This window comes from Metopolophium dirhodum, chromosome 1, assembly GCF_019925205.1.
Source record: "Metopolophium dirhodum isolate CAU chromosome 1, ASM1992520v1, whole genome shotgun sequence".
NCBI classification, from domain to species: Eukaryota; Metazoa; Arthropoda; class Insecta; order Hemiptera; family Aphididae; genus Metopolophium; species Metopolophium dirhodum.
In genome coordinates this window covers 107,770,997-107,914,260 of record NC_083560.1, presented here as the reverse complement: position 1 = coordinate 107,914,260, position 143,264 = coordinate 107,770,997, and the positions used below count along the sequence as shown (strand labels likewise).

The 143,264-nt window shown below is 29.2% G+C and overlaps 2 protein-coding genes across 2 annotated transcripts; one reads left to right on the top strand and one right to left on the bottom strand.

The window, feature by feature from the left end:
• Positions 1–15,049: 15,049 nt before the first annotated feature.
• On the bottom strand, positions 15,050–19,084 carry LOC132937486 (uncharacterized). Its single transcript, XM_061004310.1, has 10 exons — positions 19,009–19,084; positions 17,965–18,121; positions 17,739–17,877; positions 17,479–17,635; positions 17,055–17,163; positions 16,912–16,996; positions 16,664–16,846; positions 16,361–16,591; positions 16,140–16,288; positions 15,050–15,098 (listed from the first exon to the last, which is right to left on the bottom strand). Exons 1-10 carry the CDS (start codon positions 19,082–19,084, stop codon positions 15,050–15,052), a joined length of 1,335 nt encoding a protein of 444 aa, XP_060860293.1.
• Positions 19,085–75,376: 56,292 nt separating this feature from the next.
• Positions 75,377–129,782, top strand: LOC132934358 (tyrosine-protein kinase transmembrane receptor Ror-like). The gene is made up of 10 exons (XM_061000666.1): positions 75,377–76,068; positions 118,493–118,645; positions 118,724–118,863; positions 121,383–121,550; positions 122,129–122,306; positions 123,401–123,562; positions 126,067–126,188; positions 126,740–126,913; positions 126,974–127,132; positions 128,998–129,782. Exons 1-10 carry the CDS (start codon positions 76,035–76,037, stop codon positions 129,319–129,321), a joined length of 1,614 nt encoding a protein of 537 aa, XP_060856649.1. The 5' UTR covers positions 75,377–76,034; the 3' UTR covers positions 129,322–129,782.
• The last annotated feature ends 13,482 nt before the right edge of the window (positions 129,783–143,264 follow it).

The window sequence follows — 143,264 nt, the reverse complement described above, 5'->3', positions numbered from 1 at the left end:
AAGGACGACCGAGGTGATGGAGGGCACCTTCCTTTTCCGCACGGGAACAAACTACCCGAGTGGGGGTACCATACCACCTGTGACAAACCAGTGGGCTTGGGCGAGAGGCGCCAGCGCACGACGGGCGAAGCAGACGCGGACCTCTGCCGACGCGCTGGCGCTTCTATCACGAACCCGACTGAGAGCACACAGGCCCGACCAACTCGTGTGCGAATACGTGCAAGATGGAAGTCCGGCTGGGGGACACCCACCGACAAGCACCCAAACCCGAGCATTCGGTACGGACACGACACCCGGCAAAAGAAAACTGTACCACTCAAAAAAGGTCGCACCGCGGCAGCGTAAGAACTGTTCGGGTGCCGATGCTAGTGGGAAAAGAGTCATTGTGAGTACTCTGGATAATGGATCCTTCAATCTCATTCCGCGGGTCGATGAGGAGAGCCCCACTGAAAACCCGACATTGCTAACGCCGAACGGTATCAGTGCCCATCGAGGTTTGTGGCGTGCGTCCGGTCGATGCGCGCGGGTACCTCGCGTGCTCGCGCTCGCCGGCCGCGCGTTCGCGACTTATGTGGATGGCCTCGCGGAGACTGTGGGAGTAGTGCCTTAGTAGAAGGGGAGGAATTTGACTGGGTCGAATCCAGCGCTCGCCGACTTGGATCAACGAGACCCAACGATCTACCTCGTACGAGAGTAGCCGGCGGGGTACCGCCAGTCTGGCGCCAGGGCGCCCTGACGTAAACCCGTCGGAGGGACGTGACCGCGTCATTAAGGCGTGAAGTAGCCACCCTCGAGACATATGGCTAAAGGTGTAACAACCCCCGGGGGAATGGTCTTATACTCCCCGTCACACAGTGGTTTACAATGTCTCTGCAAGTATTATATAAGGTTTCGGTTTATTGGCTTCTGAGTTCTCATTCTGTCCAACCATTTTGTTGCGGGAAAAAACACGTTCTTTTTCTAATAGCAGTATAGAAGGCAACTACTGAATGAGCGTGGCTGATTCATATGACACAGTTTTATATGCTCTCGTTGTTCTAAGAGCCATTAGTCGTTGGGCTCGTTTAATATATTTTTCCACGTCACGCGTTGCCTTTGATCGTACTGTTTACTCGGTGTTCTAACATTGGTATCCATATCGGAGCAGCATAAAGTTACTGGCTGTGAAATACGCTAGTAGCCGATTTCTTTTGATAGTAGTCGGACCTCCAAGATTTGGCAACGTCCAGCGTTACAAGTACGCAGTTTTCGTTTGTATATGGATCCCGTACTAGGGCCTGTTACCTCGCTCAGGATTTCATTAATCGAGTCAACTGTTGACCTTCCTTTTCTAAAGCCAAACTAGTTTTCTGAGAGTCCATTTTGCGAAGATGACAAGTATTCTACAATTCGATCGCATATTAATCTTTGAACTAATTTTCCTATAGTATCTGTCATACATAGCGGTCTGTAGCTTGATGGAAGGTTCTCTGGTTTATCCTCTTTACGTAGTAGCACCAGCCTTGCTTCCTTCCATGGTTTGGGGAACATTCCGTCTTCGAAGCAGCCGTTCGTAACAGAACAGTCGTCATACGACACTAAACGGTCCTTTTCAGGACCACCAATCGCAGCACAGTATTAACAGTATATACCACCTTAACAATTTTTAAGTGGTATTACAAAACCCTGGGCGACCCCACATGTTAAACAACCTGGGATATGCATAGAGGAGACCATAACACTTCCAACCATACCCTTCCCATATATATAGCCCCAAAACCACCCGAAAAATAAAACAACCAGCTCTATAACTAAACACAGCGGCAACGAGTAGTTTACTAAGCGGTACAGGACACCACTTATATACCAGGCACTTTTGCTCGATCGACAGAAAATGAACTCAATATGGACACAAAATTCTCCTAGATAAGGAAAAAATCGATATTGCATTCATCGGTGAAACCAAACTCAAATCTTCTATCAACTTAAAAATTACAAACTATTTCATTTATCTGTCTCATAATACACCCCGTCTGGGCTCTGCTTCAAATGGGGAACTGCTGTCATCATTCACCGATGCATCGTTCATTGCCACCATCTAAGAACTTCATTTAATTCAACATCTGTTGAGATCTCTCTCGGATCAGACTTAATCCAAATATCTGCCGTTTATAAACGTCCTCAGTCACCTCTCGCTGTAAGCGACCTCAACTTCCTGACAAGCAGCTACGATTGGTTAGGTTAGGTTAAGTTAGCGACCTAAACGCCAAGCATCCTCTATGGAACCGCAACTGCGTTAATCCGGCAGATCAGGTTTTATACAGTCATGCCCAAAACTTTGACTACGTCGTTACCACCCTTAGCTCACCTAACCACTTCCCAGCTAACCCCATCCACCGACCAGATATATTGGACGCAGCACTGCACCAACTCCCATTACATCTCGTTAAAGTCTTCAACTCAAACGAAGTATCTTCCGACCACAACACCATACTACTGACCATCTCAGACTTCCCAGTGACCGCTTCGCCGCCTCACACAAATCGTAGAATAAATTGGTTCTAATATGCCAACACACTAGAGAAATCAAATCTCAACTCAAATATACAAACGGCTACTTCAGAAAAAATTGATACAGCTCTCCAATACCTATCCAACACCATTGCGTCAACAGTCGAATCATGCTCATTCAAACCCACAAGCCACTACAAACACCAAATTCCGAATGAAATCCTTATGGAAATATTCTCAAAAAATATCAAACAATATCTACCGTGCATGGCAATAAACATATCATCATGCAACCAAACGCCAACTTAACGGTAAAATAAAATTTATAAGAACTCTCCTGCAAACTCCCTGACAGGATGAATGGGACAATTTTTTGAACTCATTGGATATCAAAGACAACTCTATCTTCAAGCTCAACAAAAAGCTGCTAAACAATACCACAGCCATTCACCCGCTTTCTAGCCCAAACTCCCTTTTATTCAATGCAAAAGACAAAGCTGAACTCTTCGCCGATACCTATAAACATCAAATCACCGAGAACCTGGGTTCAACTGTCCTCGACGTCGTCAACTTTGCTCAAAGCATAAAAACCACTCCTCACCTGACTGCATCACATCCCCAGGTACGGTACAAAAAATCATAAAAAAATCTACCTAAACGCAAAGCTCTAGGTATCGATCATATTTCAAACACAGCTATACAATTTTTACCCAAATCCGCGGTTCTTTTATTAACGATAATATTCAACGGATGCTTGCGTATCGGATATTTCCCAAAATCCTGGAAACATGCAGTTATAATCAAAATTCGAAAATTTGGCAAAGACCACTGCCAACCTGCAAACTACTACCTAATTTTACTCTTATCATCTCTATCAAAAGTATTTGAAAAGGTTATTATATTTGTCTAAGTATTCCGAAACATAAAAATCAAATTTAGGGCGAGGATTTTATGAGTTATAAGTATTTAAAGTATAGATGAGGCTATAAATCATTGGCGCAATTAGGCCTAAAATATTAAACACTTAAAACTTAAATATTTCATACTTATGTAATTTACTTTTGAATAATTATGTTACAATAATACGTCATATTGCATACAGTGGTACACCGCCTGGATACCAATTAATTCTACGCATGATGTTAATGTGTGTATATACAGGTATTCTTATCGCTTATTTTATTACACTGGCTGTAGCCACTTTTCTCCAAAAATTAAATACCGTAATGTCATAAACTCGTAACTTTGATTAAATCTAATAGATATATATACGAGTATACGAGCGTATACAAGTGTTAGTATTATTCGTATCAGTTAGTAGTTATTATCGATTTTGATGATGATTACGTACAGATACACGTACGATATCTGGGCTATTTCATTATATTTTTAGTAGCCTGCTGAACGTCAACTTGTGACTACATCGTGTCTTACAGCTATATACAGGTACACAATTTTACAGTAATTGTTTTTTTTATAAATCTTGAAAATGGAAATAATGACAAGCGAAAAAAACAAAACTGTTATTATAAAATATGGTCATAAGTTTAGGTTTCACAGAATGTTGAAAAATGAAGTACAGAGATTGACCTGCTGTAAAAGTACATGTAAGTGTTTTTTTAAAACTTATAATGGTGTTGATACTGAGATTTTTAATGATCACAATCACAATAAACCTAGCGAACAAGACATCAACCGGCAAAAATTAAATAATAATCTCAAGAGAAAAGCGGTAGAAGAGATATCGGCGTTGCCATCGAAACTTATTTGCAGAGAGTTAAAAAACTCTGATATAAATAGTTTATCTTTAAATGATACTTCTTTAATAAAAAGAAATATAAGAAATGCACGTTTATCTGTTCATCACAACATACCAAAAAACATAATAGAAACGCATACTGCTATGAATGAAATTTTATTAGTTAATGATTGCAATAATGGTATAATTGGGTATTCAACAAAAAGTAATTTAGAAGTGTTATGCGAAATTAGTACAATATTTGTCGATGGCACTTTTAGAAGTTGTCCAAAATATTTTTACCAATTTTTTACCATTCACGGCCTTGTTGGCGAATCATATAATATTCCACTTGTGTTTTTTTTCATTACCTACTAAAGAAACAGAAACATACGTGTGTTTATTTGAACATACTGTAAATAGTTGTGCACAATATCAATTAATATTTTCTCCTGATGTAGTATTTATAGACTTTGAGATTGCTATACATACGGCTGCAAAGCTTGTTTGGCCTAAAATCAATATAAAGGAATGTCGTTTCCACTTAGGACAAAATTGGTGGAAAAAGATTCAAGCTCTTGGTTTAGTAAACGCATACAACTCTTTAAACACAGAAAAAAGCGATTTTTTAAAATGTTTTTTTGGTTCGCCATTTTTAAGACCCGAAGAAGTTGGCGAATGTTTTGCACAAGAGTTAATGGCAATACAACCAAATGACAAACAAATAAAAACATTTTGCGATTATATACTAGATAACTACATTTCACCTGATGCTACATTTCCCCCAAATATTTGGTCTGAATTTGCAGCCACCACTGTGCGTACAACAAATATTTGTGAATCCTATCATGCTGTACTAAACCGAAGATTTTATAGTCCCCATCCTAATATTTTCAATTTTGTGGACGAACTATTACAAATACAGTCTGAGACACACATTAAACTACGAAGTACAATACAAATAAAGAAAATCACGCTCGGTAAAGAAAAATACTTAAGAGAACAAATGATGATAATATATACTAATAATATAATAACTCGATTAGAATTTGTTAAATGTTTATCATTTAAGTTTTTACCTTAAGCATAATATTTTTAAATATTTTTTGTAAAATTTGACGTACTATATCATTTACCGTATTAACATTTTTTCCCGGTACACAATTTTTTAATTATTTATACCATATATTGTAAAATTTTACGTAAGTACTATAATATTATTTAGCGTATTGACATTTTTTTCCCGGTACACAATTTTTTAATCATTTATGCCATATATTATTTATTTAGAACATAATATTATAAAAACCACATATATTTTAATTTATATATTTTTTTCCGGGACTCAACTTACCTACTACCTTTTTATTTCCGGGACCCAATTTACCAATCCCGGTTTAATTTTGTAAGGTATGTGTTCGTTTAAATAATTCATTTTTCTTTCACACCTAGCATCACGTTATTAGGTACTTTAAGTTATTTAACATATTTTATATTTAGATAGGTAGGTACATGTGAATAAGTGATTTCCAAAAATCTTTGTTAAAGTTACTATACAATAATTAATATAGAAAATATATAGTGGGTTTATTCGTGTTAGTTAATTTGAATTTTTATAGTGTTGTGTTTTATTTGGAAGTTTATCTATATTGTATATGTTTTTCTTACCTATTTAATTAATTTCATTTTAGGTACATTAATTCAACATTCAATAAAAAAAATAGACAGATGGAATTTTATAAATAATAATTATTCGACGTAAGATTTATAATAGATATATTAAATTATATTATGTTATGTTATTATCGAAGACTTATAATAGCGAAGCCTATATATTTTTTATTTTATCTAAATGTGGTTTTGGTATAAAATTTAAATTACCTCACCGTGTCAAAAGTAAATAATATGCTAATCTATGAAACTATAGATCAAAACCTGGAGTTTAATCAAATAATAGATCTCGTATACCTATATTCAGGGCTTGCATTTGAAAAAAAAATTCCGTTTTACGTTATTTACAATTAAAACGTTACACAATTTTTTCGTTTATCGTTATTCAGAATTAAAACGTTACACAATTTTTGCGTTTATCGTTATTCAGAATTAAAACGTTACACAATTTTTGCGTTTATTGTTATTCAGAATTAAAACGTTATCCAAGTTTTGAATTTATCATTATTAAGAATAAAAACGTTATTTTACCCAACATTTTCCAACAATCCAGTAAATAATTAACTACTTAATTTTTTTCAACATCGTTACCAGAAAATTATAATTTATTATTTTATTAATATTCAATATTGGTATAAATGGTATTCTATATACCAAACACCTAGGTATTTTATATAATTACGTTGGTACCTATACTATACCAATTATTATTTAATATTTTAATTTAATAAATTACCTAGGAATTATATAAAATCACTACACATTATATTACCTATAATAGCAAAAATAAAACCATTAATTATTATTGTTTTAAATGTATTATACATTTATACCTAATTGATCATCAATCATTATTATTTATTTATAGTTTTATAAGTGTTAGAATTATATAGTCATTTTTACAACATTTCATATTATGTAAATATCATTTAAAATTAGACAGTAATTTATGTCTTACACATTTGCACTGATTAGTTTGACATATACCTGAAATGTACATGAAATACATTACCTGAAATGTATTTATACCTTGCTACAATTGCCTAATAAATTATAGAAATATTGAGTATAGACTATAATATTATAGTATTCCTATTACTATATACACAAATAATGGAATAAATACTAACACCAATATGTAAGTAAGTAAATAGTAATGTATTCAAGTATATATATGATACTACCCATGATAGCGTTTTTGTTTTAATATTTAGCTAGGTAATATAAATAAAACGGATGTTTTAATAACAGTATACTAAGAGGATCGCAGTAGTACAGAACTACAGACTAGAGAGTAGACAAAGTACAGAGTGAATAGTGAATACAAAATAAGTCTATACTCTATACTTCTACAGCACAATTATCGGGGCATTATTAATCATTATTAATAATAATAATTATTATTATTATTATTATTATACTAGGTATTAGCTATTGACAATTCAGTTTAAAAGTTATCAATAACTCCAAAAAAATGCGGGTAGGTAATGTCCCAGATTCGGAATATAATATAATCAATTCTTAGATTTTTTTCTAAGACAAAAATAAATAGCATGAAATAAAATATATTTCTACGAAACCAATATACCTTAAATACCTTTAAATAAATGGATTTTAAATTTTCAAATAATTTTGTTTTGCGTTATTTTTCGTAATGATATTCTATAAATTACGTTTTGCGATATTTTTTGTTTAATGATATATTATATATATTGTTAATCGTTATGTTTTGTTTTGCGGTATTTAATTATTTTTGATTATCGTTTTCCGTTATAATTACGTTTACAAATTTCAATCGTTATTTGTCAAATATAACGTTATAATCATAACGTTATTATAACGTTTGCAAGCCCTGCCTATATTTAAACTTTAAAGTCAACATTCACTAATATCAGTAATATTATATTATTGGTATCTTACTAGCGGGTGTACCGGGCGACTTTTATCATTTATATAGTTGATCCGTTGTCACGAGCAACATAAAAAGTTGCTCGAAAACTTGCAACGCTTAATAATTCCTACTCGCCCGTGATTATCCTGAACAGTATTATAAATCCATGTAATATTTAAATATTAAATTTACTATCGGAAAGTTGTTTCAACTTATATCTTAAGTGACGGTTAACAGTGTAGGTATTTACTACTTGTGTATACTTTTTATTAGTTCAACGAACAAAAATAATATTAATTTAGTTTCAAAGTGAAGTCTCAACTTTTATTTGATGAATATATGTGTACCTATATATTATATTAGTTATAATTGCTTATTTTCCAAATAAAGTCTTAGCTAGTGCAATGAAGTGGAAAAGTAAATTTATCTCTGATGTACGTTGGCAAAATTAAACGGTTTACAAGGAGGAAAATGTCGGTTAAAATTTGAGTTTTTATATCATGAATTTGTATTTTGTAAGGAATTGCACCTTCTGGGCTACTATATACGTTATACATGTATTAATATATTACATTATATCGAAAATGTCTAACAGCGGTGTTAGATGCACCGCTATAAAAAAAAGAGACAAAAGAGTATTGGTAAATGGAATGAAAATGGTGGCGGCGAAAGTGACCTGATACGGAATGACTACTATATTATTTATTATTGAAGAGTAACGTCTTAAGAACTACAATTTTTTTAAGATTTTATTCTCAACAGTGGTGGATTTTTGCTCTTTGAAAAATAGGCTTGACGTTGACATAATGAAAAATAATTGTGTTCCATTCAAATTTTTTTGTAAAGTGTTTTTCACTAATTTGAAAATAAAATTGAACATAATAATTATAACAAAAAACATTACATTTAAACTATAAAATAGAACTCTTTCGACTTTTCTCTAATTTAATAAGAACGTTTTCTCATGTGCAACGCTCGATAAAGGAAATGTTTATATTTGCTTTCTCATTAAATAATAGATGTTAATGCATATAGTTTATTAAAACTTCATGTAGTTCGTTTATGTAAATAATCTGAAAATACTAATCGACCATAAGTATTATTTTTTGATTTTTTTGTTTATCATTAATAATTTATATTCATTAGTCATAAATACATAATAAACTAAATAATCTACTCAAAATAAAATATTTTAAACAATTTGAATAATTTATATGTAGGTATATAGAATTACTTATATAGGTACCATGTGTAAGTTAGGTTTATGATGAAGTTAAGGAGTTTCAATTTTTATAAACTTAATAAATGCACATACATTAATAGAAAATCTCAACAATTTATAGATATCATTTATTATACTCCTTCGGTGCACTTGTTTACATATCTATATTAGATTCGTCAACTTCTTACTAAAAATAAACATAAACAAATATCTATTATTTTAAAATCTAAAAACATAAAATAACAAGTTAATAATCGATAGGTAAAAGGAATCTTAGGTAAAATATGCATATAATGTAATATCCGCTATCAATATAAAATATTATATTAAATGCCTTACTGTCCACGTATGGCGTGAGTCATTTCATTAGAATTTTGGAGAATTTTTTATAATATGTAGTATTTAGGAGCGATATGCTTCTGTAGTGGTCGCCTCCATCTTGTCACCTTTCTTGTGTAGCAGTATAATAAATGCTTCATACCAGCTTGCTAGCATCCGTTCTTTTCTCCATATTTCAACAACTCTGCTGGTAAATTGTCAGATCCTGGGGCTTTCCAGTTTTTTAATCCCACGATAGCCACATTTGCTTCATCCTGAGTGATGTTATTGATGAACGATTCGGCGCCCTGAAAAGTTGCGCATGATAAGGAGATTTCCAAAATATCTTGATGCTCTATATTTTCCTTCCATTATTATTTGTCCGTTCTGACAATTTATAGGTTTGCATGTAGGGTTAGATTAGTTTTTTAATATTATTTAACAATAAATACAGAACAATTAATTTAATTTTAATATACCCGTATTAAAAACGTATAATATTTAACTTTATTTTATTCTCTGAGTGGAGCGACGAATGTATTGATTTTACAATTATTTGTTTTTGTGTGTTTATTTGTATACACATTACACGATACATATTTTTCAAAATAATTGGGTAAAACAAAAATAAAATTAAGAAAAATTGGATTTTTCACGTAAAACCAGTTTTTGACAAAATCCATTTTGTTTTTTTGGTGTAACTCAAAAGATAAATAACCATAGATACTCTTAAGTTTTAACTTTCGCCAAAATGTTTTTTATTTTGATACTTCTTGAGCTATTATAATATGTATAAAATATACATTGTATAATGTAGGGATAATTGATATTATCCGAATTTTCCAAATTCCCTTTTTCTTTTTCTATGAATGGCTTAAGACACTCGATAATAAATAAAAATATTAAACACATCCATAATTAGTTATTCTCAATGACGAGATAACATTGATTCCTACTGTAATAAAATTTTCATTACACAAATAAATAATAATAGATTATACTTTGTGTTACCTTTATGTATTAACATAAGTAATAATATCCATTAAAATCGATAAAAAAATAACGGTTGATGTTTTGAATCTAGATAATACAGGGTTTTGCGCTATACATGAATTGATTGTTTATATTATTATGTATCTAATCAAAATATGTATTGACTTGTTTATTCATTAATTATAGGTGCCTCACAATATTATATTCCCCTCAAAGGCCGCCACGGCACCACATAACTAAATCCAGGTGTGTAGCTATTATACGCTTATAACTGAACACAGTAACACACCTATGACGTATATATTTGTAGGTATATTATGCTCCAATTATAGGGGTAAAGACTAAGCAACAATCTTTATAATCATGATGAACTTGATTATTAATAATACAATATTATTATCCGCTTTACTATCGTTCCGATGATTTTTATTCTTGCACGCGTGACACATTTCACTTGGATGCACACATAGTCACGTCACCCCACAATTTCCAGGAGTAATATTATCGTTGTGACGCTTCAACGCACGTATAATAACGGTGGCAATAATTTTTTACGGCGATATTATTATGCCACGAAAACACTTAAGTTTTATTTGAAAACGACTGAGGGAGTATATCATAAGTGCCGTTTTGATATCACGATCGTTTACACGGTTGTTGAGGGGAGTGGGCCACTAAAATTAGCCACCCAGAGTTATACCGCTATTATAATAATTAAGGCTCGGATTTCAATGCGTCGAAATGTATTTTGGAATCCTTTTTTTTTTATGCAAACTACAAATGTGTTTCAAGTAGGTACGTACTATTCTAAACATGATTTTTTATTTGCGTTTTCCAAAGGTGGGTATTAACTAGTTAAAAAGTTAAAGTTAAGTTAAATAGTTACATTTTTTTAAACTTTTCAACTTAACTAATTAGTTAATTTTCTAATCAATTTAACTAGTTTAATTGACAGTAAAAATAACTTAACTTTCCTAAGTTTATTTAAAAATCATCCATCAAGTTAAATGGGTCCACCACTGCGGCCGATTATAAGTTATAACGAATTCTTATTTCTTAGTGAAAACGATACGGCGGCGTGCGAAGCCAACTTTACTATTACTGCGACAGCAACTACAGTGGTCAGTGACAGCACTTGGTTAAAATGGTTGTAGCTCATTTGTGCCCAAGAGCAGCCCATTTGCGCCCCGAGGGTTATGGACATTTTCGCCCAAAATAAAAAACTTAACAACCTGATTTATAGCCCAAATGCGCCCATTTTGCATGCAACGTTGCTGTTGTTGTTTAAAAATATACAATCCTATCTAAAATCAAAATTTAAAAAAATTAATAATTTTAAAAATAATGTTAAATACTAAACAGTATACATATTATATATATATAAATATTATTTATATTGCATACAATTATAAATTTCAAATAGAAACATTTTTACGTAGAATCAAAATAATTAATAAATACAATTACAATAATATCACATATACATCTAAATTTTAAATGTTATTTATAATCCATTAAATTAAATTTATATAGAACCAAAATAAATCAAAATAAATAATACATATTAGTTGTCACTGTTGTCAGTTGTCGTTTAAGAGTTTTTAAAAATATTAAATCCTACGTCAAAAATATCAATATTAATAATATAGGTATACACTAGTCAATAATAAGAATGTTAATAATACAAAAAATAATTAAATTATAATAATATTAAAATAATCATACAGTTATTAATAAATTGATTCTCCGACATTTATAAGAAATTTTTTTTAAGTATTCTATTTTATTTAAGTGTATTCCTCTGTACTCATTCCACGCTTCATAAGTAAGTTGTATTTTTTCTTTTTCCTCTTTACGTCGTGGTTTTATTTTATCCTTCTTGATTTCATTTATTTTTAGATATGATTCTACTTGTATAAGTTTTAAAATTTCAATAACACTAGTCAATGGAGGATGAGGTGAATAAAATTGGGAGTTAAAGTGCTTGTGAAATGATTCAGCGCAATTTGTGGTGCGAGGTGCGTCTGTTGGAGGTTCAGCCCAAATTGATGGTGGAAATGGACATCCTTTAATGATATAGTTATTAAATACATAATCAAAAAATTCGGATAAATTTGTCTAATTTAAATCTGGAGTTAAGTTTTGTAAATAAAAATAAGCATCTTCTACTTCATTTGACGGTAAAAATGGTAACTCAAAAAATAATGTTAACCATTTAGCGATATCGCATGACTGATTTTTGTACAATTTTTTAAGATCTGACAAAGAATTTATTTTTCGGTACCAAGATTGACCTAAATGAAATCTACAGCCTCTTATTTTGCTGTATGGTAATACATTAAGAAATGCTTTGTGTGCTGCGATTTCAAAATCTAAATGGATTGATAATGGTGTACAATTTTTTTGTAATTTATTTGTATATACATGGCAAATAAAGTTCCACATAACCCGATAACATTCAAATGATTTTGATGGTAAAAATGCAATAACAAGTGGTATATAAAATCCATTTACATATATATTATGAATACCATACATTTGATAAAAAATGTGATGGTCTATAAGTAAAAGTACCATCACCAAAAATATCAGAATAGTTGAAATCGCATAAAAAATTTAAATTCGTTTTACATGTAATCAAAATAATATTATTTACATTATCAACACAATATGTAAACTCTTTGTTTTTATTTGTTAAAATTACTAAATTAGAAATCTGTTCAATTGCTTCGTTGAGTGATTTAGGAACTGAGGGTAATATTTTTCGACGTTCTCGGTATATAGACTTTCTGATACTATGAACATCAGAATGCTTAGCGGTGCTGTACGTGGAAAGCTCTGTACGTATTATTTTATTAGGTCTTAAAGTTAAATCTTCACACGCTTTTCTTTTACACCTACCTTGAACATCCAGTAAGTTTAAACTTTCTTCAGTTTCCGGATCATGGGTATGGCTGTCTTTAATTTCGGTTAACTTCGTTTTTGAACTATTGCTTTTGACATACGCACTACAGGTTTTTTTTACACAACGCCAACTTATATCTCCAGAAACAAGGGTTCTACTCACGTGATATTTAAAATAACGAAAAACTAAACAAAGTTTTTGTTTACTTGAAGTAGTTATATAAAATTCCATTCTAGTAGTACTCACTATTCATGTACTGATGCAACTGACACATAAAATACAACTGATAAATGCATTTTTATATAATATAATCTTTATCGATTGGGATTTTACAATTTTGATTAGCACGACTAACGACAAGATATTATTATCTTTATCGATTTGGATATTGGTTTCGATTAGCTTGGGAAACGATCAAATATTGTTTTAGATTTTATAGTTACACGCCAATATACTCAATAAATGGCAACGTTGCACGATTTTCACCTGATCTGAATCGGGCGCATACGGGCTATGATTTGGGGCGCAAAAGGGCTACGATAAATGGGTTCGGGCGCAAATGGGTTGCGCCGTTTAAATAAATCTTTTATTAGATGCTGAAAAAATGTTAATAATTAACACCGTGCCGATCTTAACAAGTTTAGTGTTTCATATTTACAATTTATATTCTGGTAAGTTATAGTATAATTCAAAATTTAGATAAGGCAACGGTGTGTGGTGGCTCTTTATTTTTAAATTATTTAAAAATTATTGAAAATTAGTTTGTTGTTAATATAATACTATTATGCAGTGCTGTAGCCGTACATTTGTTTTTAAAGGAGGGGGGGATGGTTAATTTTTTTCTCTACTTTTTGCAATGCTAGAATATCTACTTATGACCACTTTGTACATAAATTGTTTGTATACAACTAATTTTCTTTATGAATGTGCCCATAATGGTTGCAGGTCGCAGGTAGGTGGTACCTATTTTTTATTTTCATTATTGTACCTAATTTTTACTCAAACATCAAATCTTATCTTTACGAACAACTAAAACATTACCGATCTTACATCGGTAGGTAGCTGTTATATTTAAACTATAAATATTTCTGTGAACCAAATAAGTTGAATCAACAAAATATTTGAAGTGCCTAGAAAATATTCAATTCTACTCGTTTATTTTCGAATAAATATCGCTAATAAAATACACAGACACAAATAAAACAAAACAATACACATCATTATAAAATAAATACATTCATAGCACCGCTCAGAATCTAAAATAAAATGATGAAGACAGGTATTTATTTAATTTTTATCATGTGTATTTACAGAAGATATTACTAGTTTTTTTTCATCTTTACTCCCCAAATAAAAGTTTTTCAGCTTATACTTACTTTGAACAGCTCTGAGTGATTGAATAACGAGTGCATGATGATAGAAAACATTACACAATAGATTTATGTTGTTGAATAGTAGAGAAAGAATGAACTTTTACCTACTTTTTGTCAGGGACTAATACATTTATGAATTAGATAGATTTTTAATTTATATAAAGATTGACAGTTCAATATATTTTTTTAAAAATACTCTTATTTTTTAATAATATAACAGTTTAAAATTAAAATAAAAACCAAACAAATTTAATTAAAACCCAGAATATTAATAAAAAAATAATTAAAAATTTCTTGATAAACTTTAGCTGTTTTTTTATAAACAATATAATTCGTATTAAATTATTTATTCTACAATATAAGTTTTTCATAAGTCCAAATAATAATAAGTGTTGATCATATCCTGTCGTAAATTATCTAAATCATTGAAAAGTGTTCTCAATTGTTGTTAGTCTTGTTTCCGTTCTTCTAATTGGTTAGTTAACATGTTTTGAATACTGAAAAATATTGTAAGATACACGGTAATATAGGTATAATTTTTATTATTAATATAAAAACTAAAATAAAATATAAGTTCTATATTGTAATTTAAAAATTAAAAGTTTATCGAATCTCTTACACGTTCACTGCCATGCGATTGCCCGCATAACATGGCTGTTTTTTTACAGAACCATGTTATATTGTTGACGCCACGCAGTCTGATGTAAATTATTATTTTTTATTTAGAATACAGGGTGTCCCGCGAGGATTTACCCATTGCGATATCTCCTGAGATAATAAATATATCATAAATTTGTTTTTTTTTTTTTTATTAGACTCACAGAGACAAGGCTATATACATATTTGATTTTTTAATTTATTTTTTTTTTAGTAAAAGTTTAATTTTTTATTTTTCAAACAATTGAAGATAGCCATATTTTAGATTTTATTTTTGTGAACATTTTGACTTTTCAAAATTTTATTTTCACTTATTTCATTTTTTCAATAATTTTTTTAGTTTATAGGTAAAACGGCAAAAAAAACGGGTTTTGTCCGGGCAGCAGGTGGGCTCTACGGCTAATGGGTATATCCTCACGGGACATCCTGTATATTATGTAGCTAAATTTGATACATTTTAAAGTGTAATATATAACTAATATATAATTTCAGTGGTGTACACACATATTTTCAATGGGAGGGTTTAAGTAAAAAAAATTGTATGAATAATATGTATATGTATCAAAATATTTTAAAAATTTTATTCAACCATACATATAGTACGACATTTCAAGGGGAGTTTGAAGTTTAACTCAACAACCCCCTCTCCCGTGTGTACGTCGCTGTATAATTTAATGCAAAATTTTACCATGACGTCAAAAAAAATTAAAAATGTTTTTTAGATAATAACAAAGTGCAAGCGCAGATGTACACAAAAATACTATTATATTCTGATACTGAGTGGACGCCGGCGGTTGTATGACAGGAAACAAGTTAATTTTCAAAAATATCAAAACTATTTTTTATTAAATTTATAAAATATTATAATTATAACTATTTACTTTTGTTTATCATTAAGCAAATGTTTATTGGTTTTAGTTTTATGAAATTTGGTATACAGTTGGTTAATTTTTCTTACAGATGCTATCCACCTCTCTTTGAAGAACATACAAGACTTATTGTCTTCTTCAATTTTACACTTTAGATTTGACTAAAAATAATTTTTATTTAATATTTATATACTTAGAACGTTTCTATAACTTACAGAATTTGAATAACATACAATTTTTTTCTCTAATTCTTGTACTAGTAAGCCACAATTTGTATCAATATCATATTTCAGCGCTTCATTTTCTTTTCTTAATAAAATATTAAGTTTTTCTGATCTATGCAGTTTAGCTTCCGATTCAGAAATTGTATTATACAACTCATTAATTGTTTGCATATTGGAAGACTGCATATTATTTATTAAACCAATGTATTTATTTTCTATACTTTCTTTTTGGCAGGTAAACTATAAAACCTCATTATACTATATTTTAACAGGAAAAAAAAAACAATTAAAAAACCAAATTGATTGTCATACTTCTAGTTCTTTGGCTGTAACTATAGCATCCCTTTCTTTTAACATGTCAGATCTTTTTTCCAAATCTTCAGCTGATTCTTTACATTTTGACATAGCATGGATTAGTTTCTCTTCGATGCGTTTTCTATCATCTGACCATTTATCATTAAAATCTTTTAACAGTTGTTCTTCTTTTGTTTTCATCTATATAAACATAATAAAATAAATTGTAATGTAAATATTATCAACAGTATCAATAAAATAATAACCTTTTCATTAAATAATAGCATTTGTTTGTCCTTCCAATTTTCTAATTCTTCAATTAATTTTTTTTGAATACACGTAAATATCGCTCTAAAGCAAAATATTATTTAATTAATATTAAATCTTGATAATTCTATTTGAAACGTACTGAGAATTATTATTTTCTGGTAAACTTTCTATTTGTTCTGGTAAATCATTAACAACAGATTTTGGTAAAACTAGTTCAACGTTTTCTTCAAAATGTTTAATTTCTTCTACTGAAAAAGAAAAAAAATTAAGATATAATGATACCTAACATTAATTTATTGTATTTGTGAGTTATATAATATAGAAGTTGTAAATTTAGACAGTTTTTAAATTATTGGTATCAATGTTTTAATATTAAAACTATGCCAGTACATATTAATCAATCATTAGTTACCTACAGTAAGAGGTAGGTACTGCAGTAGTATTGATCAACTTTTACTTTTGAATGTTTTGAATTTTGATTGTAATATTATTCTATTATGCTATTAAATTACAATGGCTATCAATTTAATATTATAATATGTGATTAAATAGATATAAGGTACCTTTTTTCAAATCATTTTTAATCTTTGGTCTTAAAGTTTTAATTTTTTCAGTTGATTTTTCGATAGCTTTTTCATTGTAATCTTCAATTCGTAACGATAAATTAAGATAATAACTACCATGTTTTGATCCTATTAATTTGTATGGTTTATTTTCTATCTAAAATTAGAAAATTTATTTTAAAACTATCGGTATCTAATGAACAATAATTTATTAAATAACATATGCTTATGTATGGAAATATGAAATTAGTATTACTTACACGGTCATTGGATGTTGGATCAATAGTTTGTGCTTCTTTCACTTTTAATAATAGGTAACCAAGTGTTTCCTTTGGATTAGATTTGTTTATTGGGACATAAAAGCACTCAATTTTTATAGATGTATTAAACATTTTTGACCTTAAGTAATAATATGAAATAATATTTATTATTTATTAGTACTTAGTAAGTTTCTATTATGTAGACAAATCAAATAATAATTTTTACTTTTTCAATGTAGCATTATCCATGAGCCATATACTATCTGAATTAATTTTCAATTCTTTTCTTTCAAGTTTTACTAAAATTTCAGGTGTTATCAATTTTTGCCTCATAAATGTTGCATGTATTACAACAGATCCTCTAAGTAAACCAAATCCAAAGGCTTAAAAGTAAAAATTGTATATTACATAGTTAGGTATAATAATAATTCATTTTTTGAATAATTGATGTTTATAACTTAAATGAATAATTCGTTTATTCCTTTCAGTCTTATTTTCTCTAAATTAAATTATTATATTAATAAAACATTTTGTTGACATCCCCAACTAAATGATAAACACTTGTTCAAAATCTAAATCTCAATGAATGTAATATTATAATATTTTAATCAGAGAATTAGAATAAATTAAATATCTTATTAAATCAACTGTCATATAATAATATATTATACATAGATAAGATTATCTATATCGTGATTCATGATATTATAAACAACAAAGTATGATCGTAACTTTTTGACGGTCAGATCCTTCGATAAACACGTGATGAAGCATACATAGTGTATAGTAATAATAATTGAAAATATTATGATAATACGGGTAAGCAAGTGACTTATTGCGTGGACATGAACCAAATCTGGACTTTTGCAATCAAACCATGTTGTTTGTATTATCATGATATATATTATATTAATTAAATAGTTTTATAGTTGTCATATTATTAAAATATTAATTCCAGTTTTTAGGAATTTACATTGTCATATTTCAGAGTTAGTAGTTCCATAGCAACAAAATAAAAACCATAATTTTAACTTAACATATTATATTATATTTTATTTTATTTTTATTCCGTCTAATTACCACCTAGGTATTAATTTTATAAAATATATATTAATGAAGTATATCATTCTTCTAATCTGTGGGTTGTATTATTTATAGTAATAATACTTAATTGAACTCAAGTCTCAAGAAATAACAATAAACAATTCAGTATTTCGCAGTTTGTTACACTCAGTAATATGATTTATAATTTTAATTTTAATGGTTAAACCTGATGTTATTTGTAAAGTTATCTTTTTATCCATGCGACTCAATCTCTGATGTTGATTATTCATAATATTATCCATATCCATTGTTTTAGAATGCTATTGTTAGATATTTATAAATTAATTGTTATTACATTTCTTTAAACGTTTTCTAAATTGACTAAATTGTAAATATCAGAGAATAATATGTAAATGATGCATTCATCTTGGAATAAACAATACATAAGGTATATTATTAGTAGCCACAATATTAAATTAAAATTTGTTTTGTTTAATTTAGTTCTTAAATTTCACTTATGTATATAATATTAACTTTTATCAAACTCATTTATACAATAACCATCTGCAAAATATTATTTAAATGAGCAGTTCTTCTTCTATTAATGTCTATGTTATAAAAATATAATTCTTTTCTGTTCCAACTAATAATAGATAGTGCTTATAAAATCAATAGGCAACATTATTTTCTACATTAGAAATTTAACCGGAAACATTAAACTTTACTAAACATTTTTGGAACAGATTTTCGATACCTTGCTAATTTTATATGATTTTTTAATAAAATGAAAATTTGTTACAGACTCAAAATGCAAATAAAATTGGTTTAAAAACATTTCAAAAATATGTTCCCAGAATTTTTAAAACAACTTCTTTGTTATGGTACCACTGTCCTTCAACGTGTGTGTGTGTGTGTGTGTGTGTATGTGGAGAGCTAGGATGCCATATTTATTGTTTTTGTAACGGCACACTTAGTTGTTCTCATGCCAGACATTATTTTATCAATAATTATTTTTATATGATGGTAGTTTTTACATAACTACCTCATGTCAATACTACAACATAGTGTCAGGTGCTCTCGATCCTGTGTTTTCCGTAGAATAAAATAACGTTGTCATACCATAGGTAACCTAACCTAGCTGTCGTCCATTGAGTGTCGTCATTAAAAAAACACGTGTATTTTTCCACATTGTCTACGTCTATTTCCTACGTCGTTTCCACATCATCAGTACCAATTTAACCACAAAATGACTGGATTGACTGGTAATCTACCACCACTATCCGTGGGAGGTAATTTATGTCAAAACTGGAATGAATGGATTCAAGACTTCAATATTTATATGACCAGTAAGTATGATTCACTAAAATAATTTAGAAAAGTGTCAATATTCTTACTTTTCGTCGGTAAGCCAGTGCTCAAAATATTTAACTCGTTTAATCAGGATATTAAAACTGTTTCATTGGAAACAGTTATCTCTTATTTTGCTGACTACTTTATCCCAACTTTATCGAAAAAATGTCACTATCAAACGTCATACATTTTTTACTAGACTGCAGCAGTCTGCAGATGAAAGCATCAGTGAATATGTTGCAGATTTGAAAAATTTAAGCATGTCTTGTGAATTCGATACACTGCGTGAGAGTCTTGTTATGTTATTAATAATAACTCTAGTCACAGTGTACTAAAAGATTATAATGATATATTTGAAGGCTTAGGTTGTCTACCTATAAAATGTCATATTTATATTAACAACGAGGTTCAACCTATTATTGATGCACCTCGTAAAATACCTTTTGCTCTGTAAGAACAACTTCGTAAAGAACTGTATAATATGTGTTATTTAAAAGTTATAGAGAAAGTTGCATCACCGACGTCATGGGTTAGTTCAATAGTCATAGTGAAGAAGAAAAATAATAAATTAAGAATAAGCTTAGATCCTAGAAATTTGAATAGAGCAATTAGTCGGTCACATTATTTTCTTCCTACTTTTGAGGCAGTTAAAACTCAATTGAGTGGCACTAAATTTTTTTCAACACTAGATGCCAACTTGGGATTTTGGATGATTCCACTTGATGAAAAAAGCTCTGAGCTCTGTACATTCAATACGCCTTTCGGTAGATATACATTTCTTAGGTTGTCATATAATCTTAACTATGCACCTGACAATTTTCATCGTATTATAATTGAATTGTTCTCTGATATTGTTGAGTTATTGTATATATTGATAACTTAATTATAACAGGTACAACTCCAGAAGAGCACAACCAACGACTTAAGAAAGTGTTTGACAGAGCAATTTTAGTTAATTTAAAATTTAATAAAAGTAAATGTATAATAGATGTTACTGAAGTAACATTTTTGGGACTTGTTTTTAATAATGAAGGTGTTAAACCTGATCCTGATAAAACTACAGTTACTGTCAATATGCCTTCTCCCAAGTCAGTTAAAGATTTACAAAGATTTCTGGGCATGATAAATTATTTAAATTCATATATCCCTAAATTAGCTGATGAGACAACACTTTTGCGCTCACTGCTTAAAAAAAATACATCATGGTTATGGGATGAAAACTATGAGTCTGTGTTTAACAAGGTTAAAAAGAGTTTCATAACTGCACCCGTCTTATCTTATTATGAACCATCATTACCATCAACATTGTCAGTTGCTGCATCTCAATTTGCAGTTGGAGCAGTCGTTTTACAGAACGACAAGCCTTGTGCTTACGCTTCACAAACCCTCACTTCTGCCCAACAGAACTATGCCCAAATAGAAAAAGAACTGTATGCAATTGTTTTTTGTTGTAAAAGGTGTTACCAATACTTGTATGGTCAAATTTTCAAGGTTCAGACAAACCATAAGCCTTTAGTTTCACTGTTTTTAAAAGCTTTTACATTCAGTCCCTACTAGATTACAGCGTATGATGTTAAATATTCAGTCTTATCATCTTAATGTTGAATATGTCCCTGGTAAATTCATGGTTTTAGCTGATACATTGTCAAGAGCCCCACTTCCAGACTTATGTGAGGACAATATAGACGAAGAATTAATCTTGCGATTTCAGGTATTTTCCGAAAACTTAGCCATTGGAAAACAATATCTTAACAAAATAAAAAATAAAACTTTAAATGATTCAATATTTCAGAAAATGAAAAATATTTGCATGTCAGGATGACCTCTAAATAAGTCTCTTTTTGAAAATTCTTTCAAACCTTTTTGGACTTTCAGAGATGAAATTCATGTTATTAATGAGTCACTAAGGGTATTTGTCTAGTGATACCTATAAATCTTAGGTCTGACATGTTAAAACTTATTCATGAAGGTCATATGGGCATTGAACGTTGTAGAAATTAAATAAAAGAATGTCTGACATGAGAACAGCTATGTGTGCCGTTACAAAAACAATATATATGGTGTCCTAGCTCTCGACACACACACGCACACACACACACACACACACACACACACACACACACACACACACACACACACACACACACACACACACACACACACACATACACACACACGTTGAAAGACAGTGGTACCATAACAGAAACCTGGAATTTTTTTCAAATCATAACCATATAATAGGTACCTATTACTTTATATTACAAACTTATAAGTTATAAACCATTAGATTTTATTTGTATTTTTCTCAATTCGATACATTTTTAAAATGAATTATAAGATGCATTGGCTTAAAAAAAATTCTTGTACTTTTTTTATGCTTTAAGTGCATATAATTAAATTTTAGGAAGCATAATATAAAATCACATATTTTAATTTATTCTTAGTGCTTTAACTATAAATATCTATAAATTTCGTTCCTTAATAATTAACGTTCAGGTGTAATAGGTATTAGGTATTAATAATGGGAGTAGGTACAATGAACAATATTTCTCAAGACTTTTGGATTACAACTATAATAATATAACAACCAATAATCATAAGGAGTAACCCAAAAAAATGTTTAAAATAATATTATGTACGGAAATCTCATTAATTTTTTTCCAGTAATTTACCGTAATCATTGTTCAAAAAAATCAACAAAGTACTGAAATTATGATTTTACCATATAATATCATGTGCTTATATTAAAAGATTAAAAATACTGGGAAAGTCGCACTGCTGTATAGTAGGCGTCAAATGTTCTTTGTCAATGAACAGATCACTATTACTTTATTGGATAATATGTGTTAAATCTGAATTTAATGAAAAATCATTGTATATTGGTACCTATAAAAACTATCCATTTAATGGATTCCATTAGTGGTCTGCCTATATTTCTAAGGATATTTTATTATATATTTACAATCTTTTAAGAAATTCTTTTTTCATTTGTGTATTACTGGTTGATGTCATTTTAGCAAAAACATATCACATAGGAATATTATAGGTAAAATAATAATTGAAATACTATGTCATAATATATTTCTAGTTGTTGTTAACTTATCAGTCATTAAGTCAATATAAACTTGGAAAGGTGTAAAGAAGTTTGAGGTATTAATAGCTTAAAATAAGTTCAAATATTTGTAAAATTCCATTGTGTATAGTAAATAATAATACATATAGTGCCAAAAAGTTTCAAAATAATATTGTTTTGAATTACATCAAAATAACTAAAATCTTTAGGGGATTGGAATTTGAAACTATATACTACCTTCTGCTACCTTTTTAATGATTTTGTATGGGTTTCCATTTTCCTGTTTCAACTTTTCAGTTTTATACATTCGTAAAAAATATTCATGCCAGAATCACTGAATTCAACACACCAGACCTACTCTCGGGCACTAGAGCAGTGGCGTATTTAGAAATTCGTCGTGGGGAGGGTCCAGATAGTTTTCAGAAAACAGAGCCACGGGGGAAAAGCCCCCCATACCATTCAATTACTCTTTATTAAATGAATAAACCATATTTATAAGACGATATAAAATGTTTGAGTTTTTAATTATTAAATAATAATATGTACCTACAAAATAAATTTTAAAAAACCGGGTAAGTGGATTTTGCTCTGCTGTACAGTATGTTACAAATGGGTCAATGTATAATGGATTGTATTAAACTTGAATTCAATGATATAATATTATTGTGTAAGAAAAACGATTCCGAGTGGAGACGGTTTGTCAGTCTGGATATTTTATATTGTTATTATTATAGCCTGTAAGTTGAATTCATATTGAAATATTTTTATTTTTTTATTCGTTTCTATAGTCATGTGTATTATTTATGTTTTTATTCTTATTAAACAATAATTGTATAATACTGTAATGTAAGTATAACTCGTCCAGTTCATATTGGGACATGGCAGTGTCGATTTACGGTTTCAAAAAAAAAAGGTGGATAAGTGAATGTCGCTCTGCTGTACAGTAGGTTACAAGTGGGTCACTGTAATGGATGGTGTTAAATTTGAATTCAATGATATAATATCATTGTATAAGAAAAACGATTCTGAGCGAAAACGGTCAGTCAGCCTATGATTTTACCAAGTATATTTGATGATATTATTGTGAATAAAGTAATTTATATATAACCTATTTACTCGGAGCCTTGATTTAAATTTTCAATCTTTAGCTATAAAAGTTAAACATTTTATACATTTTTAACCACAAAATAATTAATAAATTATGAATTTGATAAATGTTGTCAAAATTTGAACTTTAAATGCTTATAAAAAAAAATTGTGCCTATGTATTTTTAATATTTTTCAACTGCTATTAGAACGATATATCAGAAGCCTTATATTAAATATTCACGCTTTTTTACCCAACAAATAAAAATGTATTGATATTTATAGAAAAAAAAACTAAAAAAATTGAAAACTGACAATGTCCGTAAACAGCTCAAAAAGAGTCAAAATATTTTCAACATTTTATGGTGTATAGAAAATGCTAATATGAACATTCAGTGAAATTTTCAAGTATCTACAGTCATTCGTTTTTTAATTACAATAAAATAAGAAAATTGTTACATGAGAAATCGAGTAAATATCAAATGTTCTAAAAATATAAATTTCAGATGCTCATAAAAATTTAATTTAAGTTTCTTCTAGACATTTTTTTTTTGATAAAGGTAGACAAACTTATGAGTAATCTTATATTACATTTTCAAATCTTAGATTTAAAAAGAAAAATTTTTATGAATTCTCAACTCAAAATAATTTGCTATTTTTCGTGATTTTTCCGTATTTTGTCAAAATTTGAACTTTACATGTATAAATAAAAACTATGACTAAGGATTTTTAATTTTTTTCATCTACCTTTGAAACAATAACCTAGGAGCCTTCTATTAAATTTTCAAGCTTTTTTATTCAACAGATAAAATTGTATTGATATTTATAGAAAAAAAAACTAAAAAAATTGAAAACTGACAATGGCCGTAAACAGCTCAAAAAGAGTCAAAATATTTTTTAAATTTTATGGTGTATAGAAAATGCTATTATAAACATTCAGTCAAAATTTCATGTCTCTACGGTCATTTATTTTAGAGTTACACCAAAAACCAAAATCGATTTTCTCGAAAACAGATTTTGCGTAAAAATTCCCGTTTTTCCTTAATTTTTCTTTTGTTTTTCACGTCGCTTGTGAAAACTACTGGGAAATTTTTACTTTTGACCCCCCAAAGTACCAACTAGATTCACTTTCCTATCAGAAAAGTTACTATTGAAGAAAATCCAAGCACTTTTACTGTCCTAAAAGGTGATGACAGACACAAAAATAAAAAAAAATAAAAAAAAATAAGAAAATAAAAAAAAATTAAAAAAAAACACACATTATTGTAGAATCAATACATTCATCGCTTCGCTCAGAATCTAAAAAATGTGTTCAAGGAAAAAACCAAAAATAATCATATTGTCGATAATGGGTGGCCTCTAAGCAACTTCTTTCATTTTTTCACTTAATCTTTCCATATAAACTTGCATTGCATCCTTATTTAGATTGTTTATTAATAAAAAAAACAACTATTTAACAATAATAATAAGTGTTTGGTTTGATGCAAAGCAATATTATTATTGCCGCCACGTCTCACAAGTCACAATACGTCATACCGCTTAGTAAAGAACGCTTTGTATTCTCACAATGCGTATTGTCTAGTACTATATTCGACAAGAGATAATTATTAATAGGTATGACAAATATGGTATAGGTCTATATTATAACAGCATAAGAGTAAGCACGCGATGAAAATAGAAATCTTCAACAACTTAGTTATCAAACGACATTTTGACGTACTTACATGGCGCTGAGTTCAGACACTATATTATATTATTTCAACAAAATATTAAAGTATAATAATAATATTCCACCAGCATACGACGTGCGTAGGTATATATCTAAAATATAGCACTAAAAATTCAGCGATTGAATAAAATTGTAAACAAAATAAGAAAAAAAAGTTAACTGATTAAAATTGATAAAATAACCAATTTACATTCGATAATATTGTAATAATAATAAAAAAAAACACACATCATTGTAAAATCAATACATTCATCGCTTCGCTCAGAATCTAAAAAAAACAGTTGTCCGAAAACTGTATTTTTTTCAAGATTATCTACAATATAATTTTTCGCCTCTATTTATATTTTTATATCGTAACGGTTTCTGAGTAGCAAGATGAACTGGATGGATAAAATATTATTCTGCCTAAAAAAAACATATTATTTACTTGTTGTAGTAAAAATATTACAAAATGTAAATATAATTCCTTATAATTTAAATAATAATAGTGAATATGAAAAAGTCATTGTATTTTTAGAGATGGTAACATAATAATAAAAATTTATCAAATACATTATAATATTATCTATAGGAGTAGATAAGCTATTTATATTTTTCTAGTGTTGTACAATGTTATTTATAAACTATCAGTTGTTGTGCTTGTTTAAAATGTTATTTACATAATAATATAGTATACCTATTACCCACGGACAATACGAAATCACGAATACCTATTCTCCAAAAATAGTTAAATTATTCTTCATACAATGCAACAGAAATCTAACAATAGACATTCTATTTAAACCTTATATTTTACTACCTATTTTAAGATTGTATACAACTACAATAGACCATATTATTTTAATGCAAAAAATACATTCATTCAAATTATTGGTTTAATAGTCATTTAATTTTTTAACTCAAAGATTTTTTTTCAGGATTGTATTGGTATGTCCCTCTTCCTCTCGCTTGGTCAATGTAACATTACAACATTATGATAGGCTTTCGTAATTCTTTGGTAGTTTCTCGTTACGTGAATAAGGAAACTGTGAAAATCGATGAATGGCCATTCTAACCTAATCAGAGTACCTATACACCAATCGGATGCAATTATTAATCCCTAGACACGTCAAACTTTTGAAGCGTCCATTGTAAGTAACTATATATACCTAACAAAAGAAAAAAAAGGTTTTATCGGAAACTCGATCACGAATCGGAGAAGGCGCTTTGCAAAAGTTGATACATTATCGCATATAAACAAAACAGCGAGTGATCCCAAACGAAGAACAAATTTAGTTTTCCCAAAGATCGTATCAGACTGTAGTGTAGTAGGCGTTTTAATCTGTTTTTGTTATAAAATAGTCTTTTACGTTTACTCCAGTTAATCGTGCTCAACGCTTTTGAGGGGAAATATCTGTAATTTTAGGTTATACCTAATTATATTTTCAAAAACAAAAAGGTTCTAATACTTCTACAAAGTGACTCGCAAAAGACTTGATCCATTGAATATAAATACTATTTATAATCAATGCTTGGTCCAATGCCATTACCGATATATTATTATGCTGTTGCGTGATTACAAAATTCTATTATTATATGCACATTAAAATGTATTTTTGTATTATTTCAATACTGCGTCGACAATACAGTGAGTAGTATAATTTAAAAACCAATAAAATAAGCAATGAGAAGTTGTACAAGTGTTCGGCAAAGGTCTAATTTATATTTTTAAATTGTTATTTAATATTTATTGATATCAACATTTATGTAACATTTGATATTGTGCATATTTTACTATAATTGAATGAGCTATTATTTGTTTAGTTTCCTGCAGAAAATTATAAAAATGTACTTGCACCAAACACTCGTACAACTTATTTTCTTTCTTTAACTTGCTCTTTATATCGTTTTTATTTGAGTAGAGCCAACGCAGTATTTGTACAACTAAAGTCATATTTTTGTCTAATATTTTATATTTTATTGGAGATACGTCCTCCTATAATTCTTGCGCTCGCTTTTGGTCACATTTTCTTGTCACATAGGTTTAGGTATAGTACATAATATACCTATAGATAACAGAAAGGGTAAATATGAGTATAATGCCAAAACATGTATAATAATATTGTGTACAATATATAGTAGTGTAAACATAAGACACTAGTCGTAGTGATGCATTTGACCAGCAACACTTATTTTAGTGATTTAAAAATATATATATTTCATAACATAAAGTTGGCGGCTTGAAGTGTTTAAAAGATTTATTATATATTTGTACCTACAACAAACACAGGGACACTGTTTTTTTTCTTATTGTTAACCTACGTATAGTAAAAATAATCCGTAGGAGAAAACTCTTCTAAAAAGTCTAATGGTATAACAATATCGATATCATTGAACACAAACATTGTTATATCTGAAAGCATTTAAAGTCGGAGAAAAGTTATAGGTTATACATCGTCGTGAAATTCGTGGTACGTTACTCCACTCATCTGAACGTTATGTACTTCAATATATTTATTGTTCAGTATGTGTAAAAATTCTTAGAAAAGTTTCTTGCTCCAGAATATCAGATAAAATCGATGTAGCAGGTTGCCGTATAGCATTTGAAAAAAGTAAAACACTAAAATACTCTATGTTCCGGAAAGCAGAAAAACAACGACTTCGTATATACATATACATACCTATAGGCTATTGTAGGTAGGTACCACCAGTGCTGTAACTACAATTTTAAGACCCAGGCGCGAGCTAATTTAAAAGGCCCTTTAACGTCAGTGGTGTCTACATTTTGGGTCGTTGATGAATTGATGAGCTAAGATTAAATGGTGGCCGGGAGGGGGGAGGATTATAAGATAGTATTCAAATTAATTCGTATACTACAATAATAAGTATTTACGCTATTTTCTTTTATAATTTCAACTCACACAGTCGCACCCTACGTCAAAAACTTTTGAAACCAATAGATGATCAGATTCATTGGAAGCAATGCATATGTTTATGGGAGAATAAAAGTTGTTAAGACCAACCAACACATTTATCAAAAATAAATTAATAGAGGAATTTCGTACCTACTTAATGACTATGCAACCAGGGATGAACCTAGTTGTAAGGACGGTGGTCTTTATACCCCCCTATCCCAATAATTTGTTTCATGTTTTCGTTGGAAAATTATAAAAAAACTGAAGAATTGTACATAATGACCTATTAATTACCAAAAAATGTGATTGTGATGTTGATTAAAAGTTAATGGCGAGGCTTTGAGGATGATTATAAATATTAGTAGGTACTATGCCCACACAGCTTTTGGGAAATGATAATATTTTGTGAATATTTTGGAATGCTTGAATAATGAATATTTGACTAATAATATTGTAAAAATATTTTATTCTCATAACAAAATATTGGACTATATGGTTACACAAAAATGTTGACTTAATATTGTTATAATGTTTCCATGAAATTGTTTTTTGAAAAAGTATGATTAAAATGTTTTGTTAATGTTTTTTACAAAATATTTTTCAAATGGGAACTTCTTGGCCAAAAAATATAAATAAAATATTTCCTTATTATTTACGCAACTTATCAAATATTTTGACAACTATATTGTTTTCCTGAAATTATTTTTATCATAATTGGGAAATATTAAAATGCTGTATGGGGTCCAACTAAACGTAGTTGTCTCCTATCGAAATTAATTCATTATGTATTACTGTACAATTATTCCTTACTGGCTAGCGGAAAATAGTAAAATTAAAAAAAAACGGGAATTTTTATTCAAACCAGTTATAAATACAAATTATAATAGAAATTTTGTTTTTTTTTTAGTTAATCAAAAACGAATGACCTTAGATACTAGATACGTTTACCAAATGTTTATATGATAATTTTCCGTTCAAGATATTTTGACTATTTTTTAACTATTTATGGATACTTGAAAATTTCAACTTTTATTTCTTTTTCTAAAATTGTCGGAAAATAATTTTTTTTTTTTTATTGATCTATTTATTTCAACCCGGCATCATAGGCCATTAGTTACAGTTTTTTTTTGTGATACTTTTGTTACATAATTATATTTACATTTATATTTACATTACCTCATGGAAAATAATTTATATATTACAACATTTAATATTCACTCGATTTCTCATTCAGCGAATTTTTTATTATGTTGTAATTCAAAAACGAATAACCGTAGATATTAATTACTTATTTACATATGTTTATTTTATAATTTCCTATACTTGATACAATTTTCAAAATATTGAACTTGATTCGTTTCAAGTTATTTACAAACATTTTGAATTTTTCAGTTTTTTAGTTTTTTTATTTTTGTATTCCTTATAATATAAGGATTGTATTGTATTCGTTCGGTCAAAATGCTAGACAATTTAGTGCTGGCCCCTGACAAATTATTACAATATCAGTTTAAAGTATTAAAAACACCGTTTTAGTTCAAATTTCGACAAAATTTATCATATTGAAAAAGTACAAATTATTTTGCAGTTGAAAATTTATAAAATGTTCAATACCTAAGATAAAAATATTAAAATGTTATTAATATACGAGAATTTTCAGAATCCTTACTATACAGCGGCAAATAAGTCCAATGGATCAAACAGGACTCTAGTCTATACCTCTGGAACGTCAAAGAAACAATACCATAATATGGTTGTGGAGCACGACGGGCTTTATTAGATTTCACCCCCTTTGAAAAATTCATCCAATGCCAAATAAACCAAATACGTACGCTAGACTGGACAGTGACGTTCGTCGCCATCGAAATAATAATATATTATACAGCACCTAATGGGGACAAAGTCATTATCAATATAATCTCCGCATATTGTTTGTTGTAAATAAATAATAATGTTTATGAACCTGTACAAATTCTAAAATAGTTTCGTGATGCATTTAAATAATTAATTAGTATTTTGATGATACCTGTACAGTATTATAATATTATTATATTATTAGTGTACTTATATTATAATATGAAGTAATCTTGCAGAATCACATTATTGTGGTATTTATATGTTATACTAAATGACTTTCCACCTCATAATCTATATAATCTGTATTATATTACTCTCATTTACCTTCTGACCACACCGCGATCGTTCGTCGTTCCTCGTGCACCAATATAATATATATAGCTCGGGTATAATGACAACCGTAAATCGTTACCTACCTATTATTATAATTATATATAAGGAATTCGCGTAGTTTTGCGGGCGCGAACGCGATTATAGGGGTTGCAAAGCTTTAACGACACAGATTTGGCGGCAGTGGACCAGACCGATTCGTATAATTAATTATAGGTAATAGCTGTGCAGATATATAATTTACCGGCCAAGGGTTGACCGTGACGGATTGCCATTTGCCACGCGTTCCATCTGTACAACATTATTTGGCACCTATACATACCTATACTTACTGTGTAGAAACCAGTAGCTGGTATCACTTACAATAATTATTGTAGTCACGTCAATATTAATCAATGCTAAAGCCGAAATAAATGTCCCTACGATCCAACAGACATTTTGGAAATTATCTGTACGTAAGACTAAACTGTCTTTTCTATACCACGCTTGTATTAACGCCACTATATCATTTATATATTATATTGTATACCTACGACCTACCCATGCCCCAGTGATGAATTGCTAAAAAAAAATCATTCAGTCACGCCTTTTTCGGGTGTAAGTTCCTATGGGCGACAATGGTAATAACTAAGTAGTGTTTGTGGACGAGTATTGTTTTTAATTTCGAGTCAAATCGAGTTCAAAATACGAGTACTCGAAAAATGCCGAGTATTAAAAAAAATTCTAGTATCCGACAAAATATGCCAAGTATTCGAAAAAAGGGTCCAGTACTGGGAATTGCTCGAGTATTTTGAATTGTACTAGATATAGATTTTCCAAAAATTTTAAATTTTCTTTTATACAAACCTTGCCCTGACAATTACTAACATGATCAAAATTTAAACTATCAATAGTATCACCGTCCTAGTATTCTTATCAGAAATATTTGTGTTCTTTCAGTTATTTATAGTTTTAACATTTATTTTTCAATAAATTACTATAAATAGTCTTGAGTTGATTCAAGTCGAGTATTCGTAATTACAAGTATAAAAGTCAAGTCGAGTACTTGAACTCGATTCGAAAATTTTTCCAAAGTCAAGTACTCGACCAACTCTAATGAAAACACTATTAGAAAGTTAAAAAATAATGTTCCTATGGATTCTTTCGAAAATCAATATTATTTTCATTAAACCCTAAATAAATACAGGTCACAAGTATAGTTTTCTCTCTAAAAAATAGAAGGTCATGTTTATACTTTTTTGATAATTCTTGAGGAAATTTCAAATTTGATTAAAGAAATAATCATGAAAGTTATACGTAACATATAATATATTTACAAGACAAATTAATTATATGACGCTAAAATGTACTTTGAATTGTTCACACATGTTTATAAGTTTATGATATTTAACAAGCATATAATTATAGTCTATAGATATTTTTTAAATGGGTAAAAATAAATACTACCTAGTTATTGATATTATGAATTCTGAATATTGGTTTGGTCATATTATTGGATCTCGAAATATTTTTTTGATAATCTGATAGTTATTATGTAGATTGTATAGGTATCATAAGACAATGAAATTTGCGAAGAAAGCAAAGGATAGTTATATAATATTATAACAATTTGTAAATAAATAAATTAAATCGAACTAGGATATAGCGCAATAAGTATATCTATGGTTGATACCGAGTTGCGGTCGAGATTATAACAGGTAAAAAAAAAAATCCGAGTTGCGGTCGGGATCATAACAGGTTAAATATCAAAATAGGTAAAAATCCTAGTTGAGGTAAAAAAATATGATTAATAATTATTATGTTTTTAATATTGACATAGTTACATATTATTATGCTAAATACAAAAATGAAACGGTCAAAATACGTTACGTCAAAATACAAATTTATAGTTAGTTTATAGTTACACTTACACATTAAATTATAATATAGTCACATTTTAAAATACAAAACACACATTCAACGAATAGAATTAATACATTTATAATATTAAACCGGTTCATATTTGTATGATACACATTTCACAAATGTCAGCGAGTCAATTTGTTTTTTCAAATACTGTTGTATTTTATTTTTAATAAATTGCTGATTTATGCTCTCGCTTTTTTTATTAGTTTCCAAAACTAAAAACACATTTCCCACTTCATCTGGAGGGAGAAAAGTCAATCCAAAAACGTAGTGTAACCATTTTCCAATTTCCGAGTTCTTATTCTTGTACTCTACAATCAGTCCTAATCCCATTATTTTTCTCCATCAGGCTTGACTGAGATGAAATCTGCATCCAATCAAAGTGGTGTCCGGGAATTCTTTTCTTGGAGCTTGAAGAATTCCTTTTTCAAAATCAGAAACTATATGTTGTGGCTTAAATATTAAATTAATTTCCAAACATTTACTTTTCAGCGTAGACATAACAGATGTGTACGATAAATCTTTTTTTATCTTTTAATAAACTTAGTGCAACAGGGACATATTTGTTATTTTTGAAACCAATAACTGTAAACATCTGCTGAAATAATTTTGTACAATAGTTAAAAGTGGCATCCACTAAAATAGTTTCAACACTGCACATGAATTTCAAATTACTCTCGCATGAAAATATTATTATATTGCATGATTTATCGTTGAATATTACTAAATTTTCTCTTTTCGTACATATCACTTCGTCCATATCCAAATAGTCATGTACATCGTCCATACATTTTGGTAACTTAGGTAATCGTTGTAATTTTGCACGATTAATATTTTTCCCTAAAAATGAATAGTTTGGAATTAAAATAGGAAGAAAAATGAAAACGACAATAAACAAAAAAACGTTGTTAATTTGAAATCAGAAATTTTGAATTTTCTAATTTTTATAAAAATTATAATTATGATTTAAAATTTAAATATTAAGAACAATAAAGATTAATTCAAAATAACTATTATAATTTATGAGAAATTTTGTATTACATTTTAAAGTTTTAGGTATTTCACCTATATCATTAATTTCATTTATTTACCTATGCGAATCATGTCTCTGTCTGTGAATGTATTCAAAATATTGACATCTTTCTCCACCTCTTGACGAATTATTTTCCTTGGCCTTTCCGAAAATGATAATTCATCAGCCTTGCTTTTTACCGAGTTGTTTATCTTCTGTCTGTTTAAAATTTTAACAGTATTTGCTTGATGATTTTTATGGCCATTTTGCGTTCTTGAAAATAAGTGTTTTTCCCCGATAGTGTAGAGTTTTGCATTGCAATTTTCATTAGTGCAACTCGAAGATATTTCTCCTGTTTTAAGCAGACGGTACTCTCTAAATTTAAAATTATTTAATACAAGCAAAATTTTCCCTGTATAGCTCCGATTTTTCAATAGGTAACATTTTGAGGTGTCGTCTATACCCTATATATCCTACCCTATATATATCCTACGCCCTACGAGATGACATTCATAATACTGGATACTGATTGAATACCTGGGTATAACAAAATAATAATATTGTATATTTTTATTCTTACATGATGTCATACTTATCTCCTATTTAAATATTTATACCTAGAATAATTTTTTTAAAAAAAAACAGGAAATTCGATGTAAGTACTATACTTTGTAGATAGTGGGTACGTCGACTTTCGAGTATCCTTTGTCGTTGATAAATTCATTCATCAATGAATGTCACTGTACTATATTATTATGTGTTAAAATTAAATTTAATGATAAATCATTTCGGCATATGAAAAAAGATTCATAGTCTGCGTCTACTGTCAGCCAATATCACTAAATATATTATTATTTATATAGCTACCTATCTGCAGTAATTTACAATTATTTTCTATGCTTGTAACAATGTATGAAAACTAATTTTTGCCAAAAAAATAGCATAGATACATTATATAATATATTTCTAGACAATACTATAAAAGTAGGTACTGAAGAACTGCTTGAATAGTATCGTCTTAACAAGCTTAACATTAATCTAAATATTTTGAATGTTGAATTGTGTATAGTTCATAATAATAATATACGCAATGGTGAAAAGTTTAGAGCTCTTATGAATAAAGTATTAACAAAGTAAGTTTTTGATTTTATTTAAAATTTCATCAAAAATTTAAATTTAACAGTCTATACAAAACAAATAATTTATAAATACCTACATATTTTAGATTTTTCAGTTTCTATACTGAAAACTTAAGAGGTATTTTGTACTTAATTTTTAAGAATTAGTTATTAAAATTAATCAATGCACCTATACATTTTTAACTACAAAATTTGCAAATTTAACGTTCATGGTATTGACGAATTCAAAGTCTTCAAACACTTGTAAAACAATTGTGCCAATATATTTTCAACATTTATCAATTTCTGTATGAACAACTTATGAGAAACCTTGTATTGTAACACTTTCAAGGGTTTTTCAAAAATGAGAAACATGATTTGTAAAGTTAACGATTAAAATGCCTATAAATGGCACAAAAATAGCCAACATATGCATATTTATAATATTTATAATACCTATGCATATTTTTAAAATTATACCAAATTAAGAAAATGCAAATATTAGTATTTTGTGAACATTATTAAGTTTTTGCAGTTTGCATAATTTTTACATAAAACAAAAAAACCAAAGTGACGGTTTTCCTTTTAGATTCTCAGCGGAGCAATAAATTTATTGGTTTTACAATGATGTGTATTTTTTTAAATATATTTTTTTGTCTTTACACGATAAGTAGTCGAAATAATGCTTCGATTTTAAACTTCAGTACTTATCTTTTTCGATGGGAAAGTGAATATTGTTGGTGTATTGGGCAGGTCAAAATTCAAAATTCCCGGTAATTTTCAAAAATGCGCTGAAAAACAAAAGAAAAAACGGGAAATTTTAGGCAAAATTTATTTTCTACAAAAATCGATTTTGGCTTTTGTAGTAACTCTAAAACAAATGACCAAAGATACGTAGTATTTTGACTGAATACTTATATAAGCATTTTCTATACACCATAACATTTTGAGCTGTTTACGGACATTTTAATTTTCAAATTTTTTAGTTTTTAATTCTATAAAATAAATCAATACAATTTTATTTGCTGGGTAAAAAGGCTTAACAGTTTAATATAAGGTTCCTAATATATTGTTTCAAAGATAGATGAAAAATATTAAAAATCCGTTGTCACATATTTTTTTTATAAGCATTTAAAGTTCAAATATTGACAAATTACGTAAAAATCATAAAAATGTGGAAATTATTTTGAGTTAGAAATTCATACAATTTTTATTATTAATTCTAAGATATGAAAAAGCAATACAAGATTTCTCATAAATTTGTCTACCTTTATCAAAAAAAAAAATGTCAACAACCAAGTCAAGTTAAATTTTTATGAGCGTTTGAAGTTCATATTATTACAACGTTGGATATTCACTCGATTTCGCATGGAACGATTTTCTTATTTTGTTCTAATTCAAAAACGAATAATAATATTGTAGATACATGAATATTTCACTGAATTTGACTCTTTTTGAGTTGTTTACGGACATTGTCAGTTTTCAATTTTTTTAGTTTTTTTTTCTATAAGTGTCAATATAATGTTATTTGTTGGGTGAAAATTTAATACAAGGCTCCTGATATATTGTAGCTATAGCAGTTGAAAAATATTAAAATACATAAGCAAAATTTTTTTTTTATAAGCATTTAAAGTTAAAATTTTTAACAAAATTTATCAAATTTTAAATTTAATAATTATTTTGTAGTTAAAAATGTATAGTGTTCAACTTTTATACCTAAGGTTTAAACATTTAAAACAAGGTTCCACATAAATAGGTTATATATAAATTACTTTATTCATAATGATATCATCAAAATATATACTGATGAAAAGAACGTCAACTATACCTACCCATAATATAATGAAATTCAAAATGTATAACTATTCGATCACATGTGACATTTCGATCAGTTCCTTCGTTCGTGGGATATCTATATCTCTATGCAGTATACTGCAGCTCATAAATACAGTAATACATCATACCATTTTCAGTTGTATGCTGTAATAACATTATTACACCATAACCAAATATTGTGTTTTAGTGCGTAAACCGATCGATTTCGGCCGTCACTCTTTAACGTTACTCATTGTTGATATTTCCACGATTGCATACCCGACATGACGTGTAATAATGGGAATGCCCGTTGTACATATTGTTATTCAAACACAGAATAAATCAAACCTGAATGGATTACTCTAGACTCTATAGAGTCTAAATGCAAACAAAAAACAGACAACACGTTTTTAAAGTCCTACAGTGTCAGCGGCGTAATTTGGTCAAATGTCTGGTGATGCGTTGTTTTTTAGTAGTCGAGAGGGTAAATGTTTCAACCCCTCCACCTACCACGTCTAAAAAAATAATAATTGGTTTTTATTATAAATACCTCTCAGTACAACCATTGTGGTCTGTATAATGTAAGTACATAATGTATAAATGCATTATAAATAATTACATACTTTTAATAGAATTATGTAGATTCGTGGAATAATCTGCGTAGACGTAAAATACTCCAAATAGCTTAACTTATAACTTTGGAACTAATATATATTATGAGTCCATGATTAGTGTTTATTGCGGAGTAATATATTATCTTGGGTCTATTATGCGTACAGCTAGCATATAGGGGAGTCTGGCCATTATGTATTTTTTCTATAAACTATAGTAAGTACCTAATACCTATAAACAATAGTATTTATATTAAAATAAATGCTTAAATATTGTTTGCTAGCTGTAAAAAAAAGTCATGGAGGGATACGACACTCAAATAAATTAATACGCCAATGTATAGTGTAATCACGAGGACTTTGAAAACTTATATAATTTAAATAATTGATTAAAAATCATAAAAATGGGACAAAAGTGCTAGTGTTAAATTACTTTAGTAATAGTTGTATTAGTTTTCATTATATGTACGCATTTATATCATGGGTGGAGTAATTTATGCTAACAATAAGTTTAAGTTATATAATATTATAAAAAAAATAAAAAAATTCAATATTCATAATATATAATATATTATATTTCCCATCATGAAAAGGTAAACGTGAAAAGTATAAGTTGTTTATAAAATAAATAAAAAAGGCAAATTAACCCTAATAAAATAAAAATACTTTAAATCTTGGAATATTTAAATGGTGTACCTAATAAGACATAAACGTATACGTTTGTATTACTTATTTTTTTTCTACGTATTATTATTATAATTAAATATTAATTACCATACTATAATGTTATTTTACTTTCGAAATTTGTTTTATACAAAGACTCTCAAGAGTCACAAAGCAATATACAATGTGAATTATACACCTATTATTTTCAATAGAATAATCGATATAATATTTCACCAAGTATAATATCAAAAATGTAATTACCTATATTTCGTAAATAATATTCTATTTATGATTTTTGTATAAAATTGCTATATGACAAAACAACGTTCACGACTGTTTATTGACGAATGACGGTTGTGACCTGTAGGTTGTGGACAGCGTAATGCTGCATTCTCTAAATCCCTGACAAATTTGCTACCCGGGTCGATGGTTTCTCCCCTCACTATCTCCTAAATACGTCCCTGAAACGAACGCCTTATACATACTATTTGCTCTTGGGTCGTGTAATTGAATCGTCGGCGAACGAAAACCGGCAATCGCTAAGCCTATAATTTATTTGTAAATTCGTTTGTGTGTGTGTGTGATATACACATTACACATGTGTATCCAGTACCCTGCACAGACCTTGTGAATTATGTGTTTTGGACGTGGCTGCTCTACCCATTGACCTGGATGACCAGGTGAAAAAGTAATCGAAAAAGATTATATTATTATTGTAATGTATCGGATACAGGTGCAAATGGTTATACACTATATTGTAGTTCGACATTCGTAACATTTTAAATTGTAATCACAATAAGGTTTGAAGGCATTGTCGAATGCAATAGATTACTCAAAAGTTTTTTACTGGAAACTAAAAAAAAGTCAAACATAACGCCACATAAGAAGATTTCGTAAGAGCAATTAAGTCCAAACTTTGATAACACTGGATATTCAAACATAAATTGTCATTTTGTTGTTATTCATAAAATATATTAACCGTCGAAACTTTAAAATATACAACTATATCATACATTATCATTTTCAATGTGTATAAAAAACAATAATGTATATTTTCACTAAAAGGTTTTTTTTAAAGTATTGATACACATTGTATGATTTGGTAAAAAAAATACGTACTTACATTCAAAAAAACTTGAATATGTAATGCATGATCCCAACACATATTAGTTCTTCTTAGAACAATTAAAACATTTTTAAAATACCTACATGCCTATCTATGTGACATTTTTTACAGCTGTTTAAAGCATAAAGCTGTATAAACTATATAAAGTGTATTAAATTCAAAAAATTCTTATCAAATTTGTCAAAGTATTATCATATTATCTTGTTCATATTTCATACCATGATAATATACGAGTAATTAAATATTATTTAAATTGCGATTGTAATTTAATTTTAAACAGCATTTTTAGCGATTAGGAATGCATTTTTAAAGTTCTACGCAGTAAGACACCTAACTATTACTCACATGTTTTTTTACTGGTATATAAATTTTAAAAAAAGTTTAGGATGAAGTCGTATTTTTTTTTTTTTTTTTTTGATCTATTTATTTCAACCCGGCATCATAGGCCATTAGTTACGGTTTTTTTTTTTTGTGATACTTTTGTTACATAATTATATTTACATTTACATTTACATTATATTTGGTCTATTAAATTAGTTGATTTTAAAAAATTAAGTATTTTCCTGTTTTGAGCGGGATCTGGACCGAGTAGTGAATCAAGTGTTTCTGTAATGTTGAAGTTTATTCGTTCCTGTTGATAGAGTTGGCATTCCGTTAGTATATGGTGAGGGGGGTCCCACATCCTTCACTTGTGGGAGGTTCTTCTTTTGCCATGAGGTATGTGTTCATCTGGAGTGCCCAATTCTGAGTCGATTTATAGTGGTTTCTTCTTTTCGGTTAAATTCATGATTTTCCCAACTGAATGTTGTTCTTTTTATCTGGTTTAACTTTGTGTCTTGAATTCTTGATCGTTCCAGAGTATATGCCATTTTTTCCTTATTTGTGTTTTGACTGCCTTTTTGATGTCGTCGTATGAGGAGATGTTTAGTTTGGTTGTGTTTTTGTTAGATGCGGCAAGTTTAGTGTATTTGTCCGCTATTTCATTCCCTGCGATGCCGGTATGTCCGGGGATCCAAATTATTGATATTTGTTTTTTATTTGTTTTGGCTTCATCAAGTTGGTTTTGGATGAGGACTGAGATGTCATTTGGGTTGTTTTTGTTTTTGATGTTCTTTATGGCGCTTAGGGAGTCACTAAGGATCACAAACTTTGTGTGTTTAATGGTTTGGATGGTTTCAATGGCTTTTAGAATGGCTATGGCTTCAGATGAAAATATTGAGCACTCATTTGGGAGTTTGAATGTTATATTAATTGTATTTTCAAGTGCGATGGCAATACCGACGCCTTCGTTTCCTTTTGAAGCATCGGTATAAATTTTTTGGTGATCCTTGAAGTCGTCAAGGATATTGTAGACATGGCTTCTAAATATTTCAGGTGATGTATTTTGTTTAGAGAGGGCATTTAGTTCCATATTGATTGCATAGGAGTAATCCCATGGGGGTGGGAGGGGGGTGTTATTAATTTCTCTGTGGAAATTTTAATTGGTGTTGCCACATTTTTGTTGGTTAGCTTGGTTATTTCGTCATTTACGTCACTATTTTTATCTTTGTTGAGTCTGGATAGTCTTGCTATATATTTTATGAATAATTCTGTTCTTTTCAATGTAGGTGGGGATTCGCCAGCTAAGTTATAAATGCTGAGAATAGGGCTGCTTCGAAAGGCTTCTATTGCCAGTGTTAATCCACTGTTGCTTACTGTGTCGATCAGTTTTAGAGTTGCATTGGCTGCTGATCTGTATAGAATTGCGCCATAATTGATTTTGGCTTGGGTGGTTGCATTGAATATTTTGAGGAGCGACTTGAGGTGTGGGATAGAATTTTAATTATTTTTAATGAGTTAATTGTTAATTTTTTTTGATATTTTATGAAGGGTGACCAGGTTTGGCGTCTATCTAATATTACTCCTAGCATTTTTGTTGTGTTTTTATTGGTTATTGTGGTGCCATTTAAATTGATTACGATATCTTTTGCTCTTCTTTTTGTAAATATTGTACATATTGACTTCCCTGGTGAGAAGTTGAAACCTGTTTTACTTGCCCATGTTTCAATGTTGGTGGTAGTTGTTTGTAATAGGTTTTTAACTGTTTCAATACTATTGCTCCTGCACCAGAAATTAAAGTCGTCTGCATACATATTGCATTTCACAGGTAGTCTGCAATTTTGGACTATGTCGTTAATTGATATTAAGAAGAGAGTTACTGAGAGAGCCGTCGTATCGATGATCGGTTTACAATAAGTTCATTAACATTATTACCTAGAGCTTCTGCAGTAGCAATGAAAAGATGTACAGCATTCCGGTCACTGATTTTACATTTGTCCAACACGATTGCAAGTTTTTCGGAGACCTTTCTGTCTCTGGGCAATTAAAAATGCTCTATCTTCTTCATTAGACATTAAATCTAAAGCGTTTGCGTTTGATATATCGAATAAATCGTCTAGCTTTGATACAAACTGCGTATTTTTTTCCATTTGAGTTGTACTTTTTCTATATTCTGACTTTTGCAAATTTCTCCACTCTTGGTATAAATCCTCCAACTTGGTCACACATTTTTGTTCTGTTTTTGTTGGTATACGTGCCTTCCGCAAAAAATTATCGCTTCTTGTATCACTAATGTAGCACTTTGATGAAGATTTAAATTAACTTCGCGCAAATTAAAAAATAGTACTGACAAAACTTGCTTGTTTGATGGTAATTTACTACCAACTATTTGATTTGAACTATGTCCAATTAAAAATATATATTTTGACTCACGTAAGCTATTCTTGGTAACCATTATAAATCAGTAAAATAAAATATATTGCTTACTAATTATAACAAATTGTAAAAACTTAATACTCAACAATAATTAAGTATGACACTGGTTGTTGTTGTAAGTCAACTGATAAACTAATAAATCGCAAAATAATAGTTGACAATCTATAATGACTTAATAAACTCGATAACACGTAAGTCCAAGGTGTAATAATGTAGATAATACTAATTTTTGTTGTACGAATAATAAATGTTTCAATGAGTCATGGAAATAATCTTCACGTAAAAATCGCAAAATACGGGTATGGGTCTAAGTACACTACCCACCTAACGATTCTATACTAATCTATTGTATCATAGATTATAAATATCACATACATCACATACAAACGATATTATACAATATATATTAATTTTATATTAATTTAAATCACATTATACGATATAAAAAACATTTTATTTATTGCAACGCAACAAATAGTTAAAAATTTTTATTTTTAACATTTAAACTCAATTTTTTTTAATAATAATATATTTAAAAAAAATGTATAAGTATAAAACTGTTGTAACAATAGTGACGTACAATTAAAGTCTTTATAATTTTTTTGTAAAAGTATTCTTTTAAGAGTTATGATTAATTATATTCAAAAACTGAAGATTTCTAATATTTTTTTGTTATTAAAACTTTAGAGCTTTTGCGGCACGGGTTATAATTGAACATTTTGTCTAAAAAATTTTTTTCATGCTTTTTTTAAGTAACTGAATCGATTTGAGGACGGTAACCCGAACATTTTGCAATTTTTTTTTACTTCATCTATACCGGAGGACCACCCTAATGTACAGGCTCGACTTCTCCAAGGTATCCAAGTTAGACTAACAGGGAAAGCCCGTCAGGCAGTCAAGTTTAAGGAAATAAGACATTGGACTGAACTAAAGGAAGCGTTGAAATCTGCATTGGAACCGCAGAGGACGACCACTTATCTATTCTCAGAATTGTATTCAACCAGACTGAAAATCGGAGAAGATGTAACTAACTACGCAAATAGGATTGAGCAACTCCAAACACTTATCATAGAGCAAGAGACGAGTGGGCACAGTTGGGAGGTAGCTCAAGCACTAGGAGCAAGTATCAAGAGGCAAAGCATTCAAGCATTTGTAGAGGGACTAGGACCTCTAAAAGACTTAATCAAGGCCAGGAATCCGTTAACTTTAGACAAGGCCATACAAGCAGCAAGAGAAGAAGAACGGGTCAGAAACTCACAAGAAGCGACAAAGAAGCTGTATGGAGCGCCAAACCAACCCGTGAAGAAACCCACATGTTTCCACCGTAGTAAAGTTGGTCATATGGCAAAGGATTGCAGAAGCAAACTGACAACGACAAACTCAAAACCTTCTTCCACAACGGCACAAATTAGAAGCATTGAATGCAACTATTGTAAAAAGCCAGGACACCTGTTGAGAGATTGTCGTAAAAGGAATTATATAAACTCCAAAAAGGAAGGCAACCAGCAGGAAAACCAGCAAAAACCGGCCGCAAGTGGTGGGCGCCCGGTGAGCGAGTTAAAAACACCGGCAACGCCAAATCCTCTACTTCAAAGCAGAATTAGATCAAGATCATCTAACCTGCTATATCGAACAGACCATCAGCAAAATATCAAAACTACTTTTAGACTCTGGGAGTGAGCTTAATCTAATAAAAATATCTTCTCTCGCGGATCAGACAATCGTGTATGAAGACGTTATATATCACCTGAAGGGCATAAATGACCAGATAGTACACACACTGGGACAAACACAACTTGAACTATATATCGAGGATAAAATTATAGTTGCAATGTTCCAAGTAATCCATTCTGTATTTCCGATCCCCAATGATGGTATCCTTGAACGGCCATTTATGGTGGAAAACAAAATCATCAGACTAATGAAGTTATCATTCCTGACGGGGCTGAAATAGTGCTACAACCCCGCACTGACACCCTTGTAGGAATAGAAGCAGGAAATCGCGAGAAGACGAAATCATCATAATCGAATGTCAAGAAATCACGAAATCAGTCACTTGCAGCAACGCCGTAACCAAAGTACAAAACAAAAGGGTGTTAGCCACATTCATCAACCCTACTGAAGAAGCGATTAGGCTAAAGACGCCAAATTTAAAGGAGCTGGTCCACGAGCAGTTCAGGGAAGCTTTGATCCATTTGGTACAAGTCACGTATCGACAGGAAGAACCTCATGCAAGCAGTAATCGACTGAAACAACTGGAAGGAGCACTTAGAACCGATCATCTGAATTCTGAAGAAAAGGAATCATTAGTGGCCATCTGTCAAGACTACTCAGACATATTCTTTTTAGAAGGAGATCGAGTATCAGCAACTACAGCGGTAACGCACAGGATCAAAACCTCAGAAGCGGTTTCACCAATTCACGTGAAGCCCTACCGGTTACCACAAAGGCATAGACAGGAAATTATGGACCAAATGGAGGCCCTCGAACGGGAATGTGTGATTACAGCTAGTGAATCACCTTGAAACGCTCCACTCTTAGTAGTCCCGAAGAAACCCGACGTCAATGGCCACGTTAAATACCGTGTCTGTGTGGATTTTCGCCGACTGAATGAGGTCACGATAGGAGATGCTTTCCCACTTCCAAACATTGTGGATATTTTGGACCAACTAGGCAGGTCAAAATATTACAGTACCTTGGATTTAGCCCATGGGTACCACCAAATTTTGATGGATCCCTCCGACCGTATTAAAATGGCGTTCTCTACAGACCGGGGACATTTCGAATTTGAACGAATGCCATTTGGTTTGAAGGGAGCTCCAGGGACCTTCCAGAGGCTCATGAATAAAGTTTTGATCGGTATAAATGGAATCAAAGCATTCGTATTTCTAGATGATATCATCATCTATGCAAAAGATATAAATGATCATTCACAGAAAATCACCGAGATTTTTCAGAGACTCCGCCAATATAATCTCAAACGTCAACCACTGAAGTGCGAATTTCTCCGAAAAGAAGTTAATTATCTCGGACATCAAATCACTGACGAAGGAGTCAAGCCAGATCCTCAGAAAATAAGTTGTGTGAAACAATTTCCAATTCCGAGAAATGTGAAAGAGTTCAAGTCTTTTCTAGGACCATCAGGTTACTACAGAAGATTCATCAGAAACTACGGGCAGATCGCTAAGCCACTGACCTCATTGTTAAAAAAGGACGTTCCTTATAGATGGAGCGATTTATGTCAGACATCATTTGAAATATTGAAGAACCTCCTCACTCAAGCTCCGATTCTACAATACCCAGATTTCCAGAAGCCATTTAATCTAACGTGTGATGCAAGCAACTACGCCATAGGCTGCATTCTGTCTCAAGGACCTATTGGAAAGGATTTACCAATAGCCTTCGCATCAAGGACACTAAACAAGGCTGAAATCAACCACAACACTACGGAAAAAGAACTAACTAGTATTGTGTGGGGAATAAAAGTATTTAGGCCGTACCTTTTTGGACAGCATTTTAACGTAATAACGGACCATCGTGAATTGGTTTGGTTATTCAATATTACAGACCCGGGATCACTTTTAACTCGATGGCGTTTGGAGCTTGAAGAGTACCAGTATACTTTTCATTACAAACCAGGAGTGAATAATACCAATGCAGATGCACTGAGTCGTATTCAAATGGTAACTACGAGAGCTCAAACCTCGTTGGGACATCATAACCAGTCAGAACCTACAGAAACTCAAGATACCTCTTTACAATTAGTAGATAACGAAAACCTAGACTTAGAATCGAAGGGCGAAGGTGATGTTGGTTATCAAGCATTTCTGAAAGCAGATGAAACTAAGCTGGGTCCTACGAAGAACATTGCCGAGCGAACAGGAGATCTGTTTTCCGTAGGTGTTGGAATCTCATTAGCTCATTGTGTATCGGCAGATTTTAAATCGAGAAAAGGAATTGCATTCGAATTCCGAAACCGATTTGGAAAAGTTAATGAATTTCGTCGACAAAAATGCCAAATAACAGAGATTGCAACAATCAATGTGAACAATCATCAGGCGTTTTATATAATCACAAAAGAATTTTTCTGGGAAAAAACAAGTTATGAAATTCTCTTTCAAAGTCTGCAGAACCTCAAGTAAATCTGTGTCAAGTATAAAGTTACACAGCTCGCTTGTCCACGTCTAGGTTGCGACCTAGATGGACTGAAGTGGGAAGTCGTAGGAAATATGTTAAGGTATATCTTCCTTGACTCTCCTGTGTATATTCAGATATACACCCGCGATGAGTTAACGGCAGATAGCAAACTACAGATCATCCAGGAATTTCATGAAAATCCTCTTGGTGGACATCTAGGTGTAACGCGCACATACAACAAAATTGCACAACAATACCAATGGCAGGGCATGAGAGCAAAAATCCGGAAATACATAAAGAAATGTCCTGTATGTCAGATCAACAAAACTCCAAACCAGACCATCAAGGAACCTATGATGATAACAACTACTGCTTCGAAACCATTCGAAAAAATATTCATGGACATCGTAGGGCCTCTCAATAAGTCTTACCACGGGAATTCGTATATTTTTACTCTGATCGATGATTTTTCAAAGTTCACTTGGGCGTGTGCCATGAAGGATCATGAAGCAAACACCGTCGCACAGCATTTTGTTACTCAATTTGTATGTCTGCATGGACAACCCGAATCTCTAGTGACGGACTGTAGAACTGAATTCCTTAGTAAGGTTTTTAAAGAAGTATGCAAACTCTTGAAGATCTCTCAAACATCAACTATTCCGTATCATCCTCAGAGTAATGGTAGTTTAGAGAGAAGTCATAGAACCCTTGGTGAATATTTGCGGAACTACTCTGGAAAAAATCCGCAAAACTGGGATGTATATGTTCCTTATGCCATGTACTGTCATAATTCTTCAGTACACACCTCCACAGGGTTTCAACCACATGAAGTTGTGTACGGATATCCGTTATCAATACCAAATTCTCTAAGTCGTAAGCCAGAACCTCAGTATAACTATCAAGACTACCAATATAAAATGAAACGTCTTATGCAAGAAACGCATCAGATGGTAACAGAGCAACAAATGAAATCAAAACAAAAATCACAGGAGTGATATGATCGTACAGCAGTACCATTGCAAATCAATGTAGGTGATAAAGTCATAGTTCAAGAAAAAGCAAGTAAAGGAAAATTAGCACCTAAGTGGTTAGGGCCATTCACAGTGGTGGAAACTAATACAGACTCTCCGAATGTGACCATATTAAAAAAAAATAAACATGTGAAATTGCACAAAAATCTCTTGAAGAAATTTCACGAATGAAATCTAAATTGTGTTTCAGAATCTCACTGTTATGTTGTGGACTTTCAAACTCTCAGATCGGACGTTTTCAAGTTACTTCATTCCAGAACTCATCAGGTTTATACTTTGAAGCAATGGGACCTCTTCGCATATCTTACACAAATTGGGATTTCATCACTTACGTACATCTGACAACTTATTACATGAAGTACCAAATACTCCAGACATTCCATGATCAAACGGGAGACGTTTGTATTCAACTGAAAAAAAGAGAGGACTCGATCTTAACTAGTGCGTGTACGGATTTCATACAATCCACGTTTCCGTGCATGCAAGAAATTGAATCAAATTTCAATTCTGTCATACGAATCCTTGGGTAAAACCACAGAACTTATGAACAGGTCCGAATCGACAACCTCGCGGGTTGATAAATGCAGTAGAAAGGCTAGAAAACATTCTTTTTGGAGTTTGCTCTGATCAAGATGCAGAATTCTTTTACAAAAACATTGAAGATCTAGCACATTCCGAGGATAAACATGTTCATCTATCATAGGAACAATTACGCATAGTCTCTTCAGTCATGAATAATGTTAATTCTACCATGCATGAACTACTAGCAGATGATCAAAAATTGCAGCAAAATATAAACAAAATTGAAGAACAATCCAGGCGTTCTGTGGCAACAATCAATGTATTGGAAATTCAAAACACCTTCCTGGAGCACACTGCAATATTGACAGTTTTTCTAAACCAATACGCTTGGGAAACTCAAAACCTTCAATCCATTGTCAACTCAGCATTAAATGAATTGATGCATACAAATTTTGTATTTGTATTTAATGTCTACCCCCCATCTCAATTGATTCACGAACTTGAACAAATACAACTGGCATTACCGTCTACACTAGAGCTACCTATAACTGAATCTCATTTATCAATTCCTGAATTATCCAGAACATCCAAGTTAAGCGTAGTGTACATCCAACAGAATCTCGTATTAGTGACCTTATTGTCAAACCTTCGGCTTAACCTGTTTCATAATATTCCACTTCCGATACCTACAAATAAAGGTAATATAGTAATCATTGAACCACAAGCTCAGTACTTGGCAATAAGCGATACTAATGAATATCATTTTAGTCTAACCGATGATCAGTATGAAAGATGTGAAACATTGTTCTGTTTGAAGTTATGTGTAAATCCAAAGGCTATCAGTAAATTTATACACCAGGAATATTGTGAGGTATCTTCGTACAATTCCCCGTATCAAACGATAGGAGCGTGTAATTTCAAATATCTAAGCCTAAATACTACAATCTGGCATAAGCTTTATCTGCAAAACGCGTGGTTATATTATTGCATTTAGCAGGCAGTGATCGTAACATGCTCAGAAAACTCTAGCAGAATTCTACTAACGGGTACAGGAAAAATTCAAATTTCTGATAATTGCGTTATATATACAGAAAATCTGATCTTAACACCATCGAGTACCCTATCATCAGAAATTCATAAAGATTTCGTTCCAGAAAATCCAAATCTGCACGCAATATTAAAAATACCAGAATTAATTAACAGTCGTGTCCCCGAGCAAATAGATACAAATAAATATTTTAAAAATGTTAATCAGTTAGCTGAAGATGCCGAAAAACTGAAAGAATTATCTAAAATATACAACGATACCAAAATATTTGTAAATCCAGACCATCATTTTATTATAGCTTATATTATTGTCATTTTAATAATAGCAGTAAGTCTGTACATGTTGATTAAATATAAGTGTAATCTACCCCGACTCAACAGACCGGAAGTAGCAGAGTGTGTGCAATCCATACACTTCCCTACAAATTCTAAAAGCTTCAGAGCATCGGAACTCACGGATGAAGTGAAACATGGTGATCATTAGACCCCCATGTTTCATGTAGTCCGAGGGGGTTGTGAACCCCTGTCTGTATGCTATACACAGTAAGAGATTTAGTAATAGTATAATATAGAATAGTGTGTAAGCATATTAATATGTGAACAGGCAGAGTCACACGGTCTAAGGGAATTCGCTGTGTGGACAGTTTTGAGCCCGAGCGAGCCCCTACCGTGTCTCGCTGTCTGTATAAGAGTTAGTGTAGTACTGTCAGACCATCGAGCAGAACCTCTGTTAATCTTTTAAGTCTAATAAGTAATCTGTACAACTAAATGTCTTTTAAAATTGATTATATTAATAAAGTATTAGTGATAACTCATACACCACGTATTTCTTTATTAAAGAACAAACTCGGTTTCGGAGATGTCTATAACAATAGGTCAATATTTGAGAAGTTATCATTGATTGGATTTATACGCGTTGGTTCCATGTGGTTGAGTAGTACCAGATTATCGTTTTCCAGGATTTTGTCGATTTCTTTCCCTCTGCTGTCGGTGCTTAGGGAGCCCCAACTGAAGTTGTGGCTGTTGAAGTCACCTGTTATGATCAAGGGCTTGGGTAGTTGCTTTATTATATTTTCTATGTCTTTATCCGTAAATGTGTGTTGATTGGGTAGATATATGTTGCATACGTTTACTTCAATATCATTGGTTGGTTCTTTGTTTGCTAAAATGATTGTAGTTGGATTGTTTTGCGGTGTTTAGATTTTTAAAGTTGGTTTCTTGGAGACAGATTATGTCGGGAGAGATTTCGGATATTAGTATTTTTAGTTCGTCTAACCTTTTGTAGAAACTATTCATATTCTAATGTAGTATTTTCATTATTATTTTGTGAATAAAAAAAAAAGAAAAAAAACTAAGGATTGATGAGAGCGAAAGATATGAATAGGATTTTTTATGTTTTTTATAATTGCTCTGTGGTAGGTTTGTTACCTAGAGTTATATCGAGTAGGGAGTTGGATAGTCTGGATAGCCTGTTTTTGATGCTTAGATTTTTTACCTTAGGGCGGATCGTATCCAGAATTTCGATCATTTCCATCCACGATATGTTGAACTCCTTTAGAACACTAGAAGGGTCCTGGATGCTATGTATTTTCTATTATGTATTTAAGTTGATTAAAATCTATTTTTAGATTTGGCATTTTTTTCAAATTCCAGCTTGGCTAATGCTAACGACTCGTCTAATTTTAATATAATTTGTTCGATTGAGTTTGATCGTTTTGGTTTTTTTTGTGAGCGGTTGTGTTGGCTTATTGGCTTTAGAGTTGGAATCGTTGGTCTTTGGAGTTGTAGGATGTGTTGTTGGTGGGTTGTTTGCTTTTCTTTCTTTGGGTTGTGACTCTTAATTTTGTTACTAATGAGCTCTTATTGATAATTAAGTTTTGTGTGATAGTTTTTGTTTGAGATAGATTATTTGGATTTTCTATGGTGAGGTCATTATCCATGTGTAAATAGCTAGAAGATGATGAAGGCGCTGGTCGTTTTACTTGTTCCGCTTGTTCTTGGGAGGAAAATGGAGAATTACTAGTACTGTTTGATTGGTGTTCGATATTATGTTGTTGAGTGTTATTTTCTGGGTCGTTGACGCTTGGGATAGAATTTTGGTGGCTCTGTTTTGAATCAGTAATTTTATTTTCTATTACATTTTTGCATCGATTTGATGTGTGATCGGTTTGTTTGCACAGGTAACATATTACCGTGTCATCTGATAGAAAGATACGGTATTCTGTTTGTTCGAATTCAATTAAGATTGAGCTGGGTACTTTATCATTGTCGTCTGGGTTTATGTATAATTGTCGGCGGAAGCTACCAATATGCCCGTATTCATTATCAGCGAAACTGGCTTTCATAAAGGTAATCGGTGATAGTATTTTAATTGACAAATTTGCGATTGCGTTTTTAATTACTTCATGTGGTATGATCGGTTGAACGTTAGATAGTATTATTCTTTTGGCTGGGTTAATTAGACGGCGGAATGTTATCATTGAATTATTTATGACAATGTGTAACTGTTGGCTAATTATTTGTTCGACAATATTTTTGTTTGTAAAGTAAATGCAAAATCTGTTATTAGATATTCTAGATGCGAATGTGATGTTGGTTGGTGAAGTAAGTTGACTGAAGGCTTTAATATATGTACTCAATTTGAGGGAGATCTTCGATTGAGTTAAAAACGATTGCTTGGTCTTTTTTTGGAAATTGTATGTTTGCTGTGGTTTCTGCGAAAGTTTTGGTGTTGTTGTTTTGAGAAGCGGACGGTGACGTGTCGAGAGAGTTGGGTTTGGTGAGATCCATATTTTGGTATGGGGTGGGGGGTAGGGGGCGAGGTTTTAGGCACCTGATGTAACAATGGTTATCGATAGTGTGTCTATATATCTTCTTGATTGCTGCTTGTCGAATTTTACTGCTATCGGAAGCTATATAAATGCGATTTGCGTTGACCGTTGCACACGTGTGTATCGGTCGGTGGTTGCACACGTACTGAAGTCATATTTTTATAAGCGTTAAAAGTTCAATTTTTTTAAAAATCTGTTAAAATTATAAAAACATCGTAAAAATTACGAAAATTTTCAAATTATTTTAAGTTAGAAAGTTAGAAACCTAACCTATGAATGTCAATTAAACTTTATTCATTGGGTAAAAAAGCTTGAAAATTTAATACAAAGCTCCTACTATATTGTTACAATGACATTTGAAAAATATTAAAATCCTTGGTCACAGTTTTTTTTATAAGCATTTAAAGTTCAAATCTTGACAAAATACGGAAAAATCACGAAAATCACAAAAATCAGCAAATTATTTTGAGTTGATAATTCATAAAAATTTTTATTTTTAAATCTAAGTTTTGAAAATGTAATACAAGATTTTTCATAAGTTTGTCTACCTTTATCAAAAAAAAAATGTCCACAAGCAATTCAAATTAAATTTTTATGAGCGTTTGAAGTTCATATTTTTACAATATTCACTCGAATTTTTTGAGCTGGTTACGGACATTGTCAGTTTTAAATTTTTTTAGTTTTTTTTTCTATAATTAACAATACAATATTATTTGTTGGGTAAAAAAGCGTGAAAATTTAATATAAGGCTCCTGATATAATGTTACAATAGTAGTAAAAAAATATTAAAAATACAAAAGCACAATTTTTTTTATAATCATTTAAAGTTCGAATTTTGACAAAATTTATCAAATTTAAAACTTAATAATTATTTTGTAGTTAAAAATTTATAGTGTTTAACTTTTATACCTAAGGTTTAAACATTTAAAACAAGGTTTCACGTAAATAGGTTATATATAAATTACTTTATTCATAAAAATATCATCAAAATATATACTTAGTATAATATCATAGGCTGATTGACCGTTTTTGCTCAGAATCGTTTTTCATATGCAACGATATTATATCATTGAATTCAAATTTAATACCATCCATTACAGTGACCCACTTGTAACTTACTGTACAGACGAGCGACATCCACTCACCCACCTTTTTTTTTTAAATTAAATATTTCGGCAACATTTACTTATTATATTGAAAATTTAGAAATCATTTTACAGTTAAAAATGTATAAAATGTTACATTTTTATAGCTATGGATTGAAAATGTAAATCAAGGTTCCGAGTAAGTGGTTTATACTATGACCAAAAACTCTAAAAATATATTTAATCACATTTATAGTATATAGTATATAAAGTATTATTTTATACTTGCAGCAATTTGGCATATTTATAATATGCAATTTTCATAATATTAAGATTCATTATATTATTTATACCACGAACCTATTCACACCATTTTACAGTACCTACGTCTGTATATTGACTTGTCAGTAAATTATGTATAAGCTATAACACAAACAACACATTATAATAATTACTATAGCTAGGTAAGGAACATATTATACATTATGCATTTGTTTTTGGAAAAATTTAGTTCAACCAACCGTGGAAAATAAATTACTGGTAGGTAGCAATATATTACAATAAAATACCCTTAGAAATATGAGCTGACAGACCGTCTTCGTTCAAAATTGTTTTTATCGCATGTAATGAATTTATTGTAATTTAATTTAAATTTAATACATCATATAAAATATATACTACATTCGACATATACCATACAGCAGAGCAACTCCTCTGACTATTTCATATAAGTATAGATGATTATCAATTTATTTTTATTCACGCCAATCTTTTAGATTAAATCCAATTCTTAGATTAAAAAGTGTATTTATCTTATAAAATACAAAATTGTACTAAATTATCATATTAATACATTAATGAAAATACAATTAGTCTATATATTTTGTTATAAAACATTAAACCTGAATATTTCAAGTACCTGTATACAACAATATAGTTTTAAAATATGTTTTCAAAATAATTTTGATTTTTAGCATCGGTGTGCAGTACATCGATTGGTACAGATTTTGATATTTTAATGGAAATATAGATCTGAAATTAAGCGTAAATGAAATACAGTACGTTTGCGTTTGAAATTTGGTATAATAAACAATATTATGGTACCTATAGTCTATACTAAGTTGCATTACTTAGTTATAACTCGTTTTATACAACTTACCACAATATAGGTACTAAAAAGCATCAAATTTGGAAAATTAATTGAATACCTACGATAATATTATTATAAATGAGGTATTTTTATATCGATAAAAGTAGCATGGAGCACGGTCGTATGTTTATATTACAATTTCAAAAAACAATTTTCTGCGCTGAATTTATCAAGTTATTCAACTATTAAAAAATTTTAATTTGCTATCTCCTACAGTCTTCCAGTTAGTCTAATTAACCTGACCAGTGTCCGTAAATAATACACCAAGCTTACAATTTTGATTCGTCAACGGAATATTTATGTATAACACTAAAACCAACAGTAAAAAAAATAAAAAAAATATTAAAGAGAAATTATTTGAGTGTTACAAATTACTGTACCTGTACCTATGAATATGATGTGAGCGTTTGAGAAGACGAATTGGTATTTAAATGAGTTTAGGTATGATTAACTTTCTGTGAACATGCTCTTGAGATCGCATTTTAAGTATCAATATTGAAGTTCATATTCGGTATTTTCAAATCTTATAGCTATTCGATTTTGAAATATCTACAATGTATAATATTATGTAGACTAAAGAGTAATAATTTGAAAATATAATATGTTATTAATGCATAAACTGTAGTCCGGCACAGTGGCGTATATTCGGCAAGACTACCCCCAAAAACTCATAATTGTCTAAACAAAATTTTGTACGAGATTATAAAAAATCGGTAAAATACGGTTGAAAACGTTACGATTGAGAACAGCATTTTTTGTGACACGATTGAGAATGCTCGATCTTTTATTTTTTTTTTTCCAATGTTGCCAAATTTAATCGAATGATAATTTGAGCACGATAATCTGTTGATATTGAAATAATCCAGCAATATATTATGTTGTATTTTTAAAATTATAACTGAAACTCAAGCAGAAACGGTATTGAAAATAGCTATGATAATTAGAGTCAAAGTACTAAGAATAATATGTTTATACCCTATAGCAATATATGTTAAATAGATTTGGGGGCTTAGATGATCTGAAAATGTTAGTAATTACTATTGATCTATCAATATAAATAATTTGGAAAAAGGATTTAAGTATAACAATTACTACCTACATCTAATATTACGTATAGGTAACTTATATTTTTGTAAAACCATAATTAAGGATTATTATTCTTAGTATGAATATTGTAATAACTCAGAAACTACTTATTAAAATTTTGATTTAGATAATTCAACATTTTGAAAAGAATTACCCGCTATAAATAATTTGCAGTAAAAAACCAAAAGGGCGAATGTCATTTGAAAAATTGAAGTTTGTATCGCCACAGGACATTCCTTGAGTAGTAGGTACAAAATTATCAGGAGTTTGTAATTATGGTCTTCGTGGGTACCTATACTTAAAATCAGAATTTGAATGAAAGTATTATTAAAAGGATAAATGGAGGTGAGCATGTTTAAAAAATCGATCTGTATATTACATATTTTTATAAGTAATACATTATATTATTTTACATTTTTTATTCATATATTTATCTATATATATAAAAATATCTACATACATATATAAAAATAAGTGTACATTTTGATTAAATTGTATAACTCAAGATCCACCAAACCGATTTCGATAAAAATTTCAGGGCATATTAAGATTGATATGTAGATAGTTTCCGTGAAGATTGTACGCTGTGGAATAAGTGGTTCCGGAGTTATGGTCTCTTAAGTGTACACCTGGCGACATGGCCAAAAACAACAACAACGTCTATACAATTATTTTGATCTATATATATATAACCCACAGCAACCATTCAAAAACAAAAATTTCTATCGTAAATCTCATAATTTCTTTTTGAGCACCTACCGGGGGTGATCACTTCCCTTTTTAAATTAGCCTATGACACTCACAAAGAATGTGGCTTTGTATTGGTGAAAGAGTTTTCGAAATCGGTTCAGTAGTTTCGGAGTTTATCCCGAACACACAAACAAACTCTATCGTTTTATATATTAGTATAGATATAGATAAAAATGAATGTTTGTGTGTAGATTAGACCTGTGGGAAGAAGATAGACTAATTTAAAACGTGTTAAATTTGTTTTTTTTTATTCATCGGATTTTTGTACGGTTGCGTCAGGCTTTTGTATTAATTGATTATATTAATCCTCCGTAGGTAGAATTAAGTAAAAATGACAAACTTGGTACAATTCTGATACTTTAGAGTTAAATCATACACTTCCGTACAAAAAGCACGGGGTCCGCGATCTACTGCAGGTATATTGCCTACCTGATAATATACTGCTGCGAATCAAAATTTTTATTCCGGGCAACAGAAAAGTTAAGATAAATTTTGAACACCATACACCATACACCGAATATTAAATAACGAATTGAACAAAGTTTGAGTCATATAGAATTGGTACATTTAACGGGCAACGAAGTGCCAGCGGGATAAGCTATATTACATATTATTAGGCGTCCATACAATTTGTATAAGCTTATAATCATTATAATTGATGACTTTTTTCAAGAATATTTATTTCATGCATATGGGCATGAACCTTCCAATAGCCAAATAAAATTTTATAAATGATATGGCAACGTTTCACGTAAATTCGTTCTCAATTGTATTCTTTTTTGTGTTTTCTTTGGGTCATTGGTAATTTCTTTGTTAATTTTAAGTGTTCTCAATCGTTCGATAGCCTAAAAAATGATTACAAATTTAACCCACAACTCTGTGTTGGGAATTTGTATGTGACCACCCCCCCCCCCCCCCCCCCCATCATCACATAAAAAAATTATAAATACACCACTGGTCACACTTGGTTCATAACGATTGTATAATTATAGAATAATTATTTGTAAATATATATTTATATCAAATTGTTTGGTAATAGTTAATTCTATGAGTTAAGCATTATCAATGTTACCTGAGTTTATGAGTTTAGTCAAAACATAAACTTGCTCTGTATCTACCTATTATGTATATTAGTGTATACGTACCTACCACCCCAACTTTGGGCTAGCTACAGCAGGCAAACGTAGATAATGCTCTATATCATTCTAATCGTCACTGGTAAAGTTTGTACCAAACTTATAATATACAACTGCACTCGCGTTGAACAGATTATCATGATAATTTCTACAATATTAACTATTAATAATGCCGGAATTTAGCGAATGGTTTTGTGTATTGGACAAGCTGCACCCAAAGCCACCATAATAATAAAGGGAAGACCATTTGTGGTATAAAGCCCTTTTGTAAGCAGAATTTATGAATTTTTCGTACTTGGTAAACTTTGAATGCATCAAAAGAACCGATGAGCTTCATATTATTATGTAGGTATTATATTAGCCATTTCAGTATAGTTACCCACAACCCGGTAGCCGGTACCTAAAACAATATGGCGGTCGACTCTGCAAATATGAACTTCACAATAGTTCAATTCCGAATTCGTCGTCGATAGTTAATATGTACCGACTTGATTAAACCAACCATTAACTGATTAGAGGAGTATTACACCTGCAGTGGTTTGACCTCAAAGACGGTTCATTATAATTATTGCCAACCAACGAAAAATAAAATATAAGAATCATAATGTTACGTCCATCGTATATAATATATAATATGCGAGGAAACCGTCATAAAAAGTTAGGTACTTCGATGTATGCGTCGAGAGAAAATTAATTTAAATATAACATGCACGATATTAAAATGCACCAAAACACGTTTTTGGATATCTGTTGAATATTATTGATTAGTATGGAAAAATGAAATGAAAATAAAAGTTTTATACTTGTTTAAAATGTTTAATAACCAATACATCACAAAAGAAAAATCCAAACAATCAGAATGTGCACTGCGGCAGCCTGCAGGTGAGTAAAAAGAATAAAAAAAAATATTAATTTAATCTGTTGACGAAATCTTATTTATTATTGTTCGCTTTTTATTATTATACAAATATGTGACGCCCGCGCCGTGGCGATATACTATTCATAATATAATAATTTTAAAATGTCATCGACCATGTTATTATTATAATATTATTAAATTTGTATTAATGGAGTTGTATAATAGTTACAGAAAATATATCTTTAGTATATTTAAAAATATATATATCTCACGGGTAATTTCAATAAATATTATTTTCTATATTCATATAACTATGAACTAATAAACTAGTTATTGATCTTTTATATTTTATGGTATTTTATTTTATTTGGTTTTAATGTTTTTAATGGTTAAATTTATTGTGGATCATATTTAAATTATATTCATTATTTTTTTTAGAAATAAACGATTTATATTTTTGTGTTCGTTATTATGATTCTAGATTCTGAACTGAAGTAAAATATGTATTGGTTTTACAATGATGTACCATGTACGGTGCGTTTTTTTCCCTGTAAAAGGGACTAAAAGCTTTCTCGTAATAGAATTTAAATAATGCATTAAAAAATAAATTTTAATGTAATCATTACCTACTATAAAATATGTACTCTCAAAAAGATTTAAAGTGTTTTTTCCAGGGCCACGGTTTGTTCAGTTTTAAACTATTAATATTTAATTGTATTTAAACAAGAATAACATATTTTTATTTTTTCAAACAAACGTTAGAATACTTGAAATCTAGTCATACTTTTATGCTTATGTTGATATAATGTTAGGTATTAGAAATGTTTAGTATACAAATGCTAGTGGCCTAGTGCACTCTTTATTTTACAAAATATTATTGATTGATGTTAATAATTTTCTATGATATTAATGAATTATTAAAATACAGCAAGTACCTATACACCTTCATTTTTTTTGTATTTAATATTGTTTAGTATTAGTTAGTTATAGTATTAGTTAGTTATTTATTTTAGCCATTTAAATAATGTAATATCCGCTATTGACCTTAACTATTATATAATGATTTAATTTGAGATTAAGAAGTTGCCCTTTTTTCTCGATATTTTGCTCTTATAATGTATAGTAAACCAAGCTCAAAATCCATTATAAATTTCAAGTTTAATAACAAAAATTTGAAATTCCTATGTATTTAATTTTTTAAATATTTTTTAAGAGATCTTTAATCTGTGCAAAAAATCTATGTGTGTGGGAAATTCAAATATTTCCTATAAGCAAAATAAACACCGTATTCCAAAAGTTTCTTCAAAAGTAAATACTTCACACTGTACTTATTAAATAAATGTACTATTTTCAGGAAAATAGATGATTGTTAGAAGGAATGTATGTTTGTAACAAAGTGACAGGAAAAAAAATATCGATGCCAATATACACGAAACAATTACATAATACCAAATGGTGTTGCCGCTAACGTGATTATAGGAACTTTATTGCTAGATTGTTCTTGAGTATTCCAAACGTTGGTTCGGTTTCAAGCCAATTTTTTACTTTAGTACAAATTTGATTGCTATGGAATGACTTCCTGACGATATTGGCAGGTACGCCACGATTCACGACGACGTATATTGGCTAAGTTAATTATGTTAATATAAAATAATATTATGTAATATAATAATATGATATGCTATATTATACTGGCTGTTATGTAACAAATAACTATTATAAAAAAAAAAGTTATATTTTCGACTATTTATTTGCATATTTGTATTACAAATGATATTTTACAAAATATAATAAGTGTGGAAACACTGGAAACCATAAGAATTAGAGATCAATTTAATATTTTATAGTTTGTGGGGGGAGGTCAGTTTCTTGGAATCATGAATATGTTGGTTTTTCTCTCGTTTTGTAATAAAACACACGACACATAATAATAATAATAATATGGTTTACAATTCTATGTGTCTCTATTTATTTTGAAAAATTAACATTTCAAATTACAGTCTCTTGTACATATTATACTCTCTTACCATTATAATATTGCTAATATTATAATTTTTTTTTTGCAATCCCAAAATTCGTTTCTGAAAGTGTACGATCATTCTTTGCCCTTTATTAGCCGGAAGTGGTCCACATAATCGAGTTTCTCTCTCGCTTACTTGCCTATAATATTTTACATTTTGAATTCGCGTGTAGTGTAAGCACATAACATAATACATAGCTTTATTTCAAAATTCGATTATCTCTTAACTGACACCCGAATTACCGAAGATAATGTAAATAATATTATAATGTTCATACAACACAATAGTGAATAGCTGACCGGACGCAGGTCGAGTAGGTATCGCACTACTATTGTACCTATACCCTTTAGACGTGTTCGCATTAACCCCATTTAGGCGCTCTCTATTATTTGACTCAATATATAGCAAACAATACGGCGATGGACGACCCTTAACGACATCGTTTTTGGAAAATAATAAAATAAAAAAAACATGGTAGACCGGTACAACAGCAAAAACGCAGTTATATATTGAAATTGTAATAATATGAAGGTAGCCAAAACGTATTATAATATAATATAGGTAGGTAGCCATTATGTGCGGTTCGCCTCGTTAGGTCTGGTGGACAGTTCGTCACCGTGTCGCCTCGATGATTTATGATAATATTATTATATTTTATTCGTACAATATTGAATTCCACGACGCCGCCGCATCGATGACGAAGCCTCTACAATAATACGATTTTAAAACTAAGAGATAACGTCATTGCCGAACGCTGAAATGCAAATGACAGCCGTTGTACCTATGAGGGCTGAAACAATAATCTATACTGTCCTATAATAATGGATCGTCGGATTATACTAATATATTATGTGGACGTGCAAATAGTTTGTAACTTTCACGGACTTGCAGTGTTGAAAATGTGCGATAGTATAATGTATTCTGTACTATTATCTAGGGTGATTCACAAAACCTATCCCATAGGCCATAATGATATTATTCAGGCTCTGATTTGCTCTGGAATTTTAAATTTATTGGTACTCATAGACACTGTCTAAACACTTAAATTTGTATGCAATTTAAGCGGTGTCCTTAAGGCGATATTTTTTATATGTACCTATATAGTAATTATAATCTAGTTTATTACAATTTTAATCATTTTAAAACATTTCCCATTGTATTAAAAATATATCAAAAGTTAAACTATAATTTATATTTGATATAATATCATTATTAAGGACTTATATATTCTTAGTATATACAATTTAATATCTCTGGAACTACTCGTTTGAACTTCGATTTAGATCACCATTGTTTTCAAAAAAATCATCTGATTTATAATGTACAGTGTTACAAGGGTGGTTTTTATTTGAAAAAAAGATGTTTGTATAAGTCTGTACTAAATGGTGAAAAAAAAACTAAATATTTAAAATATGGTTTTCTATAAGTTACTTATAATTTCCAAAAATTAGAGTTAAAATAAAGTAAGCATCGTGCAAAAGAAGTCGAGCATATTTAGTGAATCACTCTGCATAGTAAAATTGTGTTGAATTTAATTTGATTGTTTTGATTGAATACTTGCCATGGGTATTGTAAAAAGTTACAAAAATGAAGATTTATTATCGTGTAAAAAGTGGTAGGTAGGTTTATGTTTCTAGTGTCAGACGAAAAAACGACAGAATATTACATTCGTGGTGTACCTATAGAAGAAAGTGTGCATTAAGACGTAGGATGATTTATTATAGGTAAATAAAGCGAATTCAAGTTAACAATACTTACGTATACTCGCGTATCATAAGGTTGTGTAAAATGTGTAAGACTCAAAGTAAGATTGCTGTAGACGAACTGTAAATAACTGTTCAATCTTGAAACACTCCGCACACGATATATAAATACTTCACAAATATAGAACCTCCACTCTTCGGACACGTAGATAATCAATGCCACCCACTCCGAAAACCATCAGACCGTCAAACCGACGAACGATGACACACAAAAACAATGAACAGAGATAGATTTTTACAATATTTTGACAACGAATTGTAATTATTCTTGACAGATAAAATAAAATAAATGTCATATGAAGCAATCGATGAGCCGATAGAACTTTTAAATCAGTAACTTTGCCTTTTAATCAGCGTACAGTTAGTATTTTAGTGTATTGTTTTACATATTATTATCTTACTATGGTTAAAAGATAAATCCCAATGTATCATATTATTAAATGGTGTATATTATATCCAAGTCAAATTAATTTTCAAAAAAAAATGTTTTTCTATAAAAATGTTTTCATATGAATTACTTTTCTGTCCAAAATCAATACTTAACGGAAACACTTTATCACAAAAATATATTTAAACTAAAACATTATTTACAAACTTCATTTTCTAACAATCGAAATATTTGAAATATTTTTCAGACAAAATACAATTTCTACATTTTTCTTATCAATACGCTTTTCAATCATAATAATTTTTGTATTTTCCAACAACATATTTTCTGAATTCTTAACCCCTCTTTATTTTTTATTATATTGTACATATGTAACTGCATTACTGCACCTACACTTTTGCTACACCAAAACTAAAGTAATATTAGTAAAAACCCATTTGGTACATTTCAGTTATTAATTTTTATGTAAATCGCTAAACATATTTTTGTCCAGTGATGTTAGTTATATAGTCCTAGCAGCTAGATTTAGTTATAATTCTTTATCATATGACCCAGAGCCGGATTACCCATCAGGCGAACCCACCCAACTAGCGGCCCTACACGTTATAGGGCCGCGAAAACGTAAAACCATTTTTTTTAAATTAATTTTATCAATTTTATTTACGAACTAACGGGACAAAAGTTAGTATGAATATCATACTGTATATTATTGTATGCAGGAGAAAACATTTTTCGGATTTTGTCAAATTATAAATGGGTACTTGATATAATATTTACTGTATAATATTATCAGGCGGTTACGAATACATTACCATCATGCCATCATGGGGGGTTGCATCGACCGCCGTCAATATTTGAAGTTCTCATTTTTTAAACTAAACATTACTATTTACTTAATACTAATTTATTTTTATATTAGTTGTTGAGAAATGTTTTTTTTTTTTCAATTAGTAGGAAAAATAATTTTTCTGTATATGAATAAGTATGTTAGTGAAATAATTTAATAAACATTGTTTTGTTTATTAAAATTACGACTAGTTGATTATTATTAAAACTGATTTTATTAATTATTGAATAAAGAATACAATGATTATTGAATACAATTAAAGACGAAAGGAGGTTATCATTTTCTTGGGGGGAAGGGGTGGGGCAATATTTTAACCAACTAGGGGTCCACAAATGTTTAATTTGGCACTGAATTATGACCTATTTATTAGAAAACGAATTGTATGCTATGACTATATTATAACTTACTAACAAAAATTTGCTAGGAGTTCGCTAGATTTCAATAGTACATTTTTGGAATTTGCCATGGATTCAAAACTTTACATAACAAGGCACTAACTTGCTAGTACCAACTTGACCGACATTAATGTTAGGTCAATACAATTTAATAACTATAATAACAAAAATAATTTCAAAGTTATACATATATGTTATATGCATTATGCAATATACCTATTATCTCCTTGACTTATAATTATTAGATTCCGTACCAGAACAGTTATTTTATTTTTGGAGAACCAGTACCGGAATCGATACCGATAAACTCAAAAGGTTCCAGTCCCTGGTGTGCTCATAAAATTGTGTTTTACAAATTTAGATATTTAATTTAGGTGATATCACATGTACATTTTTATATTAAATAAATTTGTGTTAAATCTAATAAAAAAATGTACAATATGTAATTACAACCAATTTAAATATCTAAAATTTTAAAATACATAATATACATCAATGTATTAACATATAGATAACGTATGCCAATTATATCAGAAGGCAGTTGGCACTTTTGCAGTAACTCTGTTTTTGGAGTTGCTCCTTAGTGGATTTTGATGGCAAGCTGTATTAAGTCGGTTATTTTGACTCAATGTAAACTATAATGTAAATGCAATTTGTTCGGCAAAAATGTATTCCTCCTACCGTTTTACTGATAATCAAATAAACTACTATAATAGTAATATAAATATATCATAAAATATAGTTTATTTAAGCTCAGCTGCTTCTAATGTAAAGCTCCTTCATGTCTTTCACTGTCCTTTTCATCATTATGCTAAACATTTTACTTATTGTGCCCCCTAGTACAGATTGTATATATTCATTTAAATAAACGATTTTTACAAAAAATAAAAATATAGTTAATAATATAGGATGACAATTGTCTTTGCATAAAACCGTTTTTCGAAAGCAATGATTTATCATTTTATTTTTATTTATTTATTTCAGTATAGTTCAATTATTATAATACAATAATAACTATAATACTATAAAGATCTGATACGTATACCAACTGAGCTAAGCTTGTTGGGACGGAGTCCCTACAGATAAATACAAATTAATATATAGAAATAATATATAAGATTATTATGCAGTTAAAAATTTCACTTAATTTTCTGGATATACAATAGTATTGATTAATTTATATTACTAATATTAACACCAATGTTTTTTTAATTATTTATATTTATACATATCGACTTTTTATGATTTGATTGATACACATATTCGCATGAAGGTCATTAACTATTTTACTAATTGTTTTCTTTATTATCATTGAATTTAAATTTAACACATACATTACAATGACTTACTCAATGACTCATCCTCGGTACACTCGTTAACTACTGTACAGTATTTATAGGGGTTACCTATATTTTTCCCTTTTTAAAAGTTAAAATTAGCTTTAATAGAATTCAATAACTTTTAATATAATATCACGCAACATACAAAATATAACTTTATATTAGTCACAAGATTTTTGAAAAATGTAGTTATGGAAAGTTTTGACCGTAATTACATGATCTGCATTAATGTTATGATATAATTATATATAATTGCTTGCATTCGAGTTGAGCAGGGAATAGAACACGTCATATAAATTATTTTAGATTTCCCCAGATGGTTTTAACCCGAAACTGTTTCTTAAATTAAATGCAAAATTATAATATTTTGACTAAAATAATTGTTACCGTGGGTTTCTCGGAGACAAATGCTCATAAAAAAAAGTTGAAAAATTACTTCTAACCAAGTGACAATTTTCCGTTCAGCCCTTTTTTCCACGAATTTAGTAATCATGCGTTTTTTCATTGTGTTTGGAATGAAATATGTTCATGACGTTTTTCATTTAATTCAAATTGATTTTATTGCGCGTTTACTTTACAATGCCGATCGACTAAAACGAAATAATAAAAAGTTTAAATTGCTCTTTATACATTTAATTATTATTATTATACAAATTCAATATTATTATTTTGAGTGAGTATTTGTTTAACGAAGTGATTTTACAAAAGCATTTCTATATTTCATTCCGTCGTAAAAATGGTAATTCATGAAAGATATAAAATTATGCTAGGCTTATTTTAATTTTATATTCAAAATATTATTACTTTCATAGTATTGTTTATATTATAATATATAATGTCGAAAACCAAAATTATTTCACTTAGTTTTCCGTTGTATAATATTATATTGTTTGAATAATGATTGAATGAATCAATGTCATTGCGTATTACAAATAATTTCATCAAATCAAATACAGAAAAAATATGTCAAACATTGAATCCAAATACTTATAAATAATAATCAATACAACGTTATTATATAAGAACAGATGAATTCAGCAACAACATAATATTTCTTAAATAAAATGAATTTGGCTTAAGGCGTTTTGTATAGGCTAATTGAGCTTATATTAATTTGAACCATTGAACAAACTTATGGCGGTGAAACGATTATAAATTGTGTGAAATTAATTATTGTACTAATACTCGATTATAATATTTAAATTTAGCTGTATATTTAAAAACCGAAACTCAAATACATCACTTGCTCGTACAGACGTAGGTACCCATATAATAATGATAATAATAATCAATAACATTTGACAAGTTAAAAAATATTTTTTACATTTTAAGTAATTCATTGTTGTAACTAATGCATTAACCATACTATTAGTATAACATTAAAACACGAACAACCATTTTTTTTTTCTTTACTAAATGTATAAATCCATTGCTTATTATTAATTATTAACTATTGATTAAAAACTTAAGTTGAAATACATTAAATAAATACATAATAATATTATGTAACTTTTTAAAAGGAGGGAGGGGATTAAAGACACATAGCCGTGGGCCTGCTCTAAAATTAAAAATAACAGATTCTACTTTACGTACAATTTGTAATGTCATGCGTTAGTAAAATAGAGATAACACATTAATAGGCACTCACCTACATAAATATAGTTTTGAGATTTGAATCCAGTCATTCATATTTTATACTAAATATTACCAACTATAGTACCTATACGTATTATATTTATTGTATCGTTTTAAACATTATTACACAAACAATGTTTTTTTTTCATTTTTCAGAATAATTAAATTAGGTATTATGAAAAGCAACTTCAACAATGCTATTTAATACTGAATATTGCGAATCATGTTTTTGTAATAATAAATCGCGTCGACAGTCTTTGAATGTCATAATAATAATATTATATTACTTATTAGAAAATAACAATATATTATATTGTTTTATACTATACTTTGCGTTTCGGTCTCAACTAATGGCGGTTTATGGCGATCGGCTTCACTTTATATTTTTTGCTTAACATATTAATTATTTAACATTTTTTATAGCTTTTTTTAAAACCTCGGTGTCTAAATTGTGTTTGCAACTTTATAGTAGTTTTATAGTTTGGAGATAATACGTTTGACCGACTACCGGACTACAGCTATCACTTATCAGAATAAATAATTATCATATTATGTAGCCGTAGAACTTACACTACTAGTATAGTGTATACACACATATTATAATGTCTACGCACGTAACAAACGTTTAATAATCTATAAATATCATTAAATTATTTTATATTAAAAATAATATTATTTGTGTGTAATATGTAGATATCATAATATAGAAAAGAGATAGTACTATATAAGTAAATATTCTGTGATAACCTATTGGTGGCGTGTTTTAGTCTTAGGGGGATTGAAAGCGCGTGGTTATGTTTTGCCTTTGTCGAACACACGCACAATATCTAAAGGAATTTAGATTTGGTTTTATTTTCAATACGTACCGATTGATCTAGCAGAGCAATGCGAATTCTGAAAACAGATTTGAATTTGTTTCAAGTTTATAATATAGTCGTAACTATATTGAGATCAACCGTCCCATATCTTTGATTTTATTCTCTTCAATCATGAAAAATGTATATTAAAAAAAACGGAGAAATTGATGTCACTCTGCTGTACGGTAGGTTTAAAGTGGGTCACTGTACCTAATGGATGGTGTTAAATTTGTTAATTATATACCTATAATATAATTGTTTACGAAAAACGATTCTGAGCGGAGACGGTTTGTTACTTAGTCGAAGATATTTTAAATTATAAATTGTATATTATTATTATTATTAATTGAACGGTAGTCGGTAAGTTGAATTAATATTATTTGTATATAATAATATACTTTAGAAGTTTCAAGTATAAACGAATAATATTTTTAAAATTTAACAGATAACTAAAATCATTCTTCTTTGTTTAAATATAACATATATCTAAATACATTTAATACTACAAAAAAAAACTGTTTTCATACATTTTTTTTATTTTTTGGTTACAGGATAACCTACTTACGTGAACCTTGTTTTAATTGATACATTTTTAGCTATAAAAGTTGAACATTTTATAAATGTTTAACTACAAATCATTATTAAATTTAATACATTTTGTCATAATTCAAACTTAAAATGATTTTAAAAAAATGTGCCTTTTTATTTTTAATATTTTTCAACTACTGTATAAACTACAAGTATATCTTTACATCCTTTTTGACCCAGCGAAAAACATTTTATTGACATTTTTAGAAAAAAATACTAAAAAAATTTAAAATTGTAAATGTCCCCTAAACATGCAAGCTTAAAAGGAGTCAAGTGTAGAAATTAAAAAAAAAACACAAATCATCGTAAAATAAATAAATTCATCGATCCGCTCAGAATCTAACGGGACAAATTAAGTAAAACTTCATATTTTAGATTCTGAGCGGAGCGAGGGATTTAGTGGTCTTACAATGGTGCTTATTTATTATTATCTTGTATACACAATTTCTACCAGAAGGAGTGCTTCGATTTCAACATGTCGTATCTTATCTACTTTAGGGAGGTCATTTTTCGATTTTCTCATTTCTCAATAGTTATATGCCACGGGAAAAGCCACCAATGACCGCTAAAATAGGATTTTAATTTCTAACGCTTTGTTTATCACCATAGAAACAAATAAAAATAACGATTTTAGTTATTTTGTTGTAATTTAAAATATTAATTATTAATTCAACTAGCAGGCTATAATAAAATAAAATAACAATATAAAATATTTTTGTTGAAAACACCTTTTTTTTTAATCCAAGTGCAATTCAACTATCCCGATTAGAATATGTTGCAGAGGGCAACTGGACATTTTTCTCTAGGTAGTTTGATGAGAACGGGAATAGAAAAAGGTAATTTTGAGAGCTACCGCGGTCTATGACCCTCATATATATCCCTATTCGCCTCTCTTTCATAAGTTTCTGATCCACCCCGGGTCCCAGTACTCATCACCTATAGTTTTAAGTATAATAAAATGACAAGTACCAATAATTATGTTAATATTTTTCGCAATATATTAAGATAATTTACTGTCACTTTACTTTGTAAACAATCGTAATATAAACAACATACTAATGCGGAATTTATAACGCAGCGATAAAAGTAGGAAGTATTGCGAAAATCTAATGTTGTATAATTTTATCGTCTCGCGAATTTATTACGATGACAGCGAATTTAAAGAGTACCTATATTGTATATTAATGAGGTCACATAAGTTTGTGTACTAATCGTGGTGGCTGTATCATACATATACTGTCATGTCTGTATATAATTATAGGGAATGGAAAAAAAACATACTTATATAATCCTAGTGTGAACGTATTATATTTATAGAATGCAAAAATTAAAAGTTTAGTAATTTATTAGTATTTTATGAAAAATTGAAACATCGATACTTTGTTTAGGGTACGTTTCATGTGGAACAATTCAATGTCGTAATTGAATAAAATAATATAACAATCATCATGTGACATATTATCATTTATTATATGTCTGTACTAGGTACTAAATGATATCTCTGTGATGAATCTTAAATTGTTGTTTTATTAGAACAGAACGAATACATTGTACACATATTACAAAACTATACGTTGATTACATAATATTATAATGTTCGTTGCTGGTATGTTTTGAAACCTCCAGTGCACTATGGGTATGGGAACAGCTAAAATTGCAGTATAAGTACATATTCGAGGAATATAATAAAATATACCTATGTTTAAATGTTAATTATTTTTTTAGTACCACTGGAGCACAAGTATTACCGGTATAATAAGATACCTGTCTAAACCTATAACTGATTTCTGTCATCGAACTTTTCAAAAACTTTTCAAATTTAGTATTAAATATAAAATATATAAATAAAAAATGTCGTTTATATTTTTCTTTCTTGAAATTTCAGGTAAACATTGTTTTTACAAAATAGTGAATAATTTGTTTTCCCTTCCTCGAAATCATTTCATAAGTTTTCTATACATATTTTTACTATTATGTTTTAGACAAGAATGTTCTTCAGTTATCGACAAACATTTGATGATACGAACATAAGGGTGTGGTGAATTAAATTAAGCTGAAAAATGTTTATGAAAAGGTTTTCCTCCGTTCGTATAATATAGTTTATCGATTTACCATGATATAAATTTCACATTATTGTCCGGGTATTAGATACCACTATACCAGATACACATTAGTTTGAGCTACATAGAGGGCCAAGCCTTCCCAAGTTTAACATTTTCCATTGAAACTGACCTGTTATGAATGGAATATGGACACTTCTAATATATTTACAATTGTTTATACATTAATATATTAATAATTATAATACGCGTGGAAATATTATTTTCAAAACAGTTGTAGGGTTAAGTGGGCTAATACAGTTTCGTTAATATAAGCTATATTTTATGCATGTGAATAATAAAACTCATGAAAAAAAACCCGGTGGTTCAGCAGCTCCAACTAAGTGTATCAAGCATATTATACACCATATTTTGTACTAATGATAATCTAAAATACCGCATTCACATAATATTTCGGTAAATCACCTTTGGGGCTAAATTACACAACAGTTAAATTATAAAAACGTCAATTCTGCAGAAACGTATACATAAACGTCATTCTAATATCGTACTCGATCCTCAGGTACTACACATAATATTTTGCAAACTAAAATGGGAGTTTACTATGATACGCATTACTGTATTATACTACTTATATTGTTTTGTGTATTTGAAACGTAATTTTGATAATACTGACAAGAAAAAGAGGTCTTTTGTGCGTATAATATTGATGTATACGTACCCGATTTCGAAATGTCGGAAAACTTAATCGGGTTTCGAAAAAAAACCGTAACAACGATTAAAGTTTCCACACGCGGCCGTCCCGTATGTATACAAACACTAATCTAGGCTTAGCGTTATAGTCGTAACTCGTAGCAGCCATAGGGCCCGTGAGGATAGGGTAGGTATAATAATATAATAACTGTGGACATAATGATATAATAAAAATACGTCGTAGACGGCCAACTCGACTTGACGTTCGCTGCGCAGTACACCGTACACCCGTAAATAACTGTTTTCCGCAGGCCGCTAATATTATTATTACTATTATTATTATTATTATTATTATTATTATTATTACTATTATTGCCGTCTGGGGCAGCGTTTTCGACCGCCAAACGTCGTCGTCATCATTGCTCGGAGGCGTGCAACAACGTTTTTTTTTTTGACGTCAATAACAATTAATTTAATAATTTCAGAAATAAATAAAACCACAATAATACAAAAACTATTTTAGAGCAAATTTATATTTAAAGTCACGCTATCAATTCTGATATACCTTGTGGGTAGTGCTATAGAAATCATTTTCTAATATTATTAACTACCTAATGTTTATATTTTTTTATATACAACCGGTACAAAACAATTGTATACCATTATATTGTGTATAATACCTCGTATAATACGAACTCGAATCTTTAATCATTCTAGAATAATTTAGTATCTACAATCATACAATAATATTTCTGAATACTATGCCAATATAATATATTTTACTATAGATTAATATTCTCCTGTAAAATATTGCAAAAACCATTTAGGAGTTTAGGAGTTTATTAGCTGTTATTACCTGACCACTCAAAAACCACCCATATTTTTGTCTATAATATTGTATTGCTGTATCCTGCGCGTATGTAAGTACGGGACAACACATGTTAGCTGTAAAGAACGCGGCACCGTCTGTGAGCCATTAAAAATATCGATAGTTTATTATATTATTTATTATATAGTTTATCTTATTAAACAATAAGATAAGATAATATTTGATAATATCCAATACACATGGTCACTATCTACACTGTATTATCATCCATAGTAATTACTCATAAATATACACAGAAACGGGTACTTATGGATATTTTATTATTTGCATTTTAGACATTCCAAACAAATTACATATAATTAATATTATGTCTTTTTTCGTTGGTTTCATTGCTATAGTGAACCTATGTAGCCACATGACCTCTGGCGTTGTAGATAAGGTTTAAACTTTTAAAATATAACGAACAATTTTAAATAATAATCCGTAATACAGATCATGTACCTACTCGCACAGTTAAAACTATTTTTCTACAAATAATTGAGTCGGAGTTGCTGTTCTATATTATTGGACAATTTATCGGACAAAGGTTATTAATAATTAATTATTACCTTTAACTTGACGTCTAATGGTTACTGTGTTGGTTTTTGAATCAACTTAACTTAATCCAGTTTATTGCTAGGTAGTTAAAGTTAAAGTTGTTTACTTATTCTTGGTATAAAATATATACAATAGCTATATAGCTAGTCTTAAGTAATGATGCGTATATAAAGACTACTCGGCATTATAAAAGGGCATACAATACTATATTGACAGAATATTATTATTTCAATATTAATAGTTTGAATACCTAATTTATTTAATATTATAATCTGTTAGTACCTACCTACATTTTAATTGACCAATACATCAAAATACTATTCTACCGAGACGTTGCTTTATGACGTATTTGTGTTGTTGATTACACACCTGCGGCGATAGATATAGGTATTGTTTTATAATCAATTTTTTTAGAATAATTAAATAAGAAAAATAAAACTCAGAGCAATAATATTATAATTGTATTCGTTTTTGTTTACCGTCGTATACATGTACAAAACCTATATTAAATTATACAATATGTAAGATCTCTAATTTTGAACTAATTGTACATATAATCATAGACCTGATAATTTATAGATCTATTATCAAGTCAATGCATGTAATATACTAAGTATATTATATTATATATGAGCAACGATAAATACACATAATAATATTATACTCATGTAATTAAACTTATAATGTCATATGCCGCTTAATTAAATGTGCAGTTGATATTACTGTAGTTCAGTATAATATTATGTACAAATAATAATGCAATGTATACATATATAATAATATAATATGTGATTAGTTTATGTGAAGTCCATAAAATAAATGTATTTAAATCAGTTTTTATAAACTTTAATCGCGCGAAACATAACGAATAAATAATTAGTTTGACTGTTTTCATAATTATTATCCGTTTCAGTAAGAGAAAAAATTATTTATATTTTAGGATTAGAAATTTAGCGACACGTCGACGATGATGCCCTATATCGGCATGACAATGTTAAAATGTATAATACAGGAATGTGATTTGCTTTAAATATCCGAAGTATGGACGATTTTATATTTTTGCGATATTCTTAAATTAGGTTATTTTTAATATGACATGCCATAACGACGTCAACGTGAAATGTTTTTAAAGCAGTATGCAGATAAGTATAATATTTCTGGTATGTTTAAATTGCATATTTCACAAAGTATTTATATGCGTAGGTACATAGTTATAGGTAGGTTCTTCGGAAAAATAAGGGACCGACAAAATATCTTCGTCGAATTAATGTAAGCTTATTAAGGTAGTTTATTACTATATAACAACGGCTGTAGTTGTTGTTGTTCAAGGAGTTCCGTATACATATTTTGTTTTCTTAAATAATGGTACACATACATAATATATTATAGCGATATTATAATTTATAGTATCTGCATACAATTTTATACTGCAATTTGATAAAGAAATGTGTGGCAAAAAGTTTTATTCAAAAACATATTTTTTAATTAATTTAGTTTTTATAGTACCTATCTACCGAAGCAAAGAAACTCTGAATTATAAAAATGTTTTCTTCGATATTTTTCTTATTTTTATTTTTATTTTAAGTTTCTATAAAAAATATTTGTCGGTATTCTCTTTTTTTTTTGCGCGTATATATATTTGAAACCCTAAGGTTTACTTATTTATTCCTGCGACCTTTTTTTATATCAAAATATACAATCCTGTGGTCGGATTTATCCCCCAAATACGAACTCGTTCACGTTTTGTAATTTACCGAAAATATCGATTTACGATGGCTTCTTTATATAGTGCACTCTGTGTTTATTATTTTACTTTTAGAAAAAACAATTTTATAATTGTATTTTAATAAAGCAGACACTAAACTAATAAAATGTATTTATACTGTAATTTGTTTTAAATTCCTTTTATGTTTTGGTTATATAAAAATAAAGTAACAATACTAAATTTAAATAATAATTATTAGGTATAGTTATTTATTATTATTATTATCAATACCATTGTATACATTATTTGAGAACAAAATGTTTAAAATAAAAAACTTAAATTCAACGACTTCACCGATTATGTTTTTAATGTCATACTGTATTTAACTACTATCAACTGTCTACAAATTTATCACATTCGCGTTTAAATATAAAAATAATTATTACCGAGAATGCACTCATAAAAACAAAATACTTTTCTCGAGAACACTAAAGTCGTTTTTTTATATAATGCATGCATTAGGTACAACATATTATATTGACATAATATTCTATCATAACATTATTATAATTCGACATAATATTTTCATTATCCAAACTCATCAGCCGCGACTTCATGACATAATAACGGGGCCTTAGCCGTTATAATATATTATGGTAATTATTTACAATCAGGTGGGAGAAAAATGAAAATACAAACAGCGGAGCACAACAATTTTCATTTAGAAGCATATTATACATCCATCACACGCGTCACGGATCCGCTCGCACACACGTATATGATTATTAATTAGTCGGAACGCCTATACATAATGATTCAGAGACAAGAGGGTAGGGCGAAAGAATAATAATAATAATAATAAAACAAAACCCAAAACAATCAACCCCAAGACACTCCTATCGTTCGAACGCCTCTTCAATTATAAACAATATTGTCTGGCCGTGTAACCTGGTGGGGGTGGTAAAATATATGATATTATACAAAACGTGCAGAGGTGCGATATTATTACATTAAACATAAAAAATACGACTTAATAAGAGAACGCCATACACCGCCGCATGTGTTGTGTTCGCCCATCTTGCAAGCGTACGCAACATTTAAAATTTGCGTTCGGCAGAACAATTTTTTTGTCAATCTTTAGTATTGCAGCGAATCGTATCATCATCAGACGCAAAGTTGGTGATTCTCATGATTGCTGCAGTGAGGTTATAAGAATAATACCTATACAGCAGCCGAATATCTTAAAATTTCCTAGCCATCCTTATTATTGTCTATGACGTTTCCCGAGGTAAATTACACGGAAACGAATTAACTTTTTTTGTATGACGTGTTGCTCAAAATGCCATGCGAAAATAATAATAATCAAACTATCAAAGGCAAGAGTATAATAATTTTGGTCCGTGTACGTCAGCTTTTTGCGATAATTTGATTTTCAAACGTGTTACGAGCATTTTTAAATTGTTTATATGTGGTAAAGATGATGTTTTTACTTTTATACCTAAGTAGTTTGATAATATTGGTCAATTCACGCTAATATTAAAACTATAAATACGAAATTGATTGTGCGTTTCTGCTGTACGTTTGTGAGACGGATACAATACGCAGCAGCAATAGTGCCGAGTAGGGGTTGCTGCATCAGGGGCGGTAGTATGCTGCAGTGGTGGCGGTAGTGCGGTGGTGGTATAGGGTTGGTGGAGGTGGTACTGTGGTAGTGGTAGTAGAAACAGCGGGATAATGTATATAAATGGTATATACATTAAAATGCAGCGGCGAAGGCGGCGTATTGTAAACGCGGTATCGCACACACACGCCCCCCACCCCCACCCGATGACAATTATAATCGTCTCGAAAAGAACGACGACGACAACATATAGTAATACAAAAACGCCATTGCAATGATCGATGCGCGCGACTATGATATAGTCTCTTCGATCTCGGGCTATCACACGCGAGATAGACCGCCACCGATCGCCACTTATGATTCACTGGCCGTGCCCACCGCCCGTGATCCGTATAGGCACCGCATTATAATAATATATATACCTACCAATATATCATCGCTATCATTATTCCGGACGCCAGCTCGACGGATAATAACTTTATAGTATAAAATGAAATAATATACCTACGGCGATTAAATCGTGATAACGCGTCGTAATAATAATAATAATAACATTATCATACGTCGATAATTAATAAACGATAAAGGAAGGAAACCGTTTCGATAGGTCCGCGTGATCAGTTCGACGTCATCTCGCCCACGACGCACTGCTGCAAACGCCGTGCTACCGACCTAGTGCGATTGTGGTACGTTTCTAGTTTCGTTTTCACCGTTTTTCACCGTTTTTCACCGTTTTTTGATATTTATTTTTTATTTTCATTCGTAACGATTTTGTCAATTTTTCTTTTATTCCGTTCGATTCTCCGTGGCCGAACGCGCAGTGAAATGCATCAATGTCCCGTCGGTTCCCATACAGCGACGCGAGTGAAAAGTAAAATTGCACTTCCGCAGAAGCAGTAGCCGCTGCATCGTTTTGACATTGTAAAATCGCATTCGAGTACCAGAAAATTGACACCATGCATATCGGTCACCAGAAAAGATCGGCTAAAGGTCAGTATTAAATACATATTAATAATAATTATAGTGCCTTAATGATAATATCATATCGTAATATAAACATAATAAAATATTAATAATTGTATTTCGGTTTATTATTACCTATTAGTTTTACGGTTTCGTATTCGGTACGATTGGTTAGTCCCAATCGCGGTTAGTGACCGACGGTGTTTTTTTTTTTTTTGAAATCACACGATAAATAATTATATTTATTTTGAAAATATAAATATTGTGTTACGTATATTATTTATTTTTCGTCACTCGTGTGTTGTTTTTTTTTTATTTTACTTAATAATTATAAACAAATAAAATAAATTTAAATATTTTGTTATAATCCATTTTAAATTTTGTATATTTCGTTTATTTTAACGGACAAATATTTGTTCAATTCGAATGTGCGTCGCATTATAGATAGGCGCACCGTGAAAAGTTTTGCAAACAAAATTAAATCAATTCCGGTACCTATGTGCGTTTGTTTGTACTGGTGGGTATACTATTATGTTATGTCTATATTATCGTACGGCGAATGTAAACTCGCTGTAAGTATATTCAGATATTATTATTGTACACTATTAATCAAAATGTCGAATTGATCATTTTCGGATATTAAAATTCAACGATATTGTAGTCTGCTTATAGTGTAATAATATGGTGATAGAAACATTTTAAATATTTATAATTATTATTGACTTAAATCTAATCACCTGATCTATTCATAGCTGATTCAAAAGTTAGTTATAGGAAGGTGTTAAGGTTATAAGGTTTGTAGATGTTGTAATAATAATATTATGTATCTACTATAACTAATTGTTGTATTGTAGGTACCTATATCGTATACGTAGGTATACTTATATTTGTATCGAATCGTACGTAATAATATGATCATACGTAGGTACGGTAAGTATGGGCACATCGTACATAATATAATCAATAATATATTTCATCTAATCATAATATTATGATTAAAGACTTAACGTAAAATAACGTAAACATCATAATATTGATTTACCTGTGTATTTTTTTACCGACCTACTTAGTGGAAAGTTTTGTGATGTTTTAGTTTTACTATATAATAATATGCAAACATAATTATAAATAAGTAAACATTGGTTACATTAGTAGGTCACTGAAGCCTAATGAATACTGTATACAAACTTGGTAGGTACTAGGTAGTACTGTAGTAGGTACCTATAAAGTTGTTATTGTAAACAGTATGATGTATTGTATAATATTATTATTGTATATTATTGTCCGTCGAAGATATCAAGAGATCGGAGCAAAACTCTAATGTAACAATTTAAATGTTGTATTGTGTTCAAAAATGAAAAAAAACCGGTACAATAGGAAAACAATTTAAATTATGCAATCGATAAACAACCGTGTTGAGTACCTACGTGCCGGGTATCTACTACCTATGTGGAAAATGTTTCTTTGACAATATAATATATGCGCAATGAATACAATTATTATTATTAAAACCGTGAAAAAAAAAACCGTTTGAAAACGTTCATAATAATATGTATACGAAGAGGCCGAGTTATATGAATTTACATTTTACTTGTAACAATAAATAATGATTAGTTACGAGGAATGGCAACGTACGATAAATAAAATATGCATATCAACTCTAAATGTCTAACGTCATTACGGAGTCTCATTATTAACAGATCTTGCTTCACCGTTTTAATCCTTCTTCCATATCAGCTCTTATCTGTATAATATTGTTATTTTTCGAATTCGAGTGGAAAACAGTGTCTTATCACTGGCCCGTGAACCCGTGCCCTCAGTTGTTGTTGTGTTTTCAAAACGACGATGAAGACGATGAACTTTTAGTATTTTTACGGTTTCCACCGAACCGAGCCAACGCATACCATTAAAATATGGAGTAGGCACCTTTTGCTATATACTATAATATTATATCATGTACGTGTTTTACGACCATACATAATATTGTATTGTTGCAGCTGTTACCAACAATACATATTATTACATATTATTATATTCTGCACAAACGGTATAAATTATTATAATAATAATATACCTGCACAAAGACGCTGTTCGTATTGAATGATAATATTATAATGCCGCTCGGTGCTCGCGTTAGTGTTGGATCCTACCTCCTTGGATAGTCGGATTGATGTAGACATTTCCGTACACTGTTTTCGAGAGTATTTTTTTGTAATTTTTTTTTTAAGCTTAGATAAATGAATTGTATAATACTGTATATTATTTACCCCTCCGCCTCATCATCGATCAACACACTAAAATATAATAATATTATATAGCTGATTTATTACGTTAACCGAGTTTTTAATAATACTCATTTAACACATTCTTAACATTTGTTCTACGGATAAATGTTTCAATCATTAATAATCATTGTCAGGTCCAGGTTGGTAGAACTTACTATAGTTAGATACTGCTGCTTGTATATCCAACCAACTAATATTATACACATGAATCGTAGACAGTAAAGGAGAGGATAGGACACCATAGCAACGTTTTATTTTGTGATTTAATTATACGAATTTATTATGTACCTATAACCATATAGTTATTGGCAGCCGCTCCGATAACAGAGCTTCACTTTCATTTACTATATTATAATATAAGTAGGAATATGCGCCGAATCCATTCCTTTAATTTTTTATATCTATGTCATTCTATGATTCAAAATATGAGGTAAATTGAAAAGATTAACATTTTTGGGACTTTATATTATTACAATGTTGTGTAGTATTCAAAATAACTTATGGCAGTAAGACTGTATTCCAAAATATTTCAATATTATAGGTACATATTATATTATATTCAGAGCTGCAGGTACTGTTTTTCACAAGGATTCGGATATTATAGTATGTACTTATGGCCTGCGAGTATTGCCAATCGAACTGCTGAATTCGGCTAGCTATATAGTATAACAATATTAGAGGCACGTGCATTGTATATATGTATAATAGGTCTCGTCCACACGCATTTTATTCGCGATGAATGGAGTCGTCTTTTACCCATTCATTCGTTTTGACCCCGAAATCGACGCGGAGAAAACAAGACAACTGATATTATACAAATACGGCGCTAATGACGAAACCGTTTCCTTTATAATAATAATATTATAATATAGGTATATTTCGAGTATAATGTATTCCTGTAATTTGTTATATATATGGATCAATTATTTATATATTGATATGGAGTAAATTGAAATCATTAAAATGTTTGGGATTCTATTTTATAATATTCTATTGTAAATAAACAAATTTTTTTTTTATTTTACATAAAGAAATACACATTGTGTAACGGATTAGAAAAAATTCTAATTTTGAATAAGAAGCCTCCCATTATTGTCACTTGACGGGGAGAAATAAATAAATAAATAAATATTGTCGAGTAGTATTAAAAATTGAATTATGGCAGTACGACTGCTGTTATTCAAAAGTATTAATTCTGTGTACATAATATTCAGATTTCAGAGTAGGTAGGTAGCTATATTTATTTCACAAGTATTCTGGTATTAGTATAATATACGTCTTTAATTCTGCAAGTATTGCCAATCCTACTGCTGCAGTTGGTTAGGTATATAATATAACAACATTAGAGGCACGTGTATTGTATATAATAATATGTATAATAGGTTTCGTTCACACGCATTTTATTCGCGATGAATGGAATCGTCTTTTACCCATTCATTCGTTTCGACTTTTGACCCCGAAAAAGACGCACAGGAAACGGGACTACAACTGATATAGGACACTAACGATGAAACCGTTTTCCTTTATAATATTAATAATAATATTATTGTATGGAAAGGTGGCTCGCGTAGGTAATCGATAAATAAAATGTAAACATTAAAAACATTGTGATCACATATTACGGTTTTGACAAATGTATCTACAAAACGTACACGATAATCGGTTATAACGGACACCGATTACATTGTAATGCTTGTGGTTTTTTGATGGCTGTGACGCGACGGGGAGAAGTATTTTAATGGTGATTTAACGAGAGGACAATTTCTTTGGCATTTTTCACATCCAATTCAGTCATTATTAAAACGTCGTTGACATTTATTTCAACTATACAAATCGATTAAATTTCCTCTCAGTTAGAAAATGTCAAGGAGTCTTTGATATTACTCAGCAATAAATTATCGTATTTTTGTCATGCAAATCCATTTAGATAACACAAAAACACGCCAATGAATTACGTAAATTGTACGATGCCATAGTATTATACTATACTCTGTTATAGGAATTTATTTATTTATTTTATGTGAATATAGATATAGAATTTATAGATCTTTCGTCGTCGTTGATCATAAATATTACGCTTTTACAATATAATGTTTTCAATATGATATGGGGCTCGCTTTTACATAGGTACAATAGATTACCACAACTAAACACCTAGGGTCCAATGTATGAATTATACAACGCTAATCGTTCTACATTTCCATACCTAAATGTTGTAGAGAAACACAAATCGATATATTGTATTTTCTGAGTAGGTATGCATAATATTATTTTCGTGATAAAATAATTCAATTAGTAACTATTGTCATCCTATATAATATATTAAAATTATATACATAAATACAACGATTTAACGTATGAAATAGTATAACAAAAATTAACCAAAATTATAATAAAAATACATAATTTTAGTACAATCATAGAATATAGTCTACAATAATATTGATCTAAAGTGTTATCAATGTAAGTCTGCAATTTTATGAACTATTCACTTAAATTCTCAGAATATCCGGGTAATCTTAAAAGAGAATTTTAAGAGATTTTTTTGTACCTACGTCATATGTATACATTGTTATAAACCCATTGTCCATTGTACAAAAACTTCTCTGTACCTATCCTTATTAGATTTTGTAATTTCCATATTTTACTATGTTTTATAAAATTCAAATAGCTTTGCAAATAAGTACACAATATAGCACAATGCCCCACGCATTAGAGTGTTACATACGATCCATATAATTCCACAAATCTTAACAATATATAATGTCTGGTCAAAGACAACTCATAATTAGTCTCAATAGTCTGATTATAATGTTATTATAATTGTTTTAACTTTTTGAACACGATATAGCTTTTCTATAGGGAATTTCGAACACTAAAATGGATTAATTTTGTAGACAATTTCACTGCTATTTTTTTTATAAAGAGTGAGTGATCATAACTTTTGTTTATAACAATTTTCTTGCATGATTAATAAATATTATTTAGTTTTTTTTCGAAACACTATTTATAATTAATAATAACAAAAAGTACTAGTAATTATATTTATTTTTATTCTAGTTGTGGTAGTTTTAGTTTTTTTTTTCAAGATCTTAAAATTAATAATTGGTATATTTATAATATATTTAATTTCATTATTGCTCACAGCTAATAAGGCTCCATAATTTTTATTAGCGCTTATAGTATTTCTATATTATACAACAGTAGGTTAGATAGACGATTGTATTATACTTATACATTTGTATAAATTGCCAATTGGACAAAATAAATAGATACATTTATTAACATTTATTTCTCTAGTTAATTTTTTTTATCGTAAGAGTAGTTTTAATTTGTTTGTTTTTCTTCCAGAACAGTAATAATAAAATACTATAATTTAAAACATTTAATAGTAATTAATAATCAAATTATCTAATATTATGAATAATACTATAATAATTCTTGTGATTCTAAAAATAATATGTTATCAAAGTTGAACTATTTTAAAAACGCATTATCAGCTATCTCTAATTTGCGATTTCTATAAAGTAATTATTATACTCAAGTCTAAAATGTCAACTTCTGTTATCGTATTTATTTAAAACTTAATCTTCCTAGATAAAGATATAATAATATCTTTACAAACAATTATAATATTATTACAGTCTTATTAAGATCATTATATTTAATCTTCTACATTATCGGCAATAATATTATGCTACTATATTAATTAAAACAAAAAAAAATTCAAACTATACATCATAGTACCTCGTCAAAACTGAATTAAATTAGGTACTTGATAATATTGTTTTTCAGTAATTTCACGAAGTTTACAATTTATGAAACGGACTCGTAAAAACTATTAAAAATATTGTTCTACTCATTTTTGTGACATAGGTACCTTACTTAGAACCTAATAAATTCCCATTTGCCTATTGTTTAACCGAAGTGAATTTACATTAATTATATCATACAGGTATAACAACAATAAAAAAAATGTCAATATATAGGAACGTATAAACAATACGGTTTGAATTATAACTTAAAACTAATAATAATATGAGGTATACGAAGGAAAATTATTTATAACATGAACATCTTTAATGTAACTTGATTAATTATGCAAAAAATAAAAACATATTATTCAACGGTAAATGTCTAGTTATTTCAGAGGCACGTTTAGATTTTTTTAACGGAGTGAAATGAAGATGTAACAAAACATTTTTCAAGCTTTTCCCGAAATTTGGATATTGTGTATGATTATTGTATCACTACAAACTCATACGTACTAATTAATCAACTGAATAAAATAAATAAATATTCTACTTTCACTAATACCTACGCAAAATATGTTATTTTGAAATATATATCTAGGAATATCGTTTTTATGAGAACCATCGTAGCTACCTTAGCCTAAACTAAATTTAGAACTTATAATAATGTGTGGGAATGGCGAACGTGGCACGAATCCTGGAACCAAAAAATTGCACGGGGAGATTTATACCTCTCGTCTCCCACGCCGTATAATATACGCTACTGAGTTACACTGAACACCCACAACGAAATATTCAATTGAATTAATAAGCTGCTTGCATAATATTTTAATGTCTTTGCGTTTAATTTCATAAATACTATTTTGAAAGTTTATTAAAAAAAACTGTGTTTCAAAACACAACGACAATGTTTTTCACGTCACTGCAGTACTCACAAACATAACACGATTTTTATTAATCGTTTTAAAATACTTCTAAGATTCTTATTGAATAATGGTGTACAAAATTAAAACTTAAATTAAAAAATAATACAATATTCTGGATGGGTAATTTAAAAAAAAAAATCGCTCACACCTTCTCTGCGCTTTCTGCAGTAATGTACCGATCAACAAAGGGAAAAACGGAGCGGTTTTTAAATGTTTTTTAATTAGTTTGTACTTATACCTATAGGCACCGACGATGTTTAAATAAATTAGTAATGTATCATTGTCAGAATCTTTTTTGGTTGTTTACTCCAACGCTTTGATTAATTTCCTGTTATTTTTTTACCCCATTATTTCGATTTCATTATTCGTGGCGCACTATAATATTGAAAAAAAAAGTAAGCAATAAACATTATTTAATTAGATTTTTAATTTATCGAGAAATTTAAAGAGCGGGCAATAAATGAGGAAAAAATATATACAATAATCGTTTCAATATACGTTTTATTTTTTTTCAAATTAACATTAAACCAACATTAATGGTGTTCCTTCAATCGTTCGTATATATATAAATAAATCGATTTATTGTAATATAGGGCACGGGAACACAATATTGTATATTTGGTGTGTATTATTATTATTATTGTAGTAGGTAATTCTGAACGGAATAACAAACACGGATAACGATATTAATATTCAAAGAGTTTGGCCGCAGGGAAACTATTAAGACCTTTATAGGTGTATATAGCGCGTATCAGCGTGTAACCGTTTGATGTTTTACGTTTACAATATTTATTCGTAGGCAATTATTAAAGCGACTACGGAAAGGTAAAATGTCGATAGCACTTCGAGAATGATATACCATGGAATTAGGTATAGTACCAATAACGTATTATTTCTAATATGGTGGACGGTCTTGCGGTCTTTTGAAAAAATAAGAGACAAACCAGTGCCGTAGACAGAAATTTAATTGGGCGAGGGGTTTAATCATAATAATTACGTATTAATAATTGTATAATATAATAAATACATTTATATAATTTCTGTGTTCTAAGGTGGGGGGGGTTGAACTAGTAGTTAGCCCGCCCCCCGTGTCTACGGACCTGAGATAAACGTTAGGTATAACGTCTTCCATACCGTGTCGAACGTGGTTAATGTATAATATATATTGCCACATACCAGTGATTTGTAGGTACCTATTTACATTTTAGACCTTCGTCGCTGCGCCGCGCCGTCAAGGATGAAACGGACCAACTGTGTACGCAAAAGGGGTATTTCGATGACAATAATAATAAAACAAGAAGAAGACAATTTTTATTATTTTTAAAACCAAAACTAAGTCTAAAAACGGAACCATCGCGTCGTTCGGACGTGTAACGAAACATAATAATAATACTATTTTACATTATTTTAATGTTATATCGTTTTCCTTCGCCAATAATCGACTTGATGCATCCACACGATAACAAAAAAATTAACGTTCAGTCATTTTTCGTACTTACGTTGATAAGTGCAGAGGGTCGCTCTGAATAAAATTACCCACTTGCTTAAAAATAATATTTCTCTTGTTATATTAACGTAGGTAATCAAAGCTTACGTAAATATTCCCTTTTTTTATTATTATATTATAATTTAAATAACACAATTATTTTGATAATGTACAAAATTATTTTTATTTTTATTTATTTATTAATACGTTTTAAAATCTAATTATTATTTTTAAATCCATTAACGTGGTTAAATATAAGTATTTTATGAATGTTTATTATTTAGTATACTTTATTTACATAGGTAATTAAATGAAATAATAAATTATTAAGTTTTGGGATTAAGTAAAATAATTAAATAGTAAATATAAATACATATACATTATTAATTTTATCATTAGGTAGGTACAAAATATCTTTCAGCGTTATTTAGTCCCCTCAGGTGATTTATTTTTCTGTTTAATTTTATTATTTGTTATTAAGGACCAATCAATCGTATGTAAGTTTATTATTTATAGAGGGTCGATAAATGGACATTAATATTTTACCATTTAAATAACTTGATGAATTTTAAAATAATTTGATAAAAGTTATCTAAGAGGTGAATAATTGTTATATTTGACACTCTGTATAAAGTTTATTTATAATATTGTATGTATATAAATATTTGTTCAATTAAAATACTATTAGATGAAAATGTGACCAATAAATGCAATGTTAATGTAGCAAATAATTCGATTAAACTGTTGAATGCTAATGCCAAATACATCATTAACAAATATCAGAGTTCAACAATGTTAATAATTTGTAGAAGATCAATAAACATATTAAATACCTATACGAGCAAAAATTTTTCAGTTAAGATAATATTCTTCATGGGTTATTATTACTTATCTATTATTTCCATTACGATCTCCGATCCGTAAAATATTAATCGTTTCGCATAAAAAGAGGAACACATAATTTATTAAGATCTAGTCCATTTCATATGTAGCTAAATACTTTTTTAAACATAAAACCCCGTTATCGTAAAAGTAATTTATTTCAGCTGCAAAAAAAAAATTCTGTGTTAACTCATCACCTATTTAATGCGTATTAAACAAGGAAATTTATTGTTGAGCACTCATTTCGCTTCACTCACTTCGGGACGAGATAGCAGTGTATTCATTTTTATCAGTGGCATTTACGTTCTAGATGGGGTGGGTACAGGGATTCCGTACCCTCGCCAAACAAACAAATTGTTTAATTTGTTTATTAATTATTATCAGTAAAAACGGGGTTTTCAATTTTATAAGTAGGTAGTTTTAAACAAAAATGAAAATGTACATACCTATATAAATAAAAAGCTTTATTATATAAATAGTATAACAATAATTGCGGTGCATCAATTCAGAATTGTTCGAGCTCTTACCCTGATCATTTTCTGCAGGTGACGCCATCACTATTAATTAGGTACGTCCTATATTATAATGGCTGGCCAATTTAAATGTAAATCACCTTTGATAGACTGCAGTGATAGGTTAATACATTTTCACGATTTGTTAAAAATGAGTATGCTATGATTTTCAAAGGCTCTTGTAACTTTTTAACCATTTAGAACCACTTTGAAAGACTGTTATTAAGAGATATTTTATACAAAAAAATAAAAATACACATAATATAGTAAAGCCAGTGAACCCGTTAGCTATGGAGTTTGAAACACATCAATAGTACGAATAACGCGATGTTGCAGGACTCGTGTCCCGCTTCGTTAGCCATAAAGATATTGGTCTCGTATAGTCAACACAAAAAATCAGATCAAAGCAATTATCTGTGACAAAAAATTCAATTTTGAAGAAATGCGTGCTAGCGGGGATATTAACGGCATGCTCCACTATAGGAACATAACTATTTAATTGCAAAGATTTAGAACTGTTTTCAAATTTACCATATTTATACCACTATATAAATTAAGATACTTCAAGTATTTTGTGGACTATTAGTAATAACTAATATGTTTTGAAATAATTGCATTTCGTCCTTAGTTGTAGTATACTTTACAGAAAGACAAAGTACGACATCGTTCCCATAAGAAACAATTAAACGATACAATTGTATAGAAATAATTGGTTTTTAAAAAGTTGAAGCTTAAGCTGCTTAAAAAAGTAAATAATTAAATTTCTTATACCTTAGGGCTTGGACTGTAAAATAAATAAATATAATATTAAAAATGGATATTATATAATTTCTAAAAAATATTGTTCATCTCTCTCGATTTTATAAGATGAGTTTTATACTATGTAGAATCATACAGATAATATCTAAATGAAATTCCTAAATATTTTCACGGTTTCAACTCACCATTATATTATGAAACCACTCACAAAATACTTAGAATTGATATTTAAATATATTATTTAAGTTTTAAAATTTTGATTTTTGTTAAATTATTGTTATAATACTTATAATAATAATTATACCGTAAGTATTAATATCCTTAAAAATCCAGTAACCATATTAATATGATAATGTGTTACATTTAACATTTTCAAACATGAAATATAAAATATACTTCTATTTTTATGACTGCATGTATAATTAATTATTAAATAAATACAACAAAATTATTTTAATAAACTACATACGTAGGTACTTATATTTTACTTATTAGTATCGTTAATAATTTTCCCTTATTACAAAAATATATATTATTATGGTATCATACAATACACACAATGAGATTTAATATGATTATCTGTTTGTTGTACACCGGCAAGAGTACGATAAGCACGTTCGATATTGGAAATTATAATACGAAATGAAATGAGTGTAAATACGCAATCAATGCACGAGCTACACAAGCGTACCCACCTGGCTACCTATATCGCCTATGGTATGATAAACACGTATATTTTATTTTTACTTTGGGATCGAGTACTCAGCAATATAACATAATATCTTCATTAGTTCATTATGTTTTGGTTATAAAACGCAAAAAAAAAAAACTGCAATAGAATGTCAACGGGGACGTACTTGAATTTTAAATCAATTGAATCTTTGTGGAAAATATTAATTTATTGCTATATAATGTATACTATAGGTAAATTGTTAATACCACGAACGGCAAATCTTTTTTCATTCGACGTGAAAACGTACCGGATTGGTTTATCAAGTTAATGTTAATAATTCGATATAAACAGTAAAATAGTTTTCCCAAACATATTTTACCGATCTAAGCTGTGATTGCTCTATATAGATAGGTACCTACTCGAATACTTGATCAGTCAGAGTTCGTTAATGAAGCACCTCTTTGTTTTCATTTTTGTTGATCCTAGTGTAAATTTTTTTGAAAATAAGCCACTTACCTAACAAATGGTACCTATGGTTTTTTTGATTACATTATTTTCTTGTTGTACTTTGTATTTTATCCATATAAATTATAAATGATTTTAAAGATTCCGTTAAAACCCAGTGCTTAATTATAATTTATTACGTTTCATTATATTTTTCACTAATTTAAAAAAAAAAAAAACTATACTAAAAACTTGCTCTTGATGAATACAATTTCCGATCTTTAAAGGTGCTTTGCATAATGCTTTTAGACCTTTTTTTACTTTCCAAAGCATTTTGCTATATAGCTTGGAACGTAAAGAAATGTCACATTACATAAAAGTAGGTATATTAATTATAATAGTTATGACTCTATTACTATAATATATAGAGCATGCAACGCTGAGCTATACAAGCTATAAAAGTAAAGATTATAAGGTAATTAAGGTCAATAATTATATACGAAAGTTAAAAGCATTACTAAAATAAGTAAAATATTTTATTAATATGATTGCAGAAACAGAAAATTGTATTGTGGTGGAAAGGGGGTTACCCCATGAAATCCTCTTCTTTTGTACATATGAATAGCTACGAAACTGTATTGTATACTAAACAGTAAATAACACCCAAATAAGAGTATTACTTCACTTGCAGCAAAATAATTACATAAATAACATTGGTAAAATGTATACTTAGGTTATAGATTATAATAATTTATCTCCAAATAAAATATTATGAATGTGATTTTTAAAAAATAGAATGTACGTCTGCCTTTAATGTTTTTGGGTTGAAAATTGAATGAAAAAAAAGTCGATGTTATATTTATATATTCATATCATATAACATAAAATAGGGTCACAATTCGAGGGTCCTTCGTGACAGTATTTATTTAACTCACACTGCAGTGTGGATTTAAAATCAATCATACAAACAATTATTATATTATATTATAACATGGAATATTGGTAATAAATAATAACCATAACCATAATATTATAACCATATTATGATTTATACGTATTATAGGTAAATAGGGAATTATTTTTTACACATCTGTATATACACACCTAAAGCAGCTGCGTGTAATACAGGTAATATTTTATAAACGATAATAAAAATCTTACAAATAATCGCCCTGTTTTCTGATAAAAAACATATAAATCGTATATGATGCATTAATATTGTACAGAATTTTACTTCATCACGAACTTTAATAATAAAGTTAAAATATTCCACACGCCTCACCGCCCAAACGTTATATTATTATAATATTAATTTATTGTTATGTAAGTATTATATTGTCGAACAATTTTATACATAAAAATATTTTTATATATTTATGTACATGCGCGAAAAATCATAAAACCCACCTATAACTACTTATTAGCTATATAGATCGGAGAGTTTTATAACAATAAATTAATTAATCTCACACCAGTATTTCAAGCCTATACCTATACTTTCGTGTATTTATATTACAATAACAAATTTTTAGCACCGGAAGTATAATATTATTATTATTAATTATACACAGAAATGCCGAAAATACCAGTACGATAAGTTTCACGGATAATAGTGTGTTTACACATGAAATGTAAATAAAATCGTACGATTAATATATCGAGCGCTGTGTGTATTAGAAAAAAAATATAAACACCTAATGGCTAATACAAATTAAAACTTAAAAGTATAATAACATGCACGGCAGAAATTACGTCCAATAATAATTTTTCGTAATAATATAATACTAATATTGACGAAAAATCTGTTAAGGTGAAATTTGCCCTAAACAAAATGGAATGCCCTCCACTCAAATTCAATAGCAAATCCATCCACTTCATCAGTCAACCAAATATCTTTAGGTATCACTGTGGATAAAAGATTAACTTGGTCAAACCATACCAAGCAAAAACGAAAACAACTAACTCTCGCCTCTATTTACTTAGAACCTGGGACTGGAACCTAAACGAAAAGCACCGGTTTTGGAACCGGAACCCTTTGAATACTGGGAACCATAACCTTATTTAAATTAATTTAAAAACCGGAATCGATAATTTTACTTTACAATTTTTTTACACAAGTGTAAAACCAAAACAGGTGACAATTTTTTTATTTTTTAAGAACCAAATAGAAACTGAAACCTAACTTTAAGTTTTTCCAGGAACCAAACTGCAACCGCAACCGCAACCAAAATTTTAGTTTTTCTGGGGACCAAACAGGAACCAGAATCATAAAAATCATCAAGGTTCCAGTCCCTGCTTAGAACTTTACTTAAGTCTTAAATCTACTTTGAGTCTTAAAAACATATTACTGTTATACAAAACAATCATCAGCATGGTCATATTATGGTATTCAAATTTGGGCCTAAGCTTTTCAGTTAATTACCCTATAAGACTTAACACTGGTGCTCCATGGTACATAAAAAATGTAGCCCACATAACGGTCTAAAAATTCAAGCATTAAACGAGCTTGCTAAAACACACTATACAAGTTTCTACACAAAATTAACTAACTATATAAACCCATACATTAAAAGCATGTCCTCTCTTACATTACCACATATTTCTAGTCGACTAAAAAGAAACTAGTCTGCTAACATTGTAATGCTAACTTCACGGCCCTCTAGAGACCTCCTAAAATAGAAAAAAAATGTTCGAAAGCTCTATAAATGAATGGTCTCCTCTTCGTGATTCATGTTATATATTATACTTTCTCTGTCATCATTATTACTTATTGTTTTTATTTGTAAATAGATTGTAATATGTTTAAATAATAACAAAACGAATATATATAAATGTAATGTAATAATAGCTATAGGTCTGAGTGTCGTCGTTGTATATAATATAGTAAACTTTGTGTTACTTAATAATATATATCGGAAAAAAGAACGTCGTAGATAATATAAAAAACGAAACTATTTACTTTTCCCATTAAAATGGTTCTTTGATAATGTGCATTTTGTCCTCCTCTTCTTTTCTTTTCAATATAGATGGAATATGAAGCCTGCAGATGATGACCCTGCAAAAGTTTCATACAGTCATTATATTATATATATTATATATATATATATACATAGTACTCAGCACGGAAACGGAAAACATGATATAGATACTTTGAAGTGAACAAGTTGAGACATCGGACAGTTTTCGAATAGCTCTTCAGCACTGTACAGAAACTATACGGATAAACCAATGTCCACTATACAGGAAACACCACATTTTTTGTGGAAATGTCTGACAAGCATTTGAAAACCTTATGGTTATATTTGTATAATATATTTTAATCGTGTGTTATCGATTTAAAAAAAAAATGATCTATATTATATAACACAAAAGTGACTTGATATAATAATTAATAACTACCTACTGTAAATTAGACAAATTTAAGATTTGGTAAGACGTATATATTTTTTTTTTTTAATAATTTGTTTGCCGTGCGCTAATATAACAATTTACAATTTCGTTTTAACCACAAAAAAATGTTAAATAATATAACCTAGCAAAAGCACCCGTTTTAATTGTTAAATCGCGTTTAGACAAGTTTATTCTGTGTCCGATAAGTAATTGATTATTTATTTATTATAATACCTGCAGTTTACAACAATTTTGCACTCGAGTGAGGGAAATTAGACGATATTATAATAATATATAGCGCCCCCCCCCCCCCCCAATGATCAACATGCACCTACAGTCACAGTCGTATTAAAATTAATTTATACTTTTCCGAACTAAAAAAGTGTTTGCGGTTCTCTGAATATTCTATTATTGTTATGTTTTTTTCCGGCCATTATTTTGGAAGTTTTTATTCTTTATAACGACTTGAATAAGTTCAAATAATTAATGGAATGTTATTTACCCGCAAAGTGTACACTTACCCATCGACTGACCCTTAAGCAAATATAATATGAATCGATCAATATTGTTCGTTTTTACATTTAACTCAACAGAAATAATATTTATTCTTTAAAATTATTACGATTTTAATGACCTCCTTTTATTTTTGTAAAATTGCCTATTCAACTGGCAAAAACTGATAAATTATCAGTGATAATAATATGATACACGAGTACCTACATTATATAGGCAACATTCAAGTTAGTAGGTACTTAGTAATTTCTAATAAGTAAACATTTAATTAGTAAATTATCAACTATTTTAAATTAAAAATGTTTTAGATGAAGGTCAATATTATGTAATGTACTAGCTAATATATAATATAAGATATAATTTCAAGTTATTTTTAAAAATCAATTTCCATTTGCGTTTTAGTGTACATTTATATAATTTCAACTTAATACAAACACCTTTTTTCAGCTTCGGGATGAATAAATTCGTTTTATTCCAGCACATAATATAATATAACATTGCATACCTACGTTATACGTGAAATCTGATATTTTATAGTGTTTCACCTTTAGCGCAGTTGAAATTCGAGTAGGGGCACGAAAGCACATATTATTATTATGATGATGATCTGTAAATATACTTGAAAAGTTTAAAGCCTACTGCCTAAGATACGTAGGCTGGTACGAATAATATAATGACGTCTTCGTGCAGGTTTGAGAATAACGGAAATATACCTGCACGCAAGTAAAATAGATATACCATTCATTGCGCACCCCTCTCCACCTTCCAAATATCAGAAAATATCATAAATGAACACAATGTGCAAAAAGATCACAAAATTAAATTAACATGAACAATTAAAAATCATTTCTAAGAAATAATTATTTCTATAATCGAGTACAGAAATAAAACCCAAACATCTTTGAAAATGATTTTACGCAATCAGACTACGAGGGGGTCTTGTAAAGATCTCAACTACCCTTTACAATAATATAAGTTTATAATTTGTGTTAGGTTTTATGTGTTGTACACTGTTTAAAATACAAAATAGGGATTTCAGTCATATTGTGTCTGTTGAGTTGTTGAACGAATACCATAGATTTTGGAAGTTATCGAAAATGATTGAGCTGCCGAGACCGATAGGAGTATATTTGGAGGTAAGGTTGAAAAATATTGAGTTGTAGAATATTTTAGTGAGAAATGATAACATTTATTAATATATCACTGAAAAAATATTACATTATTAGGTGTTAAAAATATTTGTGAGAAATAATAATATATGTCTAATGGTAATATAATAACAATAATAATAATAATAATAATAATAATAATAATAATAATAATAAGCAATATAATATCAACGTTGAGTAGCTGTAAAAATGAGTTGTTGAACTGATGATTGTCCTACTGTAAAAATTATCTTATTATTGTATACTCTAAAAGTATTTCCTACTGAAAAAAGGAAAATTTAATTTATAATTAATTTGTTCCAAAAATTAATGTGATAATAAATTCAATAATTATTAATTTACAACAATCTGATTTTAATGCTCCTTTAATGAGTAGTTTAGATGGAGGGTTTTTAACAAATTTTAATAATATTTTTTCATGTAACAACAATAATATAAAGGTTGTAGGAACAGTAGATAATCCTTAGTTTAGACCAAAAGATATATTGAATATTTTAGGATATGAAATAACTTCATCAAGAAAAATTGTATAAAGAATAAGCTCACAATTTAAACGTACTCAAAACCTCACTGACACCGTGTCTCCCATCTCAAACCCTGATTATAATGACTATGAGGGAAAATAAATGTATATAAATGTTAATGTTAAAAAAAATATTTTATTTAAACCTTGTTAAATCTTTCCAGATGTGTAACTATACAGTGCTAATATTATTAGCTACATGATGTTTAGAAAATATTTAAAACATAGGAATACGTATTGTTATATTATTGTGTATTAATTTTAATAGTGTTGCATTATTAAAATACAATCAATAGTTATTATTCAAAATTGTACTGTAGGTATAACTTATACATAGTCTAGATTTGTTTCGTTGGATGTTGAACTTTGCTTTAACTGATCATAGCTGGAAAAAACCTAAAATTGAGAACATTAACAAAAATAAACATTATAATATTGCGCAATTTAAATAAAAAATTTAGATGAACATCTTTGTGTTAAAAAAAATAGATATTTATATTTGTTATTGAAAATATGAAATACCCTATATCATTACATGTCAAATTTGAGGATGTAGAATTCCACACTTAGATTTAAACGCAAAAATAAATAATACATTTGATTTGTTCAAGATTACATCTAGCAAAAATAAGGAAATATTATTATTTATCGTTAGATATTTTATAATTCTAATAATGTTGCATTTTTAAAATCTATCTATATATATAAAAATAAGTGTACATTTTGAATAAATTTTATAACTCAAGATCCACCAAACCGATTTCGATACAAATTTCAAGACATATGAAGATTGATATGTAGATGGTTTCTGTGAAGTTTGTACGCTGTGGAATAAGTGGTTCCGGAGTTATGGCCTCTTAAGTGCACACCTGGCGACATGGCCAAAACAACAACAACGTCTCTACAATTATTTTTATCTATATATATATAACCCATACCAACCATTAAAAAACAAAAATTTCAATCGTAATTCTCAAAATTCCTGTTTGAGCACCTACCGGGGGTGATCACTTCCCTTTTTCAATTAGCCTATGACACTCACAAAGAATGTGGTTTTGTATTGGTGAAAGAATTTTTGAAATCGGTTCAGTAGTTTCGGAGTTTATCCCGAACATACAAACAAACACTATAATTTTATATCTTAGTATAGATATAGATAAAAATGAATGTTTGTGTGTAGATTAGACCTGTGTGAAGAAGATAGACTAATTTAAAACGTGTTAAATTTGTTTTTTTTTTTATTCATCGGATTTTAGTACGGTTGCGTCAGGCTTTTGTATTAATTGATTATATTAATCCTCCGTAGGTGGAATTAAGTAAAAATGACAAACTTGGTAAAATTTTGATAATTTAGAGTTAAATCATACACTTACGTACAAACAGCACGGAGTCCGCGATCTACTGCAGGTAGATTACCTACCTGATAATATACTGCTGCGAATCAGAACTTTCATTCCGGGCAACAGAAAAGTTAAGAAACATTTTGAACACCATACACCATACACCATACACCAAATATTAAATAACGAATTGAACAAAGTTTGAGTCATATAGAATTGGTACATTTAACGGGCAACGAAGTGCCAGCGGGATCAGCTAGTTTAATTATACAAATTGAATTGCAAATAATTTATTTTAGACTTTAGTACAAGTCCATTTCGATGGTTGTTGAGAACCTTTTAAGTTGTTTTTAGCTGAGTATTAAAACTTTGTATATGATTAGTAAAATGTAAGATACTATAATATTGCAAAATTATAAAAAATTAAGATAAATATTAATACCAATGCACCGCTCAATAAAATTACATGAAGAAAATTATTTTTTATAAATAAACAAATAAAAAAAAAAACATTATAATATGAAATATTTGAACATTTTTTGGAATTTAGGTAACTAAGTAGCATTTTTTTTTTTTAAACCAATTTTATTATTTATTTTTTCCCCTAATATCTGTAATAGAAACAAAGTTAAGTCATAATTCGATTTAAAATCCATTTGCAATTTGTAATTGAAAAAATGTTCCAATGTCCACACAAAATTAATAAAATATTATTAATGACATTTACGCGGTTAACATTTATATTGTATATATACTATTGTTTATAGAGATGATTGACGCGGTACGCAGCGGCCACCATATATTGAGTAACACTCCAACACACCTTTAATTTTTCCGTTTTTAGGAAAATGGTAATAATATTCAGATTTTAGAATTGTTATTAGTGGTACTTTTGCTCCAGCACGTCTTTTATCTTTTTGTTTATAGGAGAGTGACAATAATTCGGATTAACTAAACTAATAAAATGTAAACAAAAGAAAATTGATTATAAAAATTATATTTTTTATATAAAAAATAAAAATAGGTATGGATTTTAAAAATAAAGATGAAGAGTATACCATCCCTGGGATCGATATTTACCGCACAAGAATAATATTTTATTTTAAAAACCTTTTGTATTATTCAGATTAAACTTACGAGGTTTTAGAGATTATATTTATGAAAAAGTCCAAGTTTTAAGAGAGAAAAAAAAATATATTACACGATGAAAATAATAAAAATATTAACGCTCATCTTACTGTTTTAGATAAACAAATTAAAGATGATTCTATTATAAGACATAATATCGTTTCCGAATACGATGATTTCTAGATCGATATATCTTATAATTATTTAAAATATTAAATGCTTTATTTATTCTCTTTTTTAATTTAATAATACAAATATTGTTGACAAATATATTTTAACATTTTTTTTTTTTTTTTTGATTCATACATTCAGATGTATAACAACAGTGTAATAGTATTGAAATAAATTTATGTAGAAATAATGTAGGTCAACAAACATTTAATCATCTATGTGGTTTTTACCGAGGATATCCGTAGATATCGTGTGACGTAATAGGAATTCTATCAAAATATATTCTAGAACTATTTAATTAGCATATTATTTTCACTCTTGCCGAACGTATACAGAAGTCGTTAATAGTCTCGTCGGTACTCTACCTGAAATAGTTGTCATACGATAACTAATTGACGCTAAAATATGACAAATGAAAGTGTTACAACAAGTGATCAACGGACTCATCACAACCACGGATTGAAAACCATCACATGGTGAGTTTGAAAATAATTTATTTTTATTAACTTACAAAAATCCTACTAAAAGTATATTATTGGAAAAATCTAATAATCCTTGAACCACTAAATTATTTTAAATATTATTTAAATATAGTTAACAAAAATAATTCTAGATAACAATGGGAACTACTTCGTAAATATTTAAAAATTAACAAGAAAAATATTTTCAGATTTTGATTGTAACATATTAAATAGTCATTATGTAAATATAGGTTAGCTCATCTTGCTTCTCAAATACCTTCTACGGAAACTAATTTAAACACGCCGACATTGTCTCTATATATAACAATGCTGGAAACAAGTTAGATCCTAGTAACTACCATCCAATTTCTCTTATTTCTAACATTGTAAACATTTTCGAAAAATCTATGTATACAAAAGTTGTTAATTTCCTAAACAAAAAAAAATTACTATCCACTTCTCAATTCGGTTTCCGGGAAAAAAGTACAGAAGACACTATTTCCAAATTAATTTCCCAAATTAAAACAAATAAAACACAAATATCGTTATTTTCTTTGACTTCAAAATATTACTATTAAAATTAAAAAATGTGGGTATATAAGAGGGACACATGAATTATATATTATAAAAATTATTTAAAAATTACATAGAAAATCGAACATATTTCAAAAATTTAGGAATAAGAAAAATAAGAAAAAAAATAATCACTTGTGGCGTAGATACCACAAAGAACATGTCTTAGACCTTTACTTTTTAATATTTATAAAACGGAAATAAAATTAAATGGTTATTTGATAATTTTTGCAGACGACGAATTAGCAATAGACACAGATAACGCGATTGATCTATAACGAAAAACTACTATCGGTCTTTTTTAAAATAATCAATTAGTTAATAGAAACAAAATTATCATTAAATATCTCCAAAACACAATATATAGACTTTTCAAGAGAAGTGGATGAGAATAATAAATTAATGGTTTATGATTACACTTGCAAAAATATTGAAATTTATAATATTGCTCTCCTCTTCAAATTAACGATTCTTATTTGGGTTGTATAATCAACTGTGAATTAAATTGGAAACTTCAAATTAAAAAAAAAATCATCTGTGGTTGTGATGAGTAGTTAACTAAAAAAAGGTGAGCAAGGGGACATCGCTCTGCTGTACAGTAGGTTACAAGTGGGCCACTGTATAATGGATGGTATTCAATTTGAATTCAATGATAAACATATCATTTTATACGAAAAACGATTCTGAGCAGAGACGGCTTGTCAGTGTGGATATTTTATATTATGTTTATACCTATAGTTGTTATTATTTATTATTAATACGGTAGCCGGTAGGTTGAATTAATATTATAAAATTACAAGAAAATAACTAAGACCGTTATTCTTGGTTATTTAATCATACGTAATTAGGTACTAATAATTTCGTCTAAATTTGATAGTAAATTAACTATAAAAAACAGTAGTTTTATATTTTTGAGATTTATTTGTTACAGAGAAACCTACTTACATGGAACCTTGTTTTATATTTTAAATCCTTAGCTATACAAGTTGAACATATTATACATTTTTACCTACAAAATCATTTTAAAATTTAAAATTTGGTAAATGTTGTGAAAAATCGAACTTTAAATGCTTATAAAAAAAATTGTGCCTATGTATTTTTAATATTTTTTAACTAGTATAATTGTAACAGTCTATCGGGAGCTTTGTATTGATTTTTCATGCTTTTTGACTAAACAAATAAAATTGTATTAACATTTATAGAAAAAAATCTGAAAAAGTCCGTAAACAGTTCAAATTGTTAATGTTAATTTAATGTTGTAAAATACTTTTTAATTATTAATGTTAATGTACTTTTGTGATCTTTTTGCACATTATTTTATTTTATGATTTTTCTGAAGTTTGGAAGGTGGAGGGGGGTGCGCTAGAAATGGTATTTGTATATTACTCACGCACAGTATATATAGTAACATTCTGTATGGAATGTTAAGTACTATAAGTGTCGTGATGGCTGTATAGGGCCCAGAAACGTTTTGATCCGTTGTTGTAGGGGGGGGGGGGGGAGAGTTAGTTTTAGTTAGAGCCTCGTAATGAAATCGAAGTTTTTATTATGTGTGCTTTAAAAAAAAAACCAAACAAATTTCAAAATTTCAATTTATAATAATTTAGAATAGTGTAAATATTTTGAAAATTTTGTAATTTCATTATAAAATTATAAAAGTAAGTATACCTATAATCTATATATTATAATCCGATGAAAAATCGTAATTTTTCGTATAAATATCGAATTATCTGCGTCAACATTTTATTTTAAAACGCTCATAGTATAAATAAATGTAGCTTTACTCAAAACTTTCTTTTTTATTTCAGTAAGAACAACAATAAATTAGGAATCTATTGTATTAAATCGTCAAGGTTTTTGTTATAAGCACACATCTTTGTAAACCAATACATTCATAGCTCCGATTATAATCTCAAAAAAGAATATAATACCGGTATTGTAAAACCGTAATAATATTATATTGTTCATTCGCACGAGCACCGTTCAAAATCTATGATAAATTTCAACAATACCAATTCGAAAAATAAGAAGGGAATAAAGAAAACTAGCTGTTCGAAACGGTTTTCCTGAAGAATGTGTTGCTACGAATATAGTATAATAACTCAACAGTCTAATAATACATAATATATGTCATATTGTCAGATCTGCCGACTGCAATTGTAACAACGAGAGAATAATATTATTTTAATAAAATATATTATTTACAGTGTAAGCGGTTGCGGCATGATCTAAAAAAATCGTCACCATAACTTTGAGATTTGTTACCATCAAGCACTTAGACCTGAAATCCAGGAGTTTCAAATGTTTCAATGACGGCGCTCCTCAATGTAGAAAAAAATAAAATTGGTCTTAAAACTGATACGAGCTTATATTTTTAATATTGCATAGTCAGGATGCAAGGATTGTGATGATTACATAAAACATCACGAACGTGTTGTAAACAAAGTGCAGATGAGTAGGTGTGTTTGTGTTTTTGACCGAACAGGATTTAATTTCAAAGGCCTGTAATTGGGTATTTATTTTGCATTAGACTTAAATGTCTTACATTGATTATTGGACACTCGGTGATCATTCTGAAGTTAAGAATATTTGACGCTGTGATTACATCACGAAGCTGAATAGTTATAACAAATTAACAAAGTCAACTTAAGTGCACATTATTTAAATTATTCGTTACAAACAATGATGCGAGTTAAATGCATTTAATGAAATGTTGATTTATTTTTGCTATTATTTGTACTTAAGTAGTTTTGTAGAATAAGTATTATGAGTAAAATTTAATCAAAAGCTGCCGTAAATAATTAGCAGAGCATATTAGTGGTACGAAATTAGATTTGTCATATATTTTAAGGATAGAGAATAATAGTATAACTGTATATTTTCTTCAAACATTTTGATTCTTACATATTTTGCATATTTTAATACCAGCAAAATTGTCAATAACTATGTTCATTTCTCATAGAAATTATACTTTTTAAATTAAAATGAAGATAACAATATAATATAGTTTAATATTATAATGTACCTACCTATTGCAATATTTTTAATTATTATAGATTATAAGCTGAGCGTTAAATTGGATTTGCAATGGCGTGTGCGTTTTTATTTTTTGGTTACTTATCAGTTATCTGTCATCCGTTTTCAATCTTAAACTTTAAGGGTGGTATCTGTTTACAAATCGGGTATATTTAGTTCATTGGTGGGCGAGTAATAGAAAATAATAGGATTTCTCATTGTAATTTGGACAAAAAAACAAAAGAAAACATTGGAAAACAGAAATATTAACGTAATTAGTTTTCAACTAAATCGATGTCATTACGATGTTGCAATTTAATAAATAGTATAGCTAGAGTATAGCTGTTCACCAAATATTTGGAAATATTTTGAGCTATTTGTAGACATTTAAAAATTGTCTACCTACTTTTTATAGTTTTTTTCGATTTACGTTGATAAAATTCTTTTTCTCTTTTTTAGTATCTTGGGAATAATATTAGATATTTTTCTAAATTTTACTGCACATAAGATATTATAAGTGCGCGGTTATTTGACACATTTTTAGTGCATTTTAATTCATAGCGCTGGTTATACGTCACACTATATAGCTCATCACACGGGAGCCAGCTAAAGCAGCGCGACGTCCCCACCCCTCTCAGAACCGATGAATGGCACTATAATATAGTTGCGCCACACCACGAATGCTGCAATGCGTGTTTCTTATACGGCATAATATTATGATAAAATTATGTGTGCAAAATAATAAAAATACAAAAGAGCGGCACAGTTATATATTTTAAAAAATATGTCAATAATTATGTAACATGTATATAAGTGCACACGTTTTTCAATTTAAGTATGTACGGTTCGGATTCTAAGATTTTATGTTATTTTATATTTATGAAATTCATTAATAAAGCTACAAACCAATGTAATAAATAACATACATTTATGGATTATATTATTAATTGGCTGTTATATATTTTAATAAGTGCGAGCCACGGAAAATAGGTACCAATTATAATTTGTAAATAAATATTTAAGTACTTACGCTTATTATTTTATTAGTTAACTAATAATTGATTTTTCGAATATAATGTAAAGTTCATTTTAAACCTTTTGAATATTTTAAAAGTTTTGTTCGCGTTTGATGTATAATTTGAATAGATGGCTCGTTACAAAAAAATAAAATAGCGTTTGATTTGACCTGAAAATGAATGAAATAAATGAGAATAATTGGATATAACTTATATCTAATTATTATAAATAAATATTATATCATATAAGTATTCTGAAAAATGACAAATCGGGGGGGGGGGGGGGGGATTCAAGTGTTTTGGTACAGATCTTGATACAGGGCCTCACTCAACGTCACACATTAATCAATTTCTTGAATGTAATAGTATTTTTATAATATTACTAATTTATTTAATGCTGTTAGGTAGTACGTCTTATAGTTTATAACATTATTATGACGTCGGAAATGTTTCTGCGTAGCAGTTGGAGGACTGACTATTATATTATTATATTATATTGTTATATTATTTTAACATCGGTAATATTGTATTATATTATTATCATATTATTATAGGTACGTGGAATACGCAGTTATACGGTTATAGTTGTCAGAGGCTAAAATATAATTTTGTTTGTACTACACATTTTATATTAAACTTGGAGTTACTGTGGGGGGCTTTCCCTTGCCCTAAAATGTATTTTATCCATACACATACGCATAGAGTAGTAGATTTTATATTTTTCTTTATATACAGAGTACTGCAGACTACATCACAATAAAACCATTTATGTTGGTACATTGGTAAGATTATTATACATAATAATTAAACAATATATAATGCACTGAACTATAATATAAAATAGGGATAGTGAATTGCGGAATAAAAATGTCCAGTAAAAAATCCCCAAACCTAGGAAAAATTACCCCCAGGGCCCAGACTACAACACTACTGCACAATATTACTCACAAATAGTCACAATCACATGAAATTGATTGATCAAATATTTTTTAAAAGCTAATTAGTGTAATTACCACATTATTAATATTTAATTACAAATATAGGTACACAGGTTTAGGTATACTTATCATTAAAAAAATTAATACATAATAAATAATTTTCAAACATTAACAATAATATTATTTTGTCTTATATCACGATTTAAAACAACATATATTAATGGTTTTTAATAAGAATAGGTAGGTACATACATTAATTAACTATTGTTTGATAATTATTTGTATTATTTGACTAATCGATCATTTTAAATATTTTTATTTTTTATTTTATAATCTTTTAAATGTTGTATCCATAAGTAAGACTTGTAAAAAACGTCTACTAATAATAATAATTATTATTATTAATATTTGAAGTTCTTATCTATTTATTTCCCAATATAACATCAAATAATTTTTTAATTAATGAAGAAAAAACTGTAAAAAAAGTTACTATAATTATTACAAGCCGTTACACACTTTTTAATTTCGTATTCCACACTTAGAATTTCGTACTACACTTAATTATGTAGTCCCTGGTAGTTGTGTTATAACAATAATATTATATTAATATTGATTATTATATTATTATATTATTAATATTAGACTGTAATCTAACGCAAAAAGTGGAAAAAAAACGATGTCGGCGGGATATTATATTGTTATCGGAACCGCGTGGACACTCCGTAGTTGTAGGTACCTACAGGCATGCAATATATTATAAGTACAATGTTGAATACAAATCGGCACGGTCCAAAAGAGCACAACCAGTATATTATAATAATATAATATAATATATTGCTATCGTGCATGCGTATATTATATTATAAATTATCTAATATGCCTATCAATAATAAATTAATATATTATTATATATGTGTTTAATAATATGAACGACGTGTGAGGCTGCCGTGTACGTAATAATCTGTGAAAGATCACACACAACATTTCGATAAAGGCACGTGAACCAAAAAGAACACGTCGGCTGCACAGCTGCTGTAACCCACTACACTTGTATAATACAGAACAAAAATATTATAAAGGTCCCGGCCGATAATAATTCGTTATCTGTTCGCAGGGCAAGTGTGGGTGCACATACATTTCAGAATCTAATACATAGTTTGGTAATTTTACCTACTCCACTACCACATTACATTCTGATACGGCTATATAACACGATTACAATATAATATATTATAACATATTTTATAATCGATGTACATCTCTATGTAGCTACATGTATTATATCACTTGGTTTCTTACGAATAAATACTACGCGTCCACGCAAAATACCTAATAAGAAAAATCCATTTGGAAGGCTTAGGCTATAGTAGGTAAAATAGTAAAAATAAAATATAGTAAAAAGATTAAAAAAATGATATTATGGGTAGCATAATATAAGTTCATCAATGCTAACACTATTATAGGTAGGTACTGCTACTAGGTAATAAAAAACAAAAACAATATAATAATAATTGTATATTCTTAATTTTGAAGTAGGGTCATTGGACCCCCCCCTTCTATCACGCCGTCCCATCTTGTATAGTTGTATCCCCCACATTACCCACTGTATAGATTATTACAGATTGTATATATTCTTGTTTTATAAAAAATAAAAAAATAAAAATAATAATCTTAAAGCACCCATTGCCAATATAATTTTGTCCACAAAAATACGCTCTACGGGAATAATAATCTTGCTTTATAGAATCAACCAAATTTGATATATTTTTTTTTTTTAAGTTATAGGGAATACTATTTTACAGTACGCATTGAACTCTGTTTTTCAATATTTTAATCTCAAACTTTATAATATGTCTTCAAAAATAATACAATTTTAAGCTTTTTTTCACAAATTATATTATACCATTATTTAAAATAAAAAAACGGAGTTCAATGCGGCCTGTAGGAAGACTTCTTCTTTCAGATAAAAAAAAGTTATCAAAACCCGACAACTCTACTAGGCCTGAGAATTATTCCTGTGAAGTAATTTTTTTTTGATGTAATATTATAATACACCGTATAAACCCACCATCCTAAATAGGTGTCGGGCAGTATAGAATAATATAGATTAGTGAACAAGTATTATAATTAAGGAAGCAACTAAAATATAAAATATAATATCTAAATTTTATAGAATTGCGGAAAATTTGAAAAACCAGCTGGAACCTTAATAAAGACAATATTATTTCGATTGCAATAAACAGTATTAAATACCTACCATATTTTGATTATATTCATATAATTATAAATAAAAGCCAAATTATTATCATTATTAATATTATTATTTTTAAATATTTAAAAAAAGGTAAGCTGAACAAAAGTTTCAGCTTCTCATTTATTAATTTGGTTCTTAGAAACTCATATTGAAGCTTACGAGTTCCTGTGTTTAGGTGTATATAGCTGCGATCGAGGCCAGACGTTAACGAATTTAAAAGTTAAAAGTTGAGTTACGGGTTCCGTTTTCCAGAATAACACTTTTAGTTGTTTTCAGCAGCTTCTGTATTATATTGTATAACTATATTATTTATAACTATATAGCTAACAAATTGCATTTATAACTACTACGACGTGACACAAACTTTTCGAGTAATTTTCATCACGATGTCGCTGCTGCAGTCACTCGGGGAGGGGAGGTTATTTATACATGATTGTTTATTAAATACATCTCAATTATTTATAATTTTTTGTTTCAAAAAATTACGTGTGCTTAAGTAAATACAGGTATTAATCTGTTATTTTGATATATAAAGAAATAAGAATAATTATTAATTTGAGCACAACGTATGAGGTTATTAGATACATAAGTACCTACGTTAGATAAATTTATCTATTTCGATTATTTTTTTTATATAACAGTTTAATTTATTAACATTTGAAAATGGTATTATAAATTAATTCCATTGTTTTATAACAAATTTCTGCTATTTTGTAGTATTACAATATAGTAAAAAAAAAATGCGATTTTCCATTTTCAAATAAATTGATATGGCGAAAAAAAAGTATAAAACGTTAATCAATTAAGTTTTTTTTTATCAATATCATAAAAAATTATTTTGTTTGTTTGTTTAAAGCTTGCTCAATTTTGACTTACTAATAAAAATATATTATAATAATATAAATAGACAAGAATTTAGTTATATAAAATATTGTTTTCGGGCAGCCACTGACTCGGTTGCTCAGTTAGCATTTAATAATGTAATAAAACATTTTTCTGACAGTTTTATCTGTCTAACATGGCCATATTTATGTCCACTAATATTACATAACGCTGTTCTTTTTAATATTTTATACCATAAATCTAAAGTCCATTAGAATAATATTTTATGAAATAATATCATTTAAAAATCTGAGAATTTTCCCCCTGTTTGAAAGACTAAGCGTTTTAGAAACGAATTTTATTATAACGTACAGTATTTTATTCTGTAGATTCATATTTATTTGTAGCAGGAACGTGTTTATTAATTTATATTGCCGTTTTGGACTTTATTTCTCGGCCTCATCGAGAAGTAATAATGTTTATAAGTTACAAAGGATACATGAACAATTGTAAAATAAAATTGCTTATATTGGTACCTATTTGTATACTAATTATAACATCAGTGACTGCTTAAATCATATTAATATTGTGACGAGGCTGCATTTATTATGTTTTGTGGATCATTTTAAAAATATACCTATGGTTAGATAAAAATACCTACAATAATAGTATAAATAATATTATATATTATATTATTATCGGCACTGTGGGTCTGGAGTCTCGAAATAAGACTATAGTGCCATCATTACCACTATAATACATTTAGGTATAAGAAAATAACAAAGTAAACCAAAAATATTATTATTTGTTAATTAAAATTTGTATATAATTAAACATTTTTTACAGCACAAAACTGGGCTCAAAAGTACATCTCCCGTAATAACAATTTTATTGTATAATTGCTGTGAAATATAAATTATTCACTACTATAGTCTTAGCAGGAGTATATTTATTACATTATAAGGATTTTGAAAAAATAAAATAAAATACGTAGCTAATTTGTGAGTGGTAACTGGTATTTGGGTCGGTTTCTGCGCCATGAACTACGGCAACTCTGCGCACGTCTATGGGATTATCCGATTATAACCACACATTATATATATATATATATTTGTTCTATCACAACATTATAAAATAATAAATACTAGATGTTTATTATTGCTCATTAATATTTTCAACTAACGGAAGATTATATATACATCTATCTACATATAAGATGTATTTCTACATTTGGTTTGTCATCTCAGTTTTTAACTTTAAGAAAGTAATAGATTTTCTAGATTTTACAGATTTCAAGGGATCTATTTTAAGTGTGATCTTGTTCACATCAGGACTGAGGTGAGGGGTCTAGTTGCTAGCCGTTCCTGACACATAGTTCCTACCTATATAGTTATACTAGTTATAGTGTTATTGTTATATTACCATTTAAGTTGAGGAAATTACCTTTCAGTTATATTACGTTGCACTTGAAACGGAAATTGTCTGCAAATCCATACTTAGTGAAAATTATTCATAGTGAGATATAGGTAGGTAACATAGGCATACGTATAGTAAATATTACTCATCTCGAAAAATGCAGTTTTACTTTGGATCTACACTTTGAAGTTTCGATATCCCATAATATTAGGTATAGACCATAGTCATGTTGTATAATGGTCGGGCCATCGCGACAAGGGCGCGCTGAGACAGCGAAACGAATTCGATTTAAATGGGGCCGGGTAATGAATAATAATAATCTTTGTGCGAGAGACGACTCGACCACGTGTTGGCGTGCGTGAGTTGTAGGAGTGGGTGGAGTCCAATGGTCGACGTGCCGCCGACGGTCGAGGCGTTAATAAACCGAAACAAGACAAGTGTCTGGGGCTAAGGGTAAATACCTACAAAACAGATTAAATAAATGCACACACACACACACTTGCACTAAGCGTGCACGAATGCACGATATTTATAACGTTGAACGTTTCTTAAAAATGTATATATTTTTCATCATTTCCACTTTCAGCATGCCTGTGCGTTAAATGCTCCGCGGTTAATAACAATATTATACGTTATATTATATTACGTACCTTAAACCGTCCGGTGATTACCGTCGGAAAATGATTGTTTGTGGTATGTATTTTATTCCTATACCGACGTCGTTAGAAATTACGGAAAAAATAAATAACCAACAAATGTTTTAAAAAAAAAAACTGTTTCACATAGCGGTGTGTAATAGTAGTTAGGGTGGGCAATTTCCGGGAACACAACTTGGCGGGGATTCCCGGGAATGCCCCGAAATATTGAAAAATGCATCAGTTTCAATCACTATTTGCAAAACATTATAGTATTTTAATATTAATGACGTATTTCAGTTGCATATCATATTATTTCGAACAAAAAATGTATAATAATAAAAATATAACAATCTTTAAAAATAATAATATATAATATTATATAGGTAAATGTGTATCGTGCATTTGTGCGTTTGTAAGCAGTGTTAATGCCAGGGCTTGCAAACGTTATAATAACGTTATGGTTATAATTTATTACGTAATATTTGACAGAAAACGATTGAAATTTGTAAACGTAATTATAACGGAAAGCGATAATCAAAAATAATTAAATACCGAAAAACAAATCATAACGATTAAGAAAATATCTAACTATATAAAATAAATGTGAAATGAAAATCTCTCTACAGGCTAAACTCTGGAACTAATTATCAGATCTTCTTGATTTTTTTTTCAAACGAAAGAGTATATCACGGAAAAGTTTCTTATGTAAGAAAATTTTAGGAAAATCCACCGGAAAAGTAGGAAATCTGGATATCAAAAATACAGCAGTGGCCACATCTGCCCAGAAAAAAATAAACAAAATAATAAAATAAAAATTTAGTTGATTGTTGCAGATTAAAATAATAATAGTGTATTATATATTGGTTGCTATTGGTTAATGGGGCATGTTTGTATTATATAGTTAGATACATAAATGAATGTCTGTGTGTAGATTAAATAGGCTAATTTAAAAAGGATTACATTTGGTTTTTTTTATTCATCAGATTTTAGTACAATTAGGTTAGGTTAGGATTTTGTATTAATTGATTATATTAATCCACCATAGGTGGAATTAAGTAAAAACGACAAACTTGGTATAACTTTGATACTCTAGAGCAGGGATGGGCAACTCAATGCTACTAGAGGGCCAATTTTAAATGTACAAAAATCTAGTGGGCCAGAGAACATAGAAAGCAAAAAAAAAACCTCATGTTAATTGTTTACTATAACACTATAAATAATATAATATTATTTACATTTAATAGGTCAATACTAGATAAGAATTTATATCTACGTTTTCCGATAAACATTATATGGATATATTATATGATAAAATAAAATACAGAAAAATCTTAAAATTGTATATTTTTATAAACTAAATTGAAATGTAGCACGGACCGGTGAAAAATGGTACACGGGCCGCCAGTTGCCCATCCCTGCTCTAGAGCTAAATCGTACACATCGTACAAGCAGCCCGGGGTCCGCGATATGCTGCTGATAAATTGCCTATCTGATTTAATACTGCTGCAAATCAGAATTTTTATTCCGGCAACGTTAAAGTTAAGATAAGTTTAGAACACCATACACGGAATATTAGTTAATAACGAAATGAACAAAGTTTGAGTCATATAGAGTTGGTACATTTAACGGGCAATGAAATGCACAGGATGAGCTAGTATTACAATAAACCTATCATTAAACAAAACATTACGCAAAACGTAATTTATAGAATATCATTGAAAAAAAAAATATACAAAACGAAATATTTTAAAACCTATTTATTTAAAAGGTCTATTGGTTTTTAGACACATTTATTTCATGCAAACAATCTAAGAATTGATTATATTAAATTCCATATCTGGTCCATTATACCTACCCACATTTGTTATTATTTTTAAATTTAATATAGGTATTAACACTATTTCAAAAAAACGATAAACGAAAAACTTGTATAACGTTTTAATTCTGAATAACGATAAACGCAAAAGTTGAATAACGTTTTAATTCTAAATAACTATAAACTCAAAAATAGTGTAACATTTTAATTTTAAATAACATAAAACGAAATTCTTTTTTTAAAATGCAACCAGGTTAATACTTCCATTGGAACATTAAAATGTACAATTATTTATGATAAAACAACTTAAATCATTTAAATACAATTTAATAATGATAAATCAACTATGATATCGTGATAGATGTGAAAATATACACCCTGTACATCTAATTTGAACATATTTTATTATATCTGCCAGTACCTAGGTAGGTAGGTACTTTAATTTATTAGGTAAGTAAAGGTACTTTTTGGTTATCGCGATTACGTAAACTTATACGTTATTACTTATTATATAGGTCTTTCCGTTGAATTGTAATTTCCATTTTCATTACATTCTATTTCTACGGAAAGATCTACATAATAAATATTCGATGGAATATACCATTTTCACAATTCACTTCAAAGTGTAAGTGTAGAGAGTGCTATAAAGAGTGTCTAGCAAAGACAGAGTAAAAAACTAAAATCTTGGATTTGTCAACAAACGAGGAAGATGCCGTGACGTTATTTCAATAAAATGGTATTTTACCGAAAAAACTAGTGATCGGTCACAAAGCAAAATATAGTATTTTGAAAAACAATTTTTTTTGGAAATGTAACATTAAAATAACCCTACCAAAAAAGTAGGGTAGTTGTATTTTATTTCTGTGTTCATTGCGCTTTATGTATTGTTGGGCAGAAGAACTGACTTCTGTTAAATGGTGTTAACAACAACTTAATATTTAGTTTAATACTTAGGTTTTATAGAACTCTAGACTCTGTAACTATCCAATCCTAGTTACGCCCATGGAAATAACCTAATCGCGATATCTGAAAATCCAAAATCGTCAGTAGTCGCAATAACCAAAAATGACTGGAAAAAATGTATATTGACAAAGAACACTCTGTTCAAATTTCATACAAAATCTATGTATACGAAGTATGTGATTATCAAGATCACCTATAATCAAATTTTCTTGCCATTTTTTTTTTAACTCTTGATGTCGACATAATATATTTGTATTGAGTACATCAGAATACCTTTGATTAAACACCTAAATCTTGTTGAGTTGTTTATTTTTTGCGTAGGTGAGGTATGTAGGTACCAAGGTACACACCTAATTTGATTACCTTCAATAACGTGTTTACTCTTAACAGTCTTAACACGATTTGAATAAAATATTTGCAAGTAGCGGATATTTAAGTTTAAGGATGTGAACTTGAATTATTACTAATATTAGATTTACGAAATAAGTTTACAACTACCACTGTGAATCTTTCAAATAATGTTTATTGCTAATATTCCAATCTCTTCAAGTATGTATTATAAAGTAATAGTATTTCTAATAAATTCAAGAGATTCGTTTACATTTAAAAAATATTATTTCTCTAAAAATAACAATGATAATAAATAATGTGTTGAATTTAGGTGATGCGATGGTTGAAATGCGTCATAATTGAATTCGGTAATTTAAATAAAATATTTGACTTAACACTTGCTTTTAAATAAATGTATTCAGTGGAGTTTATTTAAACTTCGACGAATATAATTATGAATACACATAAGTTAAAATTAATTTTCCTGATGTTAATAAACGTTATAAATGTACCATAAGTTTGTTTTTTTTTTTTACTTATTATTTACTTTAGAACGTCTAACGAACTCCGTTTGAATGAATTTAAGCAGTGAAAATGATTATTTAAAATACTGAATAATAAAATAATATAGTCATAACTCATAAATAATAATAGTTATACATAATTTTCAAATTGTTCAAACAAAAATGTTCAAACATTTAATATTATTATTTATTTTTTCATGTTGATAGTAATATTACATTATAATTACTATATTATATAATATTGCATATTACTGAGTGAAAACCCAAGAACCTTTTAATTATTTTTTTTTTTTCTACTTTAGAAAATGTGTAGGTAAACTTATACTTTACACATCTAAAATATTGAATTTAATTTCGGAAATACGTTTTAATATAGCCATTTGGTGAAATAATTTTATGTTGTTATATAATTACATTTATAAAATATTAATTGTGATAGGTATTTATGTTTTTTTATACCCTCTACAATCATGATCTTGATTTGAGAGCAGTACAAGGTGTAAGAGATTTAATTTATAACACTGTAATCTAAAATAACGGCCAACTTTTTGATTCATACAATAAGAAAATAACACTTTAAGTTACTAAACATATTATGAAAACAAACAAAGAAAAATTGTGATGACTGGTGAGTGTGCTTGATTAGACATATCGTATATAATATATTTAATGCGTTTGAATGTTAGATAGTAGATACTACCTATTTCAAATTGTACAGATATATCGATTTTTTACACCTAGGTTAGGTTCCATATAGCTACCTGTTGTATAATACGTCGTAGTATTAATATGGAAATGTGAACCTACTACAAAACGGGTACTCTAAGAACAATTATGATGTAAACTATTTTTTTCTTTCTATGTATACGAAAACGAGTTTTAAACGAAAATGTTTACCTACCAAATATGTTAGGTTATAAATTAAGCTTATGAATAACATTTTATAAACATTTAATTTCTCTAAATTAAGTATGCAATTTGCCACTTATCCCACTTGAAAGGATAAACCAACAACCTAATGCTCTATTTGATCAGTAATATAAATTGAGTTATAAAAATAATATAATAATGTAAACTTTACAGAAACGTCATATTAAACAAACTGGACGTACAACAAATTAACCGTAGCTAAATACATATTATATCTAATAATTTATGAATGGAAAATATTATTGTTATTTGTGGACGGTCGTTATAATCAGTTGGTAAAAATAATTATAACATGACAAATAAAATTAAAAATGTGTTAGACTTAATGACAGAAAACATACAAGACATGATCACTCTAACTGCTATGGCCGCACACATACGTCATACACAAGGTGTAGTGTGCATGGAGGCTATGGGGGCTACAGCCCCCACATAAACTTTTGTAGCCCCCTCATGGTGTTTACTTTCATTTTTTACATTTTAACCAAAATTATAGTTTTAAATGTTTTTATAATTTTCTAGTCCTATATAGCCCCCTCATATAATTATACCAAACTACGCCATGGTCACACATTGTATTCCCTCTATGCAATGTACCTACTAATGCCAAGTCTCCGAGTTTTCTGAATATTACCTATTGTACATAGGTATTATAATAATATTAAGATGAGTTGCTTGAGCAACAAACATTTTTAAATTACATTAATCTGACTTAATATGTTAGTTTTCGTGTTTCATATGGGGTGCTCAAGTACACGAAGCTATCAAATTCATAAATAATTATTCAAAAGCTTAGTGAAAAAATAAGCAACGAAAAATTACATAAAATATACCTCTGCCTAGTAAGCGTACTGCGTAGCTTATAATTAAATCGTGTGTGTGGAGGCATGTTTGACAGTTACGAAAAGGCTTTGATAACGCATTCGCTGTTTATTCGATGAATTATTTAATTTAATTTGGCTATATTTAGCAGAATCCTTACACGATACATAATCGAAAAACCTGAAAGCGCACTTATACATGGATGACGATGAAGAGATTTAATTAAAAATTGTCAATGAATTAAAAAAATATAAACTAATAAAAAAATTTAATAGCTTTTTAATTGAAAATCAACTGCGACATTGTGTATTTATTATTACTATTACTATACAATAAACATACATACAATTATATATTATATTTAAATACTATATATTGTTAATTATGTAAATGGTAAATGATTTCTCGATTGATCACTATCGCTATTATATAGGTAAAATCAGAATATATTGGGTGATTCTTTTAACAGTAAATACTAGTCCTCTAAAAACTCTTTGCTATTTTGATAATTTATTTTTATATAAATAATTTGAGTCCATTACAAAACAACAGTTCAAATAAAATGTTGTTTTTATAATGTTCATGTTTTTACTTGATTGAATGACAACGTAATACATTTTTAATTCTGTAGCTTGAAGCAGGATTATCGTTAAAAAATTTGTTGTTAAAAAATCAAACTTCGAACTAATTTTTTTTAGATAAGCGGGGTAGACACTAGTCTAGACAGTAGTGGACCAAGTTATTCGAGATACGCACACTGTGCTACTCCACTACTCTCATCAAACTTTAAACTCTGATTACCTATCTTAACTAATCGTTCGAAATTCTTAGAGATAACAGTTAACAGAATCTGCCAAGCAATTTTGATATAAAAAAAGTGAAAACATTAAAAATCATAATGATGCCATATAGTAAAAATGTTGTTTGGTAAATAATTAAAATTATGTAAAAGAAAATACTGCGAAATTCGTTAATACATTTTGAGATAATGAGTGTTTACTGTTGAAATAATTACCCATTATATTATACCATAAATATTATATAACGTTGATATTCAATTATAGTATTTGTTTTACGGCTATACCGTGGAGAGCCGACAAAATGATGATGACGACTGACGAGACAGGATTAAAATTTAAAAGCTCATCTCTTATTATGTATACATAATATATAACATATTATAGGTATATCACTCAACCCCTATTCCCGCAACAAAAGCGCACACTTCAACCAATACGGCAATACGCAGTTAAGATATATAGCACATTAGCTATTCACTAAGCATCCTCATCTCTCCTTTCATTATCAATTATTCAAATTCGGATATTTGCGATTTTAAAGTTTATGCAGAGACCGTATTTTCAAGCACTTAGATTTTTTTATATTATTTAAGAAGTAGCCATAAGCTACTTATGGTAGGGGTTTACCTAACATAACCTAAACTTTTTTACTGTGAATTGTTAATCAAATGATTTTTATTTTTTTTGGAAAATTTTGATGTATTAGTTGGAATTAAGGATTATAGTTTCTGCTTTATTAAATTATATGTATTTAGGATAAGAGTCTTGCACTCCTGCATGATAATAGGGTTAAATGATATAGAGGATAATATGGTGCTTTGATGATTTTTATTAAATAAATTAAGACTTTTTAATTTGTACTAATTGCCATAGTATAAAATTATAGTAGACTCAATGTCACATATAATTTATGTTTTATGTAAAAAAATTACTATAAAGATTATTATTTTTAGGATCAAAATATTGTTTGAGACTCAAAAATAATTTGCTTTAATTTTGATTTAGATGAAATAAAAACATATAACAAGAGTTAATTTACACAACAAAAGTTATTAAATTATTTAAAAAAAAGTTTGTATACCACAGGACACTCCTTATAATTAGTATATAGATCTAAGGATTTAAAAATATGTGTAAGTACTTACCTATGATTAAAAGTACTGAACAATAGTATTTGAATGACAATTAGTCTGCTACCTATGAAGACTTAATTCTAGTTTACAGATTTTTCATATTTCAAACACTTTAATGTTATATAATACAAAATTAAAGTACAAACAACACCTTTTCTACGTCTATTGTTATTTCAGTCGAAAAACAAATACTTATTGAAAACCACTTCGACTAAATCATAGTAAAATATTGTTGATGAACCAAAAATGTTTTTCAGAATCAAATTCTTTCAAACCGAAATCCTACAGAGTTTTTCAAGCGATTAGGTTTAAAAATATCAACTTAATAATATGATAAAAGGGGTTGCGTAAGCTTGGTGAATCATCCTGTGCATTATGCATGGGACGTATAATAGATTTTTGGGCTTAGTGAGCGTAATGTGTTTGTTTCAAATTAATATTTGATGTTATCGAACTCGTCACAAAGGCCGGGACAGGCAATATATTATATATACGCACAGCCGTCGTTAATGAAAACTGTAAGTTGCGTGCGTTATAATATAAATTATAATATACGATAGACAAGTACAGGAGCGCCATTTTAAATTTTATACAACTTGAAACTGTATTATATTTTTTCGTAATAAACCATTTTTAATGATTTAAAAAATTCACAAAGGTGTCCTGCGTTAACACTAGCAATTTGCTTTTTTTCTTAACGAAAAAAACAAAAATGTAAAAAACTTCCGATAAGAACCAGAAAGTTCTTCAGATATAAACTTTTGGTTGTTAATATAATTTGTGTTCATTTAATTAGAACTTTTTCATTCTGAACTAAAGGTTTTTACTGAGACGTTACCAACCTCGAAAAAATAAATAATGTAGCATTGGCTTTTCATTTAAATTTTAAATAGATACCTATTTACAATACAGTACCCGGGGAGGGGGTTACCAAGTGTTCAACCACTTCTCCTCGCGAATTTTTTTTTCAGATTATGAAATCTTACAGCTAATTATTTATCCAAACAATTAGTTAATAAAGTTATGTGGTTTTGAATTTCATAACCCCCACCCATCCCTAAAATTTGTTCTGTGTACGGTCATGGCTACTTAATTTATAATTTACAAATTGTAAATAGAAATCTTTATTTTGTTGATAAATATTCAATAATTAATAATATTGTATCATCATATTATAATTGCATTGTCCATAGTTGATACAATGAATATAAGATAGTACTTTTTGGTTATCACTAATTCGTTATATCATTTAGATACAATTTTTTGGTTTAATGTGTTTAAACACTATTGTAAAGAACCATAAGTTCACTATGTCAAATAACAAATGTTTAAATTTTATCGATTTAGCACCTTTTAGTTCTGGATGACTCCTTAAATAAGAGACCTACAAGGTTTGATGTGAGCTTGGACTAATATAGAGCACTGATCAATAAACACGTGGTTGAGATCCCTATTTAAAATTTTTAACAAATTGACGTACAATACAAATTTGCATTTTTGTCCTGCACAAAGTCAATCGGGACTGTTATGTATATAGTATATTATAATAAATATAAGTAAATATATTTTTATCATAGTAGCGGTACTTACTAATATCTAGACATATATACATATATACGTATAATATCTTGCTTTATATATAAGTAAAGACGAAAATTAATTGTATATTATAGGTATAAGGTAATACCTAGATATATACCTTATAGTACTAGTTACTACACTGTCCTCACTGCTGGTAACCAAATGCGTATTTACGCGGGGGATATGATATCTCCTAACTTTTTTTTGTGACCATTATACCTACAAGCTACAATTACTTAGTACGATATTAAATAATCATTATTTTTGTCAAGATGATAGTATTTGTTAATACTAAATGGCCTTGTTGTAATGCCTCTGAGAAGTAAAAACATTACAGATTATAAAAGATTATTGATGAACTTTGCTTTAAAAAAATAAAAATAAATTATTTTTTAAAAAAAATGCACCTTTTCTACAACTTATTGCGTTCATTATTGTTTTTATTCAGTAAGTAAGCCACCAAAAATTCAACTTTCCATTCACCATTACATCCTTTTCTCAAAAATATTAAAAAAGACCCTGCACGGGTGACTATATATATACAACATTTAGTAGGTTAGGCTATAACTTATAAAGTTATAACACATTGTGGGTTGTTGCTGTCACTACATACTATTGATTCCACGCGTATTTTTCATTATAACAGACGCCTATTAAAAAACACTGAAATATTTACTGTTTTGGTACTTCTATGTTTAAAGGTTATTCTATTTTTATGCGTTATATCAGTATTTGTATCGAATCAATGTTTGCTAGTTTGTATATTTGATATTTATAGTGTTTTCGTTGCTTGGCGTTCGCATAAAATGTAATATAAATTTAATAGAAGTTCATAAAAATATGCTGAGCTTTTATGGGTGCGTCCAAATACAATTACGGGAATAAAATGTTCATTGTATACATTTCATTAAATTGATTTACAAAATAAGATATCGCCGTCGTTAAATTCGAAATAAAAATTTACTCGTTTCAATAATAATATTTGTACTATAATATTATGTATTATAGCAACGATATAATATTATTATTATTTGTGAAGGAAAAATATGTGTGGTATAAAAATAATGATAGTACGTCTTATATATACTGTACGTGCCTTAACGAAACTGTAAAAAAAAAAATTGTAGTCCTCAATTAGCGTTTTATAATGACTTGTGTCCAGCGTTTGAAAAACGGCACCAATAATTGTAGTGTAGGTGACATGTTGGTCTCGACAAAATGGTCAGCATATTATATAGTACTTGCCCAATATTCCATTTTTACACATATTTTTCTGAATGCGTTGTTGTTTTTAATAATAGTTTTAATGCGGAAGTAAAAAATATATCACAACTAAAATGTACAATCTGCTGTCAACTGATATCAATCAAAACCTTTTATAATACATAATGTTGTGTACGTATAATAAAGGCCTCATGAAAAAAAAATAAACAACACATAAATCAATCGCTCCTCATCGTTAGACGTTTCAGTCGTTCTCTCGATTACAAGCTATAATAGTGTATAATATAATTGATCGTTGTGTTTTGTGCGTGCGAACGTATAACGATAAAACAGCTTTTGTAAAATTATTTGTAATCTCACTGAACGGCGTTGTACCTACTTTAATAATAATAATAATAATAATATACGGAATAGGTAGACGCGTTTCGAAAAATATCAATAACAATTAACGACGATAATTAAACGTACATACCCTTGATGATTATATTATTATTATTATTATTATGCGTTAACCCTCGCGTGCACGTTACGCGATTACAAGTAAACAACTGTTTTATGACCACTTTGAAATTACAGTCGGTAATCCGACTCTTGTCTGTCTACGCAGCGTTTGGGTCTCTGTAGAAAATGTAAATCCGTTATTTTAATACGTCGGCGTCCTCTGTGAACGGTCGCGTTCCTTTGATGTCTTTTAGGTATGGCTTAAAACATATGGTCGGTGCGCGTCTTTTCGCTTTCTCACGATTACGCACACCTAGCATAATACATACATATATATGATATAATGTACATTCGATATTGTACCCAAGGGCCAACACTAGGCGTTAACGAGTTACAAATTTAAATTAAGTTAAAAAAACGTTGGGTTCATTTTAATTAAAATCATGATATATAATATAAGTGGTTAATAAATAATAATAATAATATATAATGGTTACTATTTGTTGTTGTTTATAAGTCTTAAATACTCTTAATCATGACTTCTGACCGAATTTGACAAGTTCGGTACGTATGAATGTAGGTAGTAGGTATATGTATACGACGTGTTAGTTTTAAATTGTAATTTTTAAATGAGACTGCCTATATCTATTTAATACATTTTAAGAAAATTAAAATCTTCACTGTACAATTGAGTTCAGTTTGTTTATTTCATACTATAAAATTATAACAAGTCACTTAGTCAACTTTATCAGATATATTATTATACAATGATGTACATAACGTAAATATTTTAAATTTCAGAGGGAAGAAACCACCGATTTGGAAATTGTGATAACAGACCCTGTGGGTTTGAAGCGGCTTGTCGGCCATTGGACAAGGGTTCGTATACGTGTATATGTCCACAAGACTTGAGTGAGCCCACCGATGACTTGAAATGTCTCACGAGAAAGACCGGTAATATATTGTTTTTAATTTCTATTATTTTATGTCTATTTTTACTGTAATTTGTCGCATATATATACATATATATAGTGCCAGTGGCCCCGAGACCATTTGTGAACTTGAGCATCAACAAAAACGGACAAAAATCGTTAGAAACAGTGGTACATCCGTTCACGACCACCAGTCATCCAATTAAGACCACATTAAACCAAACGACATCATTTCCCCCAGTGAGTATAAAATATTATGACTTATACGACTCATAGGTACTATCATAGGTAACTATAAAATATATTATAAGAGTAACAAATACAATTATTGAAATAAAAATCATCGATTCAGTAAAAGTATAATTATCGCCGAATTTTTATCAATATTGATGAAAACTTTTAGATTCTAAGCAGAGCGATAAATGTATTGATTTTATTATACAATGATATGTGATTTTTTTCATCACGTTATGGAGTTGTAAAAATGCTTTAATTGTCTACTTCAGCATCTTTTCTAGAAAGAAATTAAATCTAGTTGGTATTTTAAAGGTGATGGGGGGATCGAGAGTAAAAAATTTCTAGTAGTTTTCAAAAGCATTAAGGTAAAACAAACAAAAAATAAAGGAAAAACTGAGATTTGTACTTAAACCAGTTTTTTTTAGTGCAACTTTAAAAATAATAATTTTCAGTGAATGATTAACATTTCCTATAACACAAACACTTAAAAAAAAAATATTAAATTTTGAGTGCATAATGTACTATAAAAAACATATAGGTACCTAATATAAAAAAAATAGGTCAGCGCATTTCGGTGGTGGATGTTTGTCCTTCGGGCCTCGGACAGGAAGATGTAATTTTACTGTATTCGATAAAAAACGATTCTGAGCGGACGAGGGAGTCTTTTTTATTGAGTTTTATTCGTTTCTATGGTGATAAACAAAGCGTTTTAAGAACAGCTTAAAAACGATTTATATAAATTGGTAATTTATATAATTATAATTATAATAAAAATAAAAAAATATATAAAAGAAAAGAAAAAGCTCATAAGTCGCTCAAATGTTTTTACAAATGTTTTTAACCGAATTACAACAAAAAGACTCCCAAAATGAAAATGTCTATAAATAGCTCAAAAATGGCTAAAATTTTCCGAACTTTAAACCGTAAAAAATAAAATCCAAAATACAACAAAAAATAACTCTTTTCATTTTTCATTTGAAGCAATATTTCTGGTAGAAAACGTCGTCGGTAATTATTTAATATTATAAAATCGTGAAATCGTACGTTTTAACTCCTTTAACCGCTTTTATTTCGAGTAGCGTTTCGAAAATCGAAAAATGACCTCTTTAAAGTACCAGCTCAAGAACATTACCTTTCAGAAAAGATGCTATACTTGAAACTTTTGAGCAAGTTTAGAGGGAGAAAAGGTGTTTAAAGAATAAAAAAGAAATAAATATCATTGTAAAACCATTCCTTGCTCCGCCCAGAATCTAAAATAGTTGAAGTGATATAAAATAATATTATTGATTACCAAATGGTTAATACCTATATGGTCATATACAAGGTGTTAAAAAAGTATTTAACGTTTGTGAACATTTAAATTTTACATGATTTCAAGTCATAACAGTAGATAGAGAATACTTTTTTATAAAATGAACCTGCTCGCAGTATATAATACGACTCAATACTCATTCTATTCTCTTTATTTAATCTTATTTTCTACTTTGAAAAAAATTATGTTATATTTGTTTATTATAATTTAGTTTTAAGAAACGTTTAATAACAAATATATCTCGGGTTCAGACTTTACGTCATACTCCATATTATAATAATCATACTGTCGGCATACAAATTATTGCGTATGTCTTAATAATATACATATATTATATATAATGGTATTTTATAATCGTGAACGAATAATTTTTGTTTGATTTATGAGAAATTATTAATTTTAATACCGTATTGGTGTACGCAGAAAAAAACCAGTCGATGTTTTGCTTGAAATAGTTCTGTGAATAAAGCTTGATTGCAATGTTATTCTACAGACTGTTGATTATAATAATATCTATTTTAGAGTATCACATCAATGTTTTTGACAGAATTGTTTTTATCACGTAGGTACCCATAGTGTAGTTTAAAATATTCCAATTTGAAACAAAAAGTTCAAATAATATGTTACTCAGTAACATATTATTAAAAGCACAACTCACATTAAAAAATAACTTAAATGATATATGGGAAATTGGGGAAAAAAGCTTTAGTGAAAAATACATCGAGGAAAAATCTACAATTGACAATATAATAATATTTATATTTGCATGTATACGTCGAAATTCTCTTTGTAAATATTATTGAAACCATCATACGTAGAATATAGGTAATACATTTTTTCAAAGGTTATATGATTTCATATATATTTTTCAGTTGTGCCGTTTTTTCGCCATACTCAGATTCGTATAATTATTATTATATAGTGTCAAAGTAGTGCAAAAAGAAATATGATAATTTATCATATTTATAGCTGGTATCTGTATTGTAATATTTATATTTCTGAAATGTGCCATGGCTACACGTAGGTACTATACCTACCTAATTAAAGGAACGATTCGTAAATTCAATAATAAGGTTTCCAGAGAATCAAACTTTTGTGAAAAAAAATAAAAAAAGAGATTCTATTGTATTTAAATTGATAGCGACCTACCTTATTATTATCACTGCCGATAAAAATATTATTCTCATTCGCGGACTTGGTTTTTCTGCAGGTGAAACAGAACATGGACGTCAACATATTGGGTTTTGTTTTGCGCATAAACGTGTTCATACTATTGGCGATGGGAATAGCAGCATTCGTGTCGGTGGTATTGATACTGACCATATGGTGGAGTCGTGCGTCCAAAGGCTGTTGCAAGTCAAAGGCAGCCAACAACATTGTAAGCATCGACCGTGTTAGCGGTATAGGCGCGTTGCGCGTACAACTATATTATCATGATATAACCATGGTTGCAATATAATATACAGGTTATTGCATATACCTAGGTTCGGATTCTTATCATCAGATACAAAATGGCTGCGTCACTTAGATATCAATTTTGCGAACCACTTAATATTATATTTGATAATTATTCGCTCCCTTTATACGCTAAAATTTTTGTTTTCATCATCAAATATTAATCAATGGATAAGGGGTATGAAATATGCAATAACCAGATGTAACACACAATACTGTTCGTGTTTCAGTATAGCGACCACGCGGGAGGTGAATACTTGAGCCGTATTTGAGTATTCATATCAAGTGGTAAATTTAATTTGATAAATTCTAATATAATAATTATATTATATTATCGCGAACCTCCTCTGGAAATTTCTGGTTGCGCTCCTGTAAGCACATTGAACTAATAATATGTGTATAGTATTATATAATATATCTACGCGCACTCAGCATATATCCGGAAAATACTATAAAATATAATCTATGATGCAATATCTATGACGTCACGTGTCTGTTTAGTCACCTGTGGTGTCCCTGATAAGAGGAGTGATCCAGGAAGACAGTTTCACGATGAACCCGCAATACGCTGCGCCGTCGCCCGTCGCCAAAGACACTATTTTGATACCGTATCTGAGTAAAAGCTGTATATCGTCAATGGAGGAAATCGGGCAAGGATTTTTCGGAAAAGTTTACAAAGGTAATGTGACACAACTGCCGTTACGGTGTTGTTTTATATTTTCAGGATCCCGGACACAGTGATGTTGATTACAAATAATACAAATCTTATAAATCTAAAAAGAATCCTGTATATATGTACTATTTAAATGTAGATAATTATAAGCAAATATAATTTTTTTTCTAGATTATATCTAAAATACATAAATCTATTTTTAATTTAAATTTATAACCAAAGAATATCAAAAATATTCTAAGAAAAATTAGTAGGATGTACAATTTGTTTAAATGTTGAAACTGACATAGATAAGGATATTTTTATCTAAGGTATAAACTTACTATAGGTACTTAGCAAGATAAAATAAAAGATATAATTAATTGAGATAAGTCTCAACACTGACCTCGGATGCATCGATCCTCTGACAAAAAAACAAAAACTAAACTACCCACATAAACTTAAAAAAATAAAAAATAAAAGTTAAGAAATGCATTTATAAAAATTTATCTTAAACATGAAATTATATGAACTAACTATGTATTTATAAAAAGCATTTAGAAATGTTGATGTCTCTCGGCCGATAGCTATCAGCATACAGACTATAGACCCGTCTACGTATAATATATTTTTATTCACAATTTTTGATATATTTGATATAACTTTTGTATTGCTTCTGTGTAATTGGATTTTATGCACATGTACGCCGTACATAAAATAAAATCTGTGACTTTTCTCGCATTTGGTATAGACCGTTAGAAAAATCAATAGAAAAATATAAAAATATAATTTTAGAACAGTTATGATGGGTTGCAAAAAATTGATTGATTTAATGAACCAATTGTGAGCTACTAAATCTTGTTTAAAGCACCATTAGCTCACTACGAACTATTGATTCATGAAATGTTTAGTGATTGGATAAGCAACTCAGCCTAACATTCTTATAAGCGATCAAAACGAATTATTAGCTAGAAAATCGTCAAATATTGAAAACTAAACCATACTCACTTACATCCTTACATATTAATTTATAATTTTCGTAGGCACACGTCGTTGAGGGTAACGTTAAAAATTTGCAACAAATATTTAAATTAATAAATATGTATTTATTGTCCATACAGGTATCCTCCAACAAACCGAAGGCAAATATGAAACAGTCGCCATAAAAGTTTTAAAGGATCACACTAACTTGGAGGCCAAAGAAGACTTTATGAGGGAAGTAGAGATAATGACGTATTTCAGACATCCGAATATCTTGACATTGATCGGAGTTTGTCCCCAAGGTAATATTACGCAATACGCTTTTCATAATAATAACAATAATAAAATAATGTAATACATAATACACATAATACATACACGTAATTAAATATTACGATAATAATAATAATAATAACAATAATAATAATTTAATTATGTCAATAATAATTTTAACAGTATAATATTCCCACGTGTATTTTCGATATATATTACGCTTACGTTCATACCCAACATGCATATTTAATTATATAATATACCATTTCGTTTTTGTCCGTGATTGATGTCGATGTGTTTTAATTAATATAGCGTATACATTATAATGTAATGTTGGGATCAAAGCCGTGTTGTCGTAAAATTTTTCCACCCGGGGGAAAATTGAATGGTTACTCACTTTTTATTAGGTACCTACTCACTGATTTATCACAAAAATGTAAAAACCTAAACTACCTAATAATAACACTGTTATAAGTGTTATTATTTAATACTTTTTTAGGAATCCTAGTTTATAATAATATTGAGGAATATAATATGTATTAAAAAAACTAACACCTTAAAAACGACGCCACTTTCTGCGACTGTCACCCTTTGTTATCATCTAACATGGCATTGGAAATTCGAATTGGAATGAGTAGGCCTAACCTAACCTACCTACTTACACTGCTGAACAAGCATAATACAGTGCTGTAGTAGCGTCAAACTTATTATTTCGTACCGACCGTTACAACTTACAAACATTTTAAAATAATTTATTATCATGAATATTTTTTGTTAATTCAAATTTGTTATCATTTAATTAATCTAGATTTCTGCACACCGTTAACTTAAATTCCAGAGTAGTGTGATATATCAGTATAATAGCAGTATGACAGCAGTCATATTTTATTTTATTTTTTAAAATGTTATTTATTCTTCAAGAAGATAATGTGCCCCACTAAACATGTTCATGTTGTAATATCCTTGAGCTATTGACGACGCTATAGGTTGACGAGTGAATTGATTCACAAAGGATACAAATAAAACAATTCAAAATTATTATATTATACAGCCTATGGATTATTATATCATTTTTAAAATAGTATGACTTTTTATGTTGAGCTATTTTGGACCATATAGGTTGAGTGTGGCTGATGTTGAGTATTGAAAGACCGGAGTTAAATTAAAAATTACTTATAATATATTATAAGCTTTGGCCTTTAAGGCTGTTAAAAGTTTAAGCGTGCAAGGGAAATAAGAGTTCAGAGTGAAACAATTTACTTCCACTATATATATATATATATTATACCACCACCTGTAATATAAAGGTACCTATATATTATATGAGCACTCGAACTTTAACCACCATTTTGGGTATTAATCAAAACTTGTTATCGCGTTTGTCAAAAGTTTAAGGTGTAAAGTTCAACTAAATTTTCCTTTATTATACTATTTCAAAAAGGATATAACTACCTAAATAATACTAATGATAAAATTAGATATTAATATATTACATTGAATGGAAGATATTAAATAATAATTAACGGTGGTAAAAACAATTATTTTCTTTGATTTAAAAACAATAGAACTATAAAGATTTATTCCTCCAATGTTTATGAACTCTTCATAAACCCATCGGTCGTATATATCCGTAAAAGTAATTGTAGGTACCGTAACTGACAAAACATAACACATGCATTGGTAAAAACGATACATTTTCCATGAAATAATTTTGTCGAGTACATTTTTTTAATAGATATATCAAAAATAAAAATAAATAATTTTATAGTAATTAATGTATTAAGTTTAGAATAGTAGATAATTAATTACATATAAGCTCAATATTTTGTTTGACCTAATTTATATATATTTTTTTCTAAATTAATAAAATACATACTTTAAATGCTTACAAAAAAATGTATAGTAATTATATTCAAATGATTATCGACGTCATAATTATTATGCTATGTTTTCCTAATATATACCTACATTATTTTTTATTTAAAATTATGTTTAAATCATCAAGTTTCATTATAATATTTGCATGATCTAGTGCATTTGTTTTAGCTAAAATATATTTGACTTAGTATTTATTTTCCCATGTCCATTTAATTTACTTAATTATTATTGCATCTACTGTTTTCTGAGATAACACCCATTCAATCCTTAATCGTTTGCGTCAGACAAACCTATTCGCGAGCGTAAAATAAATAATGATGTCTAAAATAAATCAATCAAGCAGGTAACCTAATAGATGATATTTTATAAACGGTATCAATTTTTTCATTGTAAATATTTACCAATAAAAGATAATATTGAATCAATATTTTATTGTACTTCTGATAATCCGTATTAGATTACTTCCGTTTAGATCATAACCGCTATGTTAGGTAAATATGTTGAATTAAAAATACATAATAATAATTATATGTTAAATATTGATGAAATCTATACTAAATACGTCATAGTTTTCTGTTATAAATTTACATACCTAAGTAAATAATATTTTTATATATATATATGTAATTAATGTGTGTACCTTTTGCTCGGTTAGATGATAATTGTTCACCGTGGATGATATTCGAGTTCATGGCATATGGAGATTTAACCGAAGTTCTTAGAAACAGCAGTGATCAGTTTACAAATTATTCTGCACATTTGCCGAGTTTGGATAAAGTAAGTGCTAACAAATTTGTAAATTATGTTTGAAAGTATAAAGTTAGTCATTGTTAATATACCTGTGCTATCATTGAAATTAGTATGTGCATGCGAAATGTCGACATACCTTATTATAATATTAAATATAACATACCTAAATACCCAGAAAGATAAAAAAAAATCTATAATTTTTGCACGTTGGTTCCTAACTCACAAACAGTATCCAAATGTAATGATTTTAAAAGTGGTAGGTACACTGTGCTGACGATATAAATGCAGTTCTCTGTAATACATACATATTGAGATATTAATAGATGTAGGTTTATAAAATCTATTCTGAATAATATAGTTCTTAGAGTATAGTATATTATTTATACAAATTAGGCATAACACTATGGGTGCATCTTAAGATAGTCTTGATGGGTTGTTGATCATAATAATTGATACATGAAACATGAAAGTACTGTTGTAGATACTGAAAGCTGAGTTTGAATAAATCAAAAATATTTAATTCCTATATAATGATAGAGGCATTTATATTTAACAAATCAAAACCGCATGATTTTTAGGAAGCGCTGTTGGTGATATCCTTACAAATATCGTCGGGCATGAAGTACTTGGCGACTCAGCGGTTCGTCCACAGAGACTTGGCTTGTAGGAATTGTCTAGTCGGCAGCAACTTGACTGTGAAAATCGCTGATTTTGGAATGAGCCGGGACATTTACACATGTGACTATTACAAAGTACGAGGCGCCCTAACCACGCGACGAACACGAAATTAATTTTGACTTCGTCTTTTTCAGGTCGGAGGATCCCGATTGCTTCCCGTAAGGTGGATGTCACCAGAGAGCGTCGTATATGGGAAATTTACACTGGAATCTGACGTGTGGTCATTCGGTGTCGTGTTGTGGGAAATTTATTCGCTGGGAAAACAACCGTATTACGGTTATTCGAATGACGAGGTGAGCAATTTACGATTAGGATTATAAATGTATATACATATATTATAATTATTGTTATGATAATAATAAACCACGCATAGAGAACCATTATTTTTTACTAATAAACAAACAAAATAGTAAAGTTATTATAGCGTTTGTGTTTATCCATAGAAAATGTCGGGACTGTAAATTACAACTGCAGTAATTATAAGTAATATTGTCCAATTGTTTAGTTTCGATTATATCGAGGGTGCAAAGTTGACTTATTTGAAGTAATCGAAATATTAGAGATGTTATACAGTATAAAAAGTTGAATCTTTTTGAAAATGTTCGAACATTAGGTATGCGATATGGACACGCGGCGTTAGTTAGGCAAATCGAACATTACGTAAGCATAGCTCAACAGTCACAATAATATGCTCATAATATAATATTAATATATTATATTGTACGTGCAATGTACATTCTGCATATAATACAAAAATTTATTAATAATAATAAATGTATTCAATTTATTATTCTTGATGAAAATGGCAAAGGAAAAATAAAAACTAACAGTTCAAACTATAAATCATCATGATCTATAGTATAGAAGAAGAATACATATATTTAATTAGAAACGCAATAACTACAAATATGTGCTTCAATATATTATTATTACGTATAACGATGAAAAACATAATATTATATCTGTAACTATAAAAATCAAAATTTAAAATCTACGACGTCTTGTCAGTATTTTATGAAACCTACCTCCTTCGAGTTACAATTGTAATTGTTATATAATATTCAAAATGAAACAACCTACATGTATGCACTAGGATTAGGTTATATTATAACATGTTATGACGTCAGTGCTTGATTCTCTGTAAATGTATTAGATTTTACCATCGACCTTAAATGCAATTTTAAATGCACGGTATGCAATTATAAAACAAACACTATTTTGATATTATTTATAAGTTTACGATTATACGTCACTCAAGACACATGAACAACCCGGGATGTATTAAAACTGGCATTTAAGTAACGTTATTGTGGCATAACATTCCATATGATATTCCGAAGACTTAAAATATGTTTTATTGTGTATTTGTATGATTGTATGTAAAAGTCATACATTAAAGCGATCACACAGTGCCATAATATCAGCACTACAAATTAGATTACACCTATAGAGAGTGATTAATTAAGCATATTAAACTCGCCCCCATTTTTCCTTTAATAATAAATATACTTATATATTATTATTTTCTACCGTAAATACTATGGATAATAAATAGTATCTACCTATATATTAAATACTTTGCAAATTTATACGAGCTCAGTAATTATAATTTAGTATGCAATATAAAATGTTTGTTAATAATTACTACTTATTCAAGTATACTCGGAAAATTTGTTTATATTATAAAACGCTTATTGATTAATATTGCACCCAATAATTTTCAAAATAAAAGTAATTAACATCCTTTTAAGGAAGGTCCTTAGTATTTAAAGTAGAATATTATTAAATTTAAATTACATTTTCAGGAAAATCCCCTGATTCACCATTTACATTAAAACATGTAGGTTCTTTTTCGTAAAACCAATGTTGTGAAAAATTTAAGCAAGTCGGTATTTAAAAATGTCGTCTTTGACTAAATTTAAAAATTCCAAAAATCGAATTTGATAATATGTATTATTTAAACATAAAAATAGGGTGTGCATGCTTAAAAGCCCGTTCTGTATATTATTACATTCGTATTGTTATAATTTAACAATAGTATATTATATTATTGAGAAGGTATACAATTATCATGAATGTTCGAAGTTGGAAGTTTCCATTGCGTAAACGACTTGCACGAAGTCTCTACCAAGCATTGAGTAATTTTGTGATTTTCCAGGTTTTAAAGTTGATTCACGATGGCGTGTTATTGGACATACCGATGAACTGCCCTCCTGTTATATGCGTGTTGATGAACGGATGTTGGAAAAGTGACCCCAAGGAACGTTTGCGGTTCATTGACATATACGAACGTTTGAAAAATGTCACCAAACGACCAGAATTGGATAGTCCATTGCCCAGGCCACCAACCTTGCCGGTGATCGTTGATCATCTGAGCTTGAGAAAAATGCCATCGGAAGAACTTTTGGACGTCGATGATTACCTGCGGCCCGACGAACAGCGTGTCACTGTAGAGTACATATTGCCATATCCTGCATCATAAACTTTTTTATTGTTCCTTTTGTTATAATATTATTATATTATTATTACGCAAGTCGCTTGTACTCGATACATTTAATATTCGATTTCTGTTAATTACGTTTTAGATAGGTATACTACAATAGTTTGAATATATTATAACATTTATCTACATAATTATTTTTGTACAGACATTTACTGGGATTTTAAGAGATGATCTAGTATTTTTTTGACAAACTAGAGTTTTACATCGATTTTAATAAACAAAAAGTAATATATTTTAATAACTTTGAACATCATTAGAAGATGACATAATATTATGTTGTATTGTAGTTTTAAGAAAGACGTCATGTAGTATATTTTTAAATATTAATAATTATCACAACAATTAATAATGGTAAGTAATCAGTAGTAGCTATATTACCATTTTTAGTGAACTGTGCATAATGGTTTTGTTTACTATTACTAAATAATAATATTAAATTAGAGTAATTAATAATTTAAATTTATGTAATAAATAATAAGTGATTTATATTTTACAATTAATTTAGTCTTTGGAAATTTTGTATTGTGTAAATTATAAATATTTTACTTTATTTTAGTTTAAAATAAAGTAAAAAATTGTGCAGTAACATTAAATTATATATTTTTGTACCAGTTATAATATATTATAATAATAATATTATATCTTGATTTTGTTAAATCATCATGACATGAATCATCTATTAATCAGTTAGAAATAAAATATATCATCATTTTATTTATTATACTTATTGACTATTGTTATTTTATTCATATCTTATATCAAAACTATTAATTATTTTGAGTTTCATATTATATTGTACACTGCTTAAAGTTTTGATTTGATATTATTTGCTATAGTTCATCGTTTAGTACGCATTACAGATTACATTAACTGATAAGTCAGCATGAAAAAAAAACTTAAAGCAATAATATGATTTTAAGTGGATATCAGTTTACTCGAAAATGCTTAATATGTTTATTAACAATTTTTTAACGCAGTTACTCGGCCGTATAGTTTCCCGCTACATTCTATCGAAAAACTATATATTTAAAGTACCGTACGTGTTCAATTTCCAATTTATAGAGGGGCTGAACGGAAATCGTTGAGCTTTTTACTACCAGATAAAATGTAATAAACCCGAAGACAAAGCACGCATCGTTGAGTTCCGTTTTGGATCTAAAACAAAAAGGATGTGGAAGGGTAAAAATCAGGATACAAAATAAAATACCGTGAGTTCAAATTGAATACCTGTCTAATTAAATGTACAAACTGCTCATAAAGAACGTAAGTAATTTAAATAAAAAGTATTGAATAATACTGGTCTTGCTCTCTATTATGTGTGTTGTGTGTGATTGTGTGATATTATAATAATTATTCATAAAAATGTTTTATACTGCGTATATTTTAAATTAGATTATTGTATTTTCAAACTTCATTATTTAACTACAAATTGTCTACACTTTCTCAAGAAATTTTGTTCGTGAATCATGTTGCTTGCTTTAGTTATAGTCATTGTGTGTTTTGCCTATGTGTGTATTTTAAGGCCCTCTTTTATTTTTATACTTAAAGCGACCCTGCCGGTTCGTTGGATTATAGTCGTTATAATTAGAAACAACTACCCAATAAGTTTGACTATATTATTATATTATTATAATTATTTATATTCATAGATCAAAGTTTCGTAAGACTATGCCTATAATTAAAATATGGCTAGTACCTTCTATATTAAGGGGTTTAATAATTTTATCGTTCAAATAGGCATCGTTAAAATAAAACTTGGGTCCAAAATTCAAAGTTCATGCAGGAATTTCCTTGATTTTATTATACAGCCCTACAGGATATGCGCATATATGCGTATTATGTGACATTTGAGTAGATAATTGATTTGTCGTAATAAAACTTCATTTGTAAAATCCAACGACGAATAAAGTATATACCGCGTAAAAATAAAATTGATATTTTATTCAATCGACACAGGTGTAAGTAGGTATATGCCCTATTACTTATGTATATATATAATATTGAATTCAGAATTGCTTATAATATAATTTATAATTTCTGTTGTATCCCTTTCGCGTACACTCGAGTACGTTTAGCCTTACAAGGTTTCTAAAGTTAAAAAATACGAGACATGTTTTATATTCGTTTTAGTGAAGCCGGTATATGGTTTATTATTATTGTTTGCAAATATGTCTTTGTGCAGCTGTATTAAGACTTACGAGTTGGTTCGATATAATTATTTTCAAATAATAAAATAAGCCCTAAGTTCATACTCTATATTATACTTTTTACTCGCGTTATTTTAAAGTTTACTTTTGTTATTTTGTACACGCTCTGCAGAACTTCAAAATACAGTAGAAAGCCCACTTCTAAGAAAAATAAAACTCGTCGATACTAAAATAATAGAGCGCTAAACGTTATTATTGGATTCAAATGAACACAATACAAATAACAAACCCATAATATAAAGTATTATTTCGAAAATTTTTTTTTCACAAACAAAAGCACCTCTATATACACGCCGACCGGAAAACATCTATCATTTTTGCTCGACGTATATAATATAAATGTTTCTGGCGGAAAATGGAAATGAATGAATTTAAACGCAATACGCCGCAAATGTGAAAAGAATCGATATATATATATATTTATACATAATATAGGTAGGCACTTCAATCAATTCTAGATGAAACATTTTATTAGAGATGGAAAAACTACCATGCCATAGGTACCTATATAATATAATATCGTACTTCACAGAGCCACGGTACCACCGGATCCCATATTTCGTTTTACACTGTGCAGAGGAAATTCGATATAACCGGAGACGACAAATTCAATTCTAATCAACCGTAACCCAATCCCGGAATCAACACAGCATAATATATATATACCATATATTATATAGGTCAATATTGAAGTCGGGATCCAAAAAGTAAACAATCCGCATAGAAATATAGAGGTATAGGTATTTAATATTATGTTTGAATATTTGTAACGATAAAGTCGTTAAAAATATTTATATATTTAAAAGTTTTTAATATTTTATAGGTAGTTACCGTAAAATACGTATTGACATCACACTGACAAGCACCTACCCGTTAAAACTTTTTGTAATTATATATTATCTTTTGCGTGATATTTTTTTAACTAATTTAAATAGTATGTAATAATACAGTGAGATAGTCGGAGAATCATAATATCAAAATGTACACCGGTGTTAATATTCAACATACCTACACTAGTCGCCAATAGCAACGCGCTGTGGCCACTGGAAAGTTTACACCACCAACTTGGGATTTCTGAAGCACCTAATAAAAATGAGACCAGACATAAACTATGCCTACAACATGCTCGAATACACGTATATTAAATAATATGTACTATTTAAAATTTGCCTTTCTGAAAACCCAAAGGTAGGATTTACACAAACTGCGGTGCCCTGTTTAGGGGAAGGGGGGATGATGTATATCACCCTCGTCTTTGGGTTAGATTAGCCGTTTGTGAGTATATGCATTGAGGAGTGCTGAAATCTTCTATAACACTGTGAAATTATATATAATTTTATTTTGTATTGTATTGTTGCAATGAAGTTATTATTATTATGTATAGCAGGCGTTCCCAACCAGAGGTCCAACGGCCGGATCCAGCCCGTGACTATTTTATAAAATTATAAATCTCTTAAGGTATAAATAAAAATAATAATAATAATTTTAAAAAAAAATTATTTTAATAAGCTTTTAAGAATTACAAAATATCATATTACAATTTTGAAGTATATTAAAAGTGATAAAAAAAACCGGTATATATATACGGTTTTAATATACGGCCCACAGTATAAATATAAATTTTGAATGTGGCCCGAAAGTTGACAAAGGTTGGGCACCCCTGAGTCCTGATGTATAGTATACAATTGGATCAATTGGATAAAAATCAGAAACATCACGTACCGTGTTGAGCAAACAATTCTATAATTAGCGTACCTATATTTTTTTTTTTTATTAGCTTTCAGTTTACAACTATTATAGCTCGACACTTTTAATTTAATATTATTACATAATAGGTGAACATGAGAAAAAAAAACTACCTAATTTTAATTAGGTAGACTCAGTACCTGTATTAAATTCTATAATTTTTATTCTTAAATTTTGATCAACTATTGTAAATTAATTTGTTGGATTTTTAAATTCCTACATCAATATGGAACATTATAATATTATGTATCATAACAAATAATAATCACTTAAAATATATTTTTATAAAAATAAAGCTAAAAAAAATTATCGTGGACAGTGATGACATTTCATTTTCTGAGCGTAGTATAAGGGTATTTATTGCTGAGTATAGAAAATGATAATGTAAGAAACAGTGGAATGTTTCAACAATTAATGATTTTGAAATTACAAAAAACAAATTTTACGGGTGAATATTCAGTTTTGTCAAAATGTAAATTTCGGACGTGTATAAAAAATATTTAAGATATTAGGTACGCTTAACTTTTTTTATTTTCAGTAAAAAACTTACCAAGAACATTCTATTCAATTTTCAAGCTTCTAGACCGATCGTAAGTAAGTATAGAAAAAAAACTAAAAGATACTAAAATTTTCAAAAGATCATGAATAGCTCAAAAAGATAATAATATTTTGAAAACTATAAACTTTAAAACGTGTTTTCCATACATGATATCAACTTTCAAGTATCTACATAATTCAGTTTTGATTTCCACAAAATATGAAACTTTCTAGTCTTTACGAATAATATTAATGGAATCACACGTATGGTAAAGACTTGCGAATCACTTTTTACAAACAAAAATTTAAATAAAGAAAAATAGGTAACGAAAAAAATAATCACCCATCTAACTATGTATAGCATAAAAACACTGGCTGATCTGTAGAAAACTTGACCGAATCTCAAGACCTAATGGTGATAGTTTTTAAAAGAATTATGTTATTGTTATTTAATTTAAAACATTTAACATAAGTAGGTAGCAAAAAAATTTGCATAAATACGGAATTTTGATGAATTTCGTATTTTTTTTTTTATGGATATAATATAATATATATTTCCGTTTTCACATCACGTTTTGTTAGTTTATTCAGTTAATTTTGAAAATGATTGAACTTTTTTTTACCTATGATCCCCTAAAGTACCAACTCTAGATCCCTGAAATTCAATAGTAGTATATTAAAAAAATGTGCTCATATTTTTTTTTAGAATTAGCGTAGGGTGAGTATAATATTGAATTATTATAAATGTTTACAAAAATATACTATACCGAGTGATTCACCATGGACCTCCTATTTTCTCCAACAATTAAGTTCTTAAAAATTTGTATTAGAAATTTTTAAACATATTTTAAGCCCATAATTTCAAATTCTTGAGATTTTACTAATTTTTTTCAAATTAAAATACCACATTTCAACTGTAAATTATACAGTGGTTAATTTATCTGAACATTTTGACGCATCAGAATCAAAATTCGTATGGGTAGTTTTTGAGTTATTTAACTTCGTGTTCTAAGGTTTAAAAGTCCGAGGTTGAGGACTAATAAGTTTATAAGATACGAGTGATATGGTGATTAGAAAATGTTAGTATTAATATATAAATATTAATGATTTGTAAAAATGGTCCAAGTATTACGATACTAGATTCAATTTTACGTCTATTTTAAATTTTTGCAAAACCATTTATAAGGACTATTATTCTTAGAAGAAACATTTTAAGAACTAAAAAAAGGTGGGCAAGTGGGTGTCACTCTGCTGTACAATGGGTTAAAAGTGGGTAACTGTAATGGATGGTGTTAAATTTGAATTCAATGGTATAAGAAAAACGATTCTGAGCGAAGACGGTCAGTCAGCCAATGATACTACTAAGTATATCCTAGTATATCATTATCTTCTCGAAGAATAAATAAAAATGAAAAAATAAATAAAAATATTTCATGATTGTGAGTTAAATTATTTATATACTTTAACCTATTTACGTGGAACTTTGTTTTACATTTTTAATCCTTAGCTATAAAAGTTTTATAAGTTTTTAACAACTTATTAATTTGTTAATTTTAAATTTGAGAGTAATTTGTCAACGTTTGAACTTTAAATGATTATAAAAAAAAAGCGTGTATGTGTTTTTAATATTTTTCAATAGCTATTGTAACAGTATATCAGGAGCCTTGTATTATATTTTCATACTTGTTTGCCCAACAAATAACATTTTATTGATATTTATTGAAAAATAAACTGAAAAATTTGAAATTTGAAATTGTCCACAAATAGCTCAAAACAAGTCGAAATATTTTGACGATTATGGTGTATAGAAAATATAAATATAAACATTCAGTGAAATTTTCATTTACTGCAGTTATTTGTTGTTAAATTACAACAAAATAAGGAAATTGCTACATGAGTGATATCCAATGTTGTAAAAATACGAACTTAAAACGCTCATAAAAATTGAATTAGACTTTCTTGTAGACATTTTTTTTTTGATAAAAGTAGACGAACTTATGAGAAATCTTGTATTACATTTTCAAATCTTATATTTAAAAAAAAAAATTTTTGGAATTTCCAACTCAAAATAATTGGCACATTTTCGTGATTTTTAAGTATTTTGTCAAGATTTAAACTTTAAATGCTTATAAAAAAAAATTGTAAATATGGATTTTATTATTCAAATTAATGAATTCATACATTTCATGTATCAATGGTCATTTATTTTATAGTTACACCAAAAACCAAAATCGATTTTGTTGAAAACTGATTGAGCGTAAAAATTCTCAGTTTTCTTTAATTTTTTTTCTTGTTGCTTTTGACAAATTAAGGGGGTTGTCATTTGAAAAACAGAAGTTTGTGTCTCCACAGGACACTCGAGTAGTATAAAAATCTCAAGAATTTGAAAATATGGGCTTAAAGTATATTTAAAAATTCCAAAAATCAGAATTTTAATAACTTCATTATTAAAGAAAAAGAGGGTCATGCTTGGTGAATCAATTATATTTATATTATATTATTATATTTAAATTTAGCTAATGTTTTACTGTTAATATATTATTAGCCACCACCCCCCCCCCCCCCCCCAACAGGGGCACGGCAGAAACCTACGGGTGCCCCATTAGAAATTCTGCCAAAACACAACACACACGTTTACCAACCTACCCAATTTAAAAACCTACAGTGCCCTCCCCCCACACCCAATGGCCTGTTGCCGCGGGTTACCCAATAAAAAAAAAAAAAAAATATTATTATTATATAATACGGAATAGACTTTTTAAAATTAAACTTTATTATTAAACTTCATTAATATAGTAAGAGGACTGGTAAAATATGGGATTTGAAAAATCAATATTTAATCGGTTGATGATGATAATATTAAATTTGTTTAATTTCTTAGCAATTGTTAGTCGTCACTATTTGTTATTATCGCAATCTATTCATCGAAATGTGAGAATTTAAAATCATCGTTATTTTAAAATTATAGGTAAATACTTAAATAAATGAGTTGTAATTTAAAAATTAGGTTTTTATCACTTATGATGGGTAGTAATTAATTCTTTATTTAAACAACTTATAGTAGTTAGGTCGGTATATACAAGTTCTAAGTGCTTAACATACGTATTACTATATACAATTGAATGGAATACTTGAACGTGAGGTAAGTAGTAAGTACTTATACCAGAAACGTAACTAATTACCTATTACTCTTAAGCTCTTAACACTAATTTTATTTAGACTATTTTTTCACTGCTTTTAATATTATAATAATATAGTGTGGCAGGCAGGTCAACATGTGAAACCAATTGTGTTTATGTGAACTGAGGTACGTCAAAACCAAGATAATATAGCGCTGTATTTTATAATTGCTCATTTTTTTCCGGGCGCAACCGTATTTTACAGCTCGTCTATAAGAACCCCCGTCAAAAAAAAAAAAAAAATAAAAATAAATCCTGATTGCACTACATCATCGCACAATTATAAAATACATTTATCAAATTGGTTAGACACTTCCTAAATCATAAAAAATTAAAGCCATTAAAGAAACTTAGGTTAACAATTTGTTAATTATTAAAAATCGAATCAAAATAATGAAGTCCTATAAAGTATGTCCTATAAAGTCCCAAACAGAATTATTTATTTTTCACAATGGTACTGAACAAAACATTTGACTGATTATAAAATTGATTATTTAAAACAAAAGTATACCTATAAAACATTTTAAAGATAATTTTGCAATTCTTTTTAAAAAATAATTACCTAATCAATCTTGTGAAAAAATCTATGTTACAGATGTCAAGATAATATTATCTACAGTACTGGAGAGGACATTTTTATCAGTTGACTATATAAAAGTCTTACACTCTTTTTTTCTTGTAATATCACTGATTATGGAGGAAACCACTTGTCCCAGTATACCTCATGCAAATAATATTACAACAGTAGAGTTTTTTTTATTTATCAAAATACAAACAATAGGGATTTTATCCGAATAAAATGCCAAATCCCACCGAGTTTATTCCACAATATTGAATATACCAGTGTAATATTATTTAGGACCCTAATAATAATTAATATAGCAAGTCGATGATGTTATTTATTATGAACTCGCAGCAAATTCGAGCAAATTGCGGCGTTACGTCCTTTCTAACGAAACAAAATATGCGTGTACGCACGTACAACACAAAGCATCGTGCATACGATGTTAAAGCTTTATTAAAATTAAATTTCGTCTGTCGGTATAGAGCTCGGCGCGGAATCAATTAACGTATATAATATTATAATATAGCGTTCATAAATTATTTACATTCGTTGGAATAATTTGCAAACAAACACAGCCGTGACTGCCACCGCGTGTATAGTGTGCACAGCGGTTTGTTTGAAAACACCGCGCTGTAATAACACGCGCACATAATATTATAATATTGCCTATATTATTGTTATAATGGTCGCGTTCAAAGTTAAATCAAATTACTGAATAATATGGTGAGAGAGGCGCCTGTATTATGTATCTATCATATTTTACCGTATAATAATATAATATGACAGTGTTGTAGAAATATCGGTAGGTATACTTGAGCAATTTACTCATTTAAATGCAAATACAGATACAGATAAACTTGTAGATGCCTACTTTAAAAAAGTATTTTTTTTAAATTATTTTCAAACACTTTTAGTTTCGGTTATTAATAAAATATGTATTATATAATAGGGTACAAGCTGTGGCATAAAACCACAACCGGTTACCTATAACATTAAACAAATGTAAAAATATTTAATATAGGTAATATAAATGGTAAATTGTAAATATAAAATATTAATATTGATATATATTTTATAAATGTAATTCATAAATTAAAGTATTTTATGAAAAAAAAATATAAATATATAACTTAATGGAAAAGGAAAAGTAGCGAAGTAAGTACCGCTCTGTTGCATAGCAGGTGTTGAGTACCTTGTCATAGAGATGAGACTTGAAATCGAAATAAACATTTTCTATTTTAATTTTATTTTCACTTATCAATACTAGTTTTTATCTGATTTCAATTAAAGAAAAATATGGGTATTAGTTGTATGTTTTTGATATTGTTGATCAACTTCGAATTAATTGTGTTCAGACTTGTATAAGTATTTTGATTTAAAATACAATTTTTAATTTTCTTTAATTTTAAATATCACAGTATTTTCATAACAGTATTTGCAACTTTTCGGCTTTTAATTTGACGTAATATTACCAAATAATATATATAGGCTGCATAATGTATATTTAATAAAGACTACAACCAACATAATATATTCATTATTCAGTCTTAGATTTAACAAGATAATTCGCATAAAATGTTATGGATAAAAAAAATCATTTGCATCTATCCGAATATTTGATAATAAACATTAAGTAAATACTATAATATTAGTATAATACCTATCAGGAGAGTCATTAAGGGGAATGAGGAGGGTACATCCCCTAGAGCCTTTATAATAATATATACAAGCCACTCACAACTGCAGTACTTGAAAATATAGTATTTTGAGTGGAAAAAAATGTATACCCCCCAGGATAAATTCCTAATCATGGCAATGCATATTATATATAGATACATATATACCGTTTGTCCACAAAAATAGAGTAGGTACACAGAAAAAGTAAGTTGTTGCGCATGTGAAAAATACAAGTGTTCAAATTTGTAAGTCATAAGGAATTTATGGACTAGTAGTTTAGTCTCAAGTCCCGAAAACAGAATCCAAAAATATGTATAGGGTACTTACCTACTGAGTAATGTGAGTAACAAGTTATAGAGTTTACCCTGTTTTTATGAACACACGGTTTACATAATAGAATATAATATAGCATTATATAGCTAATAGCTATAAAAACTTCCTATACTATATACATAATCTAACCTATTATATTATAATATACCATAGTTACCTTCGTATATAATTATATCCTATCTATTTTATATTATGTGACTGCAGTGTCCTGTACACAATACGCCTATACCAGGAGTCTCTAAAATGGCATTCCGTAGACCCACACACATGAAATCTGTTTTTTTAAATTATTAGTTATGACCAGGGTTAGGAACTTTATGCGCTAAAAAACAATGAAATATGTGCATACGTATGCACTAAAAACACCAAAATATGCGGTATAAATGTATAATATGCATTTATTATTTAAAAAAAAATGTATTTAAAAGCATAATTATAGAGAAAAAAAATTATTTTTGAATCATAAATATTTTATTTATATTTTTCTTTTGATAATACTGAATCTGTAAGCCTGGCTGGTCATTACGGTCATTAAAGGCCAATTCTTATTTCTTAGTAAAAACACTATAAACCATACGGGCGAGCGTCGCCGACGGCAATAGTGACAGCTATTGGTAAAAATAAATATTTTATTCTTGAAAACATTTTAATTAAATAAGACGATTATAATTAAGGGGATTCCATACCGTGATTTTCTGTTTTTGTCTAACACACGCGCGACATAGGATTTTTGATGGATTCTTTACCAAACATATCAATTGATCTAATAAAATGATGAGAATTCTGAAAATAGATTTGAATTCGTCGTCAAGTCTACTTGAAATTGACTTTCCCACAATTTTGATTTGATATTAGCTTCTCCAAAAATTGAATTACAAAAATGATTAAATACTCTTTTTTAATATGACGTTTTCTGGAATTTGAGGGGGATAATCTCAAAAATGTGGGAAAGTCAATTTCAAGTAGACTTGACGACGAATTCAAATCTGTTTTCAGAATTCTTATTGCTTCAATAGATCAATTAGAATGTTTGGCAAAAAACACGTCTAAAATACTGTTGCGCGTGTGTTAGACAAAAACAGAAAATCACGGTATCGAATCCCCTTAATAATATTTATAAACATTTACACAATATTTCAACTATTACTCGGTATAGTATAATTCAAAATATAGACTAGGAAACCGTGTGCGGCGGCTATTTATTTTTAAATTATTTAATTTACAATATTCAACTATCAAAAACTTATTTGTTGAAGATTTCTTATCAATTTTTACCATAAAATGCATTTATATACTCAAAATCTTTAAATATGCATAATCATATAAATTTAGTAAAATATGCAAAAATATGCAACATAAATGGTTGTATTTCAACTGTATGGTTCATGAAACGAATTTGTATCGAATCAGATATGAAATATGCAGCTTCCTGAGAAAGATGCAAATGCATAAAGTTCCGTGCCCTGATTATTACTATCGGTGTCAGCAAATTCTTGGGCGTGGCATTGGTGCGCCGCCCGAAGCCGACATCAGTCTAACCAGTCCAAGCAACATCGAAATCGATAGTCAAAATCAAAATCGATGGTCAAAATCGAAATCGATAATCTCAATCGACATTGTTATCAATATTGATAAGAGTTGTCAAAACTGATAAGACTATTGATAACATTGTTGATACAACAACAATCAACAATAACGGAGCAATAATCGAAACCCACTACTTGTAGTGGTCCCCGCGCCAGCTGTTTTGGGGCAAGCGAACGTCCATTCAACCAGAGCTGTCGAAGAGGATTTACGTCGTTTATGATTCTTTTCACTGACAACACTCAGAGCCAACCCGATTCATCGAGACCTTTTCAACAACACACACTTTCAACGACAACAATTGATGCGGACCTATTGGGTGCCGCGTGGGTGAGGTGATGTTGAGGTAAAAAGGTTTACACGACAAAAAAAAGAAAAACACAAATTTTGCAATGTGAGGGTTAACTTTATTACATGGATGAACCAAAAAAACAATGCGATTGTGGCCAGGGTTATTTGCCCTGTCGGTCACTGAACAAAAAAAATCAAAAAAAAGAAAAGACGATTGGCCGGGGACGTGTGTGTGTCCGTCTCGTGCGGGTCGTCGATGATAAACTGATGACATTACAATCCGGTTCACCCAACGGCCGGCCGACGGTTCACGGCGGGGGTGTCGCACGCCGGCGTCGTCCGTCGTCGATTGGTGGTTTGCTTGAGAAGCGTTGCGCGGCTTTCCGCGTAAAAGGCTATTTGAATTCAAACAGCTATAACGCGGGACCGCGTCAAAATCATGGCGGCATCAATACAGTTTGCGGTGTTGTGAGTAACAGAACATTAACTACATACTAACAATTTAAAATTAGTTATTGAACATTTTTTTTATTATTATTATTGTTATCAAACCTAGTAGTGATAACATTTAATAATTTATTTTAACTGTTTAGCAACAGTAGTAGTAGTTTGCATAAATCGTTATTGTTTAACACTTAGTTGATGAGTGATCCGGGAGATAATAACAGTAGGGCCCCTACCCCTGAATTGGAAGATAGAGAGGAAACTTTCGAGGATCCTGCTCCTGCTCCACGTCTCAGTCATTCTGTTAGAATTGCAAATCCACAAATTCCAGAATCATAGAATTTAACGAGACGTAATTGCAAAACGTTAACCAAACCTTAGCTGCCGTAGATAGCGTGCTTGTTCGTACGAACCATACCTTGCATACAAATATTTTAGATCAGACCATCACGATTGCCGACGACGGATCCCTTCTAGAACTAAGCAACCTTGAAGCAGGAAATTCCTAACAGCCCGAAAATCCAGTGACAAACACTTTAACACAGAACAACCCACAAGAACTGCTATCGCAATCAGGGAAATCCGTAGACACCATCGGACTAGAAGCAGCCTTGAAGTTATTACCAGCGACATTCAGTGGGGAAAATCAAGAAGATCTCGAGCTGTTCCTAGAAACATGTGAGTTCGCGATTATGTGTGCCAATGAGAAAGCTAAGCAGCGACTACTCCAAGGAATTATTATTCGGCTTACGGGAAAGGCCCGGGCCGCAGTAAAATTCCGTTCAATTCAATCATGGACTGAACTCAAAGATACCTTAAAAACGTCACTAGAACCCCAGCGAACCACGCCACATCTATATAAAGAACTCTATTCTATCAAACAGAAGAGTGATGAGGACGTCATGACATATTCTTCACGAATTGAGGCCTTACAGACACTCATATTATAACAAGAAACAAACGGAAAATCCGCATAACCTAACCCACAGCATTGGAGGACAGTTTGAAAGCTCAGACCATTCAAGTCTTTATAGAAGGATTGGAAAAATTGAAAGATTTCATAAAGGCTCGAAATCCACCAACTCTTGACAAAGCGATTCAAGCCGCAAGAGAAGAAGAATGGGTGAGAAAATCGCACGACGAGTCCAAGCGTTTTGATGAACCTTCTGCCAAACAAAATAATGGAAAAACACTCACAAAGAAACCTAGTACTCCTTGTTTCCATTGTGGAAAAATGGGACATTGGGCCAGAGACTGCAGGTCTCTCCAAGTTAAGCTGAATAATTGGCATACACCTCAAAACACCCAAAAGGTAATCGTTAATACAATTACTTGTCGTTATTGCAAGAAACCTGGTCA

What these genes read in the sequence shown, in the direction of transcription:
- LOC132937486 (XM_061004310.1), bottom strand. Translation starts at nt 19,084, where the DNA reads ATGGATAATATTATGAATAATCAACATCAGAGATTGAGTCGCATGGAT. An exon ending in ATCCAACATCCAATGACCGT is followed by an intron (nt 17,636 to 17,738) that starts GTAAGTAATACT and finishes TTCTAATTTTAG; the next exon opens with ATAGAAAATAAACCATACAA. An exon ending in TTGCTTAATGATAAACAAAA is followed by an intron (nt 15,099 to 16,139) that starts GTAAATAGTTAT and finishes AATATTTTTCAG; the next exon opens with TATTCAAAACATGTTAACTA.
- LOC132934358 (XM_061000666.1), top strand. Translation starts at nt 76,035, where the DNA reads ATGCATATCGGTCACCAGAAAAGATCGGCTAAAG. An exon ending in GATCGGAGTTTGTCCCCAAG is followed by an intron (nt 123,563 to 126,066) that starts GTAATATTACGC and finishes TTGCTCGGTTAG; the next exon opens with ATGATAATTGTTCACCGTGG. An exon ending in ACGGTTATTCGAATGACGAG is followed by an intron (nt 127,133 to 128,997) that starts GTGAGCAATTTA and finishes GTGATTTTCCAG; the next exon opens with GTTTTAAAGTTGATTCACGA.